We start from the raw sequence: 144,179 nt of genomic DNA on the forward strand, positions 1-144,179 counted from the left end.
ATTTTATCAATAAAAAAAAATTCGGACACCGTAGAGTCTTAGTTATTCATCAAGACTTGCGCTCTCAACTACAAGAAAAGGCTCTATGAGAAGTTATCCTTAGTAGATATAATCCAACATATTTCATTACATATATAATCATGGGATCAGTACTCATTGGCCGGCACCAATCGAATTTTCAGAAGATGCAATAACTAACTCTATCTTCTGGTAATATCAAAGCAAATGAATATAGATATCAAGGTACGCAATTCTTACATAACTACTGTTAGATTTAACGTATTACGTTACACACGCCTTTCTGTTCAATTTACTGACTTGAGCATTGCAATGGCTGTCGTAGACGCCAACCACCTCATTTTTTTTTCTTGTAGATTGACCAATTGTAGCACTGTACAGATCCGAAAATCGAACTACTACCGGAGTTAGGGTTCAGATCGACTTAAGATCGCTAGAGCCCGTAGCAAACCTACTATACATCCTATTATACCTCATATAGTCCCATACATGATCACACAAGCATATAAAATATTTCTATTTCGTTAACTAAAACTCGATCTGTACATGCATCATAACTGAAAAATATAAAACTCATATTAGAGCTCTCATCAAATACTTCAATATGGTCAACATCACATGCCTCAAGTTTGGTTCAACATAACTTATACTTTAAAACTTTTACATAAAAAAATCATAAACTAGAGATTATAAAAGGAAACTCGACAAAATACAATTCTAATCCACAATTTAATACATGTCCATAGCTATATTGTTATAACAGGATTATACCAACAACTTTGCTGACCTTCCAAGCTAACTCAGATCCTGCAAACCTGGAGTTAGGGGAAAGGGATAAGCTATAAGAGCCTAGTGAGCAGAAACATAAGCAAAAGCAGTTTAATAAAACACATGGTCGTATGAATGCGTCACAACACAAACAATTCATATCAAAATGGACTTGTCACCAGTAACCTTCTACAAATTTCAATAGTGTCCGGCCCACAACGGGTGCTCCTCAAGACTTCCTTTTAAATATAGTATAATATATCCATAATGTCAGGGGCGTAGAATGGGTCTCAATTGGACTTTCTCTTACATATTGCCAGGGGCGTAGAATGAGCCTCGACCTGGACTTCCATATCCGTTATAACATATCATAACATACTCGAGGGCTAGTGGGTCATCCAACATCCGTCCACAACAACAATAAACTATGCAATACATCATATTCATGAATTTTAATGCATGGCAACCTAAAATATATATAAATTGCATTCGTGAAGCATGAGCATGCTTAAAACATTTGGTTTCTTTAAAATAATAGTTCAGTTTGGTTATACTCACCTCTGGCTGATGCAAGCCTAAAGTGACTGTCTCACTACTGACCTCTATGGTCTCTCAAGTCTAATCCTATATAGATGAACTTAAATGAGGGATTAAACATAACTTTTACAACTCCACAAACTACTCCAATAAACTCCTAAAAACATATAAGACTCAAGTAGAAGACAAGCTGAAAAAAGGGCTGAATAGGAGACTTTCGGTAGCAGGTTTGATGGCCTAAAATTCTCTTATAAATTCAAAGGTCAAACCTTTAGAGGCAGATTAGGCGACCAAAAGGTTGCCTCCATAAGCAGGTTCGGCTGTCGAACCTGGGTTCTTCTGCAAGGCAACAGCAACAAAAAACAACTCAATACACTAGAACCACTTAAAACTAACCTAAACTTAAGCATGCCTTCCCTAAAACATCAAAACAAGGAAACTCATCCAACACCCTTAAGATTTTTTTAAAATAAAAAACTCAACCCTTGCATGAAAAGAAAACGCTAAAACAACTTTTAAACTTCTCAAAACTGAAAGGAGTTTGAGGGTTCAACTCACCTCTTTGGAGAAAGCACAATGCTGCACAAAGGAGGTTGTGAAGGAGAGAGGGATGAGCTTCAGAGATCCCGAAGGCTAAAACTTCAAAAACAAGGCTCGATTCTTCAAAATAGGAGGTAGAACTCATGAATTTTCTAGGAGATATGAAAAAAACTTTAGAAAAATCATCAAGGGATCATAAGGTTACCTTTGCCCGGAAGAAGAGAGAAGAATTTCTCTCAAAATCGAGTTGAGACCCTTTTATAGTTGGGTCTGCCAACTAATGTTTGATGGCCGAACATGAAAGGTTCAGTGGCCGAAACTTGATAACATGAAAACCATTTTTTTTAAAAAAAGTTATAAAATGCTTTAAATTCATTTTATAAAAATCATATTTTGCCCTTATAAAGATTTCAATTTTGAGATTTCGGATTCCAACGGAGATTCTGTCAGAAAATTGAAATTTTGACCCTAGAGTTTAGCTGGGTATTACAAGCACAACTTTTTTTCAGCCACATCATTTGGTTCCATTGTCGAGAAACCCATTAAATTTTCTCTATTTATTTGGATTAAAATCGGTCTCTTATTCTCTTTCTCTTAAAAAAATCTTTTTTTTCTTCCTTTATTGAAATGGTTGACAATTCACGAGTTACTGCTAAGGCTGCTACCAACAAGGGCATAATCTTTCCCTTCCTTCCTGGTAGTGAGCCTATAATGGTTGCACATGTAATAGCGGGGGACCCAATGATGGCAAGGAAAAAAACAAGCAGATCGTAGAAGACATCCTATCAATAGAGCATGAACCATGGGCCAAGCAGAAAAGTAAAGTTCAGACTTACAGGCCAGGTGACAAGCTTCTTTCAAAATGACTCGCTGGTTATCAACATCCGTTTGAACAGGTATGAGGTGAGGCGAGTTTTGGAGGACACAAAAAGTTCTATTAATATCCTCACCTTAGATGTTTTTAATAAGCTAAGCTTAGATAAAAACAATCTTGTCAAGGTCTCCTATCTGTTAATAGGGTTAGGAGACAAAGTCGTGACAGTACTAGGTATCATCAACCTCCCCCTTGAGCTGGGTGATGAAAAGCACAAGTGAGAGTTGTATCCGGAGTTTGTGATAGTACATATCTCGCTTGCATACAATGTGGTATTAGGTTGCCCAATCATAAACTGTCACGGTATAGTTATTAACATAGGTGCTATGTGTCTTAAGCTACTAACTCCAAGAGGATTGGTTGTCGTTCGAGGTAACCAGAAATCAACCCAGGAATGCTATAGGCATTCCACAAAAAGTCTCAGAAAAGCGACGATACTCATTGATTTGATGAAAAAACCTAGATTCTCATATAAAACCAAAATCAGCAAACCTAGTGAAAGAGGTCCAATTAAGTATAGACATAATGGTACGATTTGGGACCATGTTAAAAGGTGAGATAAAAAATTGCTTAATAGAATTACTAAAATGCAGAGTGACCACCTTTGTTTAGTCTCCAAAAGATATAATAGGTGTGGACTCAGTCAATATCACCCACAAGTTATTTGTCAATAAAACAATAAAATCGGTATAATAGAAGAAAAGAAAATTTATGGCGAAGAAGCAGTAGGTGATTAAGGAGGAGGTTAATAAATTATTAAGTGCAAGTTTAATAAAAGAAGTTTAGTATCTTACATGGATCGCCAATATAGTACTGGTGAAGAAAGTAAATGGGAAATGAAGGATGCGCATAGATTTCACAGACTTGACTAAAGCATGCCTAAAGGATCATTATCTGCTCCTGTCTATTAACAGGTTAGTAGATTCTACCTCAGGTCATGCGGTAATTTCTTTTCTGGATGCGATTTCAGGTTACCACCAGATTATAATGGACACCGGAGATGCAGAGAAGATTGTTTTATCACTGATGTCAGAGTCTTCTGTTACAAGGTGATGTCGTTTGGACTAAAAAATACAGGGGCAACTTACCAAGGGCTAGTTTCGGCCATCTTTAAAGACATGATAGGGTTAACGGTCGAAGTATATGTGGATAATATGGTGGTAAAGAGTCGATCCTAAGAAGATCATCTAGAGGACATCCAGAAGGTTTACAACGTACTGACAAGGCAAGTATGAAACTTAACCGTGGAAAGTGCACTTTTGGGGTAAAAGCGGGGAAACTTTTAGGGTACATAATCTCAGAGAGAGGTATAGAAGCAAGCCCAGAAAAAATTAGTGTCATTTCAAAATATGGAGGCACCTAAAACCATTAATGATATATAGAAGTTGAATGGGTAAGTCACAGCTCTTGGCCGATATATATCATGCTCGATCAGGAGGTGCCTCCCGTTCTTAAAATTCTTAAAAGCCAAAACTAACTTTTTTGGAGAGAAGAATGCTTAGAGGCTTTTGAAAATTTAAAAATCTTTTTATAATCTCCCCCTTTGCTAAGCTCACCCGTCGAAGGCGAGATTTTATTTCTATACTTGTCTATGATGTAGAAAACTGTAAATTCAATGCTCATTCATGAGAATAATGAGGAACAAAGCCTAGTTTACTACGCCAGCCAAGTCTTGAAGGGGGAAAAGTTGAACTATCCTTCTTTTGAGAAGTTAGCACTGGTAGTCTTGATGTTTACCATAAAGTTACGTTTATACTTCGAGTCACACATCATAGAAGTCAGAACGGATTATCCTTTGCAAAAGGTTTTACATAGGTTAGAGCTTTCAGAGCAGTTGTAATATTGTCAGCCTTAATATCAAGTATGTCCCAAGAAAGATCATGACAGCCTAGGCAGTAGCCAATTTTATTGCATAAATGACTATGCCATTAGAGACTTTAGAATTACCTGGATCAATCATTGAGAAGTGGAAGGTTTGGGCGGATGGAGCTTGCAGAGCTAGGGGGTTATGGAATTGGAATCCTTTTGCAGATTCAAACCAGGATAAAGCTTTGTTACTCTATAAAAATCTCTTCAACACTACCAACAACGCAGCCGAGTACAAGGCTGTGATTGTGACCTTAAAAATCATCAAGAAAATAGTCATACAGAAATCTACTATTTTTAGTTACTCACAGTTGGTTGTTAATCAATGTCAGGGATAGTTTAAAATTCAAAAATTGAACCTTGTCAAATATGAAGAAAATGTTTGCTCTTTAATAGAGAGGATCAAAGATAGGCAAGGCAACTGCGAGCTTCACTAGGTAGCCAGAGGTGATAACGAGGAGGTAGATTTTTGGGCCAAGATAGTGATGACAGGTGAATAGTACTTGACTCAATCATTTCAATTCAAAAATATAATACCCGGCTAGATTCCGGCATCGGAATCCCTACCTTCTGGCGAAATCTCCGTTGGAATCTGGAACTTCTGAAGATGCCAGAGTCTACTAGAGGGGTAAAATGTATTTCTAAAATGTTTTCACATGATTTTATGGTTTTAAATGGAAAAGAAATGGAGTTTTGAAAAGAAAATGCCAAGGAGGAAGGACCCAGGTTCGGCCGCTGAACCTCAAGTTCGGCCGCCGAACATAGGGCTGTTTCGGGAGTGCTTTAGGCTTCCAAAAGCTTTGAGGGCAGAAACCAGGTTCGGCCGCCGAATCTCAAGTTCGGCCGCCGAATCTAAAGTTCGGCCACCGAACATGCATGAGTTTAGGAGGCACATTAGGCTGCCGAAGGTGCTTCAGCAGGCCACCTATAAAAGGCCCTCAGACAAAAAATGGGCGAGTTTTCTCCCCATTCTCGAGCTCAGATGAGTTCTTGCCTCCTTTGGTTGATTTCATGTCTTTCCTTCAATCTTATAAGGTTTTTATAAGTTTTATGGTTGTTTTGAAGAGTTTTAAAGCTTAGATCAAAGTTTTGGAGCTTGGAGATCTTTGGAGCTTGGAGATCTTTGGAGCTTGGATTCTCCATATCTTCAAGTAGGGATCGCACCAACCCTCGATCTTCAAGAGGTAAGTGTAGATCTTTGCTTCCTTTACGTTTTAATGAAGTTTTAAGTAAGTTAAAGAAGTTTAATGGTTGAGTATGGGTAGATATGCATGTTAGGGTTTATGTGGGTTTTATTCCCAATGTATGTTTATGTGATGTTTGTGTTGGGGTTTAAGTTAGTTTATGCCCCTTTATGCATGTGGGAGTGTGTTTGCATGTTTGGGTGAGAGCATGTGAGGTTTTGGGTGGTTTGGAGGTTGGTTTTGCTTGTGACAGATTCGGACCTACTGTTCAGAGGGGACCAGGTTCGGCCGCCGAAGGTACGTTCTGCCGCCGAACCCTGCATGGAAGGCAGCTTTGGCCGCCTAATGTGCCCCCGAAGGCTAGGACTTTCGGATCTGTGAGAGGCTTCGGCCACCGAACCTGCCGCCGAAGGTGCCAGACTTTCGGCTCTGGAAGGACTTTCGACCACCGAAAGTGCCCTCGAACCTGCATGGCTTTCGGCTCTGGAAGAGACTTTCGGCTGCCGAAGGTGCCGCCGAAGGTGCCGCCGAAAGTGCTCTGTCCAGCCCTTTCATGGTTATTTTCTATGCATGTTTTGAGGATGTTTTAGGGGATTTTTGGGGAGTTGTTTATGAGTTGTTTAGAGTGTGTTTGGCACCTCATTTGAGTCCACCTGTGTAGGATTGGACCCGAGGGACCGAGGAGGCCAGCAGTGTTAGCTGTTGCAGAGTCAGTCCAGCGTCTGCCAGAGGTGAGTAGAACTTAACCTTATGTTTTTAAAGTAAATCAAATGCCTAAAGCATGTTCATGCATCATGTTTTTATGTAATAGGTTGATTGTACTAGTTTCACGAATATGACGCATTGTATTATTTACTGTTGATGTGGATGGACCAAGGCGACTTCAATAGCCCATAGATCTGTCATGATTGAAAGTCCTGTGTGAGCTCCTTTAGGGGGGTAGGGCACTATGTTGGGTAAGTCCTGTGTGAGCCCTTTTAGGGTCGGGCACCATGTTATGTGATTGAAAGTCCTGTGTGAGCTCCTTTAGGGGCCGGGCACCGACAGAGGGAGTTTTGAGGTCATGTCCAATCCATGATGTGAATTGTTTGTGCTATGACGCATTTCATGAAAGCATGTAATTAATGAACTGTTTTTATTGTTTCTACTCACTGGGCTTTTTAGCTCATCCCTCTCCCCTAATCCCAGGTTTGCAGGTCAGAGGTAGTCCAGGAAGACGTCAAGGGTAAAGGTTTTGGCTATGTAATAGAGTAGTGGACATGATGTAGATTAAATGAATGTTATGTGATGTAATAGATTGTAAGATAATATGTTTATGGATTAGTTTTGTGCTTGGCCCTAAGGCTTGGTTAGTCCCTTTTTAGTACATGATGTATGTAATAGGGCTGAGCAGAATCCGGTTCAAACCGAAAAAACCGACCGAACCGAATCGATTTGAAAATTTGGTTCGGTTTTTTATATATTTCGGTTCGGTTCGGTTTTAAATTTCAGAAATTTTGGTTATTTCGGTTCGGTTCGGTTTTGATCAGAAAAAAACCGAAAAAACCGAACCGAACCGATTAGGGATAATAATATGTTTTTTCAAAAATATAGAGAAATTAAATTATATTAAAATTAAAATATTTTAATTAAATTTTAAAATACTAAAAATAAAGTGTAAAAAATTAAAAAAATATTAAAAATCGAAACCGATCAAACCGAACCGAATCGAATCGAATCAGACCGGTTCGGTTCGATTCGGTTTCTGACCAAAATCGGTTCGGTTCGGTTTTCATAAAAACTAAAATTTCGGTTTTCGGTTTATTCGGTTCGGTTCGGTTTTGAACCGAACCGACCGAATGCTCACCCCTAGTATGTAATGTTTTAATGTTGAGTTGAGTTTGAACCAAACTGGTGGCATGTGTTGTTTACCACGCTAGAGCATTTGATGAGGACCCTAGTGGAGGTCTTATGCTTATGGTTTCAATGCATGCACAGGTTAGGTTTTGGTTCATCGGATGTGATCCAAGCTTAATGTATGTTATGTTGACCCAGCTAGAGCATTTGATGAGGGCTCTAGTATGGGGTTCTTTATGTTTTCAGAGAGGTAGCATACAGGTCAAGCTCGGATTTACATCAGATGTTTAAGTTTTTGTGTTAATGTTTTGATCATGTATGGGATTTGACCAGGTGACAGGATGTCTGTTAGGCTTGCTACGGGTCCCGGTGGCCTTATGCCGATCTGGATCCTAGCGCCAGTAGCGGTCCGATTTCCGGGTCGTTACAGAGTGGTATCAGAGCCCTAGGTTCAAATGATCAGACCGATAGGGTATAGAGAGCCCTAGGTTCATATGATCGGACCTATAGAGTGTTGTCGGGCTCATAGAGGTTATTGAAGGGCAAGCACAATAGGCAAAATCATGTCCACTAGGATAGGATGTGGAGTCCTGTCTTGATTGATGATGTGAAATGCCATGATTTTATGCATGTGCATTAATGTTATGCTATGTATGCTATGTATGTTGCAGGTTCATGTGTTTCCACATGAACCGTATGATGCTAATGATTGTTTGTATGCTTGTGTGTTGTTCTTCAGAGGAGCTAGGATGCGTGGTACTCGTCGATCTGTGGAATCGACTGGAGTTCCGTTTGTGAGGGAAGGTATGGACACCTTTCCCCCTGTTCTGCCAAGAGCGCAGTCGTGGGGAGTCAGCAGATGGGGAACATCAAGGGACCCTGGAAGGTCTTTTGATTTAAGCAGAGAAGGAATGGCTCCAAGAAGGATGTCAAGAAGGATGTCAGCTAGTATGAGGGAAGTAGAGATAGATGTTCAGAGAAGAGATATCAGTTTGGGAATCAGAGTGCCAGAAGAAGGTATGGGAGATTCTCAGGAGGATGCTCAGACTCAGGATTCCAGAATCTCGGGTTCAGGAGGAATGGATCCCTCCACTTTGAGTACAGCCTCCACGAAAAGTAAAAAGTGGGGGAACACCATGAAAAAGTGGGGCAGAGGCCTCAGAAGGTCGAAGAAGAAGTTTTGGAAGAATCTGAAGGCTAGTCTGGGATTAGGTGGTGGTTTAAGCTCAGGCTCAGGCAGTTCAAGATGCTTGAGGTGTGGAAGGCCGCACAAGGGAGTCTGTCTGGCAGGGACAACAGCATGTTTCAGGTGTGGTCATGAAGGGCACATGGTTCGTGAGTGTCCCACTGCGCCCTGGTGGATACAGTCCCAGCGGGCAACTTCTGGTAGAGCGGCTCAGCCAACAGCTCCAGCCATGGCTCAGGTCAGTGGTCGAGGCAGAGGGAGAGGGTCACCTTTTCTTCTGAAGGTTCCTGCGGAGAAGGTCCGTCAGCTCTAGCTCGGATCTTCACCCAAGCTCAGCAGGAGGCAAACACATCAAACATGGTGGTGTCAGGTACGCTCACTTTCAAATGTTCTGATGTGTATGTTTTGTGAACCCTGGTATTTCTTTTTCTTTAGTTGCTCTAGGAGCCGTCGAGGGGTTGAGTTGATAACTTTTGGGCTAGAGTGTCCTCTTTGGGTCAGTGAACCCAAGTGTGATCCATCTGTGGCAGAGTCAGTCTGTCGGTTCAGTTTAATGTCAGTTGAGGATAGATGTCGTCCACCCGACCTTGAGGTCTTAGACTTGACTGTCTGGACGTCATTCTAGGGATGGATTGGGTTTTTCATCTCGTGGTACTGCCGGGTCTGTAGAGACAAGGTAGTCAAGTTCAGAGGACAGGATGAGTCAGAGGTAGTCTGTTGAGGGGACAGTGTAGGGATGCCTAGAGGTTTGATATCAGCCTGTCAGGTTCATAGGGTGCGTAGGAGGGGTTGTTAGAAGGTTCGAGTTCTTGTTGAGAGTTTAGCAGTCAGGTCGGGGAACCAGCCTCAGTTTAGAGAGAGTTCTTAGATGTCTTCCCAGACGTGTTGTCAGGTTTACCACCTGCTAGGGAGATAGAGTTTGGACATAGAAGTGATGTCAGAAATCCGGTTCACCTCTATTCTTCCTTATAGGATGGCACCTGCAGAGTGAAGAAGTTGAAGGAGCAGTTGCAAGAGCTTGGTAGAAAAGGGGTTTTATCCGACCTAGTACCTCACCCTGGATTGCTCCAGTGTTGTTGTGGGAAAAGCAGGATGGATCCTTGAGACCCTGTGTCAACTTCAGGCAGTTGAACAAGGTCGCTACCAAGAACAGGTATTCCCTACCTGTTGAAGGTTAGAGAAGAAGTCAGTTCAGTAGAGAAGAAGTGAGAAGAGAAAGGATCAGAGTGCGCAGCGGAAGTTTGTGGAGTTTCAGGAGGAGGTTGGGGTATTGCTAAGGTGTCTCCACTAAAGAGGTGATTCGTTGTGGGTCGAAGGGTAAAGTAGCTCCAAGATACATCGGACCCTTTGAAGTCTTGCAAAGGATTGGGGATGTATCATATAAGCTCGATTTACCTGCTTCGATAGAGAAAGTCCATTCGGGTTTCTATGTTCCTGTGTTATGGCAGTTCGTGTCGGATCCAAGTGAGGTACTTAAAGAACCAGAGGTGGAGATCTCGGGGGGTCTCACCTATTTTGAGCAGCTAGTGCGGATCATAGACACACAAGGTAGGTAGCTAAGGAATAAGGAATCCCAATGGTGAAAGTTCTTTGGAATCACCACAGAATGGAAGAGCGCGCCTGGGAGACCCGGGAGTTTATACTCCAGCAGTACCTGTGTTTCTCTTTTAGGAGAGAGGTTTTAGGTTTTGCTTGCTTGTTTGCTTGCTTGTTTTATGTATGCTTGATGCTATGATTTGAGAATACCTGTTTGTTTGAACATTCGGGGACGAATGTTCTTAAAGGGGAAGAATGTAATACCCGGCTAGATTCCGGCATCGGAATCCCTACCTTTCGGCGGAATCTCCGTTGGAATCTGGAACTTCTGAAGATGCCAGAGTCTTCTAGAGGGGTAAAATGTATTTCTAAAATGTTTTCACATGATTTTATGGTTTTAAATGGAAAAGAAATGGAGTTTTGAAAAGAAAAGGCCAAGGAGGAAGGACCCAGGTTCGGCCGCCGAACATAGGGCTGTTTCGGGAGTGCTTTAGGCTTCCGAAAGCTTTGAGGGCAGAAACCAAGTTCAGCCGCCGAATCTCAAGTTCGGCCGCCGAACATGCATGAGTTTAGGAGGCACGTTAGGCTGCCGAAGGTGGTTCAGCAGGCCACCTATAAAAGGCCCTCAGACCAAAAATGGGCGAGTTTTCTCCCCATTCTCGAGCTCAGGTGAGTTCTTGCCTCCTTTGGTTGATTTCATGTCTTTCCTTCAATCTTCTAAGGTTTTTATAAGTTTTATGGTTGTTTTGAAGAGTTTTAAAGTTTAGATCAAAGTTTTGGAGCTTGGAGATCTTTGGAGCTTGGATTCTCCATATCTTCAAGTAGGGATCGCACAAACCCTCGATCTTCAAGAGGTAAGTGTAGATATTTGCTTCCTTTACGTTTTAATGAAGTTTTAAGTAAGTTAAAGAAGTTTAATGGTTGAGTATGGGTAGATATGCATGTTAGGGTTTATGTGGGTTTTATTCCCAATGTATGTTTATGTGATGTTTGTGTTGGGGTTTAAGTTAGTTTGTGCCCCTTTATGCATGTGGGAGTGTGTTTGCATGTTTAGGTGAGAGCATGTGAGGTTTTGGGTGGTTTGGAGGTTGGTTTTGCTTGTGACAGATTCGGACCTGCTGTTCAGAGGGGACCAGGTTCGGCCGCCGAAGGTACGTTCGGCCGCCGAACCCTGCATGGAAGGCAGCTTTGGCCGCCTAACGTGCCCCCGAAGGCTAGGACTTTCGGATCTGTGAGAGGCTTCGGCCGCCGAACCAGCCGCCAAAGGTGCCAGACTTTCGGCTCTGGAAGGACTTTCGGCCGCCGAAAGTGCCCTCGAACCTGCATGGCTTTCGGCTCTGGAAGAGACTTTTGGCCGCCGAAGGTGCCGCCGAAAGTGCTCTGTCCAGCCCTTTCATGGTTATTTTCTATGCATGTTTTGACGATGTTTTAGGGGGTTTTTGGGGAGTTGTTTAGAGTGTGTTTGGCACCTCATTCGAGTCCACCTGTGTAGGATTGGACCAGAGGGACCGAGGAGGCCAGCAGTGTTAGCTGTTGCAGAGTCAGTCCAGCGTCTGCCAGAGGTGAGTAGAACTTAACCTTATGTTTTTAAAGTAAATCAAATGCCTAAAGCATGTTCATGCATCATGTTTTTATGTAATAGGTTGATTGCACTAGTTTCACAAATATGACGCATTGCATTATTTACTGTTGATATGGATGGACCAAGGCGACTTCAATAGCCCATAGATCTGTCATGATTGAAAGTCCTGTGTGAGCTCCTTTAGGGGGGCCGGGCACTATGTTGGGTAAGTCCTGTGTGAGCCCTTTTAGGGTCGGGCACCATGTTATGTGACTGAAAGTCCTGTGTGAGCTCCTTTGGGGGCCGGGCACCGACAGAGGGAGTTTTGAGGTCATGTCCAATCCGTGATGTGAATTATTTGTGCTGTGACGCATTTCATGAAAGCATGTGATTAATGAACTGTTTTTATTGTTTCTACTCACTGGGCTTTTTAGCTCATCCCTCTCCCCTAATCCCAGGTTTGCAGGTTAGAGGTAGTCCAGGAAGACGTCAAGGGTAAAGGTTTTGGCTATGTAATAGAGTAGTGGACATGATGTAGATTAAAGGAATGTTATGTGATGTAATAGATTGTAAGATAATATGTTTATGGATTAATTTTGTGCTTGGCCCTAAGGCTTGGTTAGTCCCTTTTTAGTACATGATGTATGTAATGTTTTAATGTTGAGTTGAGTTTGAACCAAACTGGTGGCATGTGTTGTTTACCACGCTAGAGCATTTGATGAGGACCCTAGTGGAGGTCTTATGCTTATGGTTTCAATGCATGCACAGGTTAGGTTTTGGTTCATCGAATGTGATCCAAGCTTGATGTATGTTATGTTGACCCAGCTAGAGCATTTGATGAGGGCTCTAGTATGGGGTTCTTTATGTTTTCAGAGAGGTAGCATACAGGTCAAGCTCGGATTTACATCAGATGTTTATGTTTTTGTGTTAATGTTTTGATCATGTATGGGATTTGACTAGGTGACAGGATGTATGTTAGGCTTACTACGGGTCTCGGCGGCCTTATGCCGATCTGGATCCTAGCGCCGGTAGCGGTCCGGTTTCCGAGTCGTTACAAAAAAGCTGCGTACTCCTGCGATTGACGAAGAAGAGTCTTTTCCTATAAAAGAAGAAGGATCATGGATGACACCTATGTATAAATTTTTAACACTGGATAATCTACCAGTCAATGAATTATTGGCTAAATAGGTAATAAAGAAATCCTCTAAATATACACTAATTAACGGCTAGTTGTATAGGAGGTCCTCAACTCAACCACGGTTCTATTGCATAATGGAAGAGGAGGGCCAGAAAATTCTAAAGGACATCTATGAAGGCGATTACAGGAGTCCTGAAAGAGCTCGGATGATCGCCCAAAAAGCATTCAGACAAGGATACTACTGGTCTTTAATAATGCAAGATGCAAAGCAACTTGTCTAAAAATATCGGAGATGTCAAGTGCATGCGAACATTTCGATAGGAGAGATGCAAGCAACAATTGGAAACCCCTGGTCTTTTTTTCAATGGGGTTGAACATCTTTGGCCCGTTTCCAAAAGCAATCGGGTCAAGGAAGTTTGTGATAGTAGCTTTCAGTGGGGAGGCTAAACATCCTTGGCCCGTTTCTAAAAGCAACCGGGTCAAGGAAGTTTATGATAGTAGCAGTGGATCATTTTAGTAAGTGGACAAAGACTGAGGCAGTTCAGTCTATCACTACCCAATAAGTGATGTCTTTTGTCAACAAGAACATCTTCACTCGATTTGGAATTTCAAAGGTAATAACCATAATGGCGGTTTATAGAAACAACAGGTCTAGAATATTTAACAGTAGAGTCAAGTTACGTTTCTTTAATATATGGGCCTTAATCTTTAAAAGAATAGATATAACAGGTGGTAATGCCAAGTCTGTAAGTTGGACGAAAACTGGAAAGCATCATTTAGAGTTTCGAAGGTTATTCGTCTAGGGTCTTATAAGTTGGCCAAATTAGATGGCCGAGTCATTCTCCACTCCTGAAATATTTGTATTATGAGAAAATTTTATCAATAACAGTTAACTATATATCTTTTTCATGTGTTGCGTTCTTCAGTGACAAGAAACGATGGATTGTCTTCTTAAAAAATATTAAGAAAACATTCATTAAAGGCCACAAGGCATGTTCCGCTAAACCATAATCCGAGTGTTAGTCCCATTAAGTAAGGCATTCTATGTCAAGGCCACAAGGCGGGTTCTGCCAGGCCATAATCCCGGTGTTAGTCCCGCTAAACAAGGTATTTTATGTCAAGGCCACAGGGCGGATTCCGTCAGGGCATAATCTAGGTATTAGTCCTGTTAAACAAGGCATCCTATACTAAGGCCACAAGGCAAGTTTCACCAGACTATAATTTGAGTGTTAGTCCCACTAAATAAGGCATTCTATACTAAGGCCGCAAGGCGGGTTCTGCCAGGCCATAATCCAAGTGTTAGTCCCGCTAAATAAGATATTTTATGCCAAGGCCACAAAGTGAGTTTCGCGAGGCCATAATCTGGGTTTTAGTCCAAGTAAACAAGACTTCTATGCCAAGGCCACAAGGCAGATTCCCCCAGGCCATAACAAGGCATTTTATGCCAAGGCCAGAAGACAGGTTCTGCCAGGCCATAATTCGGGTGTTAGTCCCGCTAAACAAGACATTCTATGCCAAGGCTACAAGATAGGTTCCGCCAGACTATAATCCGAGTGTTAGTTCCGCTAAATAAGGCATTCTATGCCAAGGCCACAAGGCGGGCTCTGCTAGGCCATAATTTGAGTGTTAGTCCTGCTAACCAAGGCATTCTATACTAGACCACAAGGCGGATATCCATCAGGCCAGGATCCGGGTGTTAGTCCCGCTAATTGAGACATTCTATACTAAAGCCACAAGGCAGTGACCACCAAGCGAGTTTTTGGGTATTATCCCCAACACACAAAAGAGAAGTTTCTGCCAAAATCGCCACAAGGCAGGTATTTGCTAGGTGAGTCTTCAGATTTTAGTCCCAAAGACAAGTTTTCTACCAAGAAGCGCAATGAGGCAGGAAACTGCCAAGCACATGTCCAGGTGTCAGTCTCGATTAATAAAGATTACAAAAGCATTTCATGCTTAGGCCACAAGGCGAGTATCCACAAAGCTAACGACTAGGGTCAGCCTCAATTAATAAAATCTTTAAACCGTTATCATGATCGAGTGATAAGTTTGGTCTATTATTTTCAAGATATTTATTCCATAGCCACGAGGCGAGTATCCGCTAGATGAATCACAAGGCGGATGTTAAGTCCTATTAAAAAGCTTAAGTTATTTTATGGGCAGGAGCAAGCATAGCAACACGAGGCCAATCTAAACATGCCACGTGTCCCAAATCGTGAGGATAATTGTCACCTTTGTGTAACGACCCGAAAATCGGACCGCTACCGGCGCTAGGATCCAGATCGGCTTAAGGCCGCCGGGACCCGTAGCAAGCCTGACATGTAACCTGTAAACCTGTTTAATCCCATACATGATCAACAACATACATAAAAATTTAAAACTTTTCTTTCATACATTCTATCATACACCAAACTCAACCTGTGCATGCACTGAACATAGTCATAATCATAAACTTGACCCCTCTGTGGGATCTCATCAATGCCCCCAATGGGTGGCATAACATGTGTTGAGTTGGTTTACATCTACATCATCAAACATCTAAGATCATGTAATAAAAGGGATAACAACATCCATAGGGTCAAGCACAACTTCTAATCCTCAATATCATTATACATAACATGACTATTCAAACTTTACATCATCTTACAATTTATCATGTCCACTTTCTATCTATTACAAACATATGACTTTACTCTTCTTGACTTCTCTGTCTAGCCCATACCTGCAATCCTGGGGGATTAGGGAGAAGGGGTGAGCTACTAGAGCCCAGTGAGCAGAATAATAGAAAACAACATTTAAAATCTCATGCCATCATGTAATGCAACACATCACAACAAATCACATCTCGAATGGTATTGTCACCAATAGTCCTCTATATTCCAAAGTGCCGGGACGTAGAATGGGTACAACCGGTCTTTCTCTTAATATAACATATCATAACATTCCAATGTGCCAGGGACGTAGAATGGGTACAACCTGGACTTTCTCTTACATAGTGCCAGGGACGTAGAATGGGTACAACCTGGACTTCCATACTATACCATGCCATAACATCATCATATCATATGAGGACTAAAGGGTCATCCAATAACCAATCCACATCAACATCATAAATGCAATGCAACATATTCGTGAATTCTAATGCAAACAACCTATTTCATCACATGGCATTCATGATGCATGAACATGTTGAAAACTTTATAATTTATTTGCTTTAAATCGTAAAGGTTTATTCTACTCACCTCTTGGCTAGCTCTGACAAAGACTAAAGCAGCTGACTCACTGCTGGGGTCCTCGGTTCCTCGGGTCCGAACCTACACAGGTGGACTCAAATGAGGGACCAAACAACTAGAACATAACTCTAAAAACATCCCCCAAAAACCCCCTAAAACACCTCAAAACAATCATGCATGAAACATGCAAAGGAAGGCTGAACAGGGCAGGTTCGGCGGCACCTTCGGCGGCCGAAAGTCCCAGACAGAGACGAAAGTCTCTTTTCGGGGGCAGGCTTCGGCAGCCGAAAGGCTTGCCTCCCCAGCCATGTTCGGCGGCCGAAAGTCCTTCGGCTGCCGAACCTGGTTTCTGCCAAAGGGTAGAAACTTGGCTCCTCTTGCCTCCAATGCCTCCCAAACCTTATACACATGCATAATCCTATTCTACAACACCCATACTCAAGCATACAAGCTCCTAGGGGCTTCAAACCAACTAAAACCCCATCTACAACACATCAAACAACACAAATCCAACATACATTTCCCATAATCCAACAAAAACCCAAAAACTTATAAAACCCTACACATGCATTTCTACTTCAAGAATCAACTTAAAACTTGTTAAAAACATATAGTGAGCTCAAGATCGGCCCTTACCTCTTGAAGATCGAGAGGAAAACGACCCTAGCTCGAAGATGGGAGAGATTTGAGTTCTTGGACCTCAAAGCTCCAAAACTTGCTTTAAACTCGAAAATCTTCAAAACAAGATGAAAACTCATAAGAAAAACATGAAATCTCGAAGGGAGAAGCTCAAAACAGAGGAGGGGCGGTGGAGAACTCACCTTGGCCGAAAACGGAAAGAAAAGCTTGCCCGTTTCGGCCATGGGGTCCTTATATAGGGCTGTCCTTACCACCTTTCGGCGGCCTAACGTGCCCCCACAGCGCATGCAAGTTCAGCGGCCGAACCTTGGCTGATTTAAACAAGGCTTTCGGAGGCCTAAAGCGCTCCCAAAACCTCCCCATGTTCAGCGGCCGAACCTGACAAAGTCTCCAAAGCCCTCTACACTCAAAACTTGGATTTATTTTCATTAAAAACCATAAAATACATTAAAACATTTTATGAAAACATGGTTTTACCCTTCTAGAGGTCTCCGACATCCGAGATTCCACCGGACGGTAGGAATTCCGATACCGGAGTCTAGCCGGGTATTACACTTTGAATATGAAGAATCGAAGACCAGTAGGGAGACTTCTGATATAGCAGAATAATCGCCCAATGCAGGCCATGTGCTAGTACTCGAAGATAGGGTCACGTGGTAAGAGTCTGATCAAATGATACTCGATCCCCACCGACAGAAAAAAAAAAAAAAAAAAAAAAAAAAGACTCATACAACACAAGTTTCAACTCTTCATCTCATCAAGACTCACCCTCTCAATTACATGGCGAGATTTTATGAGAAGTTATTGTTAGCGAATACAATCCAGCAGACCTTCATTACACTTATAATTACGGGATTCCCTATCCACTAGCTAGCACCCATCGGATTTTCAGGAGACGTGGTAAATTAACTCCAAAATATAAAAGCAGATGAATACAAATATCAAGTTACGCAATTTTTATACAATTATTATTAAGTTCAAAATATAATGTTATACACACCATTTTTTTCAATTTACTGATTTGAGCGTCGAGACCTGTCGTAGACGCCAATCAACTCATATTTCTTTTTTTTATAAGTTGACCAATCGCAGTACAGTTCTATTTCAGTCACATCAGTGTGTGGTTACATTTCTTGAGGTAATATTACATAATTTATATATTAAGGGAAATTAGTAAGAACAGTTATATGTGAATTTTAATAAATATTTTCCCAGTTTTATAATTTTTATTTATTTTATTTTTTTATATATATATTAAAAAATATAAATTTTTTAATTATACTCATTTTAAATATATTAAATTTTATTAAAATATTAAAAATTATTTTAAAATTTTTTTTTATAAATAAAATAAAATTTAATATGATTATAATACTCCATTTATATAATGATTATAATGTAAAAAAATAAATAATAATTTTAAAATATTTTTAAAAAATATGATAAAAATTATAAAACGACAGTATAATATTACATTTATAAGAAACAAACAAAAATTGAATTAAAAACATCAACTAACTAGTGGGATTCAATATGCATTGCATATTACCCAACTTTAAATAATAAAGAAGGAGGTGCATTTATAGCGATAGCTCGGAAATCGAATGGTATGAATGTGATGACTAAGAAGTCAAAGAAAGGACATGTCATTCCCCAATCATTGGCTGCCAAGTCAAACAAATCCAGTCATGTGTCCATTCTCCTTGGAAGGCGCGTGCTCACTTTTGACACGCTTCCACTACCCGTCTCTCCCTCCAATAATATTTATTTAGACTAAATTTATATAAATTTATAATATAAATATACAAAATTTATATTAACTATATATTTTTATTTATTTTTTTTATCTCTTAAATTTTAGAGATTTGAGATCCAAATTTAAAATTTTTAAGTGAAAAAAAAAATTGTGTTATTATTTTACAAAATTTTAATTATTCAATAATGATCATTAGTGGTTGCTTACGATCACACAACTATAGAATTTTGATAAATTTTTATTTGTAAAAAGGTAATGGGAGAAAATTTCAATGATTAGATGTTATTTCTGAAACAATAGTATTACGCAATTGATGAAAAAGAGAAGATGAAGGAATTGAATTAGGGTTGTTTATAAATTTTTATTAATAATAAATTCCATTATAGATTTTGGTCCTACCCAAATTTTAATGTCGGTTTGACCTTGAAATTGAATCGTGGCATTTCTAAAACTAATCATAACTTTGCACAAAAAGATGGACATGCTAGAAATTAATTCTATGATGCCACTGTCACTTTCATGACATAATATTGAGTCGGCCTTTGATTTATGGGAAAAAAAGTATTTTAATTAAAAAATTAATTATTGAAAAAAAATTGTAATTAAAAGAAATTTAAATAATTTTTAAACAATAAAATATTTTATAAAATTTTAATAATTTTATTAATAATATTATTACAATTATTTAAAAATAAATTATTAATCATCAACATACAATAAAATAATAAAATTATAATAAGAATTTGAAATATGTGAATTTATCCATATAAGTCCCTCAATTTTTTATTAAATTTCGTCCTCTTTTAAATAGGATAAAACTTTAAAAAAATTACTATTATCACATACAATCTAATATATTAACATTACACTGATAATCATACGATTTTACCGATTGATACCAATAAAATTTTTAAAAGATTTTATAATTAATTTTACTTTTTTAAAATATAAAAATTAATATATACAGAAATTAAAATATATATTTTTATACATATTTTAAATTTTAAATAATTTATTATATTTATCTATTCTATCAGTTTACTTATACGGCAGAGTAATTATTCACAGCCTTAAACCATTTAACATTTTTATATTTTTCTTTTTTTAAATTAATCAATTTTTTTAATAATTTTAAATTACAGTTAAATTGTTTTCTTAATAAAATTATTGCATAATTTTATGATTACTGTTAAGTTAATGTGTGAAAATTTTCAGCTTAAAAAAAAAAAAAAAGAAAAAAACTCAATCACTTGAACCAAACGCACCATAATATAAATGCAAAAATAAAAATAAAAATAAAAATAAAAATAAAAATAAAGCCTATTATTCTTTATTCTGTTCTCTTTATTTTACGTACGAAGCAAATTTAACTTTTCTTAACTCTTTAGTCAAATATTTATTATTAAGCAAATATAACAAAATTTTCTTTTTTTAGAAAAAAATAATTAATATTATAGAATTATTATTGGTTACTATTGATTATTCTCAATATAGCCTCCACCGACTATCTTTAATTTGGATAAGAATATTCTATATTCGTTTTTCTTATGATATTTTTTTCCTATATAATTATTTAATTAAGTGGATAAAATTCCCTTAATTTTCAAATAAAATATTTTTATTTTTCAAGTGTCAAATCTTAATTTGATGGTTTCAATATGAATCATACAATTTTTTTAGGTAGGTATATTTTTCCTTAACTGTCTAAATGTTAGTTGGAAATTTAATCTGCTATTTTTAAAATAATTAAAAGAGATTATTCTTTTTTAGAAAAGTAGAAAAAAGAAGAAGCTGAATCTTATACTAAAATTAACTGATGTAAGTTGTAGTTATCTTCATTGTTTGGTTCCCAAGAATCTTTAAATTCTTCCTCAACCTATCAATAGAAAATTGTATCAAAGTGGAAAATTTTTTTTATTAATTATTCATTTTAATTTGTTAGTGAAATTGTAATACTGGGTTCTTTGAATTAAATTAATAAAATTATATAATAGTCTATTAATCGATTATACTTTAAATTTAATAAATTTTTTAATATTATAAAAATTAAATAATAATTTTTTTTTTACTTCAGTAATAATTTTATTTTTTTAAAATAGTAAAGGGGAAATGTCAGCCCAGTGATGATGGAGACAGTGAAGTGGATGATTAGGACTTCCATGTGAAATGGAAAAGAAAATTGGAAAAGGATTCTTGAAATTGCACTTATTTATTTGTCATTAACTATTTAAAGGAAAATATTTTTTCAAAAATAAAATAAAATTAGAATAAGCAAAGTGCCAAAAAAAGTATTATTACTGCAATCGCCAAGTGGCAACCAAAATAAAATAAACAGAAAGATGTGAGTGGGGATTTTCTGTTAATTCTTTTATTTATATAAAATTAAAGAAATACATCATTTAACATTACGAAAATAAATATATAATTAAACTTATAGAATTTTAACTCATTAATATTAAAATTATCTATAAAATTGAGAATTTAAATTTTCAGTTGAAATTAATTATATTAAAAATAATAATTTCTCTAGTTTTAATTTTATATTTTAATTTACTAAATTTAATAAATAATTTTAATTAAGATTTAGTATTATGACCACCGGATCTTTTATATTTGGAGCAAGGTCAGACTCTGATGAGAAAGGCGGGCTCAAAATTTACTAGGCCCTCTTAAAATAAATCAGTCTAAATAGCGCGTCTCAGTCCAGTTGGGATCAAACTGGACAGATCTCACACATAGACTCTTTTGAAGAAAGTTCAGTATGATGATGTGACCAAAGGAAGGAGAGTATACTCAATCGCTTTGCAACTCTGCCGGTATGTGTATCGAAAAAAATTAAATGGCCGTCTGGTATGAAAAATTTTTTTAACACATTCATATGTATAGATCTGAATGATAGAGACAAATGGTATTATACTAGAAAGACTGTTAGACGTTATTAACAGATAAAATAAAAAGGAAGAAATATTTTATTTTTTATCTAAACTTACACCGATCTCATAACATTAAGTATATAAAATTAATATTTTATCAATATAAAAATATGAAAATAAATTATAATATTATAAAACCTCATACAAGTGTTCACTAATTAATAGTAAAAACTTAAATGATTTGAAGGCTGAACCTTATACACATACGTATATAATTTATAAATTTATACAAAATTTTGTATAATTCAAAAAAATTTATATACTATTTAATTATTAGTCTTTTCATTTATAATTTTATTATTATTTATTTATTTATTTGTTACGATTATTTGTGAACGAGATTCTGTTTTATTTTCGCTTAGGAGTGTCACTTTCAATTATTCCCAAAGAATTGTTTGTTTTTGGATTTTCTAAATACCTTTTTGTCTCAAATAATTGTGGCTACAACTCAAAGAGTAAATGCCAAATTTCTTCCCCACTATATCTAAATTATTTATATTTTTTTATGAAAAAAATAAAATAAATTGAATAAAATAAGCTAAATATATTAATTTTATTATAATTATTGATTATAGTAAATTTTATATAATCGTTGTTACTTTTATTTTGTTAAATTTTTTAATAATTTTTTTATAATTCTTTTTATTTTACTAAAAATTAAGCTACATGTAACCACAAAAATTAAAATTTAATAGTATCCAGAACCATCATTGTACCAAAATGAAGAGATGCTCAAATTTTTGGTAGGTATTTAGATCCATCAAGACAACTATTGCTCGTGAATTTGATGCAATGCCACTATATTCTCATCATTTTAGAATACCAAGTTCTTCTTGCTCTCTTATGATTCCATTTTGTCTCTTTCTACACCTTCAAACACGTGGGAAAAAAATATAAAAAGTATCCCATAATTTTTTTTATTTTTTATTTTTAAATTTACCATTCAATTTATATCAAAATAGTACACATGTTATTATATCACATCAGTAATAAAAAAAAGATAATTTACCATAAATAAATTGAATTATAAATTTTGAAATGAAAATGAGTGAATTATATTTTAATTGTTATATCAATCTTCTTTGATAATGTCAGAAAATTGACATTATTTATTAACGGTACGATAATTATAAGTATTGTTTTTAATACAAATTAAATTATTTTAAAATAGAAATTATTAAAATAATAATATATTTTTTATATATTTATATATTATATTATAAAAAAATAAGAGAATAAAAGAATTAGAGTGTTAAATATGAAATTTCTCAAATTTTAAAAAAATATACTAACGGTGGAGCTAAATCCTTGAATATCCTTGTAATTTAAGGCTGAAAAAGGTATTTAATGTGGTCACAAAAATTCTTGTTAATCATTTATTCTACACATGGCCTGCTTATAAACCTTTAAAGGAAATTTTTAAAAAAAAAAAAATTATATAATTTTAGCATCCGAATTTTAATGGAAAATTTAAAGGAAGAACGCGTTTCGATTTGTCAATTTACAATCGCGTTTCGATTTGTCAATCTACAAAAAAAGTAAGGCGATTGATGCTTACCGTAACTATTCTAATGTTCAAGTTAATGAACTAAAAAAAAAAGCAGTGTAATGAACTGTTTTGAACTCAATAATAGTTGTATAAGAATGTTTACTTTGATCTATGTATTCATTAGTTGTTATACTATAAAGTGAAGTTGGTTATTAAATTTCATAAAAATCTGATTAGTATCGGTTAATAGATAAGAGATTTTGCGATTATAAGTATAATGGAATTTGCTAGATCGTGTTTTCTAAGGTAACTTTCTGCAAGGTCTCGTCCTGTAGTTGAGAAAACGAAAAGTCAACTCGTAATTATAAGTGTAATGAAAATCTATTGCATTATATTTCTGTAAAGTCTCGTCATGAAATTGAGAGAGCGAGTCTTGATGAATGGTCGAGACCTTTAACATGCCGATCTTCTTTTTTATCGGCGGAATCAAATATTATTTGATCATAGTCACGTGACTCTACCTTTAAGTGTCAATTATATATAAATTTGAAAGTAAGAGATGATTTTATTATTTAAATTAATTTAAAGAGTTAATTAAGAGAATCTTAAAATTTAAAATTTTTTAAAATAAAATAAGATTAAATTTTTATAATATGGATATTAAAATATAAATTTATTAATATTTAAAAAGTTTAAATTGGATTATATTTTTCTTATTTTTATTCAAATCTATTATATTTTTATTAAAATTAAATAATTAGGATAAAAAATTACTTATATATATTTTATTAGAGTTATGTTATTAATTGTAAAAGGGAGTTTTGAAGATTGAAGTTTTATTTTGATTATTTAAATAAAATTTATAAAATTAAAATTGTTATTAAATTTTTATTTGATTTTTTAAATTTAAATTGTATTATAATTTTTTTATTAAAATTTAATGAGTAAATTTTTTTACAAGGATAATACACATATAATTATGTTACAGATAAAAAAAATATTACATAATTTATTTTAACTAAATATTTTAAAATCATTAATAAATTGTCAATGCATATGTAAATTTAATGTGATTATGATTGACATTTTAAAATAATTAAAATACATTGAACTATAAATTTTTAAGTTTAACATTATTCAATTTTTAATTAATAAGTTATGAACCGTTAGCATCGTAGCATTATACAATGATATGCAATCCTACCTATAAAAAGAAAATTTTAAATGTTATAATACTCTATTCAACATTAATATTCATTTTTTTAACACTATGAGTTTTTACGAAAAGTTATTATTAGCAGATATATTTTAATAAATTTTTATTATATCTATAATCGCGAGATTTTTTATTCATTAATCAGTATTAGTCGAATTTTTAAAATATTTGATTACGAATTACATATTTCTATAATATAAAAATATAAAATCTAATATACACAAAAATCAAAATATACATTTTTATATATTTATTATAGATTTTAAACAATTTATTATATTCACTCATCTTATTAATTTACTTACTAACGTGTCGGAGTAACGGTTTATAAACATCAATTGCCTCACATCTTCTATTTTACAGATGGCCAATCAAATCTCAATTTTATTTTAGTCACATCTATATTATTAAATTTATTAATAATTTTAAATTATGTAATTTAATCAATATACATTATCCTAAAATATGAGTTAACTATATTTTAAAATTATTAAAGTATTAACTTTTATGTTTACTAGAAATTTTTGAGATATTAAAGATTTAAGTATAGTTGAGATCTGACAATAACTACATTAAATTTTTAAGTTTAAATGTGAATAGTTTTATAACAATATACACAAAAATTTTAAAAATCTAATTAAGAAACATATCCAAATATTTTCTTAGAAAAATAGGTTTTTTTTTATGATAAATATGTTTAAATAGTAATTATTTAAGTCATTGTTATTAAATATATCTAGACTAAAAATTAAATTATCAACTGTAAAAAAATAAATAAATATTAAAATTTAATGCAATTCAATTTATTTAATTAGTTGAATCAGTAAATTTTAAAATATTTTAAACGGAATATATATAAAAAATATAATTAATTTATACTAAAAAAATTAAATGAAAGATTTTTAGTTAATTATCTCAAAGACTAACTAAAAACTAAAATAAAATAAATGGTTTTAACTAAAAATTACTAAAATAAGATAAACTTGACATTTAATTTTTTACATAAATTAAAAAAAATATAAACAATATACTTATAGTAATAAAATTTTATATTATATTTTCTAATATATCATCCACTTATATCATTAAATTATTAAATTAAATTAAAATAAAATATAGTTAAAACTAATAAAAAAATTAATATCTAGAAAATAAAATAAAATAAACTTTTCAATCAGTGAATAAAAATATTATTATAAGAATCCACTTGGCATCCTTAGCATTATTGTGTTAGTACATGCCAAACGTGCATGCTCTAATAATAAAAATAATAATAATAACAACAATAATAAAAATACCAAACATGCACAAACTATAACATAATAATAATAATTCCATTTAACTTAATTTTTTTTATAAGTAATAATATTTTACAATAATAATAATAATAATAATAATAATAATAATAATAATAATAATAATTTGCTTGCACCCGATTTTACTATTTACTCAAAATATAAAAAAATTAAAATTTTCTTTATATTAATCTGACTCAATACCACGTGTCATTAGAGCTAATAACGTTTAATTCAAATTGAAGATGATGAGGGTCGGATGCACATCATCCGGGTCGAATGCACATCATCCGGGTCGGATTGAATGCTCGTCATATTATACCGGTCTGGGTAAGATTCGCGCAATAATAATAAATATCACAAATACCAAAGCAGCAGAGGTCCAATGTAGAGCCAATAGAAAGCAAGTGGCGTTTTGGGTGAGTGTCATCCCTTACGTTTAAGTCAATGAGATTTCTGAGCCTTACTCTCCTCTTTTAATTCCTGCTTTTACAACACTCTTTGAATTGCTGAAACGACTATGGATAATTTCCAACAGCTTCGTCTCCATACTTCTCATCTCCATTGCCTCTCATGCTCCTCTCCCTCTATAGCTCAAGCCAATAATTAAATAATGACTATTTATTTATTTATTTATTTATATATAATTGTGTTAAAAATTTAAAAATATTGATTATATGTTCTTAATAAATTGTCATGTGGTATGATGTACAAAGACCCACCATGATAATAAAATGTTCAAGCTAGTGGATTTGAATATATGGGTCCTACCATAATAAAATTAATTTAAATAATTAAAATTTTGAAAAAAAAAAAAAGAAGCTTTCTCTATAAGTTGCGTATTAGATTTGGTAGTTAATGCGTCAATTTCGCCAAACTGTGTTACCACTTTTACTTAAAATTTTTGTGTATATTTATGCAAGAAGTTAAGAGAATGAGAATAAAGTAAACTTGTGAAATAAGGCAGCTTAATTATAATTTCCATTATATTTTAAATTTTAATATTCTGATTTTATTAATTTTTGATAAAATCACTGTGAAAAAATTGCAGCTGCGAATATATCAGACATTGAGCAAAACATATAATTCATGTGAGCACATGTGAACTCGGAAATTAAAAGACAGCAGGTGTAGGTGACAAAACATCAAAACATCATATGATGTATGTAATGAGATTACACAAAAAGGTGAGAAATGGAAGGTGAGGAGGAAAATCAAATCTGTTTTGTATCAAGTTGGGAGAAAGAAGAATCATTGATTTAAACATGGAGTAATTAATAAAAAGAAAATTGTTTATTTAATGAAAAAAGCAGAGATCAATTTGCTAGCAAAATCTGGAAATTAGAGAATTAAATGGCAGATGCACACGTGGCAAGAAGAAATCTGAACCGCACAGTATTTTACAACACAAGACGTAGACCAATTTGGATAAGGCCATACCCACTCTTTGCCAGTTGCCACTCTACTATAAATTTCCATGCAAACCACACATCCAGCCATAAACCAAAACAACCTCATTTCTCCTTCTCCGGCGTCTCCTCCACAACGTCTATCTCTACCTTTACTCTTCTCACAACCATCTCTCATGGAGTCTGATCCTAGGAAACAACAACCACCCAAGCTCCCTTCTTCTCAACCTCCTCCACCTCCTCTACCATTAGATCCTCCTCCACCCTCGTCGAGGTCGCTTAGAAAGATTGTAGTGGTGGCCTCCATAGCTGCCGGTGTCCAGTTCGGCTGGGCCTTGCAGCTCTCTCTTTTGACACCTTACGTTCAGCTTCTTGGCATACCTCACACCTGGGCTGCTTTCATTTGGCTATGTGGACCCATTTCCGGAATGCTTGTCCAGCCTATTGTCGGCTACCATAGCGACCGTTGCACCTCCCGTTTTGGCCGTCGGCGACCCTTTATTGCTGCCGGTTCTGTCGCTGTTGCTGTGGCTGTTTTCCTCATTGGTTATGCTGCTGACCTTGGCCACCTCTCTGGTGACCCTCTTTCCAAGAGCCCCAAACCACGAGCTATTGCTGTGTTTGTTGTCGGATTCTGGATTCTGGACGTCGCTAATAACATGCTCCAGGGTCCTTGCCGTGCTCTTCTCGCCGATCTTTCTGGTGCCAATCAGAAGAAGACACGTATAGCTAATGCACTGTACTCCTTCTTCATGGCCGTCGGAAACGTTCTTGGCTTCGCCGCTGGATCCTACACTCATTTATATAAAATATTTCCGTTCTCAAAGACTACAGCTTGCGACGTTTACTGTGCAAATCTGAAATCTTGTTTCTTTATCTCCATTGTTTTGCTTTCATCTCTCACGTTGTTAGCTCTCATTTATGTTCGTGAAAGACCTTGGTCCCCGGAGCAGAGAAACACCGCTGCGGGTGACGATGAGGAGGAGGAGGAAGGACCGTCGGAATCTTCTCCGATGCCGTTCTTCGGAGAAATATATGCGGCTTTGAAGAATCTACAGAGACCCATGTGGATCCTTCTCCTTGTGACATGCTTGAACTGGGTTGCATGGTTCCCATTTTTGTTGTTCGATACCGACTGGATGGGCAGAGAGGTGTACGGCGGAGATTCAAACGGGAATTCCGATCAGGTGAGGCTGTATGACCGTGGGGTTCGCGCCGGTGCACTGGGTCTGATGCTGAACTCGGTGGTCTTGGGGTTCACTTCTCTGGGTGTGGAGGTGTTAGCGCGTGGGGTCGGAGGAGTGAAAAGATTGTGGGGTATAGTGAATTTCATTCTTGCATTTTGCTTGGCAATGACCATCTTGGTTACCAAAATGGCTGAATCCCACAGAAAATTCACCACCGTGGAAGGCGGCGCCACCGTTACCTTGCCACCACCTGGAGGCGTCAAGGCTGGTGCATTGGCCCTTTTTGCGGTGATGGGTATCCCTCAAGCTGTAAGTCCTTGCTTACCTTTCCCCTCAATCTCTTTCTTTTTTCTCCTTTTTTTTTTTTAATTATTATTTTTTCTATTTTTTATTTTTCTAATTTGTAATTTATCAGTCAACAGTCAACACTGAACAACATTTGGTAACAGCACCTACCTGTCTCTTACTTAAAAGAAAATAAATATAGTTGTATCATACAACTTCAATTGACATGTAATTCTGTCTTTTTATCTGTCAATTAATGGTTTTTTAATATATTTTTTTAATTTATTAAGTATTTAAAAGGGTAAATAATTAAATAATCCACCTCAACTAGTTTTAAATTAAGATTTTGTAGCTTATTTCTTTATTTTACTTTGTGCAGATAACTTACAGCATTCCTTTTGCTTTGGCATCAATATTTTGTAACACTGCTGGTGCTGGCCAAGGTAATTAATTAATTACTATATTATAAAAAAAAATTAAATTCAAGACTTAATAAAATCTAACCCATTTCAATTTTTCAATAGGACTTTCTTTGGGAGTTCTAAATCTTTCAATAGTTATACCACAGGTATGATTCTCTCTCTCTCTCTCTCTCTCCCCTTTTATTTTCAAATTATTATTTTTTTTAAATAAACAATTGTGTTTCTCTAAGAAGATTTGGCAACTTGTTAAAATCATTGATGTGATGATTAAGAGGAATATTTTCTTGGTGAAGAACATGCGTAGGCATTTTAGCAAAGTATGGGCAACAATCCCTAGCTTTTGATATTATTGAATAAGTCAAAAAATTACAGGCACAGCACTGGCTGGCTTTGGAGTTATTCAGGGGAAAATAACAATTTTTTTTTTTTTTAAATAAAAGAGCTATACCCACTTTTTCAAACAACCGCAAAGTTTCAATCTGTTTTCTTCCTCCTGTGACTCACAAGGAAAAGAGAGACAATTCAAGTTTGATTTTTGAAAAACTTATTGTTGGAAGGAATACCCATGATCCGAAAACAGATATTGTGGGACACCGACGAATTAAAAAAGGATCATATACGAATTTGTTTTGTGTAAAAGAGAAAAAGAAAAAGAAAAAGAGAAAGAAAAAGGAAAAGATTTAATTGCAGCTTTATAACAATATTGTTAGTTAAGCTAAATTAGCATTAAGGAATATGGATTTATAACTTTTTCCATGTGTGCTCATACTTAGAATTTTTTTTTTTTTTTTATTGCAGATGGTGGTGTCCGTAGCCAGTGGACCATGGGATGCATTATTTGGAGGTGGTAATCTACCAGCTTTTGTGGTGGGGGCGATTGCGGCAGCGGCCAGCGGAATATTTGCACTCACCATGTTACCATCTCCGCCGCCGGATATTCCCTCCGTCAAGGGTTCAAGATCCACCACTGCTGCCTTCCATTGATCTTGATCACGTCCACACATATATATAAATGTGGATATGTGATCATGTAGATGTGAAAGAAAGCTTTTTTTTTTTTTTTTTAAAAAAAAAAAAAAAAAAACCCCTTTTGGAAGCTTCTCTAATTTGCTTTCTTTTTTTTTAAAAAAAATATGTGTGAGAAAGGCCAGAATGGTCATGGTTCATGTTGTAATAGGATCATCAATGGCCAAAAATGGTTCATTTGGATGAAATCAATGGCTGTACATATCCATGCTTAAATCTTCAATGGAATTAATTAAAATTGATATGCAGTCATCTCAATTCTATCAATAATGATTCTACACTTCAATTAATGCTTGATTAATTAAATTTATATTTTATTGAATATTTAAATACAACTTACCTATGTTATTAATAATTTATAAAAAAAAATAAAAATTGATCAATATGAATTAATAAAATTCGAAGTGTATATTTTTATTATTTTATGAAAATTTAAAATATAATTAATAAAATTTAAAGTATTAGAATTACTTTTGATTTTTTAACAAGTCCATGCTTAATTTGCACTCCATTTGTTCTGTTTATTTTGCTTTTTCATATATTAAGAAAAATAATTTTTCTTATTAATTTTTTCATTATACTCATTTTAATATATTAAATTTTAAGTCATTTGATTCAAAAATTCAATATTTGTGTATATTTACATTTTAATTCAATTATTTTAATTTTGATTTAATTAGTTTCAACCTTTATATTTATTGTAATTTTAATTAATTTGTAAATTTGTAAATTTAATAGTTTTTATGATAATTTAATATTCTAATTGACATATTTAATAATAACATACCACATATATTATTATTATTATTTAATTAATCAATTGATTGAAAAAGTCTAATGTTTATATAATTATTTTAATTTAAATATTTAAATTTTAGATAAATTAAATCAACCAAACGTTGAATGTAATTTTAATTAATTTTTAAAATTAAAATTAAAAATAAACAGCTTAATTATTAATAAAATTTTCTAATAGTGATAAATTTTATTTTATAATAATAATTATGAATATTTTATAATAGATATGTTATTTAATTTAAAATAACAGTATATACAAAATAATTAAAAATAATATTTTATTATAAAATCTTCATAATTATTAATATAAAATAAAATTTATCTACCGTTGAATTTATGGATCGCATATTTTATAATTAAATTATTATCATTAGAATTAAATATATTATTTAATTATAATTACGTACGAGTTAATATTATTTTTATATATAAAATTAATTTATATTTAAAAAATAATAAAATACTACATTTGTCATTTTATCTAAATTTTAAGATTTTAATTTTTAAAAATAAATTAAAATTACACTTAAATATAAATATAAGTCAATTAATTCAAAATTTAAACATATAAATTAAAATGTAAAATAATATAAACGTTGTATATTTTTCAGTTATTTATCGTTAATTTATATAAAAAATAATAATACAATATATTCAACTATCCATTACAATATAAACTATTAAATTTAAAAATTTATAAATAGTCTAATATTATATCAAACATAAATATTAAGTTAATTAAATAAAAATAAAAAAATTAAATAAAATATAAATACACGTAAACATTCAATCTTGTTAAATTAATTAATTTAAATTTTATTAAATATTAAAATATATTTTAAATTTTTATTTATAAAAAAAATATTTAATGGGAGATTATTTTAAAAATAAAATAAAATAAAATAAAATTATAATAATTAATTTATATATTACTATAATATAAAAAAAGTATATGTTAATTTTTATAAATTTATAATTTTAATTTAAATATTTAATGCACTAATACCAAATACGTATGTATTTATTGGTTTAGAAACAGTTTCCAGAATAAGCACTGAGTTAAAGCTCAATTCCCAAGAAAATGAAGCGTTATGGAAAAAAGGATTTTGAAGCCACGTGTAGAATGAGATTTCAATTCAAATTTTATTATGTTATACTATTAAACTAAACTTAGACTATCTTTTAAGAATTAGGGTAAAGTAATTTATGAGTGAATTTAATTTTAGTATAATGGATCAAAATATATAATCCCAACCATTTACGCAATCATGAACTTTTTGGTTGAAGTTGACATGCAACATTCACATTCAATGAATTTCCCAAATACTTTGTGCTTAAAGACATCTCTAGTTCTAGAGTCGTATTTTAAGGATTCCTTACTTTTGAGCAATACACTTGGTTGGATGAAATGCAAAACCTTGTTCAAAGGGTGGAGAAATTTAAATTTAGATTTCTGCATTGAATGATATGGTTACTTGTACACATCTATGCAAATAATATTTGCATGACCTCAAAATATGCGATTTATTTCAAAATGGGTGATTCAATTTTGTATCAAAATAATATTTTACGGTATCGTATTTTTTGCAATTATTTTTGGGCGCATTTCAAGCCCAAGCAGCACAAGTCTTTAGGGCCTACAATTACACTGCATTGAATCCAAGGGTTTTTAGGGCCGACAACAAAGAAATAGCCCAATAATCATAAAATCCTATGATTGGAAAAACAGTTTGACCTGTTTCCTGACTCGGACAGAGCTACAAGAAACACTGCTCAAAATCTTTACGTGCTTGTTCTACTTCTATCCATAGAACTTGATTAGAAGATGGTTACTCCAGTAACAGCAGCCAAAGCGATACCAACAAATTGAAGAACGGAGGAGTGATACAACATTCTACCAATCTGTAACCAAAGCCTTCCAGAGTCGAGGGAGAGCAAAGCGAGGCATATACACTGTCGGATTAGGCTGCGACCGCGAATGCCAGACACCATAGAAAGAGAAAGAGCAACTTCTATAATCACATAAAGTCTTCACTGACTGAGCCAAGAGAGAGAGTCATAGGAAGATCGACGCCAGCAAGAGGGATAACAAAGCACCTTCAGTGGCTGTTTCTCTGAGGAAAGTGAACCAATCTCATAAATAGAGAAAATCCAGACTTTGGACTTGTATCGTATCCATCAATTTATCAATAAAATATCCCATTAATTTAGATTTTATATTTTTTTAGTACAGTTTTATAATTTTATAAAGAGAAAATTACTTCTTAATCCCTGAGGTTTAACGTAATTAACACTTTTGTCCCTCTATTTTGGCGACCCGACACTTAAGTCCCTCACTTTCTCTTCCGTCCAAATTCGTAGTCGTTCCGTCCATTTAAACCGTTTGGTCAAAGAGTCAAAAGTGAGAGGTGATAATTTTTTCCAAAAATACCCTTCTCTCAATGTGAAATTTCTATTTTTTTTTTTCTCTTTCATGTTTTCTCTAGTTGAAGAAGAAGAAGAAGAAGAAGAAGAAGAAGAAGAAGTTGCAGAAAGTGTAGGAAGAAGAAGAAGAAGAAGAAGAAGAAGAAGAAGAAGAAGAAGAAGAAGAAGAAGAAGAAGAAGAAGAAGAAGAAGAAGAAGAAGTTGCAGAAAGTGTAGGAAGAAGAAGAAGAAGAAGAAGAAGAAAAAGAAGAAGAAGAAGAAGAAGAAGAAGAAGAAGAAGAAGAAGTTGCAGAAAGGGTAGGAAGAAGAAGAAGAAAGAAGAAGAAGAAAAGAAGAAGTTGCAAAAAGGGTAGGAAGAAGAAGAAGAAGAAGAAGAAGAAGAAGAAGAAGTTGCAGAAAGGGTAGGAAGAAGAAGAAGAAGAAGAAGAGGCATTTGAGTTTGGGTTTAGTGAGGGTTAATTTTGTCAATTCACGTGTCCCAAACGGCTATTTTGGACGGAAGGACTACGAATTTGGACAGAAAATAAAGTGAGGGACTTAAGTGTTTGGTCGCCAAAATAGAGAAGAAGAAGAAGAAGTTGCAGAAAGGGTAGGAAGAAGAAGAAGAAAGAAGAAGAAGAAAAAGAAGAAGTTGCAGAAAGGGTAGGAAGAAGAAGAAGAAAGAAGAAGAAGAAAAAGAAGAAGTTGCAAAAAGGGTAAGAAGAAGAAGAAGAAGAAGAAGAAGAAGAAGAAGAAGAAGAAGAAGAAGAAGTTGCAGAAAGGGTAGGAAGAAGAAGAAGAAGAAGAAGAGGCATTTGAGTTTGGGTTTAGTGAGGGTTAATTTTGTCAATTCACGTGTCCCAAACGGCTATTTTGGACGGAAGGACTACGAATTTGGACAGAAAATAAAGTGAAGGACTTAAGTGTTTGGTCGCCAAAATAGAGAAGAAGAAGAAGAAGTTGCAGAAAGGGTAGGAAGAAGAAGAAGAAAGAAGAAGAAGAAAAAGAAGAAGTTGCAAAAAGGGTAGGAAGAAGAAGAAGAAGAAGAAGAAGAAGTTGCAGAAAGGGTAGGAAGAAGAAGAAGAAGAAGAAGAAGAGGCATTTGAGTTTGGGTTTAGTGAGGGTTAATTTTGTCAATTCACGTGTCCCAAACGGCTATTTTGGACGAAAGGACTACGAATTTGGACATAAAATAAAGTGAGGGACTTAAGTGTTTGGTCGCCAAAATAGAGGGACATAAGTGTAATTACGTTAAACCTCAGAGACTAAAAAATAGTTTTTCCTTCTATAAATCGTTAACAGAATATTAGAATTATATATAAATAAGCTATTATGTTTTTATAAACTAGCACTCCATTTTATTAAATTTAAATATCTTATTTAAAAAAGTAAAATGAAAAATTAAATCGAGAATCTAATAATTACTTTTTGCCCTAATTAAACTAACAAATTAAACCATTCAAGAAAATGGGTTGCTTTCAAAAAAAGAAAAAAAAGAAAATGGGTTCTTTAAGCTTAAATCCAGACAAATATTGCATTAAGTTTTGATATTTTTCAAATATAAAATATTAAAATTTAATGAATTTGAGAAATTAGTTTGTGAAAATAAAAAAATTATATGAATTGATTATAATTTTAGAGATTAATTTAAAAATATATAGGGATAAATTATACATAAAATATTAAACCTGATGATTTGAGATCCAGAAAATAGGGTTTTACAAGAATTCTGTAAAACTGGAAAAATTTAGACCTAGAGGAGAGTATTTCTCTTTTTATATGTTTCCTTTTGTCTGCTAGTGACGTGTAACAGAATGCATGTCATTGGGCCACCAGTCCCTGTCACGTTGATATGAACGTACGAGGAAATCAGATCGCTGCCCCATGCGTAACGGCCCTTGATTTTCCCGGACGCGCGTACGGGTGGTCCCAAGTGAAGGATGGGTAGGTCTTCTTCCTGATTCTGGGTCGGACTGGAAGATATGATGTGGGTTGAATCCAGAGAGGATCTTATTCATCGGGCCCAAAGGGCTAGGCCGGCCTGACTGAGGGGATTGATGGGAGTCCGATCTCCAGACTGAGTGGACCGGACTTGATGCATGTGATGAGGCTTGAGGGCCTCTAGATGATGGGCTGATGTCGTGGGCCTGGCCCCAGACCGGGGTGGAGAAATCCAGCGGTCATCAATTGCCCTTTTACCCTCTCGTCAGTTATTGTCTGGCTGATGAGGGGGTAAAAATCGAGAGTAATAATGACTGCGCCGCCTAAAGGACAAGTCTACTCAGAACATCTCTTCGTCTCTTCACTGTTTCAAATTTTAAATTCTCTCTGTCTTCCCGAAACCTTTGCTCTATACTATCTTCTGCGCGATTTGCCTACATCGTCTTTCTGCCCCAGCCACTTTCAAGGTACGCTATTCTCTTTTGTCCTTCCATGGATAGCCCAAAACTTTCCGACGTTCTTAGAGTAGAGTCTAATGTCACTCCGTCTGTCCTAAAAAATTTCTTCTCTAAGGAATATTTAGATACCCCTCTCTTTCATATTCGGGCCCCTTACCCGAACTAGATGATCGTTCTTCCTGATCCTCCTCCCTCCGACCTAATCGATCCCCAAAAGGATCTTAGCCTGGTCTTTTTCGCTAAATAGAGGGAGTTTGGCTTAACCTTCCCCTTTTCTCCCTTCTTTACCGAGGTCTTTCGGTACTTCAGGATAACTCCTAGGATGCTAGTTCCCAATTTCATTCTGTTCATGTCCTCCTTTGAGTCTGTATGTCTGAGCTGGGGGTTCACACCCACGGTGCATTTGTTTGTTTCTTTCTTCCGATTAGTCAGAGCAATCCAGGGTTTTTATTTTTTTTCCCCTCGGGGAGGGCTTTCAATCTTTTCGGGTCATAAAGACTCAATAAAGGGCTGGATGGAGGGCTTTGCAGTAGTGGAGCACAAGAAGGAGTCCGGGCTCATCTGGGACCTAGAACTCTCCTGGGAGGACGTTTCACTGAACTGTAATGACCTGCCCCAGCTGAGCCTTACTGAGCAGGTTGGGTATATTCGACTGACTTCTGTTGAAAAGAAGTATGATGTCAAGAAGTGTATGTTTGTGTCAAATCTTCGTGATATTAAAGACGTGGGTACTTTACTCCACTTAGCTGTGTCGTTTTGCCTTTGTAATCTGTGTGGCTTGTTATCTTACTTTGTATTGATTTTGGATTTTTGCAGTTTTCGACGTGAAGATGGACCAGATCAAGCCCCCGAAGAACCTTGTACTGTCCTGGGAGAGCATGGACGCTGCTCTGGATGCTCTCTTGGCTGGGCAATCTGTGAAGGAAGCTACTGAAAGAGTAGCCGATGTTATTTCTTCCAGGTTGATTACTCGGCCTCCTCCTCCAGCATCTTCTCAGGCTCCCAGACCGAGTTCCCGACGTAGCAAGTCATCTCGGCCCTCTAGCCACAGCAGATCGAGTTCGGCTCACCAGTCTTCTCAAGCCCCCCGGCCTCGACGCTCTTCTACTGAGAGGGCGGAAGAGGCTCCGAGAGTTATTTCTGGAGTGGCTGAGGAAACTGGGCTGGTGAGGGCAGACCCTATCCTTCCTCCTGTGGATGCTTCTGCTGTGGGACTTGAGGTCTCCATTACTGAAGAGGAGGCTCCAGGAAAAAGAAAAGAGGTTATTCTTATAGACGAAGATATTCAGGAGACCCCTACCGGAGATGCCCCTGTTCCTGATGAGGTTGGATTCGGCCTTGCCAGTGATGGAAGTGTCATAGAGAAGGCCGGGGACAAGCGTCCTGCCCTCTCCGAAGTGCCGGTCCCAGCTCCTGCTCGAAAGAAATCCAGGGCTTCCAAGGGATCAGCTCCAGCTCTCCCTCCTCTTGAGAAGGAGAAGGATGTTCTTGTGACACCCCTGTTGTCTGCTCCTGACAACGACATTTTGAACGCAGAGGACATCACCCACCAGTCTCCCGCAAGTATTGTCGCTGAAATTATCAAGGAGCGAATGTTTGGTGGCGTCACAGAGGCTTCAGACCCACGCCTGCTTGCTCTCACTGGTCTTCTAGCTAGTTCTACCAGGGAGCAGGCAGCGTTCCGGTCTCGACCTCGGGGGGAGCTGGGAGATACGATCAGGGAGATGCTCCTGATGGTAAGTCGTTCGTTCTGGTTTCTGCTCGTATTCTAATTTTCTTTGTTTCTTTGTTATGATAGCTTTTTCTTTTTGCGCTAGGTGATGGGCCTCTTCATGGAGGTGGATGCTCGTGACCACTCTCTCCGGGAGTCTGTGGATCGCCGGGTTGAGGAGGCTCGTTTAGAGGAAAATCTGTCTGCCACCAGTGATGCCCGGGGTAATCTGGCCGCAGCCCATGAGCACGCCAAGTCCCTAGAGGCGGAGTTATCTCACGCTAGAAGGGTTCTTAAAGAGTCTGACGAGAGGGCAGCTGCAACAGAGGTCCGTTGTGAGGAAGTTCTGAAGCAGCTGTCCTCCGCAGTGGATGCTCTACGTGAGAGGGACGAGGCCGTGAGCCAGAAGGAGGAGGTCTAGCGCTAGTATGAGCAGCTGAAGGTAAAATTTGATGCCGTTCTGGCTCAAAAGAGTGAAGCCGTAGCTCGGTTGTGGTTCTGAAGCAGGAGTTGAGCAAGCAAGCTGATAGTGTTAAGGGCTTGACTTTGGTGGCAGAGGAGTCCAAACTTCAGAATCAGCAACTCTGCCAACAAGTTGAATCCTTAGAGACGAGGTGCTCAACTCTGCTTGAAGAGGTCAAATTGGCTGAGGACAGGGTCCAGCTGGAGGTCGATAAGTGTTTAAGGGAGTATAAGGAGTCCTCCGAGCTAAAAAAGGAGATCCAGCAGGCCTGTGAAGCTCACCTCCAGGACTATACAATTTCTTCTAAATTTAAAGCCAAGATAGCTGAGGCCTGTGAGAGGCGACTTGCGAAATTTCAAGGCTCTAAGGAAATGAAGATTGCCGTATGGAATAAGGGCTTCCGCATGTTCGTCTCTGGGTACAATCGGAGCCTAAGGACAGCCAGATACGCTCCCTCTACCCCATTGGCTGAACTCCGAGCTACAGAGGAAGACTCTGATGGCGAGGCGGTGCTTTATGGGGAGGATGACAGACCTTTGCTCAAAGGGGGTCCTCGTACTGCAGCTGGGCCTTCTGAGGCAGGCGCCGAGCTGAGAGATGGAGATGCTGGGTCTCGAGGGCTGGAGGTCATGCCTTTTGTGGGCATTGGGGGGTCCGAGCCAGAAGGTGCTGGGCCTCCCACAGATAGTAATGTAAATAATGTAAATGTAGATAGTACAGAAAGTAATGTAGATGTTAATGCCCCTAGACATGTAAGTCCCTTAAGGACTGTTTTTCCTTTAGTAGAGTAGACTGCAAAGTAGGTTGTATTTACTTTTCTTTTAATGATATTTGATTTTTGTGTTTGGTATTTTGAATTATTTTGATTGTTATCTATTTCTCTGGCTTTATTCATACTTGAGCTGTTTTTATCTCCTCATTGGGCTACTTATTCTGTCTAAACAGTCTAATTTGTTTAATTTTAAAGATTGGCGAATAAAACACTTAGGAGGTGTTTAATGAATCTTATAAGGAATTCACTACATTACCTTTCATTTCTTGCTCCTCAGTTAATCAGGGCTGAAAACTTAGCAAGAGACTTAGTCTCTGACTTATAAATTTATCTATTTTACCTAGGCATTCGTTTGTAAGCTCTTTTCGAGCTGGACCAGCCGTACCTGTGAGCTCTGTTTTCAACAATGGGTTGAACTCTTGACTTATGAGTTTTTATGATTCATGTAAGGACATTCTCATTTCCTTTTATTACTTCGCTACTATGAGCTCGGGCACATAGCCTTTGCTTAATAACAATAAGTCAGATCATGTACCTTTAAAGGTAATGAGCAGGATTGGCCTCCTTGTTTTTAGTTCTATTCTGACAAGAGCTGAAGCTGGGGTCATCTGCTCATGCCTATTGGATTTCTCCTCAAGTTGCCCCTTTACCGCCTCAGCATTTATTACATGAGTAGTGAGGGGGTAAATCCCTGGGCTTTATTTGTAACTGCGTGGTTCCATGTGAGACCAAGTTGCCTCTCTTTCTGGTTATGAGCTCGGGCATTTGGTCCCTCTTTGAAGTGACCCTTTGCCAGTAGGTGCGGTCTGGGCTGTATGCTCCACTGGGATGGGGAGTTCATTTTTTTTTTTTTTTAATCCGAGCTGTGGGTTGGGTCTCTTGCTTTTGCCGTGAGTCCGTCCATTTAGCGGACTAAAGAGCTCGGATTTTTATTTTTTGCTTAGACTTTTGTGCTATCTGTGCGACGGGCTCAGGAGTTTGGAATTTCATCTTCCTCATTGTGAAGTCAATATTTAATTTCTTGCTTTCTTGACGAGCCTTATACGGGCTGTGTTTCAGGGATCCTGGTCATTTTTGCTCCAGGAGATCTGACGGGATCCTGGCCATTTTTGCTCTAGGAGATCTGACGGGATCCTGATCATTTTTGCTCCAGGAGATCTGACGGGATCCTGGCCGTTTTTGCTCCAGGAGATCTGACGGGATCCTGGCCATTTTTGCTCCAGGAGATCTCTTTGTCTCAAGGAGGTCTTCTACCTCCAGGAGGTCTTCTACCTCCAGGAGGTCTTCTACCTCCAGGAGGTCTCTTTGTCTCAAGGAGGTCTTCTGGCATCTGTTCTTTTCTTTTCCTCTCTAGCTTGTTCAACCTTTTGTTCCTCCAACGACCATGTTGATGGTTCCACTGGACCCATCATTCATTGGCCCTGCTCCCACTCTTCTGAGTGTCTGCCCTGTTGGATTCGGCTAAGGCATTTGTTCTTCCGATTTCTTTATAAAGTTCTTGAGGTGTCCCTTCTTTATCAGCCTCTTGATCTCAGCAATCAACTGGAAACAATTATTGGTGTCATGGCTGTGCGCGTGATGGTATTGACAATATTTATCAGGATCTCGCTGGTTTGCTTCCGTTTTCATCGGCCTGGGCCATTGGAGGAACTCCTTATCTTGGATGGCCATGAGCACTTCGACTTTAGAGGCATTGAGAGGGGTCGGTTTCTCTGGGACCCACGGAGGGAGTGACCTCTGCTCTAAGGCCCGAGGAGGGAGAGGTCTTTGGTCCCTTCGATCCTAGGGTTGTCTGTAAGGCTCAGGCCTCTTGCCATGCTTTTTCTCGTGCCTCTCCGGCCTCCCTCCCTCCCTCTGGTGTCTTCTCCCTATCTGTCGCTCCTCTGGCGAACCTGCTTGTCACCAAGGCGTCATCCTGCCTTATATACTTTTCAGCCCGCTTCATCAGCTCGGCTAGTGAGGTCGGAGGCTTTCTGCTTAATGAGCCAAAGAACTCAGCCGAGGTCGTCCCCTTCTGCATGGCTTCTACAGCTCTTCCCTCATCGAGCTCGGAAATCTGCAGGGCCTCCGTATTGAAACGAGCGACGTACTCCCTGAGCGATTCGGCTCTCTTCTGCCTGATCGTCTCCAAGTAGCTCGTCTTTCTATCTGCGGGCACCCCGGCGATAAACCGGCTGATGAAGCGAGTGGCCAAATCTCCAAAGCTGCTAATACTTCCAGCCTCAAGGCTGTTGAACCACGCCCATGCCGGCCCCGAGAGCATCGTAGGGAATACCTTGCACATCAAGGCATCTGACAAAGTCTGCAACTCCATGAAGGTCTTGTAGTTCAAGACGTGCTCCCAGGGGTTCCCAGCTCCGTCGTACACGGCCATAGGTGGCATCATAAACTTCTTCGGGACGGTTTCTTGCTGTACCCACATTGAGAAGGGTGAAGAGGTAGGCAGAAGGGTTTGGCTGGGGTCCTTTGCTCCTAACTCGGCCAAAAGTTGTTTCTCATCTTCTGCAGCTTTCGGTCTACGCTTTCTTCCTCCTGCCTGGGCCTCTTCTCTGCGCGACCTTCCTCCTCCCATGTCTCGCTCCCCACTCTTCCGGTGGTTCAGGCAGAGTAGCTATCGACTTCATCATTCTCTATCAGCTCCCTCACCCTTCTTCCATGAACTCGAGCTTCCGGCTCTTCCTCTTCTCCGGCTCTCCTCCTCCCATCTCCGGTTTCTTGGCTAACAATTCTGGGGTGGTTGAAGGTAGGCTGAGGTTCGTTGGTCTGGGGTTTTTCTACCACTGGCGACACGTTTGCTGGGGTGCTAAGGCCCCGTTGCTGCATTATCTGCCCCAACCAGTGGGCGGTGCTTTGTAGTTGGAGGGCCATGGTTTGGAGGTCCTGGTTGGACAAGGTAGCGGCGGAAGCATTCCCTGCCAGGCTTGGCGAGGGGTTGAAAGGGATTGGTGTTTGGTTGTTTGGCGTTGTAGGACTAGAAAAAGAGAACTGCTGCCCCTCTTGGGCAAAGCTCAAGTCATTTGGGGTGACGTTGTTTTTGTTGTGGTTAGCCATTGTGGATCTCAGTGGGTATTGTAAGAGTGGAACTCCGGCGATGAAAAGATCTCCTTCGTTCCCACAGACGGCGCCATTTGATGACGTTGAGTCATCTGGGTCCTGGGTCCACACCAGTGAATATTGTCCGCTTTGGCTCAAGGCCGCACGGTTTTGCTTTAAAACGCGTCCATTGGGGTTTCAAGGGCAGAGACTTATAAGGCCTTCTCCCTTTCAACCTTTTTCCGATGTGGGATACCTATGATCCACCTGCGTAGGGTTCTTTCTCCCCTATACAGGTCTGAGCGTGCTCGCTCAGCGCACCGTACTCGTGAGGACCAGGGTTGTTTTCCTACAGACGGCGCCAATTGATGATCTGAGATCCAGAAAATAGAGTTTTACAAGGATTCTGTAAAACTGGAAAAACTTAGACCTAGAGGAGAGTATTTCTCTTTTTATATGTTTCCTTTTGTCTGCTAGTGACGTGTAACAGAATGCATGTCATTGGGCCACCAGTCCCTGTCACGTTGATATGGACGTACGAGGAAATCAGATCGTTGCCCCATGCGTAACGGCCCTTGATTTTCCCGGACGCGCGTACGGGTGGTCCCAAGTGAAGGATGGGTAGGTCTTCTTCCTGATTCTGGGCCGGACTGGAAGATATGATGTGGGTTGAATTCAGAGAGAATCTTATTCATCGGACCCAAAGGGCTAGGCCGGCCTGACTGAGGGGATTGATAGGAGTCCGATCTCCAGACTGAGTGGACCGAACTTGATGCATGTGATGAGGCTTGAGGGCCTCCAGATGATGGGCTGATGTCGTGGGCCTGACCCTAGACCGGGGTGGAGAAATCCAGCGGTCATCAAAACCTAAATTTTGTGTTTTAATTAGTGCATTTTAAGGGTTAAACTATTTTACCAATTGATTTTAACAGTATTAGAAAAAATTAAATTCTACTTTATTAAAAGACGAAGACGAGGAACCGTTGATTTATACAATTTTAAAAAGTTAGTGGAGCAAAGCTATCGTACCAAATATTTCTAAATCAGAATCTGAACTAGAAGCAACAGAATCCGAACCAGAAGCAACATCAATATCTGCCGCCAATTTGTTTACTCTCAACAGGGGTCATCCGGCCCCAAAGATATGTGCCATTGGCCAAGTCCTAGAGTATTTATATTTCAAATTGAATTATAAAATCATACTTAGAAAAAGCTAAAACAAATTCATTATTTTTTAAAAAATTTTTTTTCTTAATTCTATTGATATATAATGGTTACCTCACTTTTCGAGTAGTGAAAAAAAAAAAAAATTTCTAGTTTTTATTTATCAATTTTTATCATTTTGGTTTTCTCCTAGTAGTTAGAGATTGTTTTGAAATGCATTTCCTTATCGTCTAGCCATAAAAATGGCTTACATGGATTCTTTTTGAACGTCTCCTCCTGTGGTGGTTTCTTTCTTCTTTATTGTGGTGTTTGTTCTATTTTGTATTTTTTTTTCTTTGCTTTGTTGAATTTATTGTACTATGGTGAAAATTGATATACCCATTGGCTAATATGAGAGTGAGAAGTCGAGCTTGTCTTGCACTCTCGGTAGTGTGCTTCTTCGGTGGTAGAGATAGTTTGCTCTTACTGATTTTCTGAGTACTGGATTCCTCGTTTAAGGTGGCATCTTACGGAAGTTTTGTAGAATGTCTTGTGAAGTTTCATATTAGTGGAGTTATATAGATTTTTTTTTTTGAAATGGAGAACTGGGGATTGAGAGAGTAGAATATAAAATCTTTCAGATTTATTCAAATGCACTTTACCATGGGATTAAGCATGTGAGTGTGGAATTATATAGATTATAAAGGATTTATATAACAGTTAATTCAAAATTACTAAATAATTTAAATTAATCATCTTAAATCGAATGAGAAATAAATTTAAAAATTATTTAAACAAAATATATTGGTAGCTCACAAATTAAAATAGTATCATGTAAGTTTATTTTCTTTGCATGTGAAAATGTATATCTAACTCTCAAAAACAAAATGACATCGTGTAAAATTATATATTCTTTATAGAAAAATTTCAAACTCTTAATATATCAAATCAATTATCCATATCTATCATCATATTAATTTCATTTTATGTAGATTAATTATACATACTATTTAATTTTACATATAGGTATAAATAAAATGATTCGATTTTAATTCAAAGTTACTCACATATATTAGTTTAATTTACATGTAGTAGACATATGATTATTTGATCTTAATTCATATTACTCTGAATATAAAATTAATTTGATCTTAATTAAATTTAATTATATGCAGTAAATATAAGATGGTTTTAATTTTAATTCAATTTTATTGTGTATGATGTATATAAAATAATTTTGATTTTAATTCAATTTAATTATATATAATATACACAAAATGAATTGATTTTAATTTAATTGACTCACTTTACACTTAATATAGAGAGAATTGATCTTGATTCAATTTATTTATTTTATAATTGACATAGTATAGATTTATTTTAATTTATATTACTCATATATAATGGATATAAGATTATTTTGATTTTAATTAAATTTATTTATATGCAGTGGATATATTTTTATTTTAATTCAATTGAATCAAATATATTATATATAAGAGATTAATTTAATTTAATTAGATACCATGTATATAAAATAAATTGATTTTAATTCAATTAACTCATAAATAATAAATATAAGATAATTTTGATAATAATTCAATTGATTCACTTTATATTTAACATAAAGTGAATTGATATTCAATCAACACATTTTATAATTTAAATATTATTAATTGATCTTAGTTCATATTATTCACATATGATAAATATAAAATTATTTTAATTTTAATTATATTTAATTATATGCTATAGATATAAAATAATTTAAATTTAAATTTAATTAAATTAAAAATTTAATATATATTGACTTATCTTAATTCAATTAAATCACTTTATATTCAAAATTATAATATAATATTATATTATATTATAAATATTATGTTATCTTATTGATGTTGCATAAGAATTGCTTAAAATAAATTATGAGTTGTCATCATATAACAGATTCACGTGGCAAAAATTTAATACATGGGTAACGCGGTCCCATCCGAAAAAAAAAAAATCCTGACCTTAAACACTTGATTTATCACCAAGACTCGCTCTCCCCTTAATAGATCGAGTCTTAGCAAAAAATTACTATTATCAGGCATCATTCAGCGTATTTCTATTACGTCTGTAATCGCTGGATTTCTTATTTATTAGCTGGAAATATCTCTTGTTAAGCAGCCGATCACATCATCACTGAATTAATAAAAAATATTATATTTATCTTATTTTTTTACAATATAAAAGGAGAATAATTACCGAAATAAAAGTACGTTATTCTCTTACAATTCTCAAATTCTAAGTAATTCTTTATATTCTCCCTACTTTTCAGTATACTCCACCTCATGTTCTCTCTCTTGCAGGTTTAACCAATCACAACACATTTCTATTTTTCAATTGCATCATTTAATTTCGTTGCTGAAAAATCCATTGAATTCCTTCTGTTTATTTGGATCAAAATCGGTCTCTTGTTCCTTTTCTCCTTGAAAAAGGAGTTTTTCTTCTATCTCTTAAAATGGTTGGAATCGTACATGCCATTGTGGAGGACCTGATAAGGGCAGAGAAAAAAAAATAAGCGCGTAGTAGAAGATGTCCTGTTAGTTGAACATGAACTATGGGCCAAGCAGGAGGTAAGGTTCGGTCTTACAGATAAAGCGATTGGGTTCATTCAAAATGATCTGTTGGTCATCAAGATCATCCTAAATAGATATGAAGTAAGGCGAGTGTTGGTAGATACAGATAGTTCTATGAACCTTTTCATCTTAAATATTTTTAAAAAGTTAGGCTTGGATAAAAATAGTATTGTCAAAATTTTCTATCCGTTAGTAGGATCAGGAGGTAAGATCGTGGCAGTATTGGGCACCATCAACCTCCCCTAGTGCTGGATGACGAAAAATAAAGGTGAGAATTGTATGTAGATATCTTATTTGCTTACAATGAGATACTCGGTTGTGTAATTCTAAACTCCTATGATATTATCATTAATATGGGTGTTATGTATCTTAAGCTACTAGCTCCAGGGAGAATAGTCGTAACCCGAGGTAATATGGGATTAGCCAAAGAATATTATAGACACCCAGCAAAAAGTCTCGAAAAAGCAATAATACCTATCAACTTGCTAGAGAAGCCGAAATCTCACATAAAGCCAAAGCCAGTAGACTTGGTAGAGAAGATCCAGCTAGGTAAGGAACAAAAGGTACGGTTCGGTACTGCTTTAATCGGTGAAGCAAAGACTCGTTTAATAGAGCTGATAAAGAGACGAGTAACCGCTTTCACTTGGTCTCTAAAAGATGTAACAGGGGTAGACTCGGCTCTCGTCATTCATAAGCTATCTATTAATAAAGCCATCAAGCCGATCCAACAAAAGAAAAGAAGATTCACACCGAAGAGGCAACGAGTGATCAAAGAAGAGATTGACAAGCTTTTGAGTGCAAGGTTAATAAAGGAAGTCTAGTATCCCATATGGCTCGCCAAAGCGGTCCTAGTGAAGAAAGCTAACAAGAAATGGAGAAAGTACATGGATTTTACTGACTAAATAAAGCATGTCCGAAAGATCATTATCCATTGCCATCTATCGACAGGTTAGTAGACTAAACCTCGGGTTACGTAGTGGTTTTCTTTCTTAATGTCATTTCAGTTTACCACCAAATCATGATGGACACTGAGAAAGCATAGAAGATTATATTTATAACAGATTAAGGAGTCTTCTGTTACAAGGTGATGTTGTTTGGATTAAAAAACTCTGAGGGCAACTTACCAAAGGCTAGTGTCAAACATTTTTAAAGATATGGTAGTAAAAAGTTGATCCTTGAAAGACCATCCATAAGATGTCCGGAAAGTCTTTGACGTACTGGACAAGGCGGGTATAAAGCTAAACCCTTTAAAGTGCACCTTTGGGTAAAAGCTGAGAAGTTTCTGGGATATATAATCTTAGAAAGATGCATAGGATCAAATCTTGAGAAGATCAGCGCCATCCAAAACATGAAAACACCCAAAACCATTAATAAAGTACAGAGGTTGAATGGGAGAGTTAATGCCCTAGGCCAGTTCATATCATGCTTAGTTAGAAGGTGTCTCCCGTTCTTCAAAGTCTTAAAAGGCAAAGGTAAATTTGTATGGGTGGAAGAATGTGCAGAGGCTTTGAAAGTTTGAAAACATTCTTATCATCTCCTCCATTGTTAAGCTCGCTTGTCAAGGGTGAGGTTTTATTTCTATACTTGTCTGTAATACAAGAAATAATTTGCTCAGTACTCATCTGTGAAAACAAAGGAGAACAAAATCCAGTTTATTACGCCAGCCAAGTCTTAAAGGGGGTAGAGCTGAACTATTCCTCTCTTAAAAAGTTAGCGTTTACAGTCCTGATGTCAGCTACAAAGCTACACCTATACTTCGAGTCACACGCCATTGAAGTTAGGATAGATTATCCTCTACGAAGGTTCTACATAGGCCGAATTTGTTAGGATGATTATCCATATGGGTGTAATATTGTCGGTCTTCAATATCAGGTACGTGCCAAGAAAGGCCATGAAAGCCAAGCAGTAGCTGATTTCATCACGAAAATGACTCCGGCATTAGAACCTTTGGCTTTGGAATCCCCTGAATCAACCATAGAAGAAGGGAAGGTTTGGACAGATAGAGCCTATAGAGCCAAGGATTTAGAAATCAAAATCCTATTGTAGTCTCAAACCGGTATAAAGTTTCAGTATGCGGTAAAACTCGCGTTCAATACTATCAACGATATAGCTAAGTATGATGCTATAATAATGGCCTGAGAATCATCAAGGAACTAGGTATATAAAAATTCACAATTTTTAGTGACTCACAATTGGTTGTTAATCAGTGCTAAGGACAATTTAAGGTCCAAGAACCGAATCTTTTTAAATATGAGAAAAAGGTTCAGACTCTAATGGAGAGGATCAAAGACGGGCGAGGCAGTTGCAAATTATGCCAAGTAGCCAGAGGCGATAACAAAGAGGCAGATTTCCTAGCCAAGATGGCGACAACGAGTGAGCAATACTTGACTCAATCGTTTTAGTTTGAGGAGCTGTATACTCCAACGATGGACATAGAGGAGGGAGAATCATGGATGATGCCCATATATAAATTTTTGACAGAAGATGAGCTTCCAGCCGATGAGTTAGTGGCCAAACAAGTAATTAAAAAAATCCTCTAAATATGCACTAATTGATGGTTAATTATACAAGAGTTCCTCAACACAGCCATGGCTGCATTGTATTACGGATGAGAAAGGTCAGGAAACCTTAAAAGATATCCATGAAGGAGCTTGAAAAATAGACCGAAAAGCATTCAGACAAGGGTATTACCGATCGATGATAATGCAAGATGCGAAACAACTTGTCTAGAAGTGTCGAAGATGTCAAGTACATAAAAATATTCCAAGGACCTCGGGAGAAATGCAAGCAAGAATTAGAAGCCCCTGACCTTTGTTTCAGTGGGGATAGACATTATTGACCCATTCTCAAAGGCAACCGGATCGAGAAAGTTTGTAATCGTGGCAATAGATTATTTCAGCAAGTGAGTCGAGACTGAGGCAGTGCAGTCCATCACCACCCAACAAGCGATCTCCTTCATTAGCAAAAATATTTTCACTCAGCTTGGGATCCCAAAAATAGTGATCATTGATAATGAAACTCAATGTGCAAGCTCCAAGTTTAAAGACTTTTGTAGGAAATGAGAGATTAACTTGAGGTTCAGCTCAGTTTATCATCCCTAGACCAATAGAATGACCGAGATAATAAACATGGCCATTCTGTAAGGGCTAAAGAAAAGGCTTGCCCAAGCTAAGGGTAACTGATCTGAGGAGTTACTTCACATACTATGGGCATACTGGACAATCCCAAGGCAGACACAGGAGAAATGCCATTTTTCTCTTGTTTATGGGACCGAGGCAATCATCCCAATATAAATCTAAGTAAGCAGCTTCAGAACAAATTTTAGGAAATCCCAAAAAAATACAATTCAACTTGAATCAAACTGAATTCCTACGAGAAAAGGCCGCAGTCAAAATGGCAATTTGCAAAAATAAAATATTCAGAATGGTCAACAATAAGGTCAGGCCGCATGCTTTTAATGTGGTGGACTTAGTCCTCAAAAAAATAGTTGTAATAAGTGGCAGTGCTACATTTGGTAACTTGGGCGAGAATTAAAAAGTACTGGTTAGGGTCTCGAAAGTTATTCACCCATAATTTTATAAGCTGGCCAAACTGGTTGATCAAGTCATTTTCCTTCTTAAAATATTTATAATCTAAAAAATTTTTATCATTAACAAGTTAACAAGATATTTTTTTCATATGTTATACTCTCCAATAATAAGGAACAATTATAATTTAAGAAAATTTTATCATTAACAAGTTAACAAGATATTTTTTTATACGTTGTACTCTCCAATAGTAAGGAACAATGAGACTTTCTAAAAAAATTAGAAGACAAGAAGTGAACATAAGACGGATTCTATTTGGCCATAAGACGGATTCTGACAGATCAAATCATAAGTCGATTTTCACTAAATCGTGTTGGTCTCACTAAATCGTGTTGGTCTCACTAAATCAAGTCAAAATATTTTTTATATTGAAATATCAAATATTTAATATTTTAATTAATAAAAAATTAAAACATATATAAAATAATAAATAATTTTTAAAATTTTAAAAAATAGAATTTTATTATTAAAAAAATATTATATTAGATTAGAATCTATATTTCAACAGATTTACTTACATTTATTTCTAATTAGACGAGCTTTTGAGGGGCCTACACTTCCCAGATCCCAATATTTAGAGTGGCTTTTGTCTGAAACTGAAAGAAAGGCGCTTTGCATCTTTGTCCTTCTCCCTCGCAATCAAACCTCCTTTTAACTAACATCCAAACTAACATTCATTTTCTTGGGAGCTGCATCAACCCCAACTACCTATTCAAACCCACACATTTTTCTTGCTCATATCGATCACGCTCCCAATCTCCCTCTTCTTCTCACATGGATTTCTCCAGCTTCACCGATCGATCTTCTTCCCTCTACCCATACCATCTTCTGTTCAATGCCCTTTCTCTCATACCCTTTTCTCATTATTTCTTTGCATTTGCTGTTTTCTCCTTTGTGTTTCTCTACAATTTTTTTGAGTTCCATTTCTTTAGTGATTTGTTTCTTCGATTTCGAGGCAGCCCAATTGGCCTTACCTATCATCCCTCTTCTCCAATCTATAATGACGTCGTTTCTCACTGTAGAATTCTTCATGGCAGGTGAAAAATTCGATCTTTTTCAATGGGTATACAAGTAGTATCTGTTTTCCATTTTGGGTTATGTTGTTTTTTATTGGGACTGAATTACTTTGTAGGTATTTGGCTACCCCATGGCTTTCGAGTCCTCATTTCCAGACTTGTTTTTTGAATTTCTTTGGTAGGCCACCGGCTTTCAGCTATAGAAGGTGGTGGCTTTGGCCTTCTGAATTTTCTTTTTTCTTCTTGGTTCAAATCCTTTTATCTAACACGTACATGTGTGTGCCTTTTCAGACAGATTTATCATGCTTCTGATGGTGGAACCATTGCTTTGGATTGGTTGATGCATTCTGATGGTAAGTACACACGTGGACACAATGTAGTGCACACTTCCTGATGAGTGTAGATAATTATAGCTTGAATGCTACAATACGACATGGCGTTTGGTGCCTTTTAACTTTCTAATTTAGTATCTATCCTTTCTTTTTTATTGGAAACATTTTTGTTGAGTTTGTCAATTCAATAAAGATGAATTTCTCTGTAGTTTCGGGAGGCCGTTGTCTCATGAATAATGCCATTTCTAAAGATGATACGACTCCTATTGTGGTTGTGATTCCTGGCTTAACAAGTGATTCTGCTGCTGCTGTGAGTACAAACTTTGTTAATTTCTTTGTAATCTTGTTACAAAATTTCATGATGTCTGTTGGGTTCTTCTGGAAACCAAAAGTTCATTTTATTGCTAATTTGTTTGGTATGGGCATAAAGTTCACTTAAAAAGGATCCAAGGAAAGCTGGAATGTATATTGTGTATTATATGAATAAAAGGTTGTTTCAAGGGCTTATCACCTTTAAATTTTTAAGTATGTGAAACTTCTTGGATATTATGTGTATATGCTTATATTTATGTTGATGAAAAGGGATAATGATGCATAATTATCTTATTCAAATGAATTGCAGTATGTAAAGCATATTGTCTTCAATATGGCAAAACGTGGGTGGAATGTTGTTGTTAGCAATCATCGAGGGTTGGGTGGGGTCTCAATTACTGTAAGTCTCTTTCTACTGGTTTATTGAATACAAAATCTGTTCAGTCTTGAGAATGTATAATATAATATATGCAATTTTTTCTCGTTATGAGATTGTGCAATTATATAATCATTCTATTGCTGAGATTTTGTTGCAGAAGTAACCTTTGCCACTGTCAATTGTTTGCCCACCTTGTAACAAAAGAGTAAAAAAGAAGATAAAAGCATAACTTTTAAAGAAGTTTTAGGATTGAAATAGAAAAAGCATCTCTAGTGTTTGCTAGCAAAAATTTGATGTTGACAATTGACTGGTCTAACAATGAATAATTTTAAGAGAATTAGAACTTCATTTAAAAAAAACAAACTTTTAGGACTTGATTACAGAAATGGGTATTTAGGACTTCTGGTGCTGTTATCCCTTCTTATATGGTGCTTTCAGTATTTCCAAATTTTCGTTGTAGTATCTTTGTTCTTATTGGAGGCATTATTGCTTCATTGCTCAACATTCTGCCATAGACTATAGTCAGTCCTTCAACTTTAAAATAAGATAAATTAGTCCTTGAAAAACATATAAGCCTTTGAAAAACATATAAGCCCTTCGAATTTAAAATAAGATAAATTAGTCCTTCAACTTTTAAAATTAGTTGAAAAGAGATTGAACTATAATTTGCTCCAATTTAAATCCAGGCAAGTTCTTGGGCAAAGATCTTCTAGTACACAAGGTCTATTAGCTACCCTGTATACTGGTCTACAACATCATGTAGCTATCTACTGCATCCCGGAGTAGATTGATGAGTTGTAATTTATTGAATGATTCAAAAGATTGCTTTATGAGATCATTGTCTTCATCATAGTCACTCTCACCAATTTAATTATGATCTGATGATACTTGATTCTAACTATTCTATTGAGAGGTGAATAGAGGTAAATAGGCATCGTAACCTCACAAATATTGCCAAAAGATGTTAGTCATGTAAGGATGAGGGAGAGCATGAAGAAAAAATATAAATTGGAAGTAAGGGCTTACTGATCTTTCTAAAATTTGGATGGGCTATTTAAATATACTTTTAGAATTTGGAGGGCCTATATGTTTCTCAAGTGTATATTTAGTTAACTTTAAAAATTTAAAGGACTTCTTTGTTCTATTTTAATAAGCCTTTTGCCTTTATTTTATTTAGGATGTTTGAGTTGGTTTGATATCTCATTAGTGTTTGTTTAAGCTTAGGATCATAATTCTACCATAAATACCTATGTCCTCTAGGTATTTGGTTTAGACCTTTTTTTATTGATTTTGAGAAGTAATAGAAGAACTGATAAGTATTCTCATTTTGAGTGTTCTATTGTGTTTATCAATTTGGTATTAGAGCATTTCAGCTTTTAATTCTTACAATAGAACTTTCCTGGCAACTTGATCCATATACATGTCTTAATCAATCAACACAATATGGTGATATTCTTCTTCTTCTTTGTTCCCCTCTTTTCTCTTATTTTATTCTTAAAGGTACCTCTCTTCTAATCTCACTGTGAAAAAGATTTCCTTCATAGCTGATCTTTCTATCTCAAAACAATATTGATTAAGTTTGATAATGCTTCCATAATAGTTGTTGAAACTTTGTCATTATTCGCAAAGATGGATGCAATGTCCTGGTGATTAGGTCCACAAGCATCTTCCTTGTTGAAGTCATCAAGTCACTGCGTTCACTCGAAGGAGCTTCTGAACTTCAACTGGAAAATCATTAGGGTCATGTGTTTGTTGTATCTTCATGTTTTCTGAAGTTTTCAGAAGCTTTGATCTCATAACTCCTCGAGAAAAATCGACATATCTTTTCCTTACCTGAAGATTAAGATTTATTAGATTTCTAATGTGGCTACTTTCATTCACTAACTTGAAGATTAAGATTTCCTATGTGGCTAGAGAAAAGTATATGTGAAACCTAGGACTTGATCAGACATCACTCATCACTTGGTTTTCAAACAAGAGAGACTTTTAAATTTTGAGAGATTAAGGAAAAAAGAATTTTCTAAAAAACATAAAGTCCTGGAACATTATAAAGATTAAGTAATGAACTAGATAAGGTCTTTGGTAGGAGTTGAACATTGGCTACTTGGTATTGGGCTGCGTAAGTTATGTAGGGCTAAGATATATTTTCACATCCAATTAGTGCACACATGGCAAGGAACAAGTGGTTGGCATTATAATTTGAGACTTATAGAGTTCTCCTAGACATAATCAGTTGTTGCTGATGCATTTGTGGGTCATGCATACAAACCACGCAGGCCAAATCAAAAGAGATTCCACAACATCAATTAGGGAAATAATGAAGGAAATAGTCTGCTGACAGCATCATAACATGACAGCAGCAAATCTGGTTTAGTAACAGCTGTTAATCTGCCTTAATAATAGCCGTTCCTTTGACAACATAATTCCTGTAATTTTGGCTTTTCTATTACAGCATGTAATCTCTATCTAAAGAGAATATGAAATGAATAAAAATAAGCAGAATTACTATCTCAAATTCAGAGGTCTAAGGCTCTCTCTTTTCACTAATGAGACTAAAGTTCTGAGCTCTTTAACAAGTTCAACAATCCAGCAACATGGGGTTCATCAAGAGGAAGGAATCACAGCAAAGGAAAGTCTGTTGAAGCTGATTTCCTGGTTCAACGCCCTTTGACAAGATCCTGCACACGGGAATATAACATCAGTTTATTATTATTATTATTATCAAATTTCTTATTATTCATATACTGCATATGTGTATAATTTTTATCTAGTTTCTTACTGAATCTGAAATTTGCCTCCCCTTTGTGTTATAAACTCTGCAGTCTGATTGCTTTTACAATGCTGGATGGACAGAAGACATACGGGTTGTCATAAATTATCTCCATCATGAATACCCCAAGGCTCCTTTGTTTGCAGTTGGAACTAGCATTGGTGCCAACGTTCTGGTATGTGGTTTTGGGCGCATTTAATAATGTTTTTACTTTAGTTTACTGAACTTCACAGAATAGGATTTTTTCTTTGTCGAAGAATGGCTTGCTGACAGCTTTTGCTTGGATTATGCTTACTGTACACTCTTGTTTCTTATATTTTTTTAATATTGGAAAGCAAAAATTTGACAAAAGAGGTATTTTATGGGTTTTGTATTTTATAGTTTTTCACCATGAGGAAACAGTCGGAAGAGTATAGAATAGATAAAGGATCCAACATAGTGTAGTGGCAATTTGTTAAATGATTTCTAGAAAAAGAAAGGGGTAAAGAAAAAGGAGTTACTTTCAAATTTGAAACTTCTGTCCACTTTAACTGTCTTAAAAGAAAATTACTTCAAATTAATTCCCTAGGTATGTCCCCCTCCCTTATCCATTGGTGGATGTACTAGCAAAATGTGGGAAATTGAACCGCATTTATGCAAATGTAAAAAATTATTCTTATTTGTCTAAATTGACCCCTCATAATGTAAAAAATTAAACTCTTTTTTCAAACATAGATGCATTTATGCAAATGAGATGTCAATTAACTCTCTGTTTGTCAAAAAAAATCTTGACCCCAGAATTTCTTTTTTATGTTGATCCTAAGAAAAATATTTCTTTTAAATCTGCCACTGCCTTTATCCAATTAAGTTTTCAGTACCTTCAGTTCCTAGGGAAGCTAAATTTCTTTAACCTCATATGTCCTCGCCTTAGTAAAAAGAAAAGTTGAGATGAAGAAAATTATAAACTATCCAACACATGATTCAAATATAAGGATGTTAACCTATTCTCAAGTATAATACTCTAAAACTATCATTTATATCACTAATCTCTAATATAATCTAGATGTGCACCTTATTTGCAAAAAATGGATGAATACAAAAATATTTTTCCTTTATTATTCTCATTACATTTATTCAGATGAAAGGAAACGGAAAGAAATAAACATGATAATTAAGTTTTTTTTCCTTGTAAGAGGATTAAAAATAGAGCAAAAAAGAGGTTAAAATGAATTTACAATTTGAGGAAAAACTATCAAAACAATCCCAAACTTTGTATTTTTTACAATTTCACCATAAACTTTTTATTTTTTTAACAATTGCACATTGCCATTAATGGGTTGATTAACAGTCATTGGGTTCAATGGTCGTTGGTAATGGTAGGATGTACCTAATTAGCTGGCCACAATTTAGAGTATAATTATTAAAAAAAAGGAGTTTAGATTTACAATCATTAAAATTGATAAAGTTTTTTTTTTGCCATTTCATCTGTAATATTACAGAAATAGAGTGGTTTTGTAACTTATGAACTTCTGTGCTAAGTGCTGTTTTGAGAACCTTTTTCCTTTGCTCTTATTGGCTTGTAATGGATGATTTGATGTATGTTATCACTCTCTCTGAGCCTTTGTTGGATGCTGCACAGTTATTACTTCAGGATCTAGATGTTGATTATCATTCGTTAGTTGTTACCTATTTGGTGAAATCCATCTATAAAAATGATAGCTTCATATTTTCATATTTATACTGATGTTTTATTCTGAATCATTTGCTTGTAGGTAAAATATCTTGGGGAGGATGGAGAGAGGACTCATGTTGCTGGAGCTGTAGCCCTCTGTAATCCATGGGATCTCATGGTTAGTGTTTAAGCTCAACGCATAAAATCAAGTAATTTTTTATGTTTCAAGACTTAACATCACGAGTGTAGAATTTTCTCATATTTCTAGCATATAACCATTAATATACTTATTCTATCCCTTCATTTTATCTATTTTGTTTACACACATGCTTTCTCTCTTTCATTTGGGTAGTGAAGAAAAACGTAGACTGGTTAGGATCTCCTGGTAGCATGTGTATGCACACAAATACATGCTCACATTTGATGTAAGATAGAGTTAGGGACCAAATCTACAAATGCTTTCTTCATGGTAGAATTGAAAGCAATCTATGATGTATAGGCTTCCAATTTAAGGAAGAATGGGAACTCGGGTAATGAGTTTGAATTTGGAACTAAAGCTGATTAGATAGAGAAAAGAAAGAGAATTGCTGGTTGTTTTGAAGCTGCCAACAGTACATGAAGGACTGTATTAGCAGAGGCAAAAAAGAACTGAAGAAGAGAAAAGAAAGGGGAGAGAGAGAGAGAGAGAGACAGAGAAAGGGAGAGATAAAGTAGGCACAAAGCCTTTAAAATCAAGTAATGATTGGTTATAATTCCATTACAGAGAAGCTCAGAGAATAAATTTTGCTCAAGTATTTGTAGAGATCTAATCAATCAATTGGGAAACTGGAACTAGAAAGATTTCAATCTTACTCCTAGGAGTATGATCCCAAAGAAGGAAAATCCCAAACTGACACTAAAATGGGATAACAAGTAAACAACTTCAAAATATTCTTAATGGTAACAAAACTTTCTAACCAGTATTAATCTCTAAAATTCCTAAATAAAAATTTACAAAAAGAGTCTTAATTTCATAATAAAAATTTAAATAGAAATAGTCACTAGGTCTCGTTTCTCAACTGCATTGGTATATGCTCTCAGGGACCATTTCATATCATATATAAAGATACTGCAATTCACATGGCATTGCTTGTACGGAATAAGACTTGTTTGCAAAACTCAATTTTTCAAGGTTGCAGTAAATGAGACCGGCAGTTATGCAGTGCTGCATTAAGTTTCAAATATGAAGCTTTTTCTCGAGAGAAAGAGGATATCTCGAAGAAGATTGACCATCTAATTTGTTGAAACTTGATGCAACTTGAAGATTTTGGCATCGGTTTTTAATTTGTCCTTCTAAGACCGATAAAAAAAAAGCAATAAATCTTGTAATGAGAGCAAGATTACAAGCAATTAATAGCTGCAGCAAGTTCAACTGCACTGCAAGTGGTGGACAACTACAGCCAGCAGTAAATGAATAAAAGCAAGGTGGCTCATTGGAAATATTGAAGGGCTGCAGCCTTCGATCAGAAATGATGGTAAAATTGATAATATACACCATCAATGTTAGACTAACCCTATTATTTTACCTTAACAGATAATTTTGCAATATGTAAAGCAAAATATATTAGAGATAAGATATTTAGTCATGCATCAGTAATGGAATTGACAATTGTTTCTCATTTCATGTACCAAATGCTTATAACTTGTTGTATCCTACTTGATGCCCTCAGTAGATCTGGCCAATTGGAATGCATCTTGTAATTATCATACAATATTTCATTATGCAATTATAATTAATTATGTTCTTCTTCTGCAGATTGGTGATAGATTTATATGCCGCAGGCTGGTGCAGAAGTTCTATGACAGGGCTCTAGCAATAGGCCTTCAAGGTTATGCAAAATTGTATGTGTTTTTATTTGTGTGCTTCAAGGTGAAATCTAGATGATGGCACTTAATCTGTAAATTTCCAATCAACTTATTTCCTCTTTTCTTCTCTGTTGGTAGATTTTAGGTTGAATTTAAATGTAAGTGCTTGATTGTAGAGTTCTCCCCCCCCTCCCCCCCCTCTCTTTCTTTTGACTTTGACTTGTTATGAAATGACTCCTAATGATGGTCATTGCAGACATGAGACTCGATTTGCTCGACTTGCTAATTGGGAAGGCATAAAAAAGGTTGGTTTCGTATTTGCTTCTATACAGTCTTTTGTTCACAAGGGAATTCACTGTGTTTGGGAGAATGTAAGGTTAGAGGAAGGACATTTTGAGGGAGAGAAAAATGAACAGATAAAAAGATGATGGAATTTCTTGAAATTTCTATTTTGTCATTTACTTTTGTGCATGTTAATAATAATAAAGGATAAATGTGTAAGTTTTTAACATCTCCATGCATTTATCTCCGGAGAGCGGTATTGGTGGGCTAAAAAGGAAAAATTGAATATCTTCCCCTATGCTTTTCTTCCCCTCATTTTCCATCCATTTCGCAGAGAAGGGAAACCATTTTCTATCTTTGTTTTCTTTCCCTTTTCTCCCTTTATCCCCAAGGACCCCAACTTAGCGTCAATTGTGTACTTTTAAGTAGTCAAATCAGCAGAGCAAATGAATTGTTATGGTCTTTTACGCTTTCAACTTTTTCAGTTGCTACATGTTATAGCTCAAATTAACAATTTTATATGGCAATGGTAAAGATACATTATTTTTTTGTTATTTTTATCTACAATGCTAATTTTCAAAATTTAAGCTCCTGTAAAAGCCAGCCTATAACCTTGGAAATGACTTATTACCCACTGACTAAGGGTAAATAATTTTTCTTTTCTTTCTTTTTCTCCCTCAATATGCACATGCAAACCTTTTGATCAGTGGATATGACCCAGCAAAAAGGGACAATTGGGTTTCCTTATGGTTTGTTTATTACTTATTATCTCGCTTGTGCTGAATGCTTCTGAGTCTGGGACAATATCCAAGTGAAAATGATGAGCACAGTGGCAAACAAGACTAATATATGCATCCTTTTTATGTTTGCGCTTGCATACTCAATAAATATTTATTAATGGTCCTAAGATCCCTGTTACCTTTAGATGGTGATGTATAGAAAGGGATACTAGAATATACAAAGATGACCACTATACCTACCTCCTTGGTATCACCAAATGACCAACAGGATTCCTAGATGACCACTTTGTCGGCTAGGGAAGGTGTTTTTGAGCTAGGACAGGCTCTGCAAAGAAAAGAAAGGATCAAAAGGAAAAGTGGGGCTTCCCCACTTAACTCTCCAATTATTTAGTGAAAGGGGTAGTGAGAAGAATAAAACATAGTAAATGAAGTGGTGGGGACAAAACTAAAGCTAGAGCTGGGGGATTCAGAATGTTCTATACCTTGTACTTGTAGGAGTTGTATACCTTCACTTGATCAATGAGCAAGCCCCACATGTTTCATCAAGGCAAGTGGTCATTTAATGAAGGTGGGGAGAGCATGATAAAATTTCGTTTGCCATGCCCATGTTTGGAAACGGTCTATGGCAGTGACAGTTTCCTCGGGACTATGTTCTTTAGCTTAGCTATTTCTGAACTTGGGTATTAGACTTCCAGAGTATTAAATGAGCTCAATCAGCTATTTAATGCCCCAGCCAGCTTGAGGTAACCTGGGTGCAATGTGCTCATCCTTCGGGCTACAGTGTACTCATTCAGTATCATAGGCTGGTTATGTTCATTAATTAGATGTGTTTTGGTTGGTCATTATCAGGAAGAATAGGTTGTGGGTTCTTGGAGCCTGGATGGTGGGGTCCAGGTTCCGAGCAGACTTCCTTGGTTGTATATGACCTGTATAGCCTGAACTCCATACCTTATGTCTTGTAGATTGTACCTGTAGACATGTGGAACAATCTGGTGGAGCCTAAATCTATTCTTATATCATTGATAATCATGAAAAATATTGCTTTTCATAGGAAAAAAAAAGTAGATCTTGCTACCACTTTTGAGTTTGCTTCTTGGCATTTATCCTGCTTATCAGCTTGGAAGAAATTTACACAATGGATAAATTGGAAATTACGTTCAAGTTTTATTGTTATGATCTTTTTTTGCAATTTTCCTTGGACTAGCTTTAAATGGAACAAGAAGCGTGAATTCTATTGGTAACATCTGTTAAGCATTGGAAAGTGGTTTAACTGGCTGATTAGAAATTAGCAGCTTGTGATCTGTCTTGTCTTCTTGATACAGGCGATGTAGCCTTTTTTATGCCTTTGTAGATGTCTATGAATGGTATCTTTTACATCTAGAATAGCTGAAGTCAAGTCTAAGTTCTTCAAAATGGAAGTTCTCAACTTTCCATGTATAATAATATTTAATAGAATTCTGGAAATCAATTCTACGCCTATGAATTATATTCCTTTATAATGTATTCTTTCTAGTGATGTCTAAATGAAATTGGGGCTCATTTGAACTATGCTCATGTTGTAAATTATGGCATGTATGACAGCTGCTGAAAGCTCTTCTCCCCCTCCCCTTCTATCTCATGCACATTTTAAGATAACATGAATATCAAGCAATATATATATATATATATATATATATATATATATATAAATGAACGGACTTTCAAATCCTGTTTCTTATTTATTTTCTTTTGGGAGTAAGGTAATTCGGGGTGGGGTCCATCTTTGGTCAATCTCTTTCACTAATTTTCCTGAGTTTCCACTGCTTCCTTTGTGTTCTGAAGGGTTAGAGAATGTCTTATTCCTCAGGAATGAGTTAGTGGTTGAGTATAGACCTTTCTCAGTTTTCTTTCTAAACACATTATAATAGTAAATTTCAGGCCATAAGTTTTTCTAATGTGTTATAAATTACAATAAACCAATTGCAATTACTCTTTCCTGGATATCATTCTTACTGGCATCAATGTGGCTCACTTGTCTTCTGAAATGACATAGAGAATGATGGGCTTTGATCAGCTAGCAGACGGTTTAGGTGTCAATGTAATTTTCATTACATCCCTAAGACTTTAGTCATTTGCAGCATGTTGTATGCCTGAATCAAATAACTTTACGAAATGGTCGTTATATATAGGTTTTGAGGGGGCTGTTACCTATTGTAACATTATATACAGGTCTCTTATGATTTGCAAGTGTAATGGCCATTACGGCCATTGCATAACGGTAACAGTTGTTGCCAACCATTATATAAAAATAACGACCAGTACCAATAATTCAGCTTTTCAAAATTTTACTATCTACATAATTATTTTAGTTATAAATTAATTAATGTTGATTATGTTTAAGAATGACATATTTATAGGACTTATTTGATGTATTATGCTTATTATATAGTTGCATATCTTAGTTTTCCTTACATTTACCAATATCTATCCATTTCATGAACTTTGCAAATTGTGATCTGTTACCATTATGGTACGACTGTCATAAGCCTGTTTCTGTTGCCCACGAACACAACCTCAAATGTGGCTGTGACCGCCATCTAAGACCATGGTTGTGTGCTTGATGCTGTATCTTTCCTTCTATAATCTTCATGATAATAATTTTCATGATAGCTGAAATTTTCAAGTATTGCATGTTACACTTGACGTGATTATACATTTGTTATTGTATATATCTCCTAACAAATGCAACTTTTACTTGATCATCTCCTCTGATTCGAAAGTCACGTTCTATTCGAGATTTCGACAACCATGCGACCTGCCATGTTGGGAAATTTGAGGTATTAGTATATGAAACTTTTCATCTAGTTCTTCAGATTCACACTTCCATTTTTGTGACTAACTAAAGATATCATTCTTTTTTTCTCAGACTGTAGATACATACTACAGGTACTGTAGCAGTTCCTATTACGTGGGGAATGTTTCCGTACCACTACTCTGTATCAGTGCTCTGGATGATCCAGTTTGTACTAGGGAAGCCATTCCTTGGGATGAATGCAGGTGGACCCTCTTTCTCTTTTCCTTTGCTTTTACTTTTAGGAGTATTATGTCATTTGGATACCAGTGGTGTATTCACATACATTTACATGCTTTTCCTTTTTGTCAGAGCAAATAAACATATCGTGTTGGCCACACCAAAGCACGGAGGACATCTAGCGTTCTTTGAAGGATTAACCGCATCTGGCTTGTGGTACTTAAAATTTCTATAATCGTAGGATGCTAGGATCCGTCTTACTGACATTGACTTGAACAGCCATTAGACATTGTAAACTATAATTGCCTCAAGTAGTTTATTGTTGGAGATTTATTCAGTAATAATGTGCAGCCACTAAATTGTGATTCTCGAGGAAGAAAAGAGGGGCCAACCTTTTACTTTTGACATGAGTCGTGTTTCTTTTCTCTCACCTTCGCCTTGTTTAATTTCTTCTCTCTTATCTCCCATTCTTTTGCAGGTGGGTGAGGGCAGTTGATGAATTTCTGCTTGTTCTACATTCTGGTCCTCACATGCATGTACAAAAGGTGCAATGGTTCTAACTACCCTAATTGATGTTGCACCAGCTCCATTTTTGGGTTTGGGTCTGCCAAACAAGAAGGACACTGGGTGGTTTGGTGGGCAAAATCTCCGAACCCGGTGCTCTTCTTATTTGGCAGATTTGAACCCAAAGAAAGAGCTGGTGCAACATCACTAATTTTCCTTAGTCGAAATGACAGAATCATATGATCCAATGTTCAAGTTCTTGAATATCATCTTTGAACCTTGTTGAATAATTATCAGATATAACACTTGAGCCTCGTTGCGTTGAGTTCATATTCTCTTTTTCCATTTACTGACCTTTATAACAGTTAAAGCTTTTTCCCTTTTGACTGGATTTGCAGGAGGAGACTTCTAGCTTGCACTCATCAGAGGGAACTTCAATTGATCAGGGCCCATATGTCAACATTGCAGAAGATGGTATGGTGGCTGCAATGAGTGGTGAGCAAACAAGAGGTGATGTTTCTGAAGACTTTAAAGAAATTCTAGAACCTTCATCACATAAAAACTAAAGACATTATTTCTGATGCAGGACAAGTGGAGGAGCACCCTTCAGAAGCAAGGTCTGATTTTGTATCGGAGAAAGCTCGAACCTCTGAACAGCACACAGACATCCAGGATGTAAAGTTTTCGAATGTTACTGCTACTGTTAGAAGGTGCCTGAATCAGGTTTCTCGACAGAATCAAAGATCGGTGTGGATGCTCACTTTGATTGCTATAGTAACAAGTTGGCCATTGTTAGGATCTGCCTTCATTTTCTACAGAAAGAAGCTAAGAAAAATCTTGCCTGCAACTTTGATTAGAAGATAGTTCCATAATGATAAAGATTGTTATAATTTATATGCGTATTGAGGGATTACTTTCAGTTCCAAGTTATGCTGAAAACCAAGCAATCATATATCTTTTTATTTACTTTTTTTTCCATGCCTATTTTGGCATAATTAACAATTCTACACTTAAGATAGAGAAAATTGAAAATAAGCAAAAAGGTTACCAGGGTTGGTGCATCTGGTACAGTCTAGGTTAATTGTGCAATAACTAAACTTGTACTTAAAAAGACCAGTGTCAAATGAATCATAAGAATTAGAGCTAAAATTTCATAGAAGGCATCAAAACCCATTTCTAGGTGCATTTTTTTTATGAATGTAAATCTTTTAACAGATTAAAAATTAGTATTAAATCTGAACTGATAAGCACTTGTTTAGGCATTCTATAAAGAAAAAAAAAATCATATCTTTAAATTAGAGATCATATCTTGTTGAAAAGCTTATGACATAAATACACAATTTTTCATGAAGAGACCTTAGTCTAAGTCAGTTTGTAAGATGTCTTAAAATTTGACACAAATTCGGACAAAATGAAGCAGGTTGTAAATATTAAAATGCTTGTTTTTTTAATAAAATTACATATGTGCTTACTTGACGTTGTGATGATCAAAATGAAACTAGAAAGGTCTCATTATGGAGTTGCATGTATGGTATTTTGCTTTTCCAAAAGGACAAAAAAAGAGATACTTCGATCGAATGGTGGATTGAATTTAAGCTCAAGAAATACGTGCTATCTATATTTTAATACGTTTTACCTATCAAACAATTCCACTTTAATTGTGATTTAGTAAATATTTGAATATATATAAAAAATATTACTTTAAAACACAATTTAGCCAAATCATAGTTTTAAAATTATATTTAAAAATAATTTTTTAAAAAAGTTTAGGTGTTTAAAAGTATTTTTAAATAAATTACACTTTAATCCTTGAATTTTAATATAATTAATAGATCAATCCTTTTATTTTTAAAATCGAACACTTAAATCTCTAAATAATTAATCCATTCAAATTGAATGTCCTTCCATCCATAATTCCATTAGTCAACCGGTTAGAGCGAGAATAAACATTTCAAATACTTAAAATACCCTCATCAACACTTAAATTCTTTTCAATATAGCCTAAGTTTTAGCGTAATTAACAAATCAGTCCTTATATTTCTAAAATTAAATCTTTAAATCCTTCTATATTCAATCCATTTAAAATTATAATTATTCTATTCATTATAGATATTAATTCAAAACTAGTAGACGGTCAAACTTCTTTTGAAAATACAATTTTTTTCTAAAATACTCTTTATAATTACAACCTGCTTAAATATTATTTGGTACCACTTAAAAATAGCTGAAGTTGTAAATCTTTTTTGAAAGTTTTGAAATTATAAGTATTAAAGTATTTTAACGAATACAAATTAAAGAACAAAAAAGTGTTAAAAAATAGGTAAATGAAATATTATAGATAAAAGTTAATGGGGACTTAGTGTTATTTCAAATAAAAAAATAAAGAATATAAATATTTAAATATAATAGATAAATACAGTCTGATTATAGAATGACTTAAGTGCATGATTTTAAAAATAAAAGAGCTGATTCATTAATTATACTAAAAGTCAAGAGCTAAAGTATAGTTTATCCCTTTAAAAAGATAATAAAGACATTTTTATATATTTAATATTAAAAATAGATGGAGGGATCTCTGATTTGGACGGATTGATTATAGAGAAATTTAAATGTTTGATTTAAAAACTATAGAAATCGATCCATTAATTATATTAAAATTGAGGAACTAAAGTATAATTTATTCTGTTGTATTCATCTGTGTATAAATATGTGATAATAGCAAATACAAAATATACAATTTAATTGAAAAAACGTAATCCCAGAAATTAAGGATAATACACAAACGGTTTTGACTGGTCTAATATTCCTAAAGAATAGGAATTATATAACCTACACTTGACCATAACACTTTAGGCCAAGTCTTGTGCACCTACACTTGACCCATAACACTTTAGGCTAAGTCTTGTTCTTATCAGGAACAAGCAATGATAATAATGTTATTGTCATATTTGACACATCAACTTTTACTCGGTCGTTGTCCCATGCTCAGTCATTTTTAACCATTATCACACGAAGAATTAATGAAGGATGTATTTAAGTTGATATATGTTTTGTTGACACACCTACGCGTTTTGAAAATAGCGTTGTTTATTTGTTTAAATATTGAATTTGTCTTTAAGTTAATGAATAGATAAATTTTGTGTTTTATTTAGTAAGAATTTTTTGATCAAGTTATTTGGATTAAATTTTTAACTTGAATGCTTTAAAATATTATAAATATCTCCATGGGTTATTTCACCATAATTTTAAAAGATTAATTTAAGTACATTATCATTGTTTGTAAAATTGGAAAAAAAATAAAGATACAAATGAAAAACTTCTGTTCTTTAATGAATGTCGAATCCATCAATTAAAAACTTCTATTCTTTGGTAGGGCACAAGCTGCGCCGCTGCGGCACCTTCATCCCCCTTCAAAGCATTTTCCGGTCGCCGGTACGGCATGTGCCCCCTTGCCGTACCTTCCCTCCGCCCCTGATTATTGTCATATTTGACACATCAATTTTTACTCGGTCATTGTCCCATGCTCGGTCATTCTTAACCATTATCACATGAAGAATTAATGAAGGATGTATTTAAGTTGATATATGTTTTGTTGACACACCTACGCGTTTTGAAAATAGCGTTGTTTATTTGTTTAAATATTGATTTTGTTTTTTAAGTTAATGAATAGATAAATTTTGTGTTTTATTTAGTAAGAATTTTTTGATCAAGTTATTTGGATTAAATTTTTAACTTGAATGCTTTAAAATATTATAAATATCTCCATGGGTTATTTCACCATAATTTTAAAAGTTTAATTTAAGTACATTATCATTGTTTGTAAAATTGGAAAAAAAAATAAAGATACAAATGAAAAACTTCAGTTTTTTTATGAATGTCGAATCCATCGATTAAAATTTATCTCTCTTTTCTTGATTCAATAAAAATTTATAGATAAAGTAAGTGAGTATGAATTTCACTGTAACTTTGTTTAATTTAGATGACTAGTTAAATAAAAAAATAGTTTAAAATCAAAAGAGAGAAGAAGATAATTTTTATTTGAAAAAATTAATAAAAAAAATTTAAAAAAAACAAACAATATAATTGAGATGGTGAAATAAATAATTAAATTAAATTCAGCCGATTAGAAAAATAATTCATTTTATTATCTATTATTTAGTTATGGTGATTAAACACGCGAATTTCATCAATTTTTTCTTATAATTAAATTAATTTACTTCATACTTAAATTAATTCTTAGTTAATTAAGAACTCCAACACGCATATAGATTTAATTAGTTAATTGGTTTAAGAGAGAAGAACGTAGGCTTGATCAATAACAATACGCTAATTATTTAAATCAAATCTACTAATACTTTAATATAAAGGAATATACTGATTGCTATTTGTTATTAATCCAATTAAATAATTATGAATTTAATTGGATTAATTAGCAATATGATTGTCTATTGAATTCTTAGGAGGACACCTAAGAACAACAATGGAGGTGGTGTTCCTCGAAATCAGAAATTAATAAAAAATAGAAATAAGATGAAGAAAATTTAAGAATATAATCTCACAACTTGAATAAAATATCAATTTGGATTAACCTTCAACTGGAAAGAATTGTTTAACCTCTAAGGAGTATAATAAAATTACAAAAAGCTAAAGAAAGAGAAGAAGAAGAGACAGCAAGAGGGGGGCGACGACTAAATATGGAGAGAAGAAGAGGAAGAGAGAATATGATCCTAGGTTAATTCTTGAGCAGCCTTTTTATAGGCTTTTTCCTAACAAAAAAGATAAAAATTCTCAATTTAAAATAAAATATATACTCCTATCTTATTCCTATCATAATTTAATTGTGTTTGCTCCAATTTGAAGCTAATATTATCTTTGTACAACTGGAAAAATCGGACTGAGGTGTCAATTTTTGAAATTTAGAGTTGTCCATGGTCTTGTGCTAAGGCTTGCCCAAAATTGTAATCTCCCAGTCCGAAAATCTTCCAATTCAGCCTCTTTTCATTTCTTTTCTTAATTTTTGCGCAAAAATCTGTTCAAAATTAAATTTCAAATAAAAACTAATAATTTATATCAAAATCATTATAAATTTATGGAATTTACTAAAGAAAAAATGGTGAATTTTACAACTCATCATTTTTCTAGAAAAAAAAAAACTTCATTTAATAATTTCATATAGATTAACGACATTAAGATAAAACATATGTTCTCAGTTAACTTCACTTTTTTTCCCTTTTTGACAACTTAAACTACGACAAATAATATCTAAATAAACAACTAATGTAGATACTAGTGATGTTTGAGATCCAATAAGGGGTTAGACTCAGAGTATATGTTTGTAAGCTTGATTTGTCTCTCCTCCTTATTTCCTTTTATTTCTTTTATCTTTTGTCTTCTAGTGATATGTAACTACCGTCCTGCACTCGTACCCTCTTGTCATATTCACGCTGAACATATGTACGGATGTACTGCATCTTTTTTTCCGTCAGAAATAGCCATTTAATTTTATCTGGCGCCACTTGAATACAATCTAGAATATCACAGGGTTTGTTTATCCCACGAGGTTAACGGATATTCGATGCTAAGGTCTGTGCAAGTTCGAGCGCAGCCTGACTTGTCAGGGCAAGTCCTGAACTTATATAAAGAGTAGGCCTGCACATTGGGCCCTTATTAAACTCAGGTCCAGTCTTTTCCAATTGGGCTTTGCCAAGGCTCAGACTTCTGAAGTCTGGCTATCATCAACTAGTAACAAAGGCATATAAAACTTTAACATAATCCATGTTTTTTTACTCCATAATTCTTCTTGAATCATACTCTTCATTTTGACTTGTATTGCAAGTTGTTGCACATGTCCTTTGACTTCATATAGGTTAGAGAAAGATATTGTTGTTGTTCATTATTAACACTTATTAAGGTTTTTTATGATAAAATAAAAGATATCCCTTCTCCACAATGATATGAGATCATACGCATATGGTTAGCAAGTTTAAATACATGAACAACCTCCACCATTGTATCATATGATCTATACATGCTCTTGCTTATGCTGATAATAAAGGAGTGCACTCTTGCCATGAGTTGTATATCCAAGATCGGATACGACAACAGCAAACCAAGTCATTCTTGGGGGCCATTACCAACCCAAATATGTAGGACAAAATGGTCGTAACAAATTGACTTTTTTTTTGGTACTTTTTGTCATAAGAATATTTTACAATAATTATTACAACTTGATGAATTCTTCAACACAAATAATTCTATGCCATGTAATAATATATTGGCATAGTATATAAAAATAGAAAAATATTTATATAATTCAATTCATCATGAATTAAAACATAAATAAATAAATTTTTCAAAAAAAAAAAATAAATGGATGTGTAATATATTCAATTATAAGAAGAGGTATTCAAATTCAATTAATAAATCTTTTTAGTCTGTTAGACTTTGATACCATATCTAGAAATCACTTAATTTAAAAGTTTTATCTGATAAATACTAATAATAATAATTGTATTTGAGAAATATTTTTATGTAAATATATTTGAAAAATATTTGCAGTTAATTCTGTAAAGGGAATTTAGTTGTTGAGTCTCTGTTTTAATCTTTGACATCTGACTTGTCTTCTCCGACTTTGAACTAAGTTCTTATCAACTGTTCATATAATCTATATTATCTCTTTCTTCTTTCAAAATTCAAACCCATCAACTATTTTTTTTTTTTTTGAATGACTAATTCTCAGATAACTTTGCAGAATTTTATAAGAATTTAAAAAGAAAATCTAATGCTCAGAATATGATCTGGGTATGAAATGTTGGGTCAAGAAATTCACTAAAGTAAAAATAATAATAATAATGAATCGGAACTGAAATTTTTTATAAATTTAAATTTTAGTCTGAATTCAACTAAAAAAAATTTAACTTTGTGTTGAAATAGTTGATTGACACTCTTTTCTCTTTTAAAATAAATCGAGGGTTTAATTTTATTAATAGAAAAAATATTAGTTGAAAGCATTTTATACTGATGAATTAATTCAGTATAAATATAATTTAATTTCAATTTAATGAATTAAATATTATTTACCATTATGAAAAAAAAACACGATGATATGTACCATATCTTAGTTAAAAAGTTTTTTTTTTTCTAATTTTATGTTAAAATATAATATTTTGTAATATAAATTTCAAGTTTAAAATTTATAATTATTTATAAATAATATAATATTATGATATATTATTTAAACATAAAATTAAATCATATACTTTTAATTAAATTATAATTTTTAAAGTAAAAAATTGATAAAATTATAAAATATTTTTTTAATTTTATATATATATATATATATATATATATATATATATATAACTAAATTACTGATCCACAATAATTTATTTTCATAAATAATTTCTTTTAATCAATTTTATAATAATTCATGTTATGAATTTTTTTTTTTTCCAATTAAGATTGAAGAAAGATCTCTCTCTGGAAATTTAACGTCAACTTCTTACATAATTTATTTAACATATAGACAGCAGGCTAGCTTGGGTATTGGTGTGTTTATATACATATACGATGGAAACTCCCGAAATGGTCTGCATGTTGGACGAGCGAAGTTGCTAACCACGAGGGAATCTTTGTCACCCAATTAATTAACGGATATATATATATAATCTTATATATAAGAATAAATAAAAGTGAGTGTTTGATCGATTGGATTAAATGGTATTTTAAATATTTATAAAAATTAATTAAATCAGAAGAAATTAATATGAATTGAATTAATTTGATTTGATTTTAGTTTAATTTAATTTATTAAATTTTTTAATAAATTTTATTGTTTCTAGAGTTTAATTTTTTTATATTATTGCTAAATAATTAGTTTAGTTTAATTTTATTAATTTTTTTTATTAAAATTAAATTAAATTAAAATAATCAAATTTTTTAAAATTTAAAATTAAATTTAAAAAATATAAAATTGAATTGAATTTAAAAATCAAGAAATTGACATATGTCAACTTCATGTTTCCTGTAATGTTAATTAAATTTTCAAAATTTAAGAAAATAACTTAATTTTTTTAATATTTTTTATTTGTTAATTTTCCTATAAGTAGCTTAAAGGACCAAAAATTTGTGCAAAACAAACTAAGTTTAACTCGTTACATTGATTTTTTTTTATAAACATAGATATTTTCAATTTATTTAATTGAAATTAAATTTTATTTAAACGTATGAGGATAAATTATTTTTAATAAATATTTATTTTATTTATGAAAATTGAATTATCGATATCATTTAATAGAGAAAAATATCAAATCATTCATTTTAATTAATATTTATTAATGGAAATAAAAGTTTTAGCTTTCCGTCAGTATTTACTTTTTGCGATGGAATTTTTGCCTTTTAATGACTGCATTCTTATAGATTATTTGTAAGCGGTTCAATTTCTTCAGTTTTCATATTTAAATATTTTTAAACTGGATTTGATTTTAAATAATTATAAATTTTTATTAGACCTTATAACTGATATTTCTATTAGATGGATTCGTCTTTATACTACTCTAACCGTTCATACTTTGATTAGAAAATCTATTAAGAATGTTCGTCTCTCTGTTTGAGATGTTATTTCTATTTTTTTGATGAAATTTTATTAATACAATTAGTAGTTTTACTTTAAAAAAAATTAATTTAAGGTTTATAAAATATTTTAATTAATGCTTGTCTTTCATAAGCTTGACAATTAGAGCATGGAAACCTCCATGTTTTACGTGACTTTTGAGATTTTGAAATGATAATTAGAACTTAATTAATTAATTATATGTAAAGTTAATTGTATACGTAATAAACACTCATTCAAACGGCTTTTTCAATGTGTGTATGTAATGAGTTGTCAACTTTTTCCTTAAGCCAACTAATTATTCAAACCCTTGCTGATTTTATTCAATTTTTATATTCAATACATCCAAAAAGAAAATGATATAGAGCTGTGAATTGGTTAATTTATACAAAAAATATGTGAGATGATTGACATCGGCAAAAAAATAAGTATAATAAATTATTTAAAATTTAAAAATATTTGTGTTAGAATGCATATTTTAATTTCTGTATTTATCAACTTTTATATTGAAAGAAGATAGAGTTGATTATCAAATCTCCTACAAATCCGCTAGACATCGACTAATAGATAAGAAATCCAGCGATCATAGATGTTATGGAGTTCTGCTGAATTTCGTTCTCTAACAGTAACTTTTCAGGAAATTTCGTCCTGCTAAATAGAGAGCGAGTCTTGATAAAGAACCGAGAACTATAGTGTTCGAGTCTTCCCTTTCACGAGTGGAATCACGCATTAAACCTTTGTCACATGACTCTATCTTATAGTGACAATTCATAACTTATTTTAGACAATTGTTATGTCGCATTACTAAGATATTTATACGTACACGAATGAAACATTAATATGTATATATTCACTACATATTTGAGTATATTAATGAAAGAATTTTTTATCTAGACTCTATTTATAGCTTATCTAAAATATAAATAAGTGAATTTTATTTAAATTTTATATGGATACTATCACATATTTATATCTACAGCGAATTGAGTTTATATATATAAGTTTTTTCAATTAATCAATTGTGATTCTTCTATTATTTTAAATATTAAGACAATAATTTTATACTTGCTGTCTAAAAATTAAGATTAATAGTATTAATATACTCTATAGACATACACCTTAACTCATATTTATATATAATAAATTTGGCCGATTTAACTCACCCAAAAACTAATTTAACGAAAGAAGTGTCTACCGATATGAGATTCAACACACTCTTCATGTCCAGGATTATATTGGAGCGTAAAACATTTACGGAAAGTCCAACATCGATGGAGATGCTATGATATTATATTAAATTTAGTTCACATTTAACTCATTCTAAAAATTAGCTCAAGAGAGAGAAGTGTTTATGAATGATACATTATTGCTATTATAAACCAACGTGAGATTTAATAGTATGAATTTATATTTCATATTATATAAAATATTCATATTTTTATAAATCGAAAAATGTCTGATCAAAGTATACTGTATGAAAACCTATATAGAAAATGAAAATTTCTATTTTTTTTCTTAAAAAACACCAAGTTTTAGACAACTTTTTTTCCCATATCTTTTGGAGGGAAAACACATATGAAATATACAAATTAACTGAGCAAAATTTTCAACATCAAACAGAGAGGAATAAGATTTGAAATAGATTTTCTTGCTTCTTCTAATTACGTGCCAACTCCAAATGTCCAAAATTAATAATTATATATATATATATATATATATATATATATATAAAGAATCTAAAGAGAAGATCTGGGCAAAGAAAAGAGGGAGAAGTTGCAAAAAGCTATAAAGCATCTAGAAGGAGAAAGTGAGGACAAAGACCTGGAAAACGGTAGGATTAATTCCCTGTTTGGCCCGCTGTTTTTTGTCGACTCTACATGTCTTCTTATCCTTTTTCCAAACTACCAAACCTCCTCTCTTCGTTTCTCAAGCATCGCTTTTCACATTCTATGCAAATTATCATCGTGTCTTATTGATCTTTTGACCCACTCATTCTTGGACAATTATTTCATGCGACCTTATATGTAACAATTGTTCATATTGTATTATAAAATTTCTCTTTATTTTCAACGACAATTAAATATCCTTTTTTTTTTCTAAATATATAAACGAGAATACACTTATTACCACGTTAATCTTACGAGTATGATCGGGATCCAATTTGAACTTGAGTCTTTGTGCATTTTTCATGGGGTTGAACTGATGGATGTGCCTTCTCACTTGGAATTTAATTATTTAAAGAAAGAGAACATTTCTTTTCTTGTATTTGGTCGTATTCCCATGTAATGACAGAAAGGAATTTTCTCTGAGTTATTCCATTCTATCCTACTTCTTCCATGAACTCTCAACCCGTTATTATCATCTCCTCCTCTCTTGTCCTAATTTCACTAGCTACATTTATTAACTTCTTTCTCTCTCTCTCGCTCTTTTTTACAGAATCAAGCAGCAGCCAAATGATGGAAGGCTTGGTGGAGGAGGAGGAGCTGCTGAATCTTAGTCTGGCAATTGTTTCGGAATCTGGTGGAGAGAGGAGAAGGAAGAGGAAGATAAGGGCTCTTTTCGATTCGTCGAACTCGTATGAAGGAGGTGAAGGGAAGATCTTTAAGCTACTCCAAATGAGAGAACAAATGCTGAAACCAGATAACAAGAGGAAACGAGTAGTAGAAGATGGAAGAAGTCTGCATTTGATCCATTTGCTTCTCATTACAGCAACTGCTGTTGATGAGAATAATTTAGACACAGCTTTAGAGAATCTAACTGAACTTTACCAAAGTGTTTCCTTAACAGGAGATTCTGTCCAAAGGGTTGTTGTCTATTTTGCAGATGCCTTGTCTGCTAGGATTCTCACCCCAAAATCTCCATTCTATGACATGATCATGAAGGAACCAACTAGTGAAGAAAAGTTCTTGGCTTTCACAGATCTCTATCGTGTCTCTCCTTATTACCAGTTAGCTCATTTCACAGCCAACCAGGCCATACTCGAAGCATTCGAGAAGGAAGAAGAGAGCAATAACCGAGCATTGCATGTTATAGATTTTGATGTCTCGTATGGATTTCAATGGCCTTCTCTAATACAATCTCTTTCTGAGAAAGCAACCACTGGCAATCAAGTTTCTCTTCGGATAACTGGGTATGGAAGAAGCTTGGAAGAACTTCAAGAAACTGAGAGCAGATTGGTTAGCTTCACTAAAGGATTTCGAAATCTAATCTTTGAGTTTCAGGGATTGTTGAGAGGATCATCCAAGCTGATGAATCCAAGGAAAAAGAAGAATGAAACTGTTGCTGTTAATCTAATTTTTCATTTGAATACTTTGAATGAATTTCTTAAGCTATCTGACACATTAAACTTAATACATTCACTTAATCCTTCCATTGTTGTTTTGGTGGAGCAAGAAGGAATCAGAAACCCAGGAAGCTTCTTATCAAGATTTATGGAATCCTTGCATTATTTTGCAGCCATGTTTGATTCTTTAGAAGATTGTCTTCCATTAGAGAGCTCAGAGAGGTTAAGCGTAGAGAAGAATCATCTTGGAAAAGAGATCAAATCCATGCTCAATTATGACAAAGATAATAATGATAATGATTCAAAGTGTTCAAGATATGAGAAGATGGAGACATGGAAGGGAAGAATGGAAAGCCATGGATTCTCAGGCATTAAGCTAAGCTCAAAAACTTTGATTCAAGCCAAGCTCCTTTTGAAAATTAGGACCCATTATAGCTCTCTTCAATTTGATGGAGAGAGTAGTAATGGATTTAGAGTATTTGAAAGAGATGAAGGAAGAGCTATTTCTTTAGGGTGGCAAGATAGGAGTTTGCTTACAGCCTCTGCTTGGCATTGTGTATGATATACTATAGCTAGAGATCAGTCCATACCATTCTAACACATTCATCATTTTTGTAACTTCAATCAAATAATTGATAAATTTAATACTAATATTATTGCATTATTATTAGAAAAAATTATTATTTAGTCCGTATAATTTGAAAAAATTCATTAATTTCTCGATTTGTAAAAAATCTACTAATTAGTCTGTCGTTTAGAATACTTAACCATTAAGAGTCTAATTAGTAAACTTTTTAAATCGCTAAAAATATTTAGTGTATTTTTTAAAATCGAGTAATCAACTAATAAGTTTATTATCAGAGCCTAAATTTTTATATATATTATATTAATTTTTCATACGTATATTATATTATATTATTTATTTATTTAATATATTACTAAATTCTCATATATATTTTATGAATAATTCTTTTCTTTTTCAAAATATATTACTAGTTTTTCTAATAAAAATAAGCTTATTCACATCTAGTCTTCGAAAACTATCCATCTTTCTTTTTTAGAAAAAAAAATATAACATTCAATTATTTTTTAAATTATTCAATAACAAATAATTATAAAGGAGTAGAATTCTTATTATACAACGAAATAAAAATAAATTTCATTTTACATAAATATTAAATAATTAAAAGTAATGTTTAATAAAATAAAATTTAAATGTAAATAGAAATCAGTCCAAATATCAGTGTAATTACTTATTTTTAGATAATAATAATAATAAATTACTATATTATTTTGATTTAAAAATAATAGGTAATTTATAATATTAAATCTAATAATATTTTTTATAATCTCATTATTTTCTTTTTTCACTTTTATATATATTATAAATAGTAATATTTATAAAGTAAATATAAATTACATATAGAACATAAATTATAATTTTATGTTTTAAATTAATTAAAGGAATGATATATTAATAAAAAGATTAAAATTTGGAATTAGCTTATTAAATTTATAATTGATAAATAAGATTATATATCATTTGTTTATTAATATATAGAATAAATTTATCAAAATTTTTTTAAAAAAAAGGTAATAATTGACTTTTTAGTAAATTTTATGCAAAAAGATATTTTTTTTCACATATATATTATTTTATGTCTTTAATTTTTTTGAAAGAATGAATTTTCATTTCAAATTTTAATAAAAATTCCACTTTAATATATATCTACATTTATGTTTGTATGGCAAGAATTAATAGTTTTTAACTATTAAGCTATTTTTTATTTTGTTTACAACAATAATAAAATGGAATTTAAGTACAAACAAAATTAAATATTTAAATTTATATAAATTCTAATATTTTAAATATAAAAATTAAAATAAATTAATTTTAAATAATAAATTAAATTCAATAGTAATAAAATTAAATTATTATTAATAATTTTAAAAATATCATTATTCCCCTCCACTTTTCACTTTTATTTATATTATAAGATTATAGATATTATAAATAGGTAGATTATAGATATAATTAACTTCATTTAAAGATAAAATTGAGATTCTCGGTCTCACACAGAGCAAAATTCTATTCTTTTCGTCTTATAATTTTTATTCATTTTATTTTTTATACATTTTAAAAAAAATATTTTTTATTAATTTTTAATTATATTTATTTTATAAATATTAAATTTTATTAAATACTAAAAAATATTTTGAGAAATTTATTAAAAACAAAGTAAAATTAAATAGAATTATAATAGTCAATTTATATATTATTATAGCATAAAAAAATAAATAATAATTTTAAAATAAAAAAAATGATGTTGCAGAAATTAAATTAATGATATGGCGGGAATGATACTATTATGTGATTGGTTAGACTTGCAAAGAAAAAAACGTAAGGTGGTGGGTATTCACGGCAGCCACTTCGATACTCAAGTCAATATACGAAGAAGATGGTGAATATAATGGATTGTTTAGAATTTGAGTAGTGTAAGAAAATAATGCATTTTGCCTCTGTGATTCCTCTCCAACCGAAGAAGAGGGCGATAATGTGATCGACTGCTTGATAAGGGATATTGTCCGCTAATAGACTAGTAACCTGCGATTACAAGTATAATAAGGGTATGCTAAACTATACCTGATAATGATAACTTTATGTCGAGGTTCACTCTGCCAAAAAAGAACGAATTTTGATGGTGAACAGGGTATTAATGTGTCTGAATCTTTCTTTTTTTCAGATAGAACTGTATTTTCTACTTATAAAATCTTTACCAAGTGAATTTATCTTGTAATGATAGCTCATGATTTATTTGAGACGATTATTTTTTCAATTTAATAAAATCTCGATCGATGAAATAATAATTAATATGTTATATCGTAGAAGATAGTCTTCTCACCATAATGATACATAATCTTACAATAAAATATAGATAGATGAAAATACTTGATACTATGATGGTGCAATTGGAAATTCAACTATATTTTTAAAATTTAACTTATTGAATATTTAAACTCATATTAACTTATTAAACATGATAAGTTATAAAAATTATAATAATTATAGGCAAATTATTATATTATTAATAATTTATTAAAATAATAAAATTTTCCTTAATAAGATGATAATAAATTTGTTATTTTATGAAAAATTAATGTAATTATTAAAATTTAGAGTATAATTAACAAAAAGTAATAATACAATGAATAATAAATGGAATTAAATTATTTTTTAATTCTTTTATAATATAACTATTTTGTGTTCATGACACGGGGCAACTAGCCTTGGATTTTATGGCAGACTTGGATCGGGGCTAATTTTTATATTTTAATTATTATTTTGGATATTTTGGGTATTTTTATAATTTTGCATATTAGGGTTTTATTTCTATTGTAAATAGCCTTCCTTGGCTATTAAGATTTTAGACTCCTATTAGGATTAGGATTAGGATTATCTTTGCATATTAGGATTTTATTTCTATTGTAAATAGCCTCCCTTGGCTATTAGGATTTTAGACTTCTATTAGGATTAAGATTATTTTTTCATATTAGGATTTTATTTCTATTATAAATAGTCTCCCTTGACTATTAGAAACTCACTTTCCAATTTCTAAGAAATTTCAATAAGACTTTTTCGTCTTTTAGCCTATCTTTTCTCTTATTTCGTCTTAACCAAACGATATTGGTTACAACTCTTGACGGAGTCTAAATAGTTCTGTATCAGATTGGTATTCACTATAAGATTTTTTCGGATTAGTAACGGATTTTTTCGTTACTAATCAATGAAAAATCCGTTACTAATCAGTTTAGTAACGGATTAGTAACGGATTTACATCCGTTACTATGAACCTCGTTGCTAATGCAATAGTAACCGATTAGCAATCCGTTACTGATTTAGTAACGGATTTAGTAACGAATTTGTAATGGAATTTAGTAACAGATTTTAAATCCGTTACTAATTTAATAAAAATTAAAAATATACAAATAAATTGCATCCGTTACTAAATTTAGTAATGGATAGAAATCTGTTACTAATTTGATAAAATAAAAAATAAAAAATATTTTAAATTTATATTCCGTTATTAAATCTATTGTTAATTTTAAAAATTATTTTAAAAATTATATTAAATTATTAATTTATTTCATTTTTTTTAAATGGAATTAATTTATTTCATTATATTTTACATTAGATAATAATTTAATTATGGTAAACTATTAATTTTTTCATTGTATTTTATATTAAATATTAACTTTAATATTTTAAATTTTATTAATTTTATGAGAAAATTATTATAAAATTACATGAGAAAATTTAAAAAAAGAAAAAATGTGAGAGAATAGAAAAAAATGAGATATAAAACAGAAAATAACAAAAGAAAGAAAATAAAAGAAAATAATGATAAAAATGAAGAGCAAATAAGAAAAAAGGGAAAATTAAAGGAAATGAGAAAAAAGGAAGAAAAAATAGAAAAAAGAAAGAAAATGAGAGAAAGATGAAGAAAAAATGAAGAAAAATAAAGAGAAAATGAAGATATACAAAAGAATGTAAAAGAAAATGTTAGAGTATATATATGAGAGAAAAGAAAGTAAATGAATGAATAATGAAAGAAAAAGGAAGGGAAAATGATAGAAAGTGGAAGAGAAAATGAAAGAAAATAGACGAAAATGAAAGAAAATATAAGAAAATGAAAGAAAAAAATATGAGAGAAAATAAAATAAAAATCAAGTGATAAAAGAAAAATCAAGTGATAAAAAGAAGATCAATAATGAAAGAAAATTGAAGAGAAAATTGAAGGAAATGAAAGAAAATTGAAGAGAAAATTGAAGGAAATGAAAGAAAATGAAAAAAAAATGAAGTTAATAATTAAGAAAAAAAAAAGATAAGGGAGAAATGAAGAAATGATGAGAGAAGATGAGAAAGAAAATGAATGAAATGAAGGGAAAGAAAATGAATGAAATGAAGGGAAATAAAATGGGGAGAAAGAAAATGAATGAAGTGAAAGGAGATAAAATGGGTGAGTGTATAAATACGCGAATTAGTAACGGATTTAATCTGTTACTAAATTTTTTTAAAAAAACGCGGGCGAACTAAAATAAAAAGGCGGTATTATTCTCCAAATTTTAGTAACGGATTTCTTAATCCGTTACTAATTTTTAGATTAGTAACGGATTAAATCCGTTACTAAATTTAAAAAAAAACGCGGGCCAAATAAAATCAAAAGACGGTATTATTCTCCAAATTTTAGTAACGGATTTCTTAATCCGTTACTAATTTTTAGATTAGTAACGGATTTAGTAACGGACTAAATCCGTTACTAAACTTAAAAAGAAAATTTGAAATTTTAAAAAATAAAAAATCGATTTTTTTATTAAAAAAATAGTAACGGATTAAATCCGTTACTAATTATATAATATATTGCATTCCGTTATTAAATCCGTTATTATTTTATTTATTTAATTTATTTATTTAGTAACCGATTTAGTAACAAATTTATTAACGGATTGAAATCCGTTACTAATTTTTAACTAATTTAGTAACGGATTTATAACGGATCTCAAAATCCGTTATTAAATTTATAAATAATTTTATTAAGTAACAGATTTAGTAACAGATTGTTAATCCGTTACTAAATAATAAAAATTAATAACGGAATATAAAATCCGTTACAAATTTATAACGGATTTAAATCCTTTACTAATATCCGTTACTATTCCAATAGATTTTTGTAGTGATTAGAGCGAAGTTCGACCATGGCAGATAACCAAGAGGCGCGACTTGCTGCGATTGAGGCATCCTTGGTAGAATTGAGGGAGATGATCGGATAGCTGACCCTGCAGCAGGGAATCCACCAACCCGCCGCCGCCGCACACCCCAACCAATCGCCAATCCTGTGGCCGCCAATCCTAAGGTCACCTATGTGGTGAAGAAAATCTTATGTTCAACAAAACACGAGGATGAGACGCAAAGGAGGAAGATTTTCCAGGCAAAGTGTCGAGTAGGAGAGGCAATTTGCAGGCTAATTATAGATAGCTGCAGTTGTGTGAATTTGATAGCTAAGCAATTTGTGGAGAAATTGCAGTTGCCTATACAGTCGCATCCGTCACCATACAAAGTCGGATGGATTAAGGAAGGTCCGACAATTGAGGTCAACAGAATCTGCAGCGTGTCTATCTCGATCGGTAAATCTTATACTGAACTTGTTAATTGTGATGTTGTGGATATGGATTGCTGTGGAATTTTGTTAGGTCGCCCTTGGCAGTTCGATGTTGATGCTTTGCATAAAGGGAAGGAGAATTTATACACGTTCACGTGGAATCAAAAGAAGATTACTATCTTGCCTTCCAGTTTTGCGAAACATTCTAAAGTGGAAGAGAAGAATGTTGTTGCTATTTCTACGGGAGTGCAGAAGCTATCAGGCACAGTTGAGAAATCTGGGGGCACACTGACTTTATTGGTGAGAGAAAAAAGTACAATGGAGGATGCACCATCTTTACCACCACCCGTCAAAGAGCTGTTGAAGGAGTTTCCTAAGATAGTGGAGAAATCATCAAAGCTTCCACCTCCGCGGGATATCCAACATCAGATTGATATCATTCATGGATTAAAATTACCGAATCTGCCTCATTACAAGATGAGTCCAAAGGAGAGTGAAAACCTCCAAGACCAGGTGGAATTTACTTACAACAGTATTGCAGCAAGTAACTTGGCAAAGCAGCACGTGGATGTTTTCAAACAAGTACAACAATATCTTACAGAAGCCGATGACAAATATAAAGCTACAGCTGATAAATATAGACGTTTCAAGTCCTTCAATGTCGGTGACCAAGTTATGGTGTATTTACGCAAGGAGCGTGGTGGAGGACAGAAAAAGCTTGACGCCAAGAAAATTGGTCCATTCCGGATCATTCAGAAGATCAATGACAATGCCTATGCTCTTGACGTCCTACATGAAATGAAAATTTCCAAGACGTTTAATGTGACAGATCTATTTTAGTACTACCCTGCTGATGACAACTCGAGGACGAGTTCTTTACAAGTGGAAGGGAATGACACAGGGCAACTAGCCTTGGATTTTACGGCAGACTTGGACCGGGGCTAACTTTTATATTTTAATTATTATTTTGGATATTTTGGGTATTTTTATAATTTTGCATATTAGGGTTTTATTTCTATTGTAAATAGCCTCCCTTGGCTATTAGGATTTTAGACTCCTATTAGGATTAGGATTATCTTTGCATATTAGGATTTTATTTCTATTGTAAATAGCCTCCCTTGACTATTAGGATTTTAGACTCCCATTAGGATTAGGATTAGGATTATTTTTGCATATTAGGATTAGGATTATTTTTGCATATTAGGATTTTATTTCTATTATAAATAGCCTCCCTTGGCTATTAGAAACTCACTTTCCAATTTCTAAGAAATTTCAATAAGACTTTTCGTCTTAACCAAACGATATTGGTTACAACTCCTGACAGAGTCTAAATAGTCCTGTATCAGTTCATTTATCTTTTTATAAATTAAAGTACTCAATAAATTTTAATTTCAATTTAAATATTTAAGAAAATAATACTAAACAATATAGACATGTAATTATATATTTAATCGTAAAATCTCAACGTGAAATATTGGCAAATCAATCCAGTGTGATCACCTCCACCTGCATAAACTCACTATTTGTTGGATTCGATTTTGAACCGAATAAATTAAAAATTAAAATTTTAATATTTATAAAAATCAAATTAAATTAATTTTAAATAAAAATTAAATCGAATTAAATCGGTTCGATTCAATTTAATCAGTTATTACTTTATTTTTAATATTTTAAAATTTAATTAAAATATTTCAACCATAATTATAGTCTAATCTATTTATATTATCAAAATTAATATATTATTATCACTAATCGGTCTGGTTCAATTTTTTCTGACTAAAATTAAATCAAAATAATTAAAAATTTTAAAACTAAAACTCGAATCAAAATAAATGAAAAATCAAACTAAAATTTTAAATTAATTCGATTTAATTAATTTTTTCGATCTCAACCTATTACTATAAAAAATTGCTCACACGTATTTAATGTTTGTGGACTCAATTAATAAAATGTGATTAAATAATTTTTATAATTTTAATTTATTATGAAGGTAAGTGGATATAAGAATTTTCCTCATTATTATATCAGTATTTATACTTAATCAATTAATAATTATTAAGTATTGAATATATATTCAAAAATATATATTGTTTTAGAAAAATAAAATTATAAATGAATATAAAGGATAAAATTGCTAAAATAATGCTTTTTTTATGTTGAAAATAATTTTAAAACAGAAAATTTAATCAAACATAAAAAGAAAATAATTCTGAAATTATTTTTTAAAATTTAATGTACTACCAAATTATGGAATAAAAAATAAATTAATGGTGCAATCAAATTGTGGTACAACATAGAAATAGTTAAAGATATGGGGCAAGGTCAAGAGAGAGGGGCCAAAATTAAAAGAGAAGAATTACAATTTATATCTGTGTATTATTTGACTTAATTTATTAAATATTTAAATTAAAATAAAATATATAACTACTAAAATTTATAAAAATTATAACAATAAAATATAAATTAATTATTATCAATAATTTATCAAATATAAGTTAGAAAGCTAATGATAAAACAATTTGCAAGTGATGAAATGAAAAAATGAGTTGATTGACGTTTAATGATAATCATTTTGATGTTTAAATCATTTAAAAAGGTGAATGTAAATGAAAATTTTAAACTAATAACTTGAGTATTAAAATATATATATTAAACTCTGCATGTGAATTTACTTTTATATTATAATAGGATAAAATTACTTAATAGTTTTTTAAGAATTTAGTACGAAGCTAGTGAATAATGTATCTCATAATTATTGGTGATGACCAAATGAGTTTGACATTCAAGATGAGGTCAAGCCCTAAAAAAACGAGCAGGCTCAGCAGAACACACTAAGTAGATCGATTCATTGTGCGTCATTCAACTCCCGACTACAGCAGGTCGGACTAACCGAAACTCTAGACCCACTAATAAGAGCCTAACTCGTCTGATATGATGGAAAATAGGGCAAGGCCAGCTACGCCATGATTCTACCAGCACGCACGCCTGTATATACGAATCTGCATGATAGAAACAAGTGTCACTATAGCAGGGAGTGGTTATACGTCACTAAAGAATAAGGGAAGAAGGAATAAAAAAGACGTGATCCTCTAAACCAAGTTTAGACACACATTCTATAACCTTACTTTCTCTATTATGAGAATTTACTTTTATATTATAATAAGATAATGTTCAATTGGTTTTTGGATGTAAACTTTCGACAAATCGAACATTTTATATACGGTTGACTTTATCTCCGCATTATAAGTGATTAAGTTAGAACACCTTAACCGTAAAAATTTTACCATGCGGATATTTTTTCTGTGAATATAGAATCATATACTAACTATGTTATTGGGTTCTAAATCTAAAATTTTTTTTATAAAATAACAAGTTACCTCTTTTTATTGAGAGTATATTTGTCAATTTCTGAAAATTTAAAATACAACTACTAAGCAGATTGATAATTTTTTTTTGATAAAATTATTAATAATATAATTAATTATTATAATATTTAAAAATTCAGGTGACCAACGATACTCATGGATTAATCGCAAATAATACAAAGTATAATATGTGTTTAGCAGAAAGAAAAAGCGTGCAATGGGTCCACCACTGAAATGTCAAGAAGGTGTTTGAAATTTTTCCCCACTCAGGTTATGTGCTGCAATATGAAATGCACTATCTCCATGGATCGTCATTGAACACATCAGCTTATTGATTAGAGTATTGCCTCACGTGATATTTTAAAAATGCTGAATAATTTCTTGATTGATTACTATATAATTTACTATTTTTAAACAGTGACAGAAAAATGCGTCGTTTAGAAGCGACAACACCTGTCTGCTCCTTAAATCCATCAATGGAGGGGAGGCTGGCTCATATAAACAGGGAGACTCCACTTTCATAAAGTTGTATAGATTAGCAAGATTTGGATTTGTTGGCAAAAGCTGTAGCCCTGAGTTGGTGAGCAGCCATGAAGATTAAAGAACATGCTTGGTATTGGATCATCAAACAATTTCATGAGTTGCTTTCATGCACTGAATATTCCACAAGCATAATGGAATCTAATCAAACATCCCATCCCACTTCCTTTTGAGTCTAACTCTTTAATCATTTATGTGAATTTTAACCATGGCAGCAAAAACTTGATTTTTCAATGCATAATGCACAAGGTGTCTTCTCACTCTTTTCTTTTCTTTTTCTTTTTCTTTTTTTTATTATTCAGGGGATAACAAGAAAAATGATAGGTTAGATCACAGTTCCCAGAGTATTTCATTACATTTGGTATAATTTCCTTGTCCTTAAGCATCGTCTCTAGTTGGGAAGAGAGAGAACATCTTGATTACAAGTGGGCATTTTTCATTAATGGATCTTTTGGACTGGCAAGCCTGGAAGGAACATGAGTTTATCAACAAATACAAGTAACCAAAATCCACAAAACAGATTGATTGGCTAATAGAAGTACATTCAATTAACTAATGAGATTACATGGGGCACTCTCCAATGATATTTGTATCATCAATCAGAAAACAAGCAAATACTAGAAAATACCTAGAATATCAATGAAGATTATTAGAATTTGACTCCCCTCCAGTTTTCTGATTATAGTTACAAGAACTAGAAATAAGAAAAGACAATGAACTCTCTGAATCATCAAATGGAGGTCGAGAGAACTCCTGAAATCCACCAAAATTACAGGCATCGAAGTTCAATGGCGATAAATAACTAGCAGGATCATCAACACCACCCTTCACATCCATAATATTTTGAGCCTCACTTACAGTAGCACCACTGGAGCCAAAGCTATTATTTCTGCTTGCAACCTTACTTGCTACATCATTGTCTTCCCCTTTATCAGATGGCCCTGATGGTCCTTTCGTCTCATCAGGTGGAATAGCAGGAGTATGACCTTGGAAGAGAGCAATGTGCCCAAAAAGCTTGTCTTTTCTTGAAAAAGTTGTACCACATGAACAAAGCCATCTATCTTTTCCACAATGCTTCTCATGAGTTCTGAGGTCTGCAATGACTGAGAATTTCTTGGTGTTGCATCTGCTGCAAGTGTAGCTTTTGTCACAATGAGTTCTCTTGTAATGATTTTTAACACACAAAATAGTCTTCAAAGCCTGAAACTTTTTATGATCCTTGTTCCGCTTGCAACCGGCAAATGGGCAAGAATACCTCTTAATGAGCACTGGTTCAGAGCTGGTTTCCCTGTTGGGTTTTGCAAGTGCAGCTGGAGTTTTGTACTCATCGCCATGACCTCTCATATGCATCCGTAAATTTGCATCCCTCTTAAACCCTTTCCCACATATTGTGCAGAAATGGGTATGGGGTGCAAGGATTTCTTCTTTTTCTAGTTGTAAGATCTCATAGGAACCAGGTGGAAGGTTCTCTCCTTCCTCAGCATCTTCTTCATCTTTCATTTCATGTTCTCCGACAGAGTAGTTCCGCTCAGTCCCACAATTACCTGTAACGTCCATCCGGTTGAACTGATCAGAAACTTTACTGCCATTACTACGTTGTGGCTGCAGACTGTTACTCATGACTGTCTCAGAGGAGAAAAGAATCCCTCCAAGCTGTCCAACAGGAGAAGTGATTGCAGAAAGTGTATGCTTCACTGATGGAAGAAGACTACCTGAAGTAGAGATCAATTGTGCAATAATTGAAGTGAGATCAGCAATTATGAGCTGCTGTTGCTGAGCTAAAAGTTCTTCTGCTTGTTCCAGAACCTGACCCCTCCGGCCAACAATCAAATGCACTAAATCTTGTAATTGATGGATCTTTTGCTCAAGAAAAGAGAGATTATTGAGCATAGCCCTTGGATCCCAATCTGGGATTTTGTTGATTTGAAGTGTCTCATTACTTTGACTAACATCCCTATCCACTATTTTGATATGATCATTGGGGTTGGAAGGAATGAAAGATTGGTTTTCAGATTGTGGATTGAATTCTTGGAAAGGGGGACCAGTCCTAATGCCAAAGATAGAGGTATCTTCCCACTTCTGCTGATATTGGTGTGAATGGAAATTGAAATTGGTAAAAGATGGTTTCTTGGTGCAAACTTTTTTTGCTAATTCATTACCAGAAGATGAAGCTTTTGCCCAAGTTTCTTGACATAGCCTGTCTTTGTGATCCATTGTTGAGTCCTCTATGGGTAAACCTGTAACTTAACAGGAATTCACAATTCAAACTTGGCAGAAACACAATTCAATCTCAATTAACCTGTAATCCCCATTATTTAAAGATCCCAAACCTCATTTTGCAATTTAGTTCAGACCCCATTTCAAGCTCAACCCTAACTAAAAAGATAAATTAATTATTAAATCCCTTGCTAATCCCAGATTCTCTTAATAAGAAGAACTCAGCTAGACCCTATACTAAGCCAGCCGTCATCAAGCTAAGACTCTCATTCTTTTTTCAATCAAATGGCTTAAGCAAAATCACAAATACCATCTAGACACTCAACAAACATCAAATGATTCCACTATTGACACAGTACCCACAACCAAAAGCTAAAACATTAGAACAAAAAACAAGTAAAATCCAAGATTTAGCATCTGTACATCAGCATATTGAAAGCAAAACTTCTCAGAAAAATAAGAGAAGAGAAGAGTGACTCACCAGATTCAGGATTGCTTGGAGTCAGATGCAGGCTGCTTCATCTCGAATTGGGTGCAGAGGAACAAAGAAAAACTGGAGTGGAACTGAACAAATGTATCAGCAACCTCAGTGACCACGAAGTATAAAGTGCTGCCGATTGCCAAGTAATCCCATCAATCAATACCGTTGATTTGTCATTGTGATTAGACTGGCGCAGCCCATTGAATCAGAACCTTTCGTGGGTCAATCATGGATTTGGGTTACGTAGTTTTTTGTTTTGCTAAACATGAATGAAAAAGACAACAACTTTGAGGGGTGATTGCAGATTGGGTAGATAGATGATGGATCCCACACTTCTCTGATCTCTTTCATACACACAGTGAAGAGCATCTTCCCATTTGCTTCCCTTTTGGCATTTGCATTTTCACACGGCTGTATGGACGATTCTCTCGAAGTACTTCACATCTATCCTTTAATTTTATTGGAAATTTAAACAAAATAATTTTTATATATAATCTTTTTAAAAAATCTACAACTTAATTATTATTAAAAAATTTAATTAAAATTTAATTCAAAAATATTATTAAAAATACTATTAATATTTATATATATAAATTTATTAATATATTTTGTTTCTAACTAAACCATGAAAAATAATTTTTTAGAAAATAATTTTACAGAAAATAATTTTGTAACTAAAATACTATATTTTTATATTTTATTTATTCAGGGAAAATATTTTATGTTTTTAAAATACTATATTTGTATATTCTTTTAAAATGATTTTTTTATTCTTATTAACATTATATGATTTCTATAATACATTTGATTATGAAAAATCAATTCATTTTTAAAAAAATTAAAATAAATTTTCATTTATTTCACAGAAAATATTTCTATATTTTTTGATATTTAAAATATTAAAAAAAATGAATTAACAGAAAATATTTTACAATAAGAAAAAATTAAGTAATTTAAAAAAATACTTATTTTTTCAAAAAAAAATTATTATCAAAATATTATTAACAAATTGATATATAAATTCATTAGTATATTTTATTTATAACTAAACAAATCAAAAATATTTTTTTGAAAAAATATTTCTGCAGAAAATAATTTTATAACTAAAATACTATATTTATATATATATTATTTTTATTCACTAGAAAATATTTTGTATAGAAATTTTTTTAAATATAAATTATTTTTTACATAACAAAGTCTAAAATATAAAATTTTCATAAAATATGAATATTTTATATGATAAAATAATTATTAGTTTGTTAAAGAAAAAAAAAAAAACTTTACAAATAATTTATATGGCTAACCAGCAGAGCCCAAAAGTGTAGCAGAGTTCTGAACAAGAAAAAGCCCATCACTGCAAAACAAGAAGCATCAAACCCATCAAAATCCTTTGTCAGTCACCGGTAAGGTGGTTGAATCCTCCGCCCTCTTTCGATGTTTCCAAGAATTCTCTGCTAATCAAAACAGAAAACCCACTTAAATTCCATCATCAACCCACCTCTCTCTCTCAGTCTCTCCCTCTCATTGCTCCTTCCAATTCCCAAATGGCTCAGCTTCTCAAGACCACCTTCCTTCCCTCATCTCTTCGCCGGAGTTCCACTGCTCGCTCGCCCTCCATCCACATTCCCACTCACCGTACGAGGACAACCCAGGTACAGGCCAAAATCCGGGAGATCTTCATGCCTGCATTGAGCTCTACCATGACTGAAGGAAAGATTGTTTCTTGGGTGAAATCAGAAGGAGACAAGCTTTCTAAAGGTGAAAGTGTTGTTGTTGTTGAGTCTGATAAGGCTGACATGGATGTTGAGACTTTTTATGATGGTTACTTGGCTGCTATCATGGTCGAGGAAGGTGGGGTTGCTGCCGTCGGTTCTGCCATTGCTTTGTTGGCTGAGACCGAGGAGGAAATTGCGGAGGCCAGAGCCAAAGCCTCCTCGTCGTCATCGTCGTCTGCTGTTGAGTCAGCATCTACTGGTAGCAGTGCTCCGGCACCACCGCAGCCGGAGAAGGTTGTGGAGCCTGCGGGACCTGCAATTTCAAAAGCGGCAGCTGTTGTGGGATCTGCTGTGCATCCAGCTTCAGAAGGAGGAAAAAGAATAGTGGCTTCGCCTTATGCGAAGAAGCTTGCGAAAGAGTTAAAGGTGGAGCTGGAGGGAGTCGTGGGCAGTGGACCAATGGGTAGGATTGTGGCTAAGGATGTTGAGGCTGCCGCTGCTGCTGCTGCTACTGCCACTACTAGCTTGGCTCCTAAGGCAGGAACTCCGGTAACTCCGCCGCCTGGGATTGAGTTGGGGACAGTGGTGCCATTCACGACAATGCAGGGGGCAGTTAGTAGGAATATGGTGGAGAGTTTGGCAGTTCCTACGTTTAGAGTTGGCTACACTATTACTACTGATGCACTTGATGCTCTTTACAAGAAGGTGAATAAATTCCTTGGGATTATCCTGAATTCTTAATGCTTAGATTGAAAATTGCTTGCATGAAGTGATAAGTTTTATAATATAGATAGCTAAAAGTTATTAGGCAAACCAAGTAAGATTAAAATGCTTGAGATTAATATTGTGCGTAGACTGGTAATTGGTGAATCAATATGGAGTTTTTCCATTTAGAATCTTCAGATAATTTTTTATAGGCCAATTGGACAGGAAATCCAAGCCTTTTTACTAATTGGCAATTATATCCAAGTGATATAAGTTTGGATCACATGTCTCAATCTTTAACATTGGGAGCAATTGTATCCAAATCTGAAAAATCAATTTGAGGGAAATTGATTTGTCTACATTTGCAAACATTAACATATTGAAATAGAAAACGACTTCCAATCATTGTTGAGTTTCATCAAATTAGCAGTTAAGTACAGGTTTGGCATTCCAGGTGAACAAAAAGTTTCAAATTTTTCGCAAATTGATTTTGATCCCAATCCTAAAGGTTGGGTATGTGGTTGAAAACTACAGCCTTTTTACATTTGCATTTTGCATACTTGCATGTGTAGACAGGTAAACTTGTTGTTGCTAATAATGTATTATTCTTTACGGCATTTATTTTTTTTGTCCTTAGTGCCATTTCTCATTTTCTGTTTGACCAGATCAAGTCTAAGGGAGTGACCATGACAGCCTTGCTTGCGAAGGCTACAGCTCTTGCATTGGTTGAGCATCCTGTAATAAATTCCTGCTGTAGAGATGGTAAAAGCTTTACATATAATAGTAGCATCAACATTGCAGTTGCTGTGGCCATCGATGGTGGGTTGATTACGCCAGTGCTTCAAGATGCTGATAAGGTTCTTGTTTATGTGCTTTGAGCTGTCCTGTAACTTTTATCCATTAATTGAATTATAAAGATGTACTTTTGGGTGTATATTTCAGGTTGACATTTATTCATTGTCAAGAAAATGGAAAGAGTTAGTTGATAAGGCCAGGGCCAAGCAGCTACAACCTCATGAATACAATACTGGTAATATTACGCATTATGCAACACACTCTTTTTTAGTGAATTATGAAAGATATATTATTTTATATTTCCCAAACAATTATGATTCTGAAAAATGTTGTTTGTTCTTGTATGAAGATATTCAAACTCTCATCTGTCCTTGCTTTCTTCTATGATTCTATGCATCTTGGATCTCCCATTATGGTTAGCATTGTACTTTAGGATGTTATATATAGTCCCTATTCTCTGTCCATGTTGATGAATTCATTTCATCCCAAAAATTGAGCCCAAACCGAGCACTATTTGTTTTGTATTATAGGTTCCTGATCCTAGACTCTCTTGCCTTGCAAATGCCATGTGCTATACGAGTAAGAGTTGGCAATTTCATGAATATGGTTAAGGCTCAGTCCCATTGAACAGCTTGGCATGTTTATCATACTTGCAGATTCTAGATTTAGCTTTGCCTCACCCCAATCCTCTAATCCACTCTGTCCGTGTAACTTAAACTTCAGAAGATGGAAGAGAATTGGGGCTGCAAGTTCAGATTTTAGAAATTGGAGTATCATGGTGTAGTCAAGCAACAACTTTTCAATTATTTGTTCTTCATTGTTTAAACTTTAAACAGATATTATTTATTTATAAGTTTCTGGAATTGCAAATTGCGAGTCAGTTATAGTTTCAGAGTTGGCATAGTTAGGCTTTCATCTTTAGTTCTATTTTCTTAGGACATGGGCCCATTGAGATGGCACTGCTAGTTTTCTCAAACTGGGCTCCCTCAAATTCGAGTTCTGATTAGTAGACCTTTTGTGGAGGTTCCCTTCTCTGGTGTTAATTAACTGCCAGATTCATTTATTCATGACCAGTTTTGGCTTATATATCCTGCTACTGGATTTATGGTAATGTTATTTGCCATTTCAAGTGATAAGTATCTGGAGAGTTTAATGCTATTTTTAGTAGTGTGACTGCAATTATACCTGAATCTTTGCTTGTAATGATGGCTGGTAGGATGCTGTGACTTGTAATAATTTATTTGTTATGCTAATTGATCCTTGAGAAGTATTTTTCTAATTATTTGAGTCATTTCCTGATAATAAAAAGTCAATAGTATTGTTTGTTTTTCTCTGAAATTCATTCATGGCTATTGCTGTTATTTAGTTCTGGTTCAATATTCAAGAATCAATTGGTTCAGTGTATGCCTAATGCCACATGTGTAGTATTGCCCCTTAGGCTTGTTGCTTTTCCTCCCTTGGCAGGTACTTTCACACTTTCTAACCTTGGAATGTTTGGTGTGGATCGGTTTGATGCCATTCTGCCACCTGGAACTGTAAGTGTTTTAACTTGAACATAGAAAACTACTTATCTGCTGGGTTGTCTGCAATTGGCACTAAATGCATGCTGTTCTATTTAGTATCAGTTATTTATTTATTTGGATTGATGCAGGGGGCAATCATGGCTGTTGGAGCGTCTCAGCCATCTGTTGTGGCAACCAAGGATGGCCGTATTGGCATGAAGAACCAGATGCAGGTATATTTTCTTGAAGGGTATCTGTGTCACAAGTGATTGGATTTGGCATGTAATTTTTACACTGCAAATGTGCAATATGTAGGTAAACGTTACAGCAGATCATCGTGTAATCTATGGCGCTGATCTGGCTGCCTTCTTGCAAACCCTAGCAAAGATTATCGAGGACCCCAAAGATCTTACATTCTAGTCCACACCCTGTCACGAGTTGAGGCCTTTTCTTTGCACCTGTTGCATTACCTTGACCATGTTGTACGTGCTCAAAGCTCGAGTTCTTAATCATCAATTATTGCTGAAAATTGTAGGAGCTAATCACTCTATTTCAAAGTTCTACATAGAACGGGAGCAGAATTTCGAGGAACAATATTTATATATGTTTCAGACATTACATTTTTGTACTTTAATGATGTCATATTAGTTGGCTGTTCACTGTCTTCTTGACAATCACTTTTTTGTGTTCTCTGTTGTTGTTTCCTTCATATTGTCATTATCAGATACGCAAAGCGAGATTTTGATCTTCAAGGTTTTTGCTCTGTTGCTCATGAAATTGAATGGTTAAACCGAATGAAGATTTAAGTGATTACTGTAAAGAAGCATTTTGTATCAGCTGTAAATCATTTAGAGCGTCTACGTTGCTTATCCTCTCTCCACTTTCCCAGTATCGTAACAAAAAAAATTTGTATCAGCTCCTGTTCTCAGCTAGAAATAGATTTCAGTAGTTCTGATATAATTTATGTTCCTGAAACTGACATTTTGACAGATGAAAACTGATAATTTATATTCCTGAAAATTGCTATGCATGTGTTATGTATACAATGGTATTTCATGCAGGTTGCCTGCCAACAGCTGCAATATTTTTCTGTGAATATAAAGGCTTTTGCAGTACCTATAGTAATTAGAATTAAACAAAACTGAGAGGATCAACCTTATGCATGGTAACAGACAGATTTGAGGCTAGGCTCTATCGTGCGTTGAGGATCATCCGTAACACATTCTTCATCGTTGGCCGTGCTTCCGGTGAAACACTGACACAGCTAAGAGCAACCTTAAGTATTGCAAGCATTTGGCCTCTGACTGCCACTGATGTTTTGCTGATGTTGAAGTCGAGGATGTGATCCCACCTATCCTGCTGCTTCGAGTTATTTAAGACCCACTTGGCTAATTCAGTTCCGTTGCTAATTGCTGGCTTTCCTGTCAGCAGTTCAAGTAGAACAACTCCGAAGCTATATATATTCCCCGCCATTGTTACTCTCATTGTGTAAGCATATTCTGCAAGAAGAAAGATTGCCCCTCAAGCCAACATTCGAAAATCTGTGTGCTTGAATATTAAAAGTAGAAGGTTGAAGGGTTGTTCACCTGGTGGAATATAACCAACAGAACCAGCAATTGTTGAAATGCTACCGGTGCTCTTCGAGGGATCAATCACTTTGCAGAGTTCAATGTCTCCGACTAAAGGCTCCTTCAGGGACTTCAGCAAAATATTTTTGCTCGAAAGGTCGAGGAGGAGAATCGGTCCGGAGGAGTTTCCATGCAGAAAAGTAAGACCCTGAGCCACTCCAACTGCTATACTGTAACGGCTTCCCCAGTCCAATGCTTTTTCCAGTTTGCCATGAAGAACATCGAAAAGTGTGCCCTTGTGAGCATGCTCATAGAAGAGAAAGGCACTGTCAACTGTCAATACATATGCCAATGGAGTCATGACATTTGAATTGTTTAGCTTCCCTAAAACTTCCAGCTCTTGCTCAAATTTATCACGGTTTCCCAATTGGAATATCTTATCACTCCAGTTAAGCTTCTTGACAAAGTAGCTTACTCCACAAGGCATGATGGCTCTGTAGTACGTGGAAAACTTAGTCTTCACCACAATATTCCATGAATAAGTAACTGCTTCCATGGCTTTGGCAAAGTCGATATTAGATCTATGAATTGCATTTGCAGTCAACAGATTGCCTTGGATGACCCGAGGGAGTGGAAGATCTTCCTCTGATTGTGACTGCTGATCATTAATTTTCTGAAATCTTCTGGAGAATGATACAGCAACAATTATGATCACCCCAACAGCAATAGCAGCAGCTCCAACAGCAAGAGTAACTGCCAAAACAAGTGGTTTCCTCTTTTTTATGAATTCTGGGGAATTGTTTGTTTTTGTAGCATTGATAAGACCCACATTTCCATTTGCAATGACAGAAACCCATGGCTTGAATTCCGGGATGATTCCGCTAAGCTGGTTGTTTGAGAGTATCAACTTTGTCAGGGATGCCAACTGAGTAAGAAAACTTGGAATCTCACCTGAGAATTTATTGTTTGAGAGATCCAGAACTTCCAATTCCTTCAGTTGACCAAGAGTATTTGGAATAGGCCCCTGAAAGAGGTTGCTGCTGAGATTCAAAGCAATCTGCAACTTCAATGGCATCATTGGAATCCTTCCACCCAGTTGATTTTGTCCAAGTTGGAGTTCTAACAGAGACCGCATGTTGTTAATGTTGTCAGGTATCAAGCCATGAAGACCATTACCTTGCAAGTTCAACTGAGCAAGGTTTTCCAAGTTTGAAATTGAAGAAGGTATCAAACCAGTAAGAGAATTCCAGCTTATATTGAGAGTTGACAGCTTCTGTAATTGAGAGAATGATTCAGGGATTTCTCCAACCAGCTTGTTGAGTTGAAGTTTCAAAACTTCAAGCTTGCTCATATTACCCAATTCCACTGGCAATGGACCTGAAAGACCATTCTGAGCTAAATTCAACAGTGCCAGATTCCGGCAAGAAGCCAACCCAACCGGTATTTCACCAGACAATGTATTGTTGTCCAGCTCCAAGTAAGTCAACTTCTGGTTCGATTTGCACAACGAGGGAACCGACCCAACAAGAGAGTTGCTTCCCAATCTCAATCTGACCAAAGCTTGGGATATATTTTCAGGTATTGTACCATCCAACAGATTATAAGATAAATCCACCGTTCCCAAATTAGGCTGTAATAAAAGATCTAATGGAATAGAACCACTTAACTTGTTATAACTAAGATCTAAAAAGCTAAGATATCTTGTAATTCCACTAGGGATTCTACCACTAAAACCATTCTGATTTGCTGAAAACCGAGACAGAGTTGTGATATCAGCAATGGTCTGAGGGATTTCTCCAACCAAATCATTGGAAGACAAAATCAAAGTCTTCAACTTGGTGAGATTTCCAATTGAATCAGGTATAAACCCAGAAAAATTATTTGCACTCAGATCAATCAGGGTCAAATTCAGATAATTGAAAATTTCAGAGGGGATTTCACCTTGGAAAAAATTCACAGAAAGGTGAAGCTCCTCCAATGACACCATGGATTTTCCAAGGTTAACAGAACCCTTGAAGCGGTTGAAACTAAGATTCAATATTTTGAGTGAACTCAATCCATCTAATTGTGAACTAATGCTCCCTCTCAGAGAATTGAAAGACAAGTCCAACGATTCTAACCCAAGAAAACCACGAAAAGTAGGCAAATCAACGAACAAGAAATTTTTGCTGAAATTCACAAGCTTTAGCTCACTGATTCCTCCACAACTACTGATGAACTCATCTGGAATTGAGCTCAATCTGTTGTTAGAGAGATCAAGGGATTGCAGAGATTCAATCTGGCAAACAAGAGACAAAAACCCAGAAGAAGAAACACCAAGTCCATTTAAAGAAAGACTGATTACAGACGAATTGTCACTGCTGCAATTAACCCCTTTCCATAAACATGGGTTTGGCTGTGTCTTAACATCCCATGATAAAGCAGTGTTGTTAAGGAGCAGAGAGAGATTGATCATTATGGAATTTTGATTCGAAGACAAAGATAATCCCAATGGAAATAACAAGGACAAGAACAAGAACAAACGCAAAAACACAGTGGTGACAGTTCCACACACATACCTTGTCATCTTAGCTTGAGCTTTGTGGTTTTCTTGAACCCCTTTTCTCTAAATACGAGGAAACATAAACATATACTTAAAAAACAACAATAAAATAAGATACTTGTCTGGTTGAGTGAAGAACACAGAACACAGAGCAGAAGAAGGAATGAAGGTGATCAGAGGAAACAACAAGAGGATGATAAGAACAGAAAAAAGATAGATTTGGAGAGAGATTTTAGTGGGAAAGGAAAATTAATGGCTTCTCATATAGCGTGTAGAGGGTGCAGAGTTGACTGTGGACTTGTTGCTTCTTCTGCCATGGAAGACCGAGTCAGTCACTCACAGGAAAAACCAGGGATTGGTGGGTGGTGTTTCCTTGTTTTTGGGTTTTAGATTTTTGGCTTCAAAATTTTCCTTTTGACTAAAATTGGATTGGTTACAAATGGGAATGGAGAACTCCATTTCTTGAGCTTTCCTCCCAAGATTAACAAAGGACAAAGTAAACCTCATTTTCAATATTTTATTTTCCCAACTAATTGGGTTTTTGGGTTCTTTCACCAAAAAATTAAAAAAAGAAAGAAAGATTATTTTAATTATTTCAAACAATTAATGGAAAATGGGTATACAAATTTTTAGTTTAACAAATTAAAACAGCACTCTTAAACTTTACCAGCGTGACTTTTTTTTTTAATAAAAACATAAATTTTAAAAAATATCACTCACAGCTCGGAATACTACTATTAGCATGAATAAATGCATAAATTATATTATTCGCAGACTTATAAATAAAATTAATAAAAATAAAAATTATTTTTAAAATAAAAAATTTATAATAAAAAATAAAATTATTAAATGATGATAAATTGTGCTAAATTAATTTAAATTCAAAAAAAATTATAAGTAAATAATATACAGAATTGATTTCAATTTTAAAATTTTATATTGTATATAATTATTATTATAAAAATTTGAATCCTATAAATATATATTATTGCTGAGATTATAAAATTATTTTAATTATACTTTTAAAAAGTTAATATATTATAAGATATTTTTAAAATTTAGAGTATTATAAAAATTTTTTATTTAAATTTTCTTATTTAAATTCTATTTGACTGATTAAAATATTTTTTTTAAGGTAAAACTATTAGTTTTATTAATAAAATTTCATCAAATAAAGAGGGATATCATCCTAAATAAATAGAGACGATCATATTTAATAGATTCTTTAGCCAAAGTATGAGCGGTTAGAGTGGCATGACGACGAATCCATCTAACAGAAATATTAGTTCTAGATTTTAATAAAAATTTACAATCATTCAAAATCAAATCCAGTTCAGAAATATCTAAATGTGGAGACCGAAGAGTTTAAACCACCTCAAATAATTCATAAGAATACAGTCATTAAAAGACAAAAATTCTGTCGCAAAAAGTAAACAGTTACAGATAGCTAAAATTTCAATAATTACCGACGTATCATTACTTTCCGAAAAACCAGAAACACTATGTTAAAATATACTCTCAGAGTTTTTCACAACAAAACAATAGCCAATAAAATCTTGAGCTTGAAACAAAGTGCCATCAACTTGACAAAACTAACTGAAATTGTCCAAATTTAAAGATGACGCACGAATTTGGAGAGGAATAGCTTCAAAATCATGAGCAGGGTTGGAGGAATAAAACAAATTTCTGTCCTGATATAAAGTAACAATGGTATTTCCATGCAAAGTAACAGTGGTATTTCCATGCAAAGCACCAGCATGTTGAGCAGCTTCTCAATCCAAGATATGATACATGACGTCTTCCACAAGGTGAGCTGCTGAATTTTGCACCTGATTCCATAATAATGAGTTCATTGTTGACCATAATTTTCATGCACAGACCATTACAAAGGTTTTTCGAACCTTGTCTTGGGACTTCAAAATCTGCAGTAAAAAATTAAAAAAATTATCATTAGGCTGCAAATCTCCCACTCTCCCTAATTTTCAAACTTTCTTGGACACAGGACAATGCAATAAAATATGATCGACACTTTCATCTTCATGACACCAAGGACATCTAGCATTCACATCCACACCCTTTTGCTTTAAGTTATCCTTTGTAGGCAATATGTTTCTACAAGCTCTCCAACAGAAATCCTTCACTTTTAGAGGGATAGAAACATTCCACAAACTAGTCCACAACTCACCTCCATATTAAAATATGATCTTCCTAATAAGTCCATGCACACAAAGTATGCGGACTTCACCGTATACACACTTCTTTTATCAAAGTGCTACAAGAAGGAATCTTCCTTATTGGTAATACTAATAGGAATACTAATAATTGCCTTGATATATCTTGAAGAAAAAAGCTCCATTAAAAGAGTAATGTTCCAAACTCTCTCATTACCTTCAAAAAGATCACAAACACGCAAATGTGGTTCAATAAAATCGGGGCCATCATCCGCAAAAAAGGTATCCTCCTTAGAGATCCAGGGAGCTGAAACCACTAAAATCTTCTCTCCATTACCCACCTTCCACCTTGTACCCCTTCAAATCAACTCCCTTGATGCCATCACACTTTTCCAAATAAAGCTAGCACCATTACTTACATGGGCGGAAAATAAATCACCATTTAGGTAGTACTTTGCTTTAAACACTCTATAACAAAGAGTATTAAGATTTGTTTTGAAACCCCATATCCCCCTCATTCTTTCTACTACACATCTTCTCCCACGCTAGCCAATTAATACCCCTCCGCCCTTCTCTTTTACCCCCCACCAAAAGCCATTGACCATCCTAAGCAATTCATTCAAAATAGTAATGGGAATCAAAAAAATATTCATGAAATATGCAGGTATAGCCTGCAACACAGATTTTATGAAAACCTCTATGCCTGCTCTAGATAAAAATCTGCTGCTCCATGAATTAATTCTCTTCCACATTCTTTCTTTCAGAAAACTAAAAATTGTTTTTTTGTTCCTCCCAATAAGAGAAGGTAATCCCAGATAGGCACTATGACTCAATGGTGAATGAATATTCAGGATATTACTGATTTTAGACCTTACAGAGGAGACACATTGGGACTGAAGAAAATGCCAGATTTGTTGAAGTTCACCACTTGTCCAGAAGCAGCCGCATAGGTATTGAGAATAGATTTAATACTATCTGCTTCCTCTAGTCTAGCATTAAAAAATAGCAGAGAATCATCTGCAAAAAATAAATGTGAGATCTTTGGGCATCTAGCACCTGCCCTGCAACCAGCCCCTAGATTCAGCATCTTTAAGTATTAACGATAAGCCTTCTGCACACACCAAATAGAGATACGGAGAAATAGGATCCCCTGTCAAAGACCTCTACCAGGCACAATAGGACCAATCCAATCACCATTAAAATTGATATTGTAACAAACTTCTGAAAAGCACATAGTCAACCACCTAATCCATTGAGTAGAAAAACTAAATCGTTCCAGCATGTCTTTTAGAAACTCCCACTCTACCATATCATAAGCCTTAGAAATATCAATTTTAAGTGCACAATTACCATCATTTCTGCCCTTATTAATTTTCATATTGTGAATCATTTCAAACGCAACAATAACATTATCGGTAATTAACCGATGAGGGATAAAGGCAGACTAATTCTCAGAGATAATCATAGGAAGGACCCCTTTAAATCTGTTCGCCAAAGCTTTAGCCACAATCTTATATAATACATTACATAACGCAATTGGACAAAAGTTTTTAACAGTTTAAGGGCTATCTACTTTAGGGATCAAAACAATCAATGTTTCAGTAAGAGAAGAAGGAAAAGTATCTTGTTGAAGCCATAGACGACAACTATCGGAAACATCATTGCCAATCAAATGCCAAAATCTCTAGTAAAATACATGATTTAACCCATTCGGCCTAAGTGCTTTGTCTGGATGCATCTGAAAAAGAGCAGCTCTAAATTCCTCATTCGAAAATTGAGCACAAAGATCAGCATTATTGACATCAGTAATCAAAGGTGGCACCAACTCAAAAACCAGTTCACAATCCACAGAACCGCCATAAAAAATAGACTGAAAATAATGCAGAACATGATTTTTAATTTTCTGCTCATCCTCAATCCAGGTATCCGACAACTCCTTTAATTTAGTAATACAGTTTATTCTTCGTCTACCATTAATTTGTGCATGAAAAAAATTTGTATTTCAGTCCCCATTTTTAAGTCAAAAATACTTTGCTTGCTGTTTAAGTCTAGCTTCTTCCTACTCAAGGAGATGATTCCAATCTTCCTTTAAAGAGGCGTGAGAAACAGTTTTGGCTCATTATCCAATAATCTTTGTATAGTCTTATTCTTTTGCCAAAACTCCCTATTTCTACTCCTACCCCACAATGAAAGAGCAGAAACTAAATCATCACGTTTCATCAAAAGGTTGCATGGTATAGAATTAACTCAAGCTCCTTTAACAACCTCAGCCAGACCCTCATCACATAACCATGCATTATCAAATCGAAATCTCCTTCTATCTCCTCTATTATCCTTAGGAGTTGTATTGATCACTAACGGTTTGTGATCTGATCTAGGAACATGAACAACCGAGTAGACATCATTAGTGAATTTACGAGCCCAGTCCTCAGTAGCAAAGGCTCTATCAAGTTTCTCTCTAACCAGATTATTCGACTCCCTGCCATTCTCTCATGTGAAGAAAGAGCCAACAGTTGGTATTTGAACAAGATTACTGCCCTCAAGTGTCTGTCTAAACCCCTATATAAGATAATTTGGCAAAATTGTTACTCCTTCTTTCTCATCTCTCGAGTATAAATCATTAAAGTTTTTCGAATAAAGCCACGGAAGAGAGTTTCTATGAGATAAAGCTCAAATAGGGTTCCAAGACTGATGTCATCGTTGCGATTCTGAAAACCCATAATAACCAGTAAACCTCAATTGAACATTACCTTCCGAAACAACCGAATCAATAAAATTTGAACAAAAACCAACCACAGAAACAGACACATGACTTTTCCACATTAATGAAAGGCCTCCTCCCAATCATTGTTTATTAACTGAGAAACAACCATCAAAATGTAAAAAATTACAAAAAAAAAAATTCATACGAGAACTAAAAGCTTTTGTTTCTATCAAAAATAAAATGTTTAGCTTGTAACTAGTAACTAAATCCTTCAATGCATTAACTGTCCGAGAATTGCTGAGTCCTCGGCAGTTCCAACACAGAACGGTATTGCTTTCGGCTATCCTGAGGGAAACTTGGCCAAAAAGAAGAAGTTAAGTTTAAAGAAAAAGGAAATGCGAAAGTATCGAGTCACAGAGGGACTGATGGAAACTTGGCCAAAAAGTTATTTAATTTTGACCGATTAAAATATAAATATTAAATTATTCATTTTTAAATTCAAGAGACGATGTTCAAACAAAAAAAAATTAGGAGACGCCTAGATTAATATTGACATAATTTAATAAAAAAAAGGTAATTTATTCAAATTTTTAATTCCTTTCAGTCATACTGTCCTATTACCTTTCAAACTTAACTTGGTTTATTGGAAGTAACGTGGAAAGTGACAAAAAAAAAAATACTTTAAACAAATCTCATTGCTCTCTTTCCTCTGATTTGGTTCGAACTCGACCCCACTCTCATTCAATATGAATTACTATAGTTGTGAAACTCAAACCGATCCGACCTATTAATAAGAAAATTCTGAAATCACCCTTTTATCAATTTAAACTCAATTGGACTAAAATTAAAATTGTTGAGCTAAATTTCTTTTTTTTTTACTAAAATGAGTTTAAATTAAAAATTCTGAATTAATTAAAATAAATAATTATTTATATAAAACTTATAATAATCAAATAATAAATATCTAATTATTTTATATAAAACAATTATATGTATTAATATTATAGCATAAAATTCAGAATAGCAACGGATTGAAATTTTTCTTACCAAACAATTAGGTTTGGACTATTCCATAATACAAACAATAGAATAAATATATTCCCACCATTTTATAATTTTTATTTATTTTATTTTTTATGCATATTAAAAATATAATTTTTTTATTAATTTTTTAATTATATTTATTTTAAATATATTAAATTTTATTAAATATTAAAAATATTTTAAATTTTTTTTAAAATAAAATAAAATAAAATTAAATAAGAGTATAATAATTAATTTATATATTATTATAGTCTAAAAAATAAATAATAATTTTATGAAAACAAAAAAAATAAATAAAAATTATAAAACGAAAGGAACATTTTTTAATTATAGATATACCATAAAAATTTTTATATTATTACACTGTTATAAATGAATATATAAAAAATAACTAATACTTACTTAAAAAAAAATTTTAATTTAACTTTTATAGGCATATATGTATATAAACACATAATTTTAACAATTTTAAATATACTTAATATAATAATAAAATTTTATAATAATTTTAAATTATAAAATGAATATTTAATTACGTTATTAGAATAAAACAGTAAATAATTAATTTACTGAAAGAATTCGTAATGGATGTTTTTTTTTTCAACAAGATAGAAATTTTGTGGAAAATAAATTAATGAAAATTGATGTTTCAAAAACATAAATATATTTGTAAAAAAATTAATATAATAAAAACTATATTAAATTAATAACATTATTATTCATTAAAAATAATATTTTATTCTATTATTTATAAGTAGGTATTATTATCTTCTATTTCAAAAATAAATTAAATAATTCCCACAAGTCTTTTGGGTGGGGCAGATGGGACCCAGAGTCAAAGCTTGCGGTCAGGCGGTCAGACTCCGAGCAAGCAACAAACCGCGTTTATATGAATTATTAATTTTTTTATTAAAAAAGTCTTTATTAAATGGAAAGTGATGAAAGCTTGAGACAAATGGAAAAATACAAATAACTGATAATAGAAAATGTTAAATAATTAAAATAAATTAGAATGGAGAATGGAAAGTGAATTATTCCCTATTTGTTTTTCAGAATATTTTTTTAGAAAAATATATTTGAGATATTTAAAAAAATTAATTAAAAAATATTTTCTTAATTTAGAAAAAATGAAAAGAAAATTATTTTTTCAATTTTGAAAATCATATTAATACTGCTACACTTTCTATAGTAACACATTTTATTTTTTGATATATAAAATTAAATTTATCATCTATTAAAATTTAAATATTTTAATTTAAAAAAATACTTAAATTTTTATTAACTTTTATATAAATTATTATATTCAATTATCTTTTATTATTTAATTTTTATTTATTAAGTAATCTTTAAATAAATTATAAATTTTTATAAAAAATATTTTAAAAGAAAATTATACTTTTAAAAATTTGTCCATTAATTTTAAATTGATATATATAATAAATAAATAAATGATATTTTGATCAGATTAAATATAAATAAATTTAAAATTTTAATTTTAAAATATAAAATTAATTTATTAATTATACTAAACTTTTAAGACTAAATTATAATTTATAATATAAAATATTTTTTCATATAAATAAAAATTGAAGTGTTCACGGATTATTTTAAGAATTTTGAAATGTTTATTCCCATTTGGACATTCTCTCCTTTCTTGCAATGGAAATCTAAATCCCTGGATCCACCTCCGAATCTTCCCAAATCCCAATTTCCCTCTCTCTGGCTCTGTTTGTGCCTCTGTACATGCACATTGGAGTTGGGCCGTCACATGCTCACATAACTTGGTAAGCCCACAGTGTAATGGTTGTAAATCCAATAAGGAGGGAGAATTGGGTTATGGAATGGAAACGGTGGAACTGGTGCCTTTTGAAGTGAGATACTGTTGGTAGTCTCAGGGTGTCGAGAAGTTAGAGCCATGGTGGAATCAGAAAAGGGAATGCCTTCTGATAACATTAAGGGGTTGGTGTTAGCTTTGTCTTCCAGCTTCTTTATTGGATCAAGCTTTATTGTAAAGAAAAAGGGTTTGAAAAGAGCTGCTTCTTCTGGTCTCAGGGCAGGTAAAAACTGTTTTCTTTTGTTATGGCTTTGCATTTTTGATATTTGGATTTGTATTTGAGATTAATTTTATTTTAGAGAGTCTCTTTCGTTTTGTTTCAATTGTGAGTTTCTTTGATACCAGTGTCGATTTTCTGATGGTTTAGCCAGTACGGCTGGTAAAGAGTGTCTTAATTGATTTCCCCCCCCCCCCCCCCTTTTTAGTAACTGACATTTTTTTGTGTGTGTGATGATGAGTTTTACTTCAGTGGGTTATTAAGAATTTGAGGCATATTAGCCGAGCAGAGGGTATGTTCCTAGCGAACTAGGTGAAATTTGGTATATCAGCTTCGAGTTTTTTGGTATAACTATAGTGAAATGCTTCCAAGTTCCAATAGTAATTCTTAACAAAATTTTAATGTATCTGAATATTTCAGTTCACGCATAACCTTTCTTTCTCTGTTTGAAATGGGAAAATTTTATGCTGTGTGGCGTTTGGAATGGAACGCAGTATGGGTGAATTTTTTGGCTGTGTGATTCATTATTAAATAATGTTCTTTTGTGTTTTTCCTATGCAATTTAGTCTAGTGATGACATGTCATCTTTTGGTATTGCATAATTTTTCGGGTAAGCATGATTATACTGTATCTGAATTTATTGATTTTGTTGCAGGTGCTGGGGGTTATTCTTACCTGTATGAGCCACTTTGGTGGATTGGCATGATTACAAGTAAGTTTGTCTATTTTCTTTATCCCTTCAATGGAGAATATGAAACAGAAATTGAGAGGAAAGGAATGAAGCCTTTACATGTTTGATGATTACATATGATCTGGAATTGAAAGTTATTCTTGCCACTGAGACTTAAGATGCAAATTGTCTTTTCTTTGAAATTGTAATCACTAATAACAAATTTTGTTGCATGTTATCTTGCTAGGTTAATTTCTTACTTTAGATTGCAAATTTGTGAAATGTAAAGGACCAATTGAAATGAAATCATTTTCTAATTATCATGTTGTAACATTTTATTCATATGAATGTGGCCTTGCTCCATTTTCCATGGTTAGCTTATGAAAACACTAATTTGTGATTTGATATGTGAAGGATTTCCCTAGGCAACTGTTGTAGCGACCAATGTTCTTTGTATTGATTGCTGTATCTGAAAGTTGTGCGTGATACTTTTGTATCACTTCACTTCCCTTAATGAACAATCTCCAAATTTATTTTTCATTTTCTGGATCAAGACATGTTTGTATATTTTCTTTTGCCACATTTGACTACCCTTTATTTTTCAGCTTTCACTATTTTGTAGTGTTTTCCCTTTTTATTGTTATTTTTTTAAATGCTATGAAGCATATTCAAATTCTGGGTGCATCCTAACATCAAAATTGTCCTTATTGCAGTGGTTGTTGGGGAGATTGCTAATTTTGCGGCTTATGCATTTGCTCCAGCTATTCTGGTCACTCCACTTGGTGCACTTAGCATTATTATCAGGCAAGAGAAGATTTACAGTTGACTATAATATGTCAATTAGCTGATTGTAATGCTATCTTTCATGTTGTCTTACAGTGCTGCCGTAGCACACGTAATTTTATGGGAGAAGTTGCACATTTTTGGATTCTTGGTTGTGCTCTATGTGTTGTGGGTTCAATTACAATTGTGTTGCATGCTCCTCAAGAAGGAAGTGTGAGATCTTGCAACAGAGCCAGGTATGTATTCATATGCAAGAAAAGAAAATGTAGAAAAGAATTATTAATGCTTCTACCCAAGATAGATGAATGAGTTTATCTTGTCTTTTTAATTGAAATTTTACATATTTGGACATCTCAGCTTTTCTTTGCTATGCTGTTTTTGTCATTGGAGCAGTTTTCATCATCATTGTTCATGTAATACCCCAATATGGGCAGACTCATGTTATGGTCTATAAAGCAGTTTGTTCACTTGTGGGTTCACTATCAGTATGTATAAGGTTTTACTCTTTCTTAATCTGATATCTTTTCAATTGTTGTCAAATACACTTGCATGTATATGTAGTTGACTTTAAAATTATCTTCCCTTCACTCTGACAGGTCATGGGGGTCAAAGCAATTGGAATTGCTCTGAAGCTAACTTTTTTGGGGATGAATCAATTCCTATACCCCCAAACCTGCGCCTTTACCTTGGTTGTGGTTACCTGTGTGATCACTCAGATGAACTATTTAAACGAGGTACTTGATTTCTTTAGAGCTCTTTTTTCTCCCTTTTGATTTTGAAGTTTGAACAATAAAATCTTGCGTAGACTGTATGATAATAATTTCTAAGTAAGCTTAGTAGTTTACCAACTAGGATGGTTTTATGTATATCTAATTATTTTATGATTTACTAGAAAGACCTCAACTCTTTAGAACTTTAGCTCTCTAGTATGATTATGAACTCTTGGAACTTCGTAATAACAGGAGTTGCTGGATTTGAGTTATGTAAACTTTGATCATATTTAGTATACCTTCTTGTCATTGGCAAACTGCTTGTACAAATTGAGAATTTAAGCTATTTTTTTCCTTTTCCTCATTGAAGTGTATTTGATATATTTGGATGGCTACCTTATAAAGAGACAAAGGGAAAAATAGCACCAAAAATGAGATCGTGTTCTGTAAAATTAAAAACTAAGCTGCAAGTTTAAAAGCTCAAATGTAAATTCGTAAAGGTTGAGATTTAGAACTACACAATCTTTTTTAAATTTAGTTATGTTATTTTATTTATTAATCTGAAGATGTAATATCATTATGAATTGACAAGGATTAGATAGTTATGATGATATTATTGTGTTGATGGTATTGATAACAACAGTGACGATGATGGTTGTGGTAGTAGATTGACAGGGTGGTGTTCATGGTATTAGTAGCAGCAATATCTGGATGCAATTGTAAAAGTTTCCCTCTTGCAGCCATTTTAGTGCTAAGGGCAGTTAGTCAAATTCAAAAGTTTCCTAAGGATAGGATTGTCTCTAAATTTCTCAACAATGTTTGAAGTAATTTTACTTTATATTCTCTTAATTGCAGGCTCTTGATACATTCAACACAGCTGTCATATATCGCTTATATACTATGTGATGTTTTTACATCCTTAACCATTTTGGCCAGTGTAATCATGTTTAAGGTAATCTTTTTACCAAGTGTATTTGTTTTACCCTCCATTTCTCCTCTCGGTCTCCACTTTTTAATGTTCTTGCAATTGAATTTTCATATGGTGGCAGTTAATGCTTACATTTACTGTGTAACAGAGGAAGGAAAATATGGGAAGAAAATAATGTAGAAACACATTCCTTGTTTGGATAGGAAAATATCAAAAGAAAAGAAAAGAAAAGAAAATAAGCCTTGTATACTTTCCAAAACATTTGCTCCAAATTGGAGAGAAAATAGAGAGAGTATTGAAGAAAAAAGGGAAATTTACTATTTAGCCGTGTGGTATGGAAACTCATTAGTTAGTCTCTCAGTTTTAAAAAATATATTAAAATATCCTTGAGATTTTGAAAAATATATTAATTAGTCTTTGTTACTTTTAGCTGTTAAGTATTTTACTATTTAGTCGTTGTATTAAGAAAAAACTCATTTTTTTTGTTCCCTTCCAAAATAAAAAGCAAGGAAAATGATAGATGAATTATTCTTTATTTTCTTTCCTCCTTCACTTTTATTTCCAAAGAAAGCATTAATGTTACCTTAAGCAAGTGCTTAACAAATGGCCTTCAAACTATTTTAAGCTTTAATTCTATGCATCTGTGGTTGGAGGGCAACAGCGCACTTGAATTATATTAATGCTTTTCTTTACCAAGTATCCCCCGGCCCCCGCCATCCAACTCTAGGTTGAGTGGGTTGACATTCTGGCTTTCTTTTTGGGTGGCCCTGTTTGTAGTCTCAAATCTGAATATTTTTATATTCTCAGAAGCATGTTGTTTCAAAAAGTCCAACATTTTAAAAATCTTCTTGAACAGGAGCAGTGGTCATTGTCTTTGAGTTTGGCATGTTGGGCTTGCAAGTGGAATCATAGCATTTTCTCTACTTTATAGCAACAGTAGAAACTAGAGAAGGTGAAAGAACCTTAAGCAGACCTAAAGAAAACTAGAGTCTTATTTCCTTTATTCTTGGATGGGCCCATGGGCTTTGCCTTGAGACACAAGGTAATGTGTGATCAAATCGATAGAAATGAACAAACAAGCTGGAGTGAACAAAAAAGATTTATCGGTGAATGTAACAAAAATTTGGAAAGGACGGAGGGGTTTATTGCCTTTCTAAGGTAATTCAACTCAGAGTTATAGGCTCCAAGTCCTAACTGGCTGAGGGTTGACTTCACAGATGATGTGATTAGCATCAAAATAAAATGGAATTTGCATCAGGTTCCTTTGTGCTACTATTATTTCTAGTGTCTGTTGATTAAGAATTGTTTTTTGAAACATGCATCAGTTACAAATTTGCTTTCCTCTCACGCACAGTACACTATAAGAAATTGGTTACTCATGCAGAAAGAGAATACAAGGAAAATAAGCAAGTTACATCCTTTTTATGATTCAAGATTGGGATCGACAGAATCCAACTCAAATTGTTACTGAAATATGTGGATTTGTGACCATCCTTTCTGGAACTTTTCTTCTTCATAGAATGAAGGACATGGTTGAGACTGAGCATCATGGCGTGTTCTAGACATTTTGATCATTTTCTTATGGTTTCGAAGGTAATGCATTTGAACCTGAAGGGATGCCTTTTCGACGTCTAGAATCCATACGACAGTCATAACTGTATCCAGTGATTTGATCTACTTTCGTTCAAGTCTTGCATGTATTTTGGGAGAGTGCAGGACGCGCCATTGACCTGTATATTACCTAACACGTTGAGCCGGTCCTTTATGTTGTTTCAGAGGATAATGAGCAAAGGCAGCCGGAATTACTGAAATGAGCACTTTTAGCTGCTTCCTTGTGTATAGGGGAGAGCATAAATCGGTTTGAACCAAAAAATTGAACTGAACCGATTAATTTCAATTTAATATTTCGGTTAATTAAAATATTCAGTTCGATTTGGTTAGTATTTTTCAACTTATTTGATTTTTTGTTCGGTTTAAACATGTTAAATAACTGATTTTATACATATTTTTATTATGTGAACACTGATTTTATTCGTATTTTTAAATTTTATATGAATTTATATGGATTTTTTAAGTATTATCATTATGTATTCAGACAAAATAAATTTATGAGAAATATTTATTAAATCATTTTATTAAAATTAAGAGCCGAAAATTAAAAAAAAAAATTATACATTTTGGTTTGAAGTAACCGAATTGAATTGATTTTTATCGGTTTGATTCGGTTCGATTATATTTTTATAATTGGTTTTTGTGATTTTTAATATTTTTACAATTCGATTTTTGGTTTTTTAGTTCGGTTTGATTTAAAACTGAACTGACCGAATTGTACAGCCGTACTTGTGTAAAGGTTTAACTCCGGTTTTACTACTGGCAAATAGGAATGAGCAGTATTTGGTTCAAATCGAAAAAATTGATCAAATTGAATTAATTTGAAAATTCGGTTTAGTTTTTATATATTCCATTTTGATTCGGTTTTTAATTTTAAAAATTTTAATTATTTTGATTTGATTCGATTTTGATCAGAAAAAAATTAAAAAAATCAAATTGAACTGATTAGTGATAATAGTATTATTAATAATACATAGAGATTGAATCATATTAAAATTAAAATGTTCTAATTAAATTTTAAAATACTAAAAATAAAAGATAAAAAATTTATTAAAAATTTAAATCGATCGAATCAAATTAAATTGAATCAGATCAATTTGGTTTGATTTAATTTTTAACTAAAATCAGTTTAGTTTATATAAATATTAAAATTTTAATTTTTAATTTATTCAATTCAGTTCGATTTTGAATTGAATCGATCAAATACTCATTAATTTCATCTCATTCATGATATGTTTTAGTTTTACGTTAGAGTTTATAGTTTAATTTATATTAAAATAGATATTTAATATCACTCTATTAACAAATGGTAATTTTCAGATGTAAATTATATAATAAAATATTATTTTAATATAAATTAAATTACATATTTTAAAGTTGAAATAAGTAAAATTATATATATTTTTTATATTTTTTAATTAAGAATTACATTTTACTTCATATATTAATATTTTTTAATAATATTTAGAAATTATCATTTCTTTTGTTAATGAGGCCATATTAGGAAATATTATTTTGATAGATTTAAATTATAAATTTTGTGAAACGACTGAAATTATAAATTATTTTTTAAAAAAATAAATAGAAAAAATTATTTTATTATTTTAATTTTTATAATTAAAATTTATCAATTTTAATAAACATATATATAGCAGCTCTTACTAAATATATGGACAAACGAGCCATAATTTAGAGGGTAAACTTACAAGTTATCAAAGATATTAAGAAAAGAAATTGCAATAATTTTCAAAGCTTAAAGAGAAGTGTCAAACTTGGAAAAGAAAAGAAGGAAATGGAGGCAATTCCTCCTCACAATCCGGCGGTAGACGAGAGCTCCTTAACTCTCTTTTCAAGCTATTTGCTATGCCTTCCATCTTTGTTTTTGTCTCTTGGAAATCCAATGTTTTTTATAAATATTTTATGAATAATATGATAGGTTATATAAAAATTATTCAATTAAATAATACTTTTTTAAAAAAATTATAGAAGGAATAAGCCTTATTCTCATTCTATAATCCAATATTTATGTATTTATTTAACTTCAATTATCAAATTAGAAACTTTAAGGTTGGTATTCAAATCCAAAATTAGATAAAATTCCCAATAAAAGGATGGGCCCATATGAAGAGCCAAATCTACCTATTGGGACCATGTAATGAGTGGGACCCAACCTAGATTCTTAATCATCAATAAATAAATAAAAAAGAATGAGATGTGTTATCTTGTTGCAGCAGTTGAACTAATATGTCCAAAATCCACCTACACCAAATCTCCATACTTCTTAATACCCATCTCTTAATTTACCCACCACCACCCATGGCCACCGAAGACTTCAGCTTCCCCACCTTCACCGACACCACCTCCTCCGCCATTGACTCCCCCCCTTTATGGCGGTTGTCTCCGGCAGCTTCTCCTGATTCTTCCCATACAAAAGCAGAAGAAGAAGACAGTGACCAAGAAGATGACTACCAATTTTGTTTTCCAACTCACAAACCCACCCAAAGAAAGAGCTTTTCATGGGTAGAGCATGGCGGCCGAGCTGCAAATTTGAACGATGAAGAAGATAAAGAAGAAAAAATGGACATGTTATGGGAAGATTTCAATGAAGAATTATCCATAAAAAGAAGTAGGAGTTCATCAAGATTTGATTCTAATCATCATCATCTTCATCGTACGGTTAATATGGGACGTGTTCATCAGCTTCAATCTCTGAGATCGTCGAACAAAACTAGTAGTGCCATGGTTTCCCCTAGGAAGAATACTCCTGCAACATCAACTGCTGGTTTTGTGGTGTTCATGAAAGTTTTAAAGAAGCTTTTCTTGCTTCACAATTCTCATCAACCCCATATTTCTGTTCATCAAAATCAACGTTCTCGCATCCGGCGAGTTAGAAATCGATCATGGTGATTATGGGTTTTGATTTTTTTTTTTTCTTTTTTTTGGTTTGTTCTATATATTCTTGGATATAGAGCTTCACTCTATTTAAAAGGGTCAAGAAGGTCTAGGCGAAGAAGAAGCAGTTCAGATCAGCATTGATAATAGCAATCTGCCATGTCCAACTCAAAAGCATTTGGCCAATTGGAAAAAAAAATACAATGGTCATGTATTTTTATTTTAATTTAAACGTTTTAATTAAAAAATTAAAAAAATTAAATTTAAAATTAAAATATTTGAGTTAAAATACAATAATACATAATAACAGCTTTTTCTTAATAATTTTTTTCTATAATTAGTCAAAATAAATACATTTAGACCCTTAATTTCATGTATTATCGCGTGATATAACTCTTCAATCCGTTTTTAATACGAATTGAGTAAATTTAACACGACTTAATCCAACCACAAAATATTAAATCGATAGGACATGAACGAATAGATAATATATTAATTATTATAAAAAATTTAAAATATTTTTAATATAATAAATTAATTAATAAATATTTTTATAAAATTGAAAGATTAGATTTTTTAAAATTATAGAAAATATTTAATAATATAAAACCAACAGACTAATTTATTAATACATTTTTAAAATTTTTATAGTAAATTTTCTTTATGAAGAGTTATATATTTGCATTTTTATAAAACTTAGCACTAAAATATTAACTATAAAAAAATTGGAAAAATAATTATTTTTGTGTAAATGTTTATTGATTTTCTTTTATTCTTTGTGATAAAGTTTAGAAGTTTGCTTTTAGAGTGACCAATTTTAATATGCATTAGTGCACTACACGTGTATCAGCAATATTTTTTTTTCTTTGTTTCTTCAATAAACAATACACACATCAGCCATCAATTTTTTCTTTAAAAAAAAAAATTTATAAGTGCAGATTTTATATTTATGTTTAATTTTCAAAAAAATATAAACTTGTTTTTAGAAAATAAATTGTATTTAAAAATATTATAAAAATATTTTTTAAAAAATAATTATTTTTAATTATTTAATTTTAATTTAAAAAATAAAATACATTAATAAATTTATATTATTAAAATATATAAAAAATTTTTTTTGTAAAATCCCATTGCTGACTTTAGGACAACAAAGCAAAACAGAAATATCCATTTTTGCATAAAAAATAATCTCTAGGGTTTAGTTCAGGGTTTTCCCTTCTTGGCTCCTTCCTCCATTATCACACATTTCTCACTCGTCAAAAGATTCCATCTTTCCTTCTCACTTCCAGGTATCTCCACCAATCATCTCTCCTTCAAATTCTGTATGTCATCTTCTTCCTCTTATTTCCTATATCCCAATTGTGTGTGTCGTTTTGTTACAGTGGTTTCCTATATGTTCTGCAAATATGGATGAATTTATTTGCTCGTCTCTCAACCTTTTTATTTAATTTCTTTGTATTGTTATTTTTTTTTCTTGTTTTTGTTACCAAAATTATGCCTTTGGAGATTGAAGTTGGTTTCTTTTGATTGTTATGGAATTTTTGTGAGCAGACATTCATGGGTGTGATTGATGTCTACAGCACTGGCTGTTTCAGTTTGGTTAAATCGAACAGCAATCTTCACCAATTTTTGGTGCCTCCAAGACCCACTTGCTCTTTTGAAGTGAATAATCAAAGAAGGGTCATTACTATGGCCTCCTCCACTCTGCCTGTAGAACATGTCAATGAGGGTCAACAGCGGTTGACTGGCGACTCATTCATCCGTCCCCATTTGAGAAAATTGTCCCCTTATCAACCTATTTTGCCTTTTGAGGTAATTTAGTGAGCCAAATGCTTGATATTGTTATTTGAATTTGTTCTTGCTGATACTTTTGAAATATTTGTCATAGATATAAACGGTTAAGCTGGGAGTTTCTCTAGAAGTTTTCTATGTTGTTGACACTCGACATCGACTAATCATTGTCTATAAATGTCTACTAATATGTGAAGTTAATTTTCCCATTTGAGAACTACTATTTGATTCAAATGGAATTATCTATCGCATGTAACTGTTTGCTTACTAAGCATTTGGAGAAATGAGATATAAACAGTACTCAGCTATATGCCAGTTCAAAACTCTGTTATGAGCAATGAATATATAATCAATTTTGTTTATTCCTTATTGGTATAAATCTGTGTTTTTCCTTTGATCCAAGTAGTTTTTATGCGCGATTATTTTGATAATTTCTCTCAGGGAATAGTGAATTTTCTAGTAGAAATCAATGAATTTTTAAATTTGATCAGCTATAATTTTCTTGGTTATTGTCGATGGTTGTTTAATGGACATTATACCATCTGATAATTTAATAGTCACTTAAATATTTATATTCCTTGCTGTAGGTTTTGTCAGCTCAGCTTGGAAGGAAGCCTGAGGATATTGTTAAATTGGATGCAAATGAAAACCCTTATGGACCACCTCCAGAGGCAAGTCATAAGCCCTTTTACATCCATTTTTATGCAGTAAAGTAACTATAATTCGCATTGAGGATGTGAGATGTCATGGAACTTTTCTTTTGTTCTTCAGAATAGATAAATGTCAAAGACAAGCTATTTTAATGGCAAGCATCATTCTTTTCTGCTGAATATTATTTCAGATTGTCTGTAGGTATTTGAAGCTTTAGGGTCTTTGAAATTCCCTTATATATACCCTGACCCTCAAAGTCGTCAGTTGCGTGAGGCCCTTGCCATAGATTCTGGCCTTGAATCTGATTACATTCTTGCGGGATGTGGTGCAGACGAGCTTATTGATCTAATTATGCGGTAAAATATGGGAGACCATATATCACAGATTGGTATCTGCCTAACTTCAACAATCACCAATTTCTAACTTCTCATTTTTCGCATTGATGCTTCATACACTCAGCAGATGTACATTGGATCCTGGTGATAAGATTTTGGACTGTCCTCCAACCTTTACAATGTATCAATTTGACGCTGCAGTTAATGGGGCTGAAGTTATTAAGGGTAAATAAGACATTCCAATCATAGTGATACTATTTATTCGGACGATCTTGGTTTTTTCATTGATATTTCATATCTAGAGCAAAGGAGTTTATGCATTTCTTTTGTTCATTCTTGTATCTGTTAGATAAGGGTCTTGATGTTTCATCTTTACTGCAGTTCCGAGGAAGCCAGACTTCAGCTTGAATGTTGAGCTTATCATTGATGCTGTTCAACAAGAGAATCCCAAAGGCATTTTCTTAACTTCACCAAATAATCCTGATGGGAGGTGAGTTCTGGTTATTTATTTTTAAAATTGCATTTTATGTATCTCTTTGAGCATTGATAAATTGAGGTCTCTGATGTATCCCTTTGTTTTTGGTAATAAGTTTATGGCAGGGGTCGTAACTATAACTTCTGGCTTTGCCTTATAGAAGATATTCCTGTTTTCGATGCAGAGGATTTAGATTAATGTTGGTTACTGAGATTTCAAAGATCACGAGAGAAGCATTATTGACTTAGTTATAAATATGGGGTCACAACTCAAAATGACTAGAAAAGAAAAAGCATCCAAGGATAATACAATATCTATAGACAGCAGCTTCAGTGTTTTTGTTTTGTCATGGAAGATGTTGAATTTCCATTTGTTCATGGAACTAATTGACAACTTTTTTTTGGCAGTGTAATCAGTGATGAAGATCTATTGAAAATCCTTGAGCTCCCAATCTTGGTGGTGTTGGATGAAGCGTACATAGAGTTCTCAGGACTGGAATCTCGGATGAAGTGGGTGAAGAAGCATGACAATCTAATTGTCCTACGGACATTTAGCAAGAGAGCTGGTATGCCTATTGTGGTGTGGTTCCAATGGCTCCACATTTACATTTTTGCGATTTTGTCTACACAATGCTGCTGATAATATTGAATTCATCTTCGAATGATACGAAATGATGGGGACGAATTGAGTTTGCAATCTTATTTTTATGGCGTTCTCGTGTTAGGAGTCTTGTCTTCTTACAAACTCTACTGAGATGGAAGTAAATTGATCTTAAATCATTACCTGGACTCTTAGCTTTTGTAGGTTAATTTATCATTTTTAAATTGAAACAATATGGATTACTTCTCATTGTAATTTCTAGCATAACATATTGACTCACATGTTGGGAGAGAAAAAAATTTAAATTTAATATTATATGCTGCATATCCAGTATATTGGATCTTTTGCAAGTGATCAGCATGTGCTTTTCTCTAGGATCTTTTGTAATACCATCTTTGTGAGACCTCATACATTTGTGTCCATTTGTCTACTGGCTTGTCGAGCCATTGCCGCATCATCCATGATAAATCTTCAATTTGTGGCTGGTAACCTTGTTAATGTTTCTCTGAAGTGAACACCTTGAAAAAAGATAGTGGGCTAGATCTCCCCCCTCCCCTTTACTCTTTCTATTTTTGTATGGAGATGTGGTTCAAATTCAGTTAAATAACATGGCAGGTTTAGCTGGACTCCGAGTTGGATACGGAGCATTTCCTTTGAGCATCATCGAGTACCTCTGGAGAGCTAAGCAACCTTATAATGTTTCTGTTGCTGCTGAAGTTGCCGCATGTGCAGCATTGCAGAATCCTGCTTACCTTGAGGTTGGACTTTCTTTAAGATCCCAATCTTTATGTGATGATCAGTAAGTTATTTAATGCCTTAAAACGCCATATCTGCAGAAGGTGAAAAATGCATTGGTACAAGAGCGGGATAGGCTTTACAAGCTTCTGTTAGAAGTGCCATTTCTCAATCCATTTCCAAGCCATTCTAATTTCATTCTTTGCGAAGTTATATCCGGAAAAGATGCTAAGAAACTTAAGGTGCGCGCCTTTCTGCATTGCTACTAACGTAGCATCTATTTTCATTTCTTTTTCCCTTTTTTCAGATCTTCATGTTTCAGCTTTACCTGAAACTTGCAAAGTCTTCCAAGAACTTGCGTGTATGCCTGTGAAAATTTTATGGTGACAAGATGAATCTATTGCAGGATGATCTTGCGAGTATGGGGTTGATGATCCGACACTACAGTAACAAAGAACTGCAGGGTTATGTTCGCGTATCGGTTGGGAAGCCTGAACAAACAGATGCCTTGATGCAAGGCCTCAAGAGCATTTCATGACTGAGTGGGCAATGCTCATCTCCTACTCTAGGTGGGAGCTGGTAGGATGCTTGAACTGCAAGAATTCAGTTCTTTTTCTTTACATGTTCAGACACCCCCTCCCCACATATAAAAGGTTCCACTTTTGGAGATGGAGTTGGGTGTTTTGTTATCAAAAAAATTATTGTTATTTTAGATACTGAAAAAAGTTCATAAGTTGTTTTGAAGCTTTAATGAATAAAACAGTTGGCAACGGTATATATATTGATCCCGGAAGTACCAGGATCAATTTTCCTTCCCCCACCTCCTGGCGGATGTGTTTTTTCTTTACAGATATTCTGAGAAATGACTAATCAAGTTAATATTTTGGTGGATAAAATTTTTAGAAATTTATTTAAAATTTCCGGGATTTAATTTTTATGTTTTTAATTATTAATGTATTTTGCAGGCTAGTGTTGGTCTATAAAGCCTCTCAACTCCAGTGTCTTTGATGGTTCAGAGAGTGAGAGAGGGAGATAGACTTAGCTTGGTGATCAATTTGAAATAATAATAATAAGAGTATAGGAATAGTAATCCACTGAAATGATAATAATAAAATGAATAAGCTTAATCTGGTATTATTTCTATCAAATAAATTACCTTTTCACAAAAAGTCATTTTATTTTTTTAATTTTTTATTTGACCTATTTAATGTTTAACTTTTAAATTATAAATGTCTTCTTTTAATAGGTAAAAGTGAATGCATATTATTCATTTAATTTTTAATTTTAAAATAAACTTAATTCCTATAGCGATGAGGGAGTAAATATCATGCTAAGTGATTTTACAACTTAAAAATTAAGAGCGTAAATAAAATAAAAACAAAGTCCACCAAGTAAATTATGCATTCTGTTTTTTCTTTTTTAAATCATTTGCATACTCTCGCACTTGTCCAAAACAGAGCCTTCAGTTTCAGCATTATTATTCTCAAACTGGATTCCACTTCCAGTTTTTATACGCACCTGATTAGATTGTAAACTAATTTTTATACGCACCTCAGCTAACCAATCTCCCTGAATGTATAAAGACAACATATTCTAGGAGATAAAATTCAGAAATTACCTCCAGCAAACCTATTGGCATGGATATGCCAATGCACTTTTCACACTTGGTACTGTTTATCGGGTTAACGAATCAAAATTCAATTCAAACTAAAAAAATTGATCGAATTGAATTAATATAAATATTTTATTTAATTTATTATTTTTTTCGATTTGATTTAATTTTTATTTAAAAATTTTAATTATTTCGATTCAATTTTAATAAAAAAAATCAATAAAATCAACCAAACCAATTAATGAACTATACTATATTATTTTTAATAATAAAAAGATATCAAACCACAATTAAGATCGAACTATATATGAAGTGAATTTTAGAAAATTAAAAATGAAATGTAAAAAATATAAAGTTAATTAAAAACTAACCAATCGAATCGAATCATATGGTTTTATTCAAATCAATTTCTATCTAAAATTACTTCGATTTAATTTTTACGAATATTAAAATTTCAATTTTCAATTTACTCAATTCAGTTTGATTTAATTTTAAAAATTTTAAATTGTACCAACCGTCGCAATCCTATTTTTTTTGCACTTCTGCCTGAACTCCACTTCTCCAATTTTTTTTTTTCTTCATAGTTTCATGAAAGGGATGAGGACAATGTTTGAACTCTTGACCATGTAACACTACAAGACAGGCACTCCACTGACCCATTGGTCATTTTCCTCAACATTTTATTGATGACAGGGTTACGAGGCTCCTCAGGTTCAATATATGTATTTACCAGTGGTTAGACCCCGGGCCTCTCCATTTTACTCCACTTTAATAACATAATTATGGATATATCGATAAAATAACCAGAACTTGCCATGAATATTATCATACACGAGTTCACCAATCAAAATTTGTTACAAAATAACCAATATGGATTTCCAACCCATAAGAAAAAAATTGATAGAAATGTAAAATCTGTGGTTCTATTAGAGGGAGGTAATGGTACAAAAGGGCATTTGAGTACATGGCTGACCTCAATATGGGACAAAGAATTGAGAGTGGAATGAAGAAGCTTTTAGTATTATAGCTAGTTACTTTTCCATAGAGATATGTATTTTGTATTCAATTGAAGTAGGAGGGAGTTGCAGCAATACCTCGCCTCCAACAAATCACTATAAAGTCTTGCATCCGCTATGTATTTCCAAGTACGTCCTCAGCAACCAGTACTTCTGTAACAATCTGGGCTTTCAGAGTAGAGGATACCATCATCAGGAAATAAATATTTGTGTGGCAAAGAATAATGTATAGAAACAGGCTTCGTAAAAGAAAGTATCTCATGCATCTTATTCGGTTGCTTGCTGATGTTGATGAAGAACATTTCGCTTCTCATCTGATCTGTGTCGAAACAATTTTGCTATGGCTCTTCTCTCGCAATCCTACAACATAACATGCAGAACAAATTTGAAATCAAGATAAGGTTAGGAAGAACTTAACTTCTAGTTGCTTTAGATTGTTTTTTATTTTGAAATGGGAGATGATTGTGACAACTGATTCTAATTTGACATTTTTACTTCCTACTATTGCTCTTTCTGTTCAAATTAGTGGCGACAAAATATCAATAGAATTCTTCACCTTGAACATGTTTAGGTGAAATGGTCTGCCAGGATTCATCCTTCTCAATTTCTGGTATGTATATGCAAAACTCAATTGATCACGAGGAGTAAAGCGATCAACCTCATTGAACCAAAGACAATTGAAAAGGTTTGACATTGAAGTATGTGCTCTTACAATAAAAGACCCTTCAGGTACATCTGTAGACAATACAAAACATGTCCCGTTAAACAAATGCAGAGAAAGTGAATTCAAGTCATGAATTGTACACTGGAAGGAAACAAAAGAGGGGAAAAGAAAAATCTTACTGCTGGGAAGAAGCTTGTTTGGATCAGAGGCATTGAATCTTTTCAGTCCATCAGCCTGATAGAAAGTAAATTGCTGATCTATAACAGTATGGTTATACTTGTTCAATCTCTTGTTCTGTGCAACCTCTTCCCATATACAATGGCGATTGTAGTGATTAGAAATGGCATATTCATGACCTTTTCGCCACAGAAAATATTCCAGAACAAGCAAAGGATCAAGTTGAAAACGTAGTTTGCTATCCAACCATATTGAATACCTGATAAAACATTTACACATTAATGGTTTATATACAAGTGAGACGCCAGTTTGTGTGGAATTCCAACTTATCAAAAAAGTTATGATACTACTAACACTTTGTCAATCTTTTTCATCCAGAAATGTGCTTTAATTGTTTATCATCTCTATAACCACACATCAAGACAGAAAGCAACTTTTTTTTGGTTTTGGGGTTGGGAAGGGGGGAGGGGCTTGGTTTGATATGAGCAAGTACCCAGAACCAACTCAAATGGTTAGCCAACTAAAATATTCTCAACAGTTAGATTTCCAGCAGATGATCCTTCAAAGAAATAAGAAGCATATATTCAATTTTTTTTTCTTTTTTTACTAAAGCAACAAATAAATGGTGCATGTTGCTCAAACTGAGGTAAGGGGATATCTCCTGATCCAGAATACGAATTCACCCTTTTTCTAAATCAGAGAATAGCTGTCATAGTGCCATTACCCACACTGTTTCAAGGTTTCAGTGTCAGTCAACTCCTAGACAAGTACATTTTACTTAAAAGTCAGAGTGGCAGAGTTCTATGTATATATATATGAAGAAAAAAGAAGGGACTTAATGCAAAAGAAACACAATGATTCTCTAAAAATCTCAATATATCTCTATTGAAAGTAAATCTCAAAGAACAAGATGCAAATTCCATTTCAATTTGCACTTGGATCTCAAATAACAAGATGCAAATTCCATTTCAATTTGCATTTGGATGTCCCCTAAAAAATTCTCTTAAACTGTTCCTGTATCTCCAAGAATGCAACAGCTTTGTTAAAGGTCATCAAACAGAAACTATGCTAACAAATAATAGTAAGCCCCACCTATCACTGATTTCAAAATTACATGCATTACAAGACACAAATTTCAATAATAAATTCTAAATCTTACCTTGCAGAAGGGAAAAGACGGTGTGGCAACAATTTTGGTATTTTGCCAACTCTTCGCATATCAGTATACGGTAGATTCTTTGCCACCACAATCTTCCATAAACCAATAAAACCTGCTGTATCTGGCATTTGGCCTTCAGAAGAAAGTGTCTGCAAAGTAACTTCATCCACAAACATAACAAAGCAGACGTTTTTCCTTGAGAATCGCGTGACCTGAAAAAGGACAAAAGATTCACAGTTAAAATGCATTTTGGCATGTACTTATCACAAGATCATGATAAATTTGTTCTTCCAAATTACAGAAAGCATGCTGCAGGATCAACCAACAGAAAAGGTTGGTGAAACCGCAAGCTTAATTGTCCACGATTCATCTTCATTTATTGTCTTTCCTTCAATTGCTCTTAAACCAATAAAGAAGTCCTAAAAGACATCACTCCTATCCTAAAAGCATAACTGCTATCGCAAATAAAATTGCAATTTAACCTGCCATACATCAGCACAATACGTAAGAGGAGTGGCAGATATAAAATAGAAGATGAGAGTTAGAAGAAAATCTGAAGAACAATGAATAAAGGCCTTATATAATAGAAAAAGGACTATTTTAGAACAGATTAAAAATATTGAAAAAGACAAGAGAAAGGGTGTAAACCTGTTAATGTGGAATGTTCACCATCACTAGTTATGATAATATTGAAAAAGACAAGAGAAAGGGCGTAAACCTATTAATGTGGAATGTTCACCATCACTAATTATGATCTAACATTTCAAAACCCCAAAGAAACTGCAAACAAACAAATAAAGAGAGAAATTGAAAGGACACCATATAACCACACATGAGCACCATTTCCTTCCTCCCTTTTTTTTATTTGTTTCTTATTATTCAATGAGCATCTTGTACCACCTGTGCCCGCGTTCCCGAAGGCACCCTTCTCTTTCAAGATGACTTGCAGCATCGGGACGTTTTATTATTCTCTCCCGGAAAATGGATATCTCCAAAGCCCTCACAGCCCAGGCACAACAATGCAATTATCAGGGGTGCGCTCTACCATTGAGCTAATAGCCCGTATTCATGCTGCCACCAAACACCCAACATAAGACAAGAATGCTCTCCAACCTAATCTTCTTGTTCTACACCAACAATAGCACAAAATGAGTACAACACTAATTACATATTGAGGCATCATACCCCAAATCCCAGCAGAGGCAGGATAGATGTCAGGAGGAGCTATAACTTATGATCCACCAACAGATCTCCATGCCTTTCACATATGCTATTGTCAATGTAAATTTTTTACCACAATTATTTTCCTCACCATAAGTCTAGACATTTACCCAAAAGCTAGTAAGTTTTTGCAATGTGGGCCCTAGATATGATTTGGAGCGAGCAAAAGCCTTTTGGCTCACCAGAGCAATATAACCAGTAATAACCTAGTGAAAGAAGGAGGACGTCCAAGTGGTACATTAGTGTGTATTAAATTACTTCGATTACATGTAGATACCTTGAGGACTACTCCACTAAAATTATGGACTAATCAAGAACAAAGGTTATGGAACCCACTTAGACACGTGGCTTGGGACCTAGAACTGTACTGGGTCACCGGTTCCAATTCATGAACCAGCTTGGGACAAGTGTATATGGGGCTGGTTCCGGTCCAGCTTTTCTTTGCCCAATTCAAATTTTTTTCTTTAAAAAATTTATATTGATTTCCTTAAAATCTTAAAATTATAGAACACTAATACAGTTGTAATTTGTAAAACTCTGAAACCGGTCTGAAATGGAATCAAAGTGGAACCACATTGAATCATTCCGAACTGAAACCCATCCGAAATGTGAAGCCAGAAAAATGGGCAATCCATGCCCAGAAACAGCAACATGGCTAGGTCTAGATATGGAATATGCCTCATGTTCCATTCAAAACTTCACACAAAATTTCATGCCACCTTCTCACTCAAGACTTTAGCCTTTGGAATAATGCTCCCAAGTGATGCCAAAGTTGGTTTTCAAACTCTAGAGAATGGGAGAGAAATCTAGGTTTTCTTTTTCTAAATTCCATAGATGGGGAAGTACATGCAAAATTATTTGCACATGTGTAAATAAATTATCTTTGGATTTGTTAGATTAAACAAACATTAAAGTTCACGGTGAAAGCACAAGTATCAAGCCTAAAAAAATATAACTGATAACCAAAGCAAAGAATACTCCGTTACTTTTTCAATATGCTTAGTGTTACTAACGTAGTAGTCTGCATACCTTTCTACGAGTAGGTGACCTCAACCGATCTGAATTTCCAAAGATACAAGAGATTACAGCAATGTGGCATCTACTGATATAATTTTCATCATCTTCTGCCAAATCAAATCCTGTACTTGGGGATCCTTCAGGACCTTTGATGAAGCCACAATGTATTTTTTGATCATGAACCAAAAATGATCCTTCACGTTCTCGCAAGCTCTGATGCCCAGCAAATCTGGGTTCCCATTCTTCATCCACATTAGGCCTCTCCTCCATTTCCACATACTGCAAGGAAAATCTTGCAAATTTATGACTTTCAAAAGGGTCCACAAGCTGTGAAGTGGAATTTAGAAATTTCATATCACAAGACCCTGTAAAAAACAGCATATTCAACACAAATAAAAGAAATACATATAAATTTTTTTAAAGAAAATGATAAGAGATGAAGGGAACAGAGAATTTTCTGTTATGTTAATATACATCTAAAAAAATGAAAACAAAAATAAAAACTCTCCTAGTGCATTATCTTGTCAAAAGTGTAAAAAATTGAGCGCATCAACAATGAATTTATACAAGCTAAGGTGACAAATATAAAAACGGAACAAATAAAGGTGAAAGTGTGCAAGAGCACAGGATAGACCATTTGGGAAAAAGAGCAGGTCCTCCTTACAGCACGGGACTAGATAGGTGAAACACCCAAATGGTCAATCAGTCATATAGAGCATTAAATTAGCTCTATTAACCTTTTTTTTTAATAGTGAGCTTAAAAGCTGTCCAGAACTCCAGATTATATTATTTAACTTAGACAGATCAACCAATGTTCAGCTTGGTCAGTGTATGAGCTCAAAAAATTGTCACCTTATGCCAATCTAAAAGCTCATGGCTCAGAGGTTTGCTAAATAAAATATTCAAGAAGTTCATCCACTAGAAGCTGATCTCAAAATACCACAATATTAGACTTCTGATATTTATGTGGGCCTTGCTTTCAAATTTTTGATGCACAAACTGCTCAAATTCATCATTAATCTTCTTCCCAGAAACATCACACCATAGAATATAGGTTACAGATCTCAAGAGCTAACATTTTATGTTCCATTCCATGCAACTTCAATACTCTAGCCCCTCTTAACCCAGAAATCATATTGCCAAACCATGAGACGTTCGCCTGAATAGATCAAATAACAGTCTGAAAGTAGATTAGGACCATCAAGCATTACCATCGTTGTAATATAAATAAGCAAAGCTAGCTTTTAAAAAAATAACATAATATACAATTTATGAAAATTAAAGCTGGAGCAAATGGGCATAAAAAAACCAATTTAAACAAACAAAATGGAAAAGAAAAATTCCAGAGAACAGGTTAAGGGACATAATATATGCCACATTTCCAGTAAAAGCCATTTCATCTTAATGACTCCTAGGTATGATACAAGAAGCTAATGTCATATAAATTACAGAAACAAAAAATGCAAATACGTTCGAACAATATTTAACAAAATATAATTGACAATATTCAGACTTCTAACATCTACAGAAAGTTACCAATTTAAGGTATAAAAGATACTTCTTTTTAATGATTCTTTCCAGGTAAAAATAAAATAAATTTTTCAGAAGCATGAAGCTATATCTAGCTAAAGGAAAATGAACTTAATTGAAATCAAGGTATCAAATGCATACATGCACAATAAAACTGTAAAAAGGACAAGGAGGAAAAGGAGGGAAAGGGATATGGACGAGGAAAATTACCAGAAAATTTCCGGCGCCTTGATTTTATTTTTGAATCTGACCATGATTTAGTTGTAGATTGACTGCCACTGGTATGAACAAGTTGAGAATTAGTGTGGATGTTATCCAAAATTCTGGAAATCAAAGACTTCTCTAACATATTCTCAGAAAATTCCTGATTGTCCTTGGCAATACTTTGATCCTCAGTTTTCTCATCATGTAAATTAGAGGACTCTCTACTATCTTTGTCACGGGATATACTTATAGCAGTGTGGTCACCACTTTCATTTTTAGAATTGCCATATGCCTCCACAAGAGGATCATGGGAATCAATACCATCATCATACTCATTACCGGTATCAACTAGCTCATTCTGCTCTCCGTGATCCTCATCATCAAGTACCCGATTTTTAATGTCATTTTCCTTTCTTGAGTGACTAGTATTATTTAGAGAGGCCTCATATTCTGCTTCATATCTTTTTAATTCATTACGCCCATCTTCATTGTACAAGCCAACGCCTCTTTGGTCTAAACCCTTAAAAAGACCATCATGAGAAGTCCTCTCCTTTCCACCCTTCACTTCCACTGGATCATGGTCCTTTCCAGCAGATGCACCCCTAGCGTCCTTGCCATCATGAGCCGCATCATCCTCGTCATATTCTCCATCTCTTCTTCTATCATCCCTATCCCAATACCTAGAATCCCGTCCATGTCCTACTGAACCTTGGCCAAACCCAAGGACTTTAAAATTGTTTGTTCGTATAACATTTGTAAGAAAATCCACATCATTCTTTATCTCACCATCATCAAGATGATGAGGAGTTATTTCTGCACCAACATGTATAATCATCATCATTACATATGAGAGATAAAGAGGGAGGAGTGAGAAAAAAGAGTGACATCCCAGTTATAGGCAGACCTAATAATTCCTCGAGTGTAAACTCATTTTACCACAAAATTCACTGTAGCAGACACAAAGAAAATCCTTGCTAAAATAGAAGACAGTTATAGACGAAGATCATGGTCCATATCTGATATTTTCAGCTTTTAGAACTCTAATAATAAATTTTGAAAAAAAAAAAAAAAAACTGATACTGAACTGAGCTGCAGGCACTATTTTAGTTAGCCAAGAAGGGCTATGAGCTATCCCATTAAGCTCCATTTTGCAAAGAACTGCAATATAGAAAAGGCTGCACACTCTCAGATCATGCATTTTATTATTTAGAGACACCAAGCTCATGCACTTCCTTTCCCCTTTGTCATTTCAGGTCCTAATCCATGTTTGATCATATATATATATATCAATCCAAAGAAACTGAACAGTACGATAAAAAAAAGTAGCACGAAAACCAAATAGAAATTCGAGCTAACAAAAAAGCAAACTGAGGTAAAAGGAACTTAAGCAATCTAAATGTCGGTCATTGATTCAAACTGCGCTACAATATCTTCAACGAATAGTAACATAATTCTAATTGCAATTTTCTGTCATTTTCTCTACACTTTCACAGCAACCAAAGAAACAAAGAAGAGAATTCAAACTATCTAACCTTTATCATCCGCAGAGAGGTAATAGTAACCTAAAACAATGACAGAAAGAACAACGCATATAACCAGAATGACCGCTCCTATCTGGAAAGCAGCAACGCTGCCCTTATCAGATCGAGAGGATCGGCGAACCCTCACCGGCTTGTGCTGCTGCTGAGAATACGGAGTATGAATCCCGACTGACACATGATCCGAGTTGCCGTTTGAGTAATGGTGTCCAGATTGCCTGTGCATCGCCATTCCTATACATTTATCACGTAATCAAGCATGGAAATGATTACCAAATTCAACAATACCTCAACAGAAAATTCCGATTCCAGTCCAAGAAAATAAAAATATCTGAATTCTCTGTACGTGTAATTGAGTGTATATCTATATATATGCATAGAAAAAGAGAGATATAGAGATGGAGGAAATGAACAGAGCAATTTTAGGTGTCTGGTCAGCAGGAGAAAGACGGAGACGGAGAATGATTTGGGCAATCTAGAGTGAGAGATGAGGAGTGGATTTGGTGTCTGAGAAGGAAAGAGAAAGAATCCCAAGTGCGGAGGAGCTCGACCGGCGATTGTTGTTCGTAGAATCTTTTTTCATGTGAGGGGGAGCGATGAGGTAGGAAGTTACTTAAATATCCTTATACCCGACCCGGATCCGTGTTTTATTTACGCGTCGATTGGTAGATAGATCACTCGGGTAATTAAATTATTAATCATTGTTTGATTGGAAATAATGTGATTTAGTGACATTTTATTAGCAACTTGTTGTCTTTGGTAACCTTTCTTATCCATGCAATTAAAAGCCGCAGGTGTTAAATCATGAAAAGAGAGTTTTTTTTTTTTTTCCGTACTAAAATCTTAATTTATTTAAATGTATAAATTTGAGATGTATTTATAATTAAATTAAATTTATACATCAAAATTTTATAATTTAATATAATTTTATTTTATTTTAAAATAATTTTTTTTAATTTCATTAATATCGATTAATGTGATATTTTAAAATTAATTAAATTAATTTAAATAAATTATATTTTAATTTTTAAATTTTTATAAAATATATAATTTAATTTAAATATTTATAAATTTAATTATAAAATTTTACGGTATAATAAAATATTCTATTAAATTATCATTTATTTTTATAAATTGATATCTAAATATTATCATTATTTATAAATTAGTATTTATATTTTTATAAATTAATAAATTTATTATCTTATATTTAAAAATAAATTAATAAAATAAAAATTAGATCAATAATTTTAATATAATATATATTTAAATTCAAGCTCTTATCTAATTCTTTTTAATGATTTTTTTATTTGATTAGAATAAAATGGAGATGTTAAATTTTTTTATTTTTCATATACATCTGCTAATATAATTATAAAAAAAAAGTAGATCTAATTATTATAATTTTAATATTTAAATAAAAATAGATAATAATTTTTATATAAAATGGGTTGATAGTTAGTATTTTGATATTTTCTTCATCAAGGATAAATACATCATGTGATTAAAATTAACTAATTGATAAATACATCATTACAATTTTTTGAAATAAATTAAATCAATTGAAATTCATTCTTTAAAATGTCTCACGTGCAAATTTTTTTATCTTATTTAATTTTAATTAAAATCAAAATTTAAAGCCTTGTAATTTTAGAAGTTATTTTCATCATTCTTAAACTAAAATTCATCTACATGCGTGTCTATTAATATTAATAAAGGAAAAAAAATACACAACTCCATTACTTTCTTCGTTATATAATTTTATCTTTTTCGGTTATTTTAAAATTATTATTTATTTTTTAGATTATAATAATATATAAATTAATTAATTTTTTTTATAATTTTTTTATAAAATGTAAAAGTGCAAATATATATTTCTTCGATTTAAAACAAGTCATAATAAAAAACAAAATAAAATAAAAAGAGAGAGAAAGGAGGATGGGAGAAAGCTGATCTCCTCGGAGGAAAAATGGAAGTTGGAAAATAGGATAGAACCGATCAATATTATGTTAAAATTGAAAAAATTAATTAAAATGAATTAATTTAAAATGTTGATTTGATTTTTTATTTATTTCGATTTGATTTTTAATTTTAAAAATTATAATTATTTTTTATTCTGTTCGATTTTGATCAGAAAAAAATTAAAAAAATCAAACCGAATCGATTAGCGAAAATAATATATATTATTTTTAATAATATAAAGAAATTAAATCATATTAAAATTAAAATATTTTAATTAAATTTTAAAATACTAAAAATAAAGTTTAAAAATAAAAAAATTTATTGAAAATTTAAACTAATAAAATCAAATTAAATCAAACCGGTTCAATTCGATTTGATTTTTTATCAAAATCAATTTGATTTGATTTTTATAAATACTAAAATTTCAATTTTTAATTTATTTAATTCGGTTTGATTTTAAACCTGAGCGACTGATCATCCCTAAATTCAGATATATTCAAAGAAGGCCTAAAATCTAAAACCTATAATATAAATAGGATTTTAGAGCCTACAAAAAAAAATCAACTTATAATATTTTTTTAATTAAAATAAAAATTAAATTATTTAAAAAAATGATTTTTTTAATAGAGAAAATTATTTACAAAATTCATTTTATATAAAAAGCATATTAGTATTAGAAATGAAAATAGATAATCACTCAGTTCAAAACTGACTTATACTAAATCTGAATAAACATTATCATAAATTATCTACATCCAAATCAAATCTAATTTTTATTATTGAAAAAAAAAAGTTAACTTTATATATTTTAATTAATAATTTATGCAAAACATACTTTTAATAATATTTAATTTTATTTTAAAATTTTTTTAGACTTTTTAATACTTCATTTATCTTATAATTTTTGTTCATTTTATATATAAAAATATATTTTTATTTTTTTTGAAATAGGAGGTTGGAGGACTCGAACCTTAGACCCCTTAGACCTCTCAGCTCTATCAGGATGCACTTTCTAATTTTTAATTATTTTTTTCTTAAAAATATTAAATTTTATTAAATACTATTCTTTGAGCCTTATAATTATTATCTATTTTACTTTTTCATATATATCGAGAAAAATAATTTTTTATTAATTTTATAATTATATTTATCTTGAAAGTATTAAAATTTATTAGATATTAAGAGATGTTATAAAAAAATTTAAAAAATAAAATTAAATAAATTTTAATTTTTATATTATTATATAATTTTAAAAAAGTTTAAAATTGAGAAAATGAATAATGTAATGAATTTTTTCAGAAAAAAAACAAAAAAAAAAAAAAAAAACAAAAAAACAAAAAGTGTCCACCCAAGCCACGATAACAGGGGAAATAATGGACAACGCACTATTCTCTCCAAGGGCGCAGGAGAATCCTAATCGAGCGGAGGGTCACAGAAGTCCCTACAGCCAAACGACCGTATTCTACGCGAAAAGAAGGAGAGGACAGTAACCTCAAACGACGATCGTTAGTTAAGGTGGCTGTTCGATGAAAAAAAAAAAAAAAAGAGTTAGAGGTAGCTGTTGGATACAACGTAAGGACGGAGTTGTCTCCTGCTATCTCTACTTGTTCTCTCTCTCTCTCTCTCTCTCTTTCAAAGAGTAGACTTGGTGGCTAGTAATTATCTTCTGCTCAGGTATTCTATCATATACCATTTGCGCATTCCAGTTTATGAATTGTACTGTGTAGTTTCCCACGTCTTAATTTTTAGAAACACCTATTGATTTAGTAAGGATTCGATATAAATGCAGTCAAAACATCAATATAGATGTGAAAGATTCAAAATTTGTCTTGGTAATAAGATGGGTAGTTTTGAATTACTGGTGGGTTTTACTTGAATGCACAAATCTAAAAAGAAAATTTGCTTCCTGAAATGAAAATTTGCTTGAGCAATGAAATGAATTTTCCCTTTAAACTAATGATGTGTTATAGATGGTGAAGATGATTCATTTTACATAATTGGTATATGTATGGGAAATTCTTATGTGGATCTGTCCACCATGAATCCAAGACACATGAATGGGTCCCATGTAATTTCTTCATAGAAGGACCCACATTCATGTGTCTTGAGTCCATAAGAACTGGTTCTGGTAAGTTTTTCCCTGTACTGATTTTTTCATGGAGGGACCCATATTCTGGTATCCTCACTTACATGTAATGTGCATTTAAGATTGTTGCTTTCTCAGTGTTCACTGCTATTGTTAAGTTTGAGGTTGCTTTCATTAGTGATCACTTACCTGAGGAGTTTTTATGTGCACCATTGCATATTACCTAATCTATGACTTTGTGGGATTGGTGTTGTTGGTATCCTTTCCTTTCTAGGGTTGAGAAGGCTTTGTCTTTCACTCCAATTTAATGATGCTGTGTCAACAGTTGTCCACATATAACTTTTGGTGCATCTGCTGCACCTAATTGTTGGAAAGAAAAGATTTAAAGTAATGGATTTGGTTTTTTCTTTTCAAATTTAATCAACTTGTATTCTAAATTTATGGGATCATTAGACTTGTGAACTTGGACGGAAATTAATTTGGGGATGTATATGAAAGTTTACAAAGGTCTAGTTTCAACTTAAAGGTGACATTTGATTAAATCAACTTTCCCTCCTCTTCTGCAAGTGTTTGTGTATTAATTTTTATACAATTTGGAACTAACATATCAAATTTAACCTGGGATGTTTCAAAATGCTTTGTTTAATTGACAATTTAGTCACTTTTGGGAGTAGGAACAATGATAAACTCATCATAAGAATTCATTTTCTTCTTCTTATATATTATTTTTTGGCTGTATAGGTATGCTAGGAAGACAATTGGCTTCTCCCCTGTTAACATTTGATTCTCCTACACGTTTAAGCTTTTCAACCGTAAGTACTGTTTCATATATAATTCTTACACTCTTACTGGGTGTACAAACAGACAATCCCTGCTATCATCATGTAATAGTATAAGGTAGCATAGAACATTCTGATATGTGGGCAAGGAAAAGAATGATTGCTAAAAGTTAAAATCATATGATTTTGTTATGGAGAGCTCAGTTCATTTATTGAAGGCAATAAAACAGCATTATAGATGTGGCAGGCTGGCGGCACTCTTTCTTTACAAATTCAGGCTTCATATTATGTTCTTACATTGGGATAGATTCATTTCTTGGATCTACTCCATTTTATGTGGGTCATTTCTTGATGCTTGTCATGTAGCTAGATGGCCTAAAATATAAGCTAGAATGCATACTACTGACATGAAAGCTTCAAATTTTAAGGATTAATGTTTCCAAGTAGTAAACTAACAAATATGAACTACCCTTTATGTACTGTTTTGGCCTTTACTGCCTCATTCATCGCAATGCAATCTGTAGCATAAACGCCTGTAGATGCTGAGGTTAAAGTAGCGATCTCATTTACATTCACCTGGACTTGCACAAAGTTTTAAGAAGTGCATGACTTTTAAGTTAGACGTTGTGCCTCATCTGTCTTTGGCAGCTTCCCAAAATACATGCCTTGATATTGAAAAATTACTTTAAACACTAAATTTCACCTGATCCAAATGCTTGAGTGGCAGAGCTGTTGCTCGGTTTGGCTCTAGGTAGGGTTGACCATGGTCTGGGTTGGGCCTGAAACTGGATAGATTAAACCTGCGACTGGAACCAATCAATGGTATCAGGGCCTGACTTGGGGGGGGGGGGAGAGGTGTTGGGAGATTAAGTCTAATCCGGTTAAATCTGTTTTTTTTTTTTAAGGAAAATTATTTCAACCATTGGATTGCCTCAATCCAGATTGAACCATAACCACAATCCTAGAACTGGAACCAAACCAAAATTGTGGGGAGCTGGTACCTCTCAGTCTGGTTCAGGTTCAGGTCAGCCATGGGCAGCACCGGCTTGTGGCTGACCCCAGCTGTAGGTTTTTGAAGATGTATGTGCATTGTATGGGAATATGTGAGAAAAATTATTTCTCAGATATATCTGAAAGGAAATAATTTTTAATGGCGTTGCATCTTCATTTTCTTTTAGTACTTTGCTTCTGGGTCATCATTTTCTGCTTTATATACAAGTATTTGGAATCTAGATTTCTGGCTAATAAACATTGGGTGAAGAAGGGAGCATAATTTTTCTAATTGCTGATAAACTGCCCTTTCATTGCAGCCTGATAGAGCAATAGCTTCACCTAATATTGCTTGTTTGAATGTAAACTCCTCTCAAGCTCTTCCATCAAATTTAATCCAAGGAGCCTGGACCTCTCATTTTCCTCGTAAGAAGTGGACAATACATTCCTCTGCACAAATTGATAATTTAACTTTGAACGATGAAGACAAGAAGACATGGGAAACATGCAGAGAAGCCCTGTCTGCATTTGAGTTCAGCATTGAGGAGAAAGACAAGATACTTGGAAAAGCATTTGGTCATGTGCATTCACCTTACTGGGGCGAAGAACGAAAACGAGAAGTCCCAAAATTTGAAATCGTAAATGAAATACTAGATCATTTGAGGAGTCTTGGCCTTTCAGATGATGATCTCTACAAGTTGGTAAAAAAATTTCCAGAAGTTCTTGGCTGTAGTCTGGACAAGGAGTTGAAGACTAACGTGCAGATACTCGAAAAGGACTGGGGGATAAAAGGAAAATCATTGCGAAATCTTCTTCTTCGAAATCCTAAAGTATTAGGTTACAATGTTGATTGCAAGGGAGATTGTATGGCACAATGCACACGTTGCTGGGTTCGGTTCTAGGCATCACAGAACGCGAGTCGTATTTTCTTATACGAAAGGGAACATTTTGCAGCATTCTTCATTGTTATGCATTTTATCTGTGTATATTTTTTGAGTTCAATCTATTCTATGTGCATCAATGAAAGTGTATTAGTTCACTAATCGCAATAATGTTTTAGCTTGCATTGACACATCAATTTGTAGTTGTTTACTGATTTATGCCTAAAGTAACCTTACTTATTTTAGTTCGATTCGATTTTTATCATAAAAAATTGATAAAATCAAATTAAATTGAATCGATTAGTGATAATAATATATTATTTTTTATACTATAGAAATTAAATTATAATCAAGTTTTAAATATTCTAATTAAATTTTAAAATATTAAAAATAAGGTGTAAAAAATAAAAAATTTATTAAAAAGTTTAATTAATTAAATTAAATTAAATTGCATCAGTTTAATTCAAATCAGATTCTGCTTAAAATTGGTTTAGTTTGATTTTCACAATTAAAAACTCTGCTTAAAATTGATTTAGTTTGATTTTCACAAATATTAAAGTTTTAATTTTTGATTTATTTGGTTTGGTTCGTTTATGAATCGAGCTGATTTAATGCTCACCTCTAATATTAATAGACCGAACTGAATCAATCAGTGATAATAATATATTATTTTTTATAATACAGAAATATTAAATTATAATTAAAATTTAAATATTTTAATTAAATTTTAAAATTATTTTTAAAAAATAAAAAATCAATTAAAAATTATAATCAATTCGATTTAAATTAATTTATGTTTTAAATCAGTTTGATTTAATTTTTATAAATATTAAAATTTTAAATTTTAATTTATTCAATTCAATAAATGAATTAACTGAATACCCACGTTTAAATAACAATAGATCCTCACAAACTAGATTTTGGTAAATTATTATAAAGTGTTTGTATTTTTTTTAATTTTTAAAATATTTTTATATTTTATAAAATTTTTATTAATTTAATTTATTTAAAATTTATAATTAAAATTTTTATTTTAATTTATGGTTAAATTTAATTTATTATGATTTGGCGGTATATTATGTTATATTTTTAATTTTACTTTAATAATTAATATATATATATAATTTTGAATTTTCTCAAGTGAAAACTAGTTAAGGAGTTAATGACCCAAAAAATTTGAGACTAGAATAATATATTAATACTTTAGTAATAAGAAAAATCATCAAATGGTGCTATTATTATTTATAACTCGATAAAAATAATTTATGGACTTAATTCAAATTAAAACAACTCATTAAATATAACACAATTTAATTTATTAGATCATTAAATATAATATAATTTAATTTATTGGATTTGTTTACCGAGTTATTATTAGTTTAAATATATTTCAATTTAAATGTAGAAAAATGAAATTAAATTTATTTTTTAAATTAAATTGAAGTTTAATAATTTTAAATTAATTTTTTAAATATTATAGTTAAAAATAAAACCTCCCGTCGTGGCAGTTTTTTAATTGTTTATTATTATTATTATTTTTTTGGCCACCATCTATAAAGCTCGTAATGGCCCACTTTTTGCCAGAGTGTCCAGAAACTGATGACGGCAGCGATTTGCCTATTTTGCTTGTTTTGTTTTCAATTTTCTGATTTTTTGACCGAGTTGTGTGGTTTGTGGTTTGCCAGTCGTTTGTTTTTGGATTTCGGTTTTAGCGTTGGCTGTGTGACTGTGACAGTTCTTGAAGGGGAATGGATCGGTGACACTTGGACGCTTGAACTAGTGAGACTCTTTTAGCGGCTTCATTAGGATGACAACAAATTGGTATTTTAAATATTTAATTTGATTAAATATTAATTGAACAAATTTAAATTAGTTATAACTAAATTTAAAAATGAGTTTTAATTTAAAAAAATTAATGTCCGTCATAAATTTGAATTAAATTTAAACATTATATATTAAATATTTTTATATAAATAATTAATTTAATATAAAATATATATTTTATAATGATATTTATAAAAATTTTTATATGTTTTTATCTGCAAATTAAATATTTTTTAGAACATTATTTTTTAAATGAAAATTATTAATAAAAATATTTTTTATAAATTATTAATTAAAATATATATAATTAAATGAATTTAAATTTCATTAATTAATAATAATCGAGTTTAAATTGAAATAATTTTTAATGAGATATCTTATCTATTTAGATCTCTAAGCTTTCCTATTATAGGCTGTAAATGTTGTGGATGATTTTTCCCTTCGACAACAGCTGGCGGTGAGTGATTGAAACTTTGGTTGTTTTCTGGGTTTTGATTTGGGGGAATGACTGGCTGTTGCTTCTAGGATTGATGTCATCTTTTCGTTGACATTTATGGTTTTGCTGCTTTCTTCCATGTTAGGTTCTCTCGTAGTTTGTTCTTCCAGTCCGATACAGTGTTCCTTGTTGCTGGTGCTTGGTTGTTGGTGGTGGATGCAGATGTGCAAGGGACCTTCGGTTGGGGTGGTCAGTTCTTCTAGGTTGGGCTTCTTCCTCGTTAGGCTATAGGCTGGACTTTGATAGTTTTTGGTTGGTTTACTCGTTTGTTTGAGTCAGTTGCATAGGATAAAAAAATATATTTTTTCTTTTTCAAGATTTTTCAATATCCATTTGACTATTTTTTCCCATACTCTTTTTTTCAAACAATTGCCTCCTTATGTCCAAGAATGAAAATGGAAAGCTAAGTTTATGAACAATCAAACACAACTTGACAGAGATTTAGATTTTGACCCAAAAATGAATTTGATCTTGAAAGACCAGAAGATCCCTATAGAAGTATTTAAACGATTAAGTTGAGCTGAATTTTAAAAGGTTTTAATTTGATTCGTTAAATTTTTTTCAAATTTAAATTTTAACCCATTTAGAATTAAATCTAAATATTAATAAATTTAAATTTAATTTATTTAAAAAATAATATATAAATTAATTCATAAACTTATTAAGTAAATTTTCACTTTAAAAAATTTAGATTTAACTCATGAAAAATATATATAAAAGTTTAAATTTATTTCTCGTATGATATCAATCACAATCTACTTAACTTAATAAAACCATTTACAAGACTACTCATAAATTCAAAACAAATCAAACTCACAACTTGAATATTATGAAATTCAAATTTCACTTATTTAAAAATCTAAATTCACTCATTTAAAAATCTAAAACTCGAATTAAGTTTAATCAAAATTATATCAAATCAAATTTCAAATAGCTCGTGTACAAATCAAGACAGTAGTATAGATCATCCGTTTCTAGCAGAGCCTAACAAATGCTTAAAAGCTTTAGTTTGTAAATTCCATGGAGGCCATTCAAGATATTGGCTTCAATAAGAGACTAATTCTTATAAGAATTTCCTTGGATAATCATCTATTTCCCTATTTCCAATATTCCAAAAAATTTCATCAATCTCACATATTAATCTTTGCTCTTAAAGGCATCATCCAATCAAACAGTTAAATGTCTCGGTTGATTCTTCAACCATCTAGATGCACAAGCTAGCAAAAGCAAAAACTATATGATCCCTCCTCCCCCCCCCCCAACCCCAAAAAAAAACCTTCATACTCCTCATCACTGTAAGACAGTAAAATGATACTAGCCCATAGCATATTTCTGTGTCCAGGATCGAGCTGTACTCTCATACTTGGCTTTATCAGTCTTATAAACATTAGCAATATCAGGCACCAAAGGATCATCAGGATTTGGATCCGTCAGCAGTGAGCATATAGACAATAACACCTGCAAATATATACATTCAAGTAATAACATATATTTAGTTATGAAGTTCCTGAATTTTCCAAATCATTATCATAGGACTTGAAAGTCGCATTCTAAGTCAAATTGATTAAAATTTTTTTTTTTAATTTAGTTCTTATAACATAGAAAAACAGAAAAAACATATAGAAATATACAGTGGATTTCAAATTTTAAAAAATTCATTATATCGTCATTAAAATTTTAAAAAATCTATTAATTTGTTATTTTATGAGTTTTAACCAGAATGTTTTACTATTTAGTTCATATAATATAAAAAAATTCTTTGGTTGATTTCTAAATTTTATAAAAATGTCTATTACTTAGTCACTCTGTATTTTCTGCAATACTTAATTAATGAAAAGACTGCTTAGTATATTTTTTAAAATTTTTAGGATATTTTAATGCATTTATTAAAATACCAGAAATTAATTTCTATATAACATGAGAACTAAATAGTAATTTTTTTCAAAAAGCAAAACATGATGTTAAAAGAAGGTATAGATGCAAAATGAACCTTTGAAACTGTAAGCGCAGGACTCCATTGTTCCTTGAGAATGTCAAGGCAGATACTACCTTTATTATTGATGTTTGGGTGATATACTCTTGTCTTGAATGAAACCTGACAAGAAAAAAAGATATCATCCTAAAATTTTCCTGATAAACAACAACCCATCCAGGCAAACCAAATTTTTGAGAAACCAGAGATTGAATTCTGAAATTTGTCACCTTGGGAGGCTTGAATGGATAATCAGGAGGGAAGTGTATGGAGACAGAGAAAACACCTCCAGCAAATGGGCTATCTGCTGGACCCATAATAGTTGCTTGCCAATGAAACATGTCATCTCCAACAGGACCTGCTCCCAAGAAGCCAAGCTAAATGTAACTTAATTCATTACCCCATAGCCTTTTTTACATTAACTAAGACAGAGCAAACAACCTGCACTGCAGGATACTGGAGGTTCCTTCTGCATGTCTCTCAATTCCTTGTTAATTCGCTTTAAAGCCATATCCAACCCTCTAAAATTCAAAATGAGAACTTCTGAAGAGATATTAATCAGGGAAAAAAAATATATGAACAGCATAATTAATTCTTCATAATCATACTTAATGCTCAATCCCAGTGATGAACTGACCGGAGAATGGATACAAATATTGATCAACTAGACAAGGATTTCGATAAATAGACTATCACAGTAATTAAAATTTGTAAGAATTCATTTGAATGCCCAATCGGATGAAAATTAGAATACTCTCAAGAACTGCATCACATTAATTAATTATCTTTTCCAAAAATACTCCCAAAAGCAGGGTTTAGAAAATGGGGAGAATTTTTTTTTTTTTAAAAAAAAAATCAAGATCGACGACCAATCAGTTGATTAATAAATTATATCAAATAAACAATAAGCCAAAGAAACCCTAATCAGTCAACAATAGATCAATCACAGTTCAAAGAATGGCTCTCAAATCATAAGAAGAAAAACACATACACACAGAATAACCAATACAATAATGAAGCTAGTTTTTGATGTAACGAAAAAACAAAAATCACCTCACCTGGAAATTAGGGTTTGGTAGATGAAGAAATGAGGGGTTTTTGAGTAGAGGAGCGCATGTATATATAGAGAGACTTTTCACATGTCACCATGCACGCACACAATTTATATATATATATATATTTAAAATAAGTTCTAGAAAGTTCTAGACGATTTGTGAAACCCTATATAAGCTTCGACCTTAAAAAAAAAGGGCCCATATAAGAATTTATAAAAAAATATTTTAAATAATTATCATTTAAATTAAATTATGAAAAAGATGAGAATAAAAAATATATAATATTACATACATAAAACGAAATTGATTTTTCTTTTTGTGTTGAAAATTTTACTAAAAAGTCAATTATTACTTTTTTTTTTTAATTTTGATACCCTTTTATTCAATATATTGGTAAATAAATGATAAATAATTTTATTTATTAATTATAAATTTAATAAACTAATTATGAATTTTAATTTTTTACTAATATATCATTCCTTTAATTAATTAAAATTAATTTTATCAAAAAATACTTTAATTATTTAATATTTATGTTAAATTTAAGTGAAATGGACTTCATTTTTATTTTATTATATGATTTAATATGATTTTTAATTCTACATTTTAAGATTTATACTTTATAATTATTTGTTATTGAATAATTTAATAAAATTAAATTGAAGCTTTTTTTTAGAAAAAGAGATGGATAGTGAATTATAGTAAATAAATTATTATTTTAGAAAATAAAATATCATATAATTTGAAACATATAAAAAATAAAATAAGCTTATTTTTGTGAGAGAAAATGAGTGATATATTTTAAAAAATAAAATAATTATTATAAAATAAAAATATATGAAAATTAGTGTCATATATAATGAGTAAAAATAATGTGTATTGCATTTATAATTATTTAGGAATCTTTTATTTTTTAAAAATAAACTTTAAATTTAATAATGAAAATTAATTTAATTAATTAAATCATTTTATTTAAATAAGTTTGAAAGGTGGAAAATGAGTTTTTTATTAATCAAGAAAAATATTTTCTATTAATTAAAATTTTTAAGTATTTTAAAAATTAAAAATTAAAAAATTATTTTTTAAAAAAATATTTTATGTGAAACAGACTGCAGCATAAGATTTTGTATATTTTTTAAAAATTAATATCTAAAATTTATCATGATTAATATTCATTAATATATTTCAAAATTATTAAAAGTTTAATATATTAATCTATGTTTATAACTCTATATTATATAATTTATCTATAGATTATAATATAGATAAAATAAGTGGAACACGGATTGCCGAAATCTCAATAATTTAATAATATATATTAATAAATTTAATTAATTATTACAATTATTTCATTTATTCTATAAAGATAATATTATAATTATGTTCATATGGTTTATTAATGTAATTAATGTAATTAAAATAATTAATTTTATTTTTATTATATACCATCTATTCATATTACTCTATTACCAAATTATTATTAATTAATAGATTTATATTTTTTAAAGCATAATAAATATGGATACATTAGAAATTTAAAAAAATAAATTATTATTTTATAAAAACCAAATAATTTGAAATCTTTAAAAAAAATTATTGAAAAAAAAAACTCTAAACATTTACGATAATTTATATTTATATCTAATAAATTAAATTTTAAATAATAAAATCATTTTTTTAATTTACTATAATTATAGTTAAAAATATTAAATCAAATTTAGAAAAGTAAATAATAAATTACAATATAATTTTTAAAATTTTATTTAACTAACAAAATAATTTTTAAATATATATTTTATTATAATAATGTTATTTTTGTTAATTTCATTACTCACCCCTACTTTCAATTTTATATAATATCATAAATTATTAATAAAAAATTTAAAATATAAAAAAATAAAATTTTATAATTTAAAATATATAATATTTTATTTTATTTAAAATATTATTAATAAAAAATACAAAATTTCTATTATAAAAAATATACCCATAATTTATAATGTTAAATAAAAATATTAGATAAAATATTTTAATATATATTGATATTTGAAATTCGAAAATGGATTACATTCAGTATATTTTGATAAAACTTAGATTTTTATTTTTCCTTCGTCTCCTTTCATTTTTTTTTTTTCTTTTGGAATGTGCAATCACTATTTTGTATTTATATTCGTATCCTTTGTTATATTTACGCTGGTAGTACGTACAAACGTACTATATTCTTTTTTCTTATTAAGCGACCATTTAATTACATCTGACACTATTTAGACACGATTCTGGATATTGCGGGATCTATTTTTTCATGGAGGCTAATGAGTATTTGGGGTTAGAATCCCGCGGGTAGATTTAGATCCAATTCAGCTTGTATGGACATGTCCTAGACTGGTATGAGACTTAGAGCCGTGTATTGGGCCCTCGTTGAGCTCTGGCCCGGTTCTTTTAGTTTGGACTGTCTTAGACCCAAGTGTCGAAGCTCAGCGGTCATCAAGTGCCCCTCTAGGAGGGTTCTGTTAAAACATCCTTTCTCTACCTTTTCCAATTTCAAATTTTGCTTTTGCTTATTGCTCTGCCTCTTGCGCTACTTCTGCCATTCTGCCATCTCTCTTCCTTATAATCTCAATTCTCAGATTTGAAGTACGTTTTGTCCCTCTAATGGCTTTTACTAGGATTCCTAAGATGGGCGATCTAGTCTCTTCTGTCACTCCTTCTTTCTTTTTCAACCCTTTCTCTTGTGACCTTGCTAATACCTCCATCTTCAAGATTAGGGCACCTCTGCCTAATAAGCGTATCGTTCTTCTCAACCCATTGCCGGAAAGTCTTATAAATGCTCAGCAGAGGTGTAATTTGGTCTTCTTTTACAAACAGCACAAATTCGGACTAATATTTCCTTTTATCCCTTTTTCATCGAAGTCTTCCATCCAATGTTGTCCCCTAATTCCATCTTGTTCATGTGCTGTTTTGAGTCTGTCTGCTTATGTTGGAGTTTTTCCCCTTCCGTCGAATTATTTTATACTTTTTTTGTGTAGTTAGGTCTAACCATGGGTTTTATAATTTTGGTCCCGAGCTGGGTTATTTATATTTATAGGGTATAAGGGCTCGATTAATGGTTGGGCAAAGAATTTTGTTGTTGTCAAGCTGAAGGAAAGCTCATGAATTAGCTGGGATATTAAGCTCTCTTGGAAGGAGGTGCCTCAAGGCTGTAATGAGTTTTCTAGGTTAAACCTTATAGACCAAATATACCTTCTTTGAATGACCTCTATAAAAAAAGAAATATGATGTCGAAAAGTGCATATTTATGTCCAACTTACGGGACTGTCAGCAAGCTCATACCTTAAATTTTTTCCCTTTGTGATTTTCTTTTGCTATTTTGAGCTCTAATTAAGTTGGTTTTTCTTTTTGAGCCTCTGATATGCTAATGGTACATCAAGCTTTCCAAAAACTTTGCCCTGTCCAGGGAGAGCATGAAAGACACCTTGGCTGCTTTCAAGGCCAACAAATCTATTGCCGATGTGGCTAAGGAAGTTTTCCAAGCTACAACTCCAGCATCATCAGCTCACCCTTCTGCTCGCACTACCACACCTTCCTTGGCTTTGGTGCCAGTGTCAGAGGGTTCCCCTTTTACGGCCTCTAGGACATCGATCCCTCCCAAGGCGCTGACCTCTTCTAAGGCTCCATCTTCCCCAAAGGAAGTTCCTAAGGAGCCCATAATTGTTAATGAGTAAGTGGAGAGCCATTCGAAGGAGGGCACTAGGTTCCCCCTTTGAACCTTTTTCCTATCAGGGCTCTGGGTGATATCGCCATTAGAGACAGGGCAGCCAAACGTGCTAGAACTTCATAACCCATGAAGGCAGTCCCTTCCCCTCCTATTGATAAAAGGAAGAATGTGGTGGAGGATTTTTGCTCTTGATAACGACCTGTTGAATGCTGCCGAGGTCAATGCTGAATCAACACCGGCCTCAGTAACTCAGATGCTATGCAACAGGAGGTTCGGGGGAGTACCAAATGCTTCGACCCTTATTTTTTGGCCCTTGTTAGATATTTGGCCTGTCCACTAAGCAGCAAGTAGCCTTTAGCTTGCGTTCCATAGAGGCCCTTGGAGACGGTCTAAGAGAGATGTTTCTTATGGTGAGTTACCTGTCTTTCTTGTTAATATTTCTGAATTCAAGGTTTTCCTAACGTTATTTCTTTTTTGTGGCAATCTTTGGGCATGTACATGGAGATTGATGCTCGGAATCAATCACTTCAGGGCTCCATGGACCTCGGTGTTAAAGAAGCACATCAGGATGAGAATTTGATTGCTACTACTCTGGCCCGTCAACATATAATTGATCTGAAGGGGCAAGTTGCAGACCTTGCCAAGCAGCTAGGGGAGTTGGGAGAGGATGTAATACCCGGCTAGACTCCGGTATCGAAATTCCTACCGTCCGGTGGAATCTCGGATGTCGGAAGCCTCTAGTAGGGTAGAATCATGTTTTCATAAAATGTTTTAAGGTATTTCATGATTTTAAGTAAAAATGGAAATGAGTTTTTGCACAAAATAACCTTGGAGGAAAGCTCAGGTTCGGCCGCCGAAACTCAAAGTTCGGCCGCCGAACATGCATGCCTTCGGGAGCGCCTTTAGGCCCCCGAAAGCATAAGTGAGGAAAGACCAGGTTCGGCCGCCGAACCTCAAGTTCGGCCGCCGAACATGGCATGCATGCGGAGGCACGTTCAGCCCCCGAACGTGGCCTGGCCAGCCACTATAAAAGGGTCCCTTAGCCGAAAACGGGCGAGCTTTTTCCTCATTTCCGGCCAAGGTGAGTTCTCCGCCACTCCTCACCGATCTTGAGTCTTTTCCTTCAGATCTTTCGAGTTTTTCACTAGTTTTCATCTTGTTTTGAAGATTTTCGAGTTTTGAGCAAGTTTTGGAGCTTTGAGGTTCAAGAACTCAAATCTCTTCTAACTCCAAGTTAGATCGCCTCTACCCTCGATCTTCAAGAGGTAAGAGTCGATCTCTAGCTTACTTTATGTTTTAAGCAAGTTTTATGCAAGTTCATGGGGTAGAAAATGCATGTGAAGCTTATGTTGAGCTTATGGGTTTTTTATGTGATTTTGAACAATGTGGCTTGCAAATGTATGTTTGATGTGTTGTAGATGGGGTTTTAGTTAGTTGATGCCCCTAGGAACTTGTATGCTTGTGTATGAGTGTTGTAGAATAAGTTTATGCATGTTTGGATGAGAGTGAGGGCATAAATGCATAAGGGAGCTGAGTTTCTGCCATTCTGGGAGAAACCAGGTTCGGCAGCCGAAGGAACTTTCGGCCGTCGAACGTGCTTGTGGAGGCAGCCTTCGGCTGCCGAAGCTTGCCCCCGAAGGAGGACTTTCGTCTCTGTCTGGGAGTTTCGGCCGCCGAAAGTGCCGCCGAACATGCATGAGTTTCGCCTCTGTCTGGGAGTTTCGGCCGCCGAACCTGCCTGACTTTCGGCTCTGGAGGGACTTTCGGCCGCCGAACCTGCCGCCGAAAATGCCCTGTCCAGCCCTCTCTTGCATGTTTTTCTATGATTGTTTCATGATGTTTTAGGGGGTTTTTGGGGAGTAGTTTAGAGTTATGTTCTTGTTTGTTTGGTCCCTCATTTGAGTCCACCTGTGTAGGTTCGGACCCGAGGAACCGAGGACCCCAGCAGTGAGTCAGCTGCTCCAGTGTCTGGTCAGAGCTACCCAGAGGTGAGTGGAATAACTTATTACGTTTTAAAGCAAATAATGGACTTTTTAGCATGTTTCACGCATCATGAATGCCATGAGATATACTAGGTTGTTTGCATTAGAATTCACGAAATATGTGCATTTCATACTTTATTGTTGATGTGGATGAATGTTGGATGATCCATAGCCCTCGATCTACGATGTGACGATGTGATATGTACGGTATGGAATGTAAGACCAGTGGGACCCATTCTACGTTCGCTGGCACTATGTAAGGGAAAGACCAGGACCCATTCTACGTTCTGGCACAGTTGGACTATGTAGAGGGCTATTGGTGATAAGTTCATCCTTGATGTGATTAGCTGTGATGTGATGCATTCCATGATCCATATGATTTAAATGTTTTTATTATTCTGCTCACTGGGCTCTAGTAGCTCACCCCTCTCCCAATTTCCCCAGGATTGCAGGTACAGGGTAGACCAGGAGGTTTACAAGAGTAATGAAGTTTCGTGTTTGTAATAGATAATGTGGACATGATAAATGTATTAATGTTATGTAAAAGTACAGTTTTAAGTATGTAATGACTTTGAGGATTAGAGGTTGTGCTTGACTATATGTTTAAGATATCCCTTTCAATACATGATCTTATATGTTTTATGATGAGTATGCAAACCAACTCAACGTATGATGTATCGCCCATTGGGGCATTGATGAGATCCCACTGAGGGGTTATGATTATGTTTATGTTATGTACAGTGCATGCACAGGTTGAGTTTGGTTGATGTATATGGAAAGAAAAGTTTTAATTTTTATGCATGTTGTCGATCATGTATGGGATTATACAGGTTTACAGGTTTCATGTTAGGCTTGCTACGGGTCCCGACGGCCTTAAGCCGACCTGGATCCTAGCGCCGGTAGCGGTCCGATTTTCGGGTCGTTACAGAGGAGGTCGCCAAGTCTTCTCAATGGGCTTCTG

General features: G+C 33.1%; 11 protein-coding genes and 1 pseudogene across 19 annotated transcripts; 8 read left to right on the forward strand and 4 right to left on the reverse strand.

The window, feature by feature from the left end:
* The first annotated feature begins 27,081 nt into the window (after window positions 1-27,081).
* Window positions 27,082-29,967, forward strand: LOC110602743 (sucrose transport protein SUC2). The gene is made up of 4 exons (XM_043954341.1): window positions 27,082-28,507; window positions 28,863-28,926; window positions 29,008-29,051; window positions 29,704-29,967. The coding sequence occupies exons 1-4, from the start codon at window positions 27,188-27,190 to the stop codon at window positions 29,887-29,889; spliced, it is 1,614 nt and encodes a 537-aa protein (XP_043810276.1). The 5' UTR covers window positions 27,082-27,187; the 3' UTR covers window positions 29,890-29,967.
* Window positions 29,968-49,429: 19,462 nt separating this feature from the next.
* LOC110609922 (embryogenesis-associated protein EMB8) lies at window positions 49,430-62,668 on the forward strand. Of its 3 annotated transcripts, none has more exons than XM_021749763.2 (15): window positions 49,430-49,898; window positions 49,994-50,083; window positions 50,169-50,230; window positions 50,419-50,519; window positions 50,832-50,921; window positions 53,723-53,845; window positions 55,422-55,499; window positions 57,117-57,202; window positions 57,423-57,471; window positions 60,948-61,004; window positions 61,094-61,224; window positions 61,331-61,414; window positions 61,677-61,743; window positions 62,101-62,197; window positions 62,289-62,668. In XM_021749763.2, exons 1-15 carry the CDS (start codon window positions 49,636-49,638, stop codon window positions 62,564-62,566), a joined length of 1,656 nt encoding a protein of 551 aa, XP_021605455.1. In that variant the 5' UTR covers window positions 49,430-49,635; the 3' UTR covers window positions 62,567-62,668. The 3 variants fall into 3 exon arrangements, with proteins under 3 accessions (XP_021605455.1, XP_021605456.1, XP_021605454.1); XM_021749762.2 differs by having other exon boundaries at window positions 49,434-49,898; window positions 62,101-62,212; XM_021749764.2 differs by lacking the exon at window positions 50,832-50,921 and having other exon boundaries at window positions 49,433-49,898; window positions 62,101-62,212.
* A 9,801-nt stretch (window positions 62,669-72,469) lies between these two features.
* Window positions 72,470-74,273, forward strand: LOC110602817 (GRAS family protein RAM1). The gene has a single exon (XM_021740383.2). It carries the CDS (start codon window positions 72,650-72,652, stop codon window positions 74,156-74,158), a length of 1,509 nt encoding a protein of 502 aa, XP_021596075.1. The 5' UTR covers window positions 72,470-72,649; the 3' UTR covers window positions 74,159-74,273.
* Window positions 74,274-84,180: 9,907 nt separating this feature from the next.
* On the reverse strand, window positions 84,181-86,784 carry LOC110609695 (protein SENSITIVE TO PROTON RHIZOTOXICITY 1). Of its 2 annotated transcripts, none has more exons than XM_021749469.2 (2): window positions 86,358-86,784; window positions 84,181-85,902 (listed from the first exon to the last, which is right to left on the reverse strand). In XM_021749469.2, the coding sequence occupies exon 2, from the start codon at window positions 85,871-85,873 to the stop codon at window positions 84,296-84,298; it is 1,578 nt and encodes a 525-aa protein (XP_021605161.1). In that variant the 5' UTR covers window positions 85,874-85,902; window positions 86,358-86,784; the 3' UTR covers window positions 84,181-84,295. The 2 variants fall into 2 exon arrangements, with proteins under 2 accessions (XP_021605161.1, XP_021605160.1); XM_021749468.2 differs by having other exon boundaries at window positions 84,181-85,896; window positions 86,358-86,783.
* Window positions 86,785-87,740: 956 nt separating this feature from the next.
* LOC110608557 (dihydrolipoyllysine-residue acetyltransferase component 5 of pyruvate dehydrogenase complex, chloroplastic) lies at window positions 87,741-91,829 on the forward strand. The gene is made up of 6 exons (XM_021747816.2): window positions 87,741-88,780; window positions 89,446-89,637; window positions 89,723-89,810; window positions 91,040-91,110; window positions 91,227-91,310; window positions 91,393-91,829. Exons 1-6 carry the CDS (start codon window positions 87,905-87,907, stop codon window positions 91,495-91,497), a joined length of 1,416 nt encoding a protein of 471 aa, XP_021603508.1. The 5' UTR covers window positions 87,741-87,904; the 3' UTR covers window positions 91,498-91,829.
* Window positions 91,830-92,058: 229 nt separating this feature from the next.
* Window positions 92,059-95,670, reverse strand: LOC110608556 (LRR receptor-like serine/threonine-protein kinase RGI5). The gene is made up of 2 exons (XM_021747814.2): window positions 92,664-95,670; window positions 92,059-92,576 (listed from the first exon to the last, which is right to left on the reverse strand). Exons 1-2 carry the CDS (start codon window positions 95,209-95,211, stop codon window positions 92,269-92,271), a joined length of 2,856 nt encoding a protein of 951 aa, XP_021603506.1. The 5' UTR covers window positions 95,212-95,670; the 3' UTR covers window positions 92,059-92,268.
* Window positions 95,671-102,735: 7,065 nt separating this feature from the next.
* Window positions 102,736-108,152, forward strand: LOC110608559 (annotated as a pseudogene).
* A 2,023-nt stretch (window positions 108,153-110,175) lies between these two features.
* On the forward strand, window positions 110,176-110,766 carry LOC110608851. Its single transcript, XM_021748137.1, has one exon. The coding sequence runs from the start codon at window positions 110,176-110,178 to the stop codon at window positions 110,764-110,766; it is 591 nt and encodes a 196-aa protein (XP_021603829.1).
* Window positions 110,767-111,889: 1,123 nt separating this feature from the next.
* On the forward strand, window positions 111,890-116,158 carry LOC110608558 (histidinol-phosphate aminotransferase, chloroplastic). 4 transcript variants are annotated; one of them, XM_021747817.2, is made up of 10 exons: window positions 111,890-112,040; window positions 112,303-112,563; window positions 113,130-113,213; window positions 113,395-113,549; window positions 113,656-113,753; window positions 113,910-114,018; window positions 114,411-114,568; window positions 115,219-115,361; window positions 115,440-115,580; window positions 115,745-116,158. In XM_021747817.2, exons 2-10 carry the CDS (start codon window positions 112,309-112,311, stop codon window positions 115,874-115,876), a joined length of 1,275 nt encoding a protein of 424 aa, XP_021603509.1. In that variant the 5' UTR covers window positions 111,890-112,040; window positions 112,303-112,308; the 3' UTR covers window positions 115,877-116,158. The 4 variants fall into 4 exon arrangements, with proteins under 4 accessions (XP_021603509.1, XP_021603511.1, XP_021603510.1 ...); XM_021747819.2 differs by having other exon boundaries at window positions 111,891-112,040; window positions 112,332-112,563; XM_021747818.2 differs by having other exon boundaries at window positions 111,918-112,073.
* A 1,581-nt stretch (window positions 116,159-117,739) lies between these two features.
* LOC110609653 lies at window positions 117,740-126,066 on the reverse strand. The gene is made up of 7 exons (XM_021749403.2): window positions 125,471-126,066; window positions 123,945-124,751; window positions 122,217-122,569; window positions 119,967-120,178; window positions 118,810-119,066; window positions 118,523-118,701; window positions 117,740-118,326 (listed from the first exon to the last, which is right to left on the reverse strand). The coding sequence occupies exons 1-7, from the start codon at window positions 125,706-125,708 to the stop codon at window positions 118,234-118,236; spliced, it is 2,139 nt and encodes a 712-aa protein (XP_021605095.1). The 5' UTR covers window positions 125,709-126,066; the 3' UTR covers window positions 117,740-118,233.
* Window positions 126,067-128,941: 2,875 nt separating this feature from the next.
* LOC110607257 lies at window positions 128,942-132,419 on the forward strand. Its single transcript, XM_021746345.2, has 3 exons — window positions 128,942-129,112; window positions 130,266-130,336; window positions 131,614-132,419. The coding sequence occupies exons 2-3, from the start codon at window positions 130,268-130,270 to the stop codon at window positions 132,193-132,195; spliced, it is 651 nt and encodes a 216-aa protein (XP_021602037.1). The 5' UTR covers window positions 128,942-129,112; window positions 130,266-130,267; the 3' UTR covers window positions 132,196-132,419.
* Window positions 132,420-135,603: 3,184 nt separating this feature from the next.
* On the reverse strand, window positions 135,604-137,610 carry LOC110608660 (ubiquitin-conjugating enzyme E2 30). Of its 3 annotated transcripts, none has more exons than XM_021747939.2 (5): window positions 137,525-137,610; window positions 136,908-136,987; window positions 136,697-136,824; window positions 136,485-136,589; window positions 135,604-135,952 (listed from the first exon to the last, which is right to left on the reverse strand). In XM_021747939.2, the coding sequence occupies exons 2-5, from the start codon at window positions 136,975-136,977 to the stop codon at window positions 135,809-135,811; spliced, it is 447 nt and encodes a 148-aa protein (XP_021603631.1). In that variant the 5' UTR covers window positions 136,978-136,987; window positions 137,525-137,610; the 3' UTR covers window positions 135,604-135,808. The 3 variants fall into 3 exon arrangements, with proteins under 3 accessions (XP_021603631.1, XP_021603630.1, XP_043809555.1); XM_021747938.2 differs by having other exon boundaries at window positions 136,908-137,009; window positions 137,525-137,595; XM_043953620.1 differs by lacking the exon at window positions 137,525-137,610 and having other exon boundaries at window positions 136,908-137,495.
* Window positions 137,611-144,179: the final 6,569 nt, after the last annotated feature.

This window comes from Manihot esculenta, chromosome 2 (assembly GCF_001659605.2).
Source record: "Manihot esculenta cultivar AM560-2 chromosome 2, M.esculenta_v8, whole genome shotgun sequence".
Classification (NCBI taxonomy): domain Eukaryota; kingdom Viridiplantae; phylum Streptophyta; class Magnoliopsida; order Malpighiales; family Euphorbiaceae; genus Manihot; species Manihot esculenta.

Excerpts from the sequence above, each read along its gene's own strand:
- LOC110608557 (XM_021747816.2), top strand. The coding sequence starts at position 87,905 with ATGGCTCAGCTTCTCAAGACCACCTTCCTTCCCTCATCTCTTCGCCGG. Across the intron at positions 89,811-91,039 it reads ACCTCATGAATACAATACTG|GTACTTTCACACTTTCTAAC; the intron begins GTAATATTACGC and ends CTCCCTTGGCAG. Across the intron at positions 91,111-91,226 it reads CCATTCTGCCACCTGGAACT|GGGGCAATCATGGCTGTTGG; the intron begins GTAAGTGTTTTA and ends GGATTGATGCAG.
- LOC110608851 (XM_021748137.1), top strand. The coding sequence starts at position 110,176 with ATGGCCACCGAAGACTTCAGCTTCCCCACCTTCACCGACACCACCTCC.
- LOC110607257 (XM_021746345.2), top strand. The coding sequence starts at position 130,268 with ATGCTAGGAAGACAATTGGCTTCTCCCCTGTTAACATTTGATTCTCCT. Across the intron at positions 130,337-131,613 it reads CACGTTTAAGCTTTTCAACC|CCTGATAGAGCAATAGCTTC; the intron begins GTAAGTACTGTT and ends CTTTCATTGCAG.
- LOC110602743 (XM_043954341.1), top strand. The coding sequence starts at position 27,188 with ATGGAGTCTGATCCTAGGAAACAACAACCACCCAAGCTCCCTTCTTCT. Across the intron at positions 28,508-28,862 it reads TGATGGGTATCCCTCAAGCT|ATAACTTACAGCATTCCTTT; the intron begins GTAAGTCCTTGC and ends TACTTTGTGCAG. Across the intron at positions 28,927-29,007 it reads CACTGCTGGTGCTGGCCAAG|GACTTTCTTTGGGAGTTCTA; the intron begins GTAATTAATTAA and ends ATTTTTCAATAG.
- LOC110609922 (XM_021749762.2), top strand. The coding sequence starts at position 49,636 with ATGGATTTCTCCAGCTTCACCGATCGATCTTCTTCCCTCTACCCATAC. Across the intron at positions 57,472-60,947 it reads ATTGGGAAGGCATAAAAAAG|TCACGTTCTATTCGAGATTT; the intron begins GTTGGTTTCGTA and ends CTGATTCGAAAG. Across the intron at positions 61,225-61,330 it reads ATTCCTTGGGATGAATGCAG|AGCAAATAAACATATCGTGT; the intron begins GTGGACCCTCTT and ends CCTTTTTGTCAG.
- LOC110608558 (XM_021747817.2), top strand. The coding sequence starts at position 112,309 with ATGGGTGTGATTGATGTCTACAGCACTGGCTGTTTCAGTTTGGTTAAA. Across the intron at positions 112,564-113,129 it reads AACCTATTTTGCCTTTTGAG|GTTTTGTCAGCTCAGCTTGG; the intron begins GTAATTTAGTGA and ends TCCTTGCTGTAG. Across the intron at positions 113,550-113,655 it reads CTTATTGATCTAATTATGCG|ATGTACATTGGATCCTGGTG; the intron begins GTAAAATATGGG and ends TACACTCAGCAG.
- LOC110608660 (XM_043953620.1), bottom strand. The coding sequence starts at position 137,052 with ATGCTGTTCATATATTTTTTTTCCCTGATTAATATCTCTTCAGAAGTT. Across the intron at positions 136,825-136,907 it reads TCCAGTATCCTGCAGTGCAG|GTCCTGTTGGAGATGACATG; the intron begins GTTGTTTGCTCT and ends TCTTGGGAGCAG. Across the intron at positions 135,953-136,484 it reads CTGCGCTTACAGTTTCAAAG|GTGTTATTGTCTATATGCTC; the intron begins GTTCATTTTGCA and ends ATATATTTGCAG.
- LOC110602817 (XM_021740383.2), top strand. The coding sequence starts at position 72,650 with ATGAACTCTCAACCCGTTATTATCATCTCCTCCTCTCTTGTCCTAATT.
- LOC110608556 (XM_021747814.2), bottom strand. The coding sequence starts at position 95,211 with ATGACAAGGTATGTGTGTGGAACTGTCACCACTGTGTTTTTGCGTTTG. Across the intron at positions 92,577-92,663 it reads TGTTGGTTATATTCCACCAG|AATATGCTTACACAATGAGA; the intron begins GTGAACAACCCT and ends TTCTTCTTGCAG.
- LOC110609653 (XM_021749403.2), bottom strand. The coding sequence starts at position 125,708 with ATGGCGATGCACAGGCAATCTGGACACCATTACTCAAACGGCAACTCG. Across the intron at positions 124,752-125,470 it reads CCTCTCTGCGGATGATAAAG|AAATAACTCCTCATCATCTT; the intron begins GTTAGATAGTTT and ends ATGTTGGTGCAG. Across the intron at positions 119,067-119,966 it reads CGTCTTTTCCCTTCTGCAAG|GTATTCAATATGGTTGGATA; the intron begins GTAAGATTTAGA and ends ATGTTTTATCAG.
- LOC110609695 (XM_021749469.2), bottom strand. The coding sequence starts at position 85,873 with ATGGATCACAAAGACAGGCTATGTCAAGAAACTTGGGCAAAAGCTTCA.